Source organism: Rhinolophus ferrumequinum, chromosome 2 (genome assembly GCF_004115265.2).
Source record: "Rhinolophus ferrumequinum isolate MPI-CBG mRhiFer1 chromosome 2, mRhiFer1_v1.p, whole genome shotgun sequence".
NCBI classification, from domain to species: Eukaryota; Metazoa; Chordata; class Mammalia; order Chiroptera; family Rhinolophidae; genus Rhinolophus; species Rhinolophus ferrumequinum.
Window position 1 is genome coordinate 71,795,594 of NC_046285.1, and position 116,033 is coordinate 71,911,626.

The 116,033-nt window shown below is 41.8% G+C and overlaps 1 protein-coding gene across 1 annotated transcript; it reads left to right on the forward strand.

The window, feature by feature from the left end:
- Positions 1-5,464: 5,464 nt before the first annotated feature.
- SLC7A14 (solute carrier family 7 member 14) lies at positions 5,465-106,274 on the forward strand. Its single transcript, XM_033135388.1, has 8 exons — positions 5,465-5,666; positions 52,649-53,100; positions 74,220-74,456; positions 75,699-75,916; positions 85,038-85,184; positions 86,790-86,998; positions 88,827-89,704; positions 99,636-106,274. Exons 2-8 carry the CDS (start codon positions 52,797-52,799, stop codon positions 99,956-99,958), a joined length of 2,316 nt encoding a protein of 771 aa, XP_032991279.1. The 5' UTR covers positions 5,465-5,666; positions 52,649-52,796; the 3' UTR covers positions 99,959-106,274.
- The last annotated feature ends 9,759 nt before the right edge of the window (positions 106,275-116,033 follow it).

Consider the following 116,033-nt stretch of genomic DNA (forward strand, 5'->3'; position numbering starts at 1 on the left):
GGCCACTTGTCCTGACTGGTCTATCTATTTTGATGCTCCTGCTATCACCAAAGTTTCCTGGCATCCTGCATTATACTGCCTTTTCCTTCTGTATGATACAAAAGGACTCTAGAGGGAAACGGACTAGTGGTGGACCTCTTGGCCTGGGAAACTTAGATAGGGGAGGCCTGAGAAGAGGGGAAATATTGAGATGGCAGAATCAAGAACTGCTAGTGAGAGAAAGACGACATATTTAATAGAGACTGTTAACGTTCACTGAATCTGATACAAGTCTCATTCCAGGCAGATGGAAGTATCATTCTTCTCCATTTCCCTTGTAACTGCAGCCGAGTGGAGCCACATTCTGGCCTGTGGTTTGTGGGCAGTAGTGATGTGAATCACTTCTGAGCCAGAGCATTTAGTTGCTGGTGCAAGGTCCTCCAGCTTTGGTCCTGCCTGCCAAGGTGAACTCTGAAGTATTATGTTGAGATGGGACATCAGAACATGCTATAGAGTGACTACATGGAGCACAGCACATCGTGCTCCACAGTAGAGACATAACGTGAACCACAGAAATGTTATCTTAAGCTACTGAGAGTTTGGGCGTGTCTGTTCCCCCAGCGTAACCTACAGCATACAGCAGTCCAAACCTTGCCTTTCAAGCCATAGCCCCTTGGAAAGGGAGTTTTGGCCCTAGGAGCAAGTCATTACCCCTACAGTGTTTTGGGGGAAAGAGCACTAGATCGAGAGACAAGAAGCATGTGGAATGAGTTTTAGCCCTAGCTCACCTACCATCGAACGATGAGACCTTAGGTTATTCATAAACTCCACGTCCTCACTTTTCTCATCTCTAAAATAAGAGTTAGCGTACACCAAAACGTGGCACCCATAGCATCACTTTAGATCCTTGCTACTCAAAGACTGGTCCAAGAACCAGGTGCACCAGGATCACTGAGATTATGTTAGAAGCGCAAGTTCCTGGGTCCCACCCAGACCTACTGAATCCAATTCTACATTTGTAACAAGGTTCCCAGATGATTTCCATGAACATTAAAGTTAGGAGACATATTGATTTAGATCATAGTAGGACTCAGCAATAAATGGCCTGTAATCACAGAGTGAGGAAGTTATTCCTTTTCCACTTGTCATTTAATCTTCCTGATTACTTCATGGAGAAAGTCTCTGTTTGATGCCAATGTCTTTAATACCCCTCTAAAAGTTGCTAATTTTCTTTTTTATGAGGAGAAAGCAAGCCTCGTGTTCCTGCACAGGCAATAGTATTTAGCTTGATTATAATAGTACTGTCTTATTTTCATGTGTTTATTTAAATGATTCTCTTGTCTCTATGATAACAGATACCAGTTTTCTATTTAAAGTAGTGTTACAAACCTCTTTAAAACAAGTTGCTTTAAATAAAAAAGTGAATGGATTTAAAGAAAACACATAATAAATGCAAAGAAGTGTTTGCTTTAATGTTTCCTTCCATGTCAGGGCATTTCATTGGTCTGACACCCCTGAATTCTCTCCACACCTTCATCATTAAGCGACTTTATTCTCTCTGCATGGGGTGGGAGTGGGGAGAGTGCTATATCTCATTGCAAACTGGGGCAGAATAAAATGAACATGCTCAGGTCAGCATCCCATTTCTTCCTCTTGGAATTTAATAAATACCTAGAGAATAATCACTCACAGGTCATTAGCTTATAAATTCCCAGTCCTATTGGTAGGATCCCAGCAGCAGGTTATTTATTCAATATATCTTTATTGTGAGCCTATAATATGCTGAGATCTTGTTCTGCGTCTTCTCTTCTCTTCTGCTGCCCAGAAACACCTCTCCCTTTGGAGGGCTCTAGACCAGCCTCTGGCCAGGCTGTTTCTCAGCTTCTGAATCTGCTCAGAGGCAAAAGTCAAGGGTATTAATGAGCTTGGGATCCTTCTAGAAGAAATCATCAAGTGCTCATCATCATGAATCATAAGACAAAAACAGGTAATTATTTTTAAGGCATCTGGCCTAACCATAATCTATCCAAGCAGGTCAATCATAAGGATTTTAGTGACTACACTGCTAAAGGCACAGACTTTTGGCAAAGGCCTTAAGTAAGAAGGCATTGTCCCTTCCTTGGAGATTTATAATATTTGTATCTGGGTCCCTGCATGTGCTTTTGTCAGTTCTCCACCACTCAACTAAACTGGTGCCCCTTCTTATATTGCTCTATTTTGTTTTCTCACGGTTCGTCTCTCCAGTTCTTTGTTTACTTGTTTAGGGTCTGAATCACTTTACTATTCTGTAAGCTCCAGGAGAGCAGGAACCATTTCTGTATTGTTCATGGCTGTATGGCAAGTGTCAAGAATATGGTGAATAAATTAATCAAAACTCCCATATTCCAATTGTTGGAACAAGAAAACTGGAATGTGTATTTTACAGATCTAACTCGCAGTCATTCTGTCATATTATTGCTTAACCCTGAAACCGAGATATGCATCAATTGTTTCTCCTGTATGTGGTTCTAAATGCTCAACTACATTTTTATCTACTCCATTTTTCTTCATTGGTTCAATAATCCTCTACCAATAGCTGGAAAGTGTCTGCAGTGGCTTACACAGGTAACAGTCAACAGGCAAAAGATAAGAGCTTATAATAAAGGAGTAGGACCCAAGGGAAACCTCATCAAGAAATTATTGTTAAGGTGTAACTTTCTATTGTAATCTATGCAAGACCTGTTCCCCAAGCTCCCCTTTCTGCCTTTTGCTGGGTAAATTTGACTTGAGCTTTCAAAACTAATTTGAAAAAATTATTTAGAGTCCCAGAGCAATTTCGGTGAAACTGTCCAAAATTTTCTGAAATTTATTCTTATCCAAGTAACTGCTTATAAAGATACCATATTTTAGGCAAAATTAAATTATTTCATGCTTATTCTTCCATTTCTCATGTTTTCTCATGACAATGCAGAGGCGGTTAGGAGCAAGAGGTAGCATTTTACCTAGTCTGGACAATATTTTTTTCATGATATATATAGAAGCATTTGGTGCCTTCTGGTTTTTTGGTTTCCTGAAATATAAAGACATCTCAATTGACACTTTCTAAAGAACATTAAAATGTAGTAAACCAGAAAACTGGACTGGACTCTGCTTTAGGGTAGGGGAAGCTCCTGAGGAGTTTCTGGTTTGTATATGGATTTCACTGGGTTTATCGGCAGTGGGTTGGAGACTCATTTCACCATTCAAGGTACTGAGGAGTAGCCAGGAATTGCTATTGTATGCTAAATACTTTTCTTTGAAATCAAACCCGTTTTGAATATCCAACCCAAATCAATTTTACCTAGCAGAGGCAGAAAAGTCTAAACCCTGCTATCCTGAAATACAGGGACAACTTATCTCAGATATTAAAATTCATAACCACTGTGATTGTGGCTGGTGCTGTTCTAACTGAAAAGCCAGGAGGAAAAATGAGATTTAATCCAGAAACCCATCACAGAAGAGAGTGAAAATGAAAACATACAGCACTCAAAACACTATACCCCTTGAACTACATGCACACACGTAGACTTACAGAACTACACTGACATTTTAGTGGCTGCCCATTCTGTGACAAATCTCATCTTCTCATCCTTTCATGCTTATAATGCACCTGGTCTAGAATAAATGTAGAGTTTTCTTTAGGCCATAATTAACAGCTTACATTTGTTTACTCTTTACCTTTCACAGTGTGGTTTCTCATACATTATTTCATTTGAACATTACCACTATTTCATGGAGAAGGCTGATAGACAGTCTTCTCCCATTTTAAAAATGAGACTGAAAGTTTGAGAGATTTACCAAACGTCATACAGTAAGTAACTGGCAGAGCCTGCACCAAGACTCCAAATTTCTGATTCTTTAACTCTATGCTTTTCCTGCAATGTTTCACAGCTTCTTGGCCTGAAATGTCTTGCAGGACTATCATAGGCTTAAATTATTGGGATGTGCCAAGACTTTAGACTTGGAAGCTAATCCAAGGCAGTAAGGAGCTTGAGCTAAGTACCATGTTTCCCATAAAATAAGACCTAACCAGAAAATAAGAAGCCTGAGCAGGATTTTTCAGGATGCCATCCCCTGAACATAAGCCCTAATGCATCTTTTGGAGCAAAAATTAATATAAGACCCAGTCTTATTCTTGGGGAAACACGGTAGTCTTATCAAAACTGTCCTGGCACTAATCAGTAATTTTTCTGGGGAGAGACAGTGTCTCTGAGCTAGAACCCACAGCCTAAAGGCAGATTTGAACTGCTTCATCCCAGGAGTGGGGGTCACTCAGCCAGTATTCTCCTCAAACACAAGCCCAGTGAATTTGTTTCCAAGGACAGGGAGTTACATTTATTAGCTCCCATTTTTGTAAGGCCTTGGACAGAAGATGCAAGAAGTCATGTAGGTACTTTCCATCTAAATCAGTCTACTCAATGCACATTAAATAATTCATTCTCTGATGAGACCAAACATGCCTAGGTTGGTACCATCTAGTCCTCATCTTTTAAAGATATAACATAGCTCTGGGATACTCATCTTAACAGAAGCAATGAAAAATATAAGTCTTGTGCCTCTCCTGTCTCCACTGAGGCTAGTTATCTGTCTAGCCTGACTTCACAGATTCCTCCTTTCAAGTTTACAAAAGATACCTCCATTCCACAGGCACAAATCATAACCTTCTTATTTTCTGAAATTTATTTTAACAGGCAGGGGAAGAACTCTCATTTACTGAGTTCTCAATATGTGTACAGCACTGGGGTAGGCAATGTCAAGAACATTATCATTTCTAATTATCATAGCAGTCCTGTCATTTTCCAGATGAAAGAACGGCTAGGAGAAGTGAAATAACCCAAGCTCACACAGACTGGAATTCCTCCTGGAGGGTCTTCACATCTCAAATCCACCGTCTTTCCACTTATAAGACGTTGAAAACACAAAGAAAAACTCAGGCTACTTGAGCTTTGAAGGAATAGGGTCTTGTCTTTTTTAGAAGGAGAGAGGAAATCAGTCTTCCCATCCTTTCTTTCCAATAATGCCAAGACCGGGTGGAAGAAATTTGAGAGCAGCAAGGGCCCTTCCAGGAGAGCGGTAAGTGTTCAGAGGGCAGGAAGCCGGTCTGAAGAGACAGCTTTCTTCAATGCCAAGTCCAGCAGAGCCGGGCTGCTGGCAGATGCTTTCTCAACACATGGACACTGCAAAGTCCTGCCTGTTCCTGCTTTCCCAGGACAGAGAATTGTCCATCTCTGGCCCCCTCAGCCTCCGGACAGCCTGACATACTGGAAGTGGCACCCAGAGGCTCAGTGGGCCAAGGAGGAGTTGAGAGTGGCAGACAGCGAATGAGTGAGTGGGTGAGTGAGTGAGTGAGTGAGTGCCTGCGTGCGGGGTCTTCTGGTGAGAAGCTTCGGCTCTGTAATGTGAGGGATTGGGCCGCCCACGTGACTCCTGGAAGGCGGAGACTAGCGAGCTGGAGGGAGGACTGACAGGCCGCAGGGAGGGGTGCGGAGTGTGTGTGTTGAGGGGGGCGATCTGAATAATTGAGGAGCTGTTCAGCAACAGCGGCTGCCTTCTATCTTCCTTTGCCACTAGCACCGCGCATCACAGTGGAAGAGACAGAGCCCGGAGCTTTTACGTCCGGACCGCCAGCCACCAGCCCCGGTAGCCAGTTCATCACCTTCAGCCCTCGGGTGAGTGTAATTCCCTCTTCACCGCAGTCTGTCCTTCTCTGCGCCCCCTGTATTTCATCTGGACCGCCGCAAATGGGACGATCGTCTCTGGTTGAATGAACCAGGAACCGGAGCCACCGGGAGAGAGGAAGCAGGAACATGGCGCGGGGGCAGAGAGCGCCCTCCAGAAAGGGGCCCCTGAAAGAAGGAAGGAAATGGGTAGGGGTCTCTCAGGCTCTGGCCTGGAATGAGGCCAGGACAGCGTCCAGGGTCTGGGGACGCCGGGCTCCGACTCATGGGAGCTGCCAGGCGGGGCTGGGGCAAATGCAGCCTCGGCGCCGCCGGGGAGAGAGGCGGAGGAGGGAGCCACGAGTAGTGTCCGGGCCGCCTGGGTGTCCACAGACGCCGGGCCCCTCCTTCCCTCCTAGCCTTGGCACACACCCGGCTCTCGGTTCTCGGCCTAGGAGAAGGCTTTTCCTGCCGCAGCCCGAGGGGAGGGAGGGGACAACGTCTATCCTTTTACCTGAGAGCAAACTCTTCAAAGGGACTCCAGCTGAGCCCAGTGCCCTAACCAGGCCAGTGCGCTCTGAGGGACATCTGTCCCCAGAGAGAGGTGACACGCCAGCAGCAGAGAGGAGGACGTGATGGGGGACGTGTCCAGGAAAGGTCCCTGGACAGAGAGGGCAGCCCCGGGAAAGGATTCTGGCCCTTACTTATTTACCCCGTCAGAACCTCCTCTCCTCTTCCATTCTAAAGCATAGCAGTTTCCTAGGAATCCAGAGGGCCAGAGTAGGGCAGGGTGGCCTCGCAGGACGCAGCCCCAAACCTCCTTCTCCCTTCTGACCCCCCCCTTTGTGTATTTTATATTGTGATTGAAGAGTAAGACAGAAGTCGCCAAACGACTAGAAGCGAAAGGAAGGGGGAGGTGGAAGGCGGGAGCAGCAGGGCTCTCGCCGGCTCTTGGCACTCCTGACCCCACTACCTGTTCTAAGCTCTGTTCACTGAGGTCTTGAACTGAGAGATGCAAAGGAACGGGCTCTGGGGAAAGGATGCTCGCGGAACTGCGGAGCCAGTCCTGGAGGGAGTTGGCCAGCGACCACAAAATGATAACCCGTCTCCCCCCTTCACGGCCCCCACCCCAGCCTGGGGTAAGGGGTCCGGGAGAACACTAGGGCAGGATAACCCCAAGCAGGAGTCTGGGCCGCCGAGCAAACCGCGGCCATGGTGCTGTCCGCGGTGCTGAAAGTTCTCCGAGGTGGGAAGCTAACCTGCCAGGACACTGGCGGCTCACTGCTTGCCAGCATTTCCCACAAGCAAAAACTGCGTTAGGACCCAGTAAAGCGGGTCAGGTGGAAGAAGCGACGTAGAGAGACTGGTAAAGGTGCTCTTCCTTCCCCCGGACTCCACTTGGAAGGAGCTTCCCCGTACTTCTGGGTAGAGGAGAGAGGCGCGTATCCTGCTTAGCAAACTTCGGGTGGGGACGAGGAAATGTGTGGTGCCTCATTCTGTTTCCTCTGCCTGCACGGTGAATTTTCCGGTGAATCAACACTTGGTAGAGTGTTGGGAAAGCAGTTAGGGGTGCTATTCTAAAAAAACACTTCTGTGGCTTTCGGAAACCAAAGAATTGTGAGGCTACATCACGGAAGAGGCTTCATTAACGTAGAGACTGGGCTTTCTATTCCTGGCTATGGCTTTTTCTCTCTTCAGCACCCTTCTCTCCCCTTTCCCCCACCCTGCACCTTGTTTACATCCTCTAGATAAAAATCTCTAAGCAGCCCTGCATGTTTGTTTCTTTGACTAGTCTTTTATTTTATGGGTCAGATGGGAAAAGAATTAAGCCAATTTGGGGAGACCAAGTTAAGATAATGTTTACTGAACACTTACTATCTTCTGGGTAATGTCTCATTTAAACTTCACAATACCTGCTCACCGTAAGTATCACAGAAAACTGAAGTTAGGTATCTCAAATTCAGAGGTTGGACTCAAATTCAGGTCTGCTTAACTCCAAAGTTCAAGCTATTTATCATTATATGTCATATATAATTACTAAGAGAAGATGCACATACACATATACCTGTTATTACATACAGCTGTCATTGGGAAATATAGCAAGAGAACATCAAAGGAGGAAGAACTGCTTTCTTTTTCACACATACTACTCTCTTCCAACCCTTTCCTCTTTCCACCCACCCATTGTCACTCACTCCCACCATACCAACTGCTTCTGTGCATGCTGCTTGAGATACCATTGTTCACACAACTTGAACTTCAGGATTCCAAGAACAAGTTAGAGGACTGAAACAGCAGACTTTCCTGAAAAAGCAGAAAATCTTCAAGGAATCTGAAGGTCTAGAGCCCACAGGTGTTTTCTTTTCAAAATTGTACTCTTGAATTTTAGGGCACGAATAACCTTAAAGTCATTCAGCACTGTTGTTTCACAAGGAGGAGTATTTGGGGACCAAAAGATGGACATTAATCTAAGTCATGTGACTGAAATGTTAGGATTGGAACCTAACTGAGTTGATTCTGGGACCAATGCCCTTTCCACTACACCCCTGGTGCCTCCAATACTCTTCCATGCTGCCTTCTTTGGTTATCTTTGACAAGAACATCACCACTACTGAACTATATTCAGAAATATACCACAAATAAAAACACCTAAAATACAAGCAGTCCTCTTAGCTACTTTTTCTTCCTATTCTTTCCATTCTGGGTCTCACTGTTCCAGTGTTGTCTGACCCAACATACCTGAGACATCTGACCCATTTTCCTCAATAACAGTTCTCCCTATGACAGCCATTTGTAAATGGGGATGGCAGTGTGTCATTTCTCTGCTTGCCTTTAAGTTGTCTATATTTCCTCTCTGTGATCTATTCCCAACAAAATAATTTTCCAAAATTAATTACCCTAAGCAACTTCCTATGTTCTCATAGGGGCTTGGAAGAAGCCTTAAAAGATGTAGGCAGAAACAGTCATTATAAGTGCTAATATCTATCAAATGCTTACCACATGGCTAGGCACTGTGCTAAGTGCATTCATAACTCATGTCATTGAGTCTTCACAATTCTATCAAATAGATAATTTCATTGGAGATGGTCCTAGAGTTCTAGTCCACTCTAACATACAGAAGAACCTGATGTCCTATTCATTTATTTTTGCTCTGTTTCAGCCCAAATTCAAATTCAATTCAAATAGCACTGTTCTGCTCTTTCTCATAATATTTATCACTGCAGAGTTCCCTGTTTGTTATCCTTACTTAAAGATCACTATATGCCTTTTTACTGCTTGCCAACATTATGATTCGAACCCCCTCTAGAACTAATTAAGATATAACGCATAATTAAATACATAACTTCTGTTGTACCCTCACTGAGTCATTCTGCAAGGATGGCCTTGCTAGGGGTCTCTGGGTCCCATGAACCAGAATCTTAAACCACATAGAATTACTCTATTCAATACTGTAGTCACTAGCCACATGTAGCTAAAAATTCAGTTCCAGAATCACACCAGCCATATGTTAAGTGCTCAACAACCATATATGGCTACTGGCTACCTTATTGGACAGTGCAAATATAGAACATTTCCAGCATTACAGAAAGTCCTATTGAACAATGTTGCTTTAGAAAGTGCTAAAAAATTTTCACAGCAACTGAGAACTTGGAATTGAGGAAAAGGACTTGGGACTGTGCTTTGAAACTTCTGCCAAGAAAGGAGAAAAAGCCACTTGTGCCTAGAACGTCCACAGAAGCCCAAAGATGAGCAAGACAATAAGGCTAGCAAAGAGAGCACATGACTCCTTGAAGGAGCTGGTGAACTCTGGGCTTTGCTTCATATGGATTCCATTTTACCATCGAGTAAAATATTCCATGGTTGGGTCTTGAATTCCAACTTAGAAATAACTTGAAAATTCTTATACACCCATGAATATATATATATCTCACATTTACATATAATAACATGTATATTGGATATGTATGTGCATCTTATCTTAGTAAGTATAGTATGATAAACATGGAAAGAATACTGTACTTGGAGTTAGTAAGGGTGCCACTTACTGCTTGGTGACATTATAAGGCCCTCTATAGCTCCATTTCTTCATTTGTAAAATGTTGATGAGAATTGCCATACCTATCTCAAAGGGCTACTGTGAGACTCAAAGTGTAGGTATATGAAAGTACTTTGTAAGGAGCATGATTGAATCTGTAATGGCTGATAATTTCATTAGGATAGGGTAGGATAGGATAAGATAGGATAGGATAGGATAGTAATAAACAAATAGGGTAGTTTAAACTGAATGCATTTCTGAATATTTCTAATTCCTGTTATAAATGTAATTTGCTTTTGTTGTCATTTTCCACTGAAATGTAGAATGCTAAAGAAAAAGTGTTTTAGTTGTCGAGGTTTCTGGTTGGTTAGGTACAATGAATTGAAATATTGTTTGTGATTTAGTTTATTTGTCCCTGGATATTTGCTTCAAGATAAAACAAAAACAAAAACTAGGAAGTCTGAGTGGCTCTGAAACAGCTTTAACTTTTTTAACTAATAGTTTTAAGTCAATTGTCAATAATTATCTTGTCATGATAATAGGAGTTCAGAGATAACTTAAGAAGTATTATGGGTATTCCTCAGTACGAGTGGGAAAGGGAGATCATTTAAAAGGAATATTTTTACTAACTACTAATTGAAACGAGCTTCTACACATCTCATGAATCAATAAGAATAAAATAATTCTATTTCATGTATTGATTAACCCAAATAAAAGAAACTAATTCCAAAAAAAAATGAATTCTTGCAGTTACAGTAAGGTTTCTGACCTTAAATAAGAGGTTTTCATACCATCCATTCTCTAAGGTAAAATCTGTTGGGATCATGAGTAGAACCTTAAGCACCTAGCTAACATTTACTCCCAAACCTGGCATCTACTGCTTACCCCTGCACCTTGATCTATGGTGTTTATACCTTAAGTAAGAGTGCTTTTATAGATCCCTGACTGGATCAGGAGATGGCACAAATGCAGCCATACCTTCTTTAATGGTTTACCATTTTGATTCTTAAATATTTTTCTCTTACAACACAATGGTTAATACAATGTTCAGGTACTATAGAAAATAAGCCTGCAAAGGAAGCTATTCTGTAAGATAATTCTTAGTTGTATTTATTATGGTTGTTATTCATCCTGAAATCTCAATCAAGTTATTTATTTATTTATTTATTTATTTATTTATTTATTTATTTATTTATTTATTGGTAAAGCACTTAAGAAATCAAGCTGAGTATGGCTAAGGGCTCTAGATTCTATCTCTAGTTCCAGGAGCTCTGGCAGGTTATTTCCTTTCTTAAGGACCTAGTTTGCCTTTGTTAAGCCTTTATTAAGTCTTAACAAAGGCATGGATATTGACTTATAAGACGTTCTGCCAGAAAAATAGCTGAGATATACCCTCAGCCCCTGATGCTGGCTAAGCGTGCCATTGTTAGGCCTTTGTTGCATATGGAATTATATTACTAAAGGGGAAATTAGTGAGATTGTCAACTCTGGCCTCTAGTAGGTCATGCTGGCTTTAATAATAAACACCTTTTGATGGAAATCATGGTTTATTTATTTCATGGGACTTGTTTATCTCTTGGAAGGGCCTAGATTTAGAAGGGGAAAAATATATTACCTCAGAGCTGAAAAGAGTTTAATTTTCACTGTCCTTAGCTTGAGGGATTTTACTGGTTGTATACCACAGGAAATAATGAGAACTGACAATGTAACTTTGAAACTGGTGCTTGCCATCTTTCGCTTAATCGATAAAATAATTGAGGACTATCCTATATTGGCACAGAAATGTCCTGGTTTTTGGGTGACTGGAACTTCTATAGTCTGGCACATGGGTGCTCAACAAATATTTGAACTCAGGCCATCATTCCAGGTCAGTTCATGCCATGTGCTCATCTAGCCAGAGAAATGAGGATTCCCTGTGACATTTTCCTTTATCAAATAAAACAGGAGACAAACACAGAACATCAAATCTTACCCTGGCAACCACTCTAAGCCCTTCTGGGACATAGGCAGTGATGGCCAAGGCAGAATGCTTCTGAGGATTGTATCTTGCTTCCCTCCTCCAGGGAACAAGGAGACACATCAGCCCAAGGGTCTTGCATTTCATAAAAACAGTTCTTAAATGGAGTTGTGTGTTATTTTCCATTTTTACTTTAAAGAGGTACTTGTTACTTCCTTGAGAAAGTATTTGATTGGCCTTCATAACTGTTGTAGGCAATTGCTATTGTTCCTAAATTCAGAAGGAGCTTAACTTAGAGGAAAACACATCTAGTAGTTAGAGGAGACCTGGTGACATCACAGTCTCACAGGTCACAGAATATTATCCTTTTCTAGGGATAATTGTTTTAAGAATTTTAACTGGTGATTACTGACAAAAATGAAAGAAAAAAATAGATCATTCTATCCTAGCAAGTCAGTAAGCAAATGCCTGGAATTGACTGATGCTCCTTTGCCAAAAGCAAAATATTCCAACCCAGTAAACTTTCCTACAAATAGTAAGCCGGTGTCCATGGCCCTGTTCATTTTTTAAAATTGTTTTTCTCTGTTTGTTTTTTAAATAATCAGCAAATTAAAAAAATTGCATCCAGGTGTTTGAACATTCTAATGACAAAATGGTCTTCATAATTAGAAAGACATAACTATTCATTAGAGATTATAGTTATAGTATAATATATTATTGTGCCAACATCTTGTAACAACTACATAACCCCACTCTCTCATTTTACAAACAGAGAAACTGAGGCGGTGAATAGCCACCCAAGTTAATAACAGAGGCAGAAGTGACACTTGAGCCTCTTCTCTATCAATCCACTGCTCTTTGCATCTTTGAACATCATGCACCTTTTTATTAGTCATAAAAACTTACTTAGTCAATGAGTTTAACCTCTTCTACCAACCTTTTACCAGAGCTGCTTAGAGTGGAAAAATGGAGGTTTTTGGATTTCAGATTATTTCCCTTTGCACTCCCAGGTGAAAGAACTACTGGTTAAGGAGAGTCAGTAGGTAAAAATTTCATGGCTGGAACTAGGAGTCAGAAGAAAAAGATTCAAAATCCCAGAACCCTTGCTGTAAGAATTTGGGCAAAGATTAAACTCCTTTTATCTTCATCATCTTCATCTCTAAAACAAGAAATTTGGATTAAGTAGTGTTTCGAGTCCTGTAAACAATAGCATTCTATGACAAGGGCGTGAATAATCCATACTCAACTTCATTAAGCCCAAATAATAAAAAAATCAATCAAGATTCTTAGTTTTGCATTGTTACTTGTTGGAAGCTCTGACATTTCGTGCTAGCATTTCACCCAGTAACAATAAGAATAGTAATGATGCTGGTGATAGCTAATACTTATTTACATTTACTATGACCCTATAATGTTGGAAACATTATTATCCTCATTTTACAGGTGAAAAACCTGGATCACAAAGTAGTAAAATAACCTTCCCAAATTCATACAGCAAACAGTTTGTGCTCTTAACCATCATGCTACACTGCCTCTTTGAAAACCGTGAGTCTCTCAGATAACTGATGTGTGTCATTTATAGGCCAATTAGCCCACAAGCCTGTTTTCTGGGAAATTTCCATTTCATCTATATTTTCTGCCTAAAAAAGCAATGAAGAAGGTGACTAGAAGCTTGGGTCTGTGGTTCTGATGACGCTGTATAGGTATCTGCATTGTCTTCCTACAAGATGGCTCTTATCCTTTTGTAAATGATGCCATTGATCAATTGTTTCAATGGTTCAGTATTGAATGTTGGTGCTTTGCCGGCTACTGAGTGCGATGAGGACCACTGTGCTGTGTTTCCCAAAATGTGTGAACAGCCTGCATTGCCAGAAATGGATGGAGGCTGGTGCAGGATCCAGCACCTTCTAAGGCAACAAAAGTCATTCCTCTACATCTTTACTGTGCAGTGGAGTCTTCTGGCCTCTGCTCTAGCTTTTTTACTCAAAGTGATGATCTAGACAGCTTTTAAGGCCGAGAGGAAGAGCTTCAAGAGTATCACTTCCCGGTGGTGGGCTTGGGTCAAGAGTAAGACTAAAACTTTCAAAATCATGTGTGAAATTTGTTTTCTTCTCATGAAACCTACCTTACCAAATAAGTCACAAATACAGTACACCACAGTACTCATCTATTTCACTGTGGATTTTAATTTGTGCTAAACTGTTGATGGGCTTCTAGCACTTAATATGATATGTCTAATAAGTTGAGAAGGCTAAGATAGCAGCCAAGTATACATATATATACACATACATATGTGTGTGCGTATATGTATATGTATATATTCTTTACCTTTAGTTTCCAGCTTGATCAACTAGCTACATATCCCACCAACACCAAAGGCCATTATGGAATGCATAACTCTACTTCTGCCTCTGGTTTTCTAGCTATTTTTTGGGGCGTGGGATGATCTAGGAGTCAGCTGAGACCTGATTTCCAGTGTCAGCATTGATGGGGTTACGAGACTTGAGCCAGCACCATACAACTTCTTCAAGACTCAGCTTCCTTACCTTTAAAATAGGGGAAATGGAATCTGTCCCTCATATCACAAGAAGGGCAAATGAGATAGCATTTGTTAAAATTCCTTGTAAACCATACATTCTGTACAAATGAAGAAATAAGTTTCCCATCCTTCCAGTCTCTGTCAGTCAAAAATAACTTTTAATTTGTTGATACCTCGTCCTGAACAAGGGTTGACAGTAAATCAATGCCTTTAGGGTTAGAAGACCTTGGACGTAAACTTGCATATCTAGAAAATGGTATTTACAATATGGGAGGCCTTATGGTTTCTTCTAAAATCAATGGCTCCCAATCTGAGGCAGTGCCATCTCACTGAGGGGTATTTTTTATTGTCATAAACACTAGGAGGTGGGTATTTCTACTGGCTTTTGGTGGACTAGGATTAGGAATGCTAAATATCCTGCACTAAGCCAGACACTCCTGCACAATAAATCCGTAACCCACCCAAAATAGCAATAGCACTCCTCCACTGAGAAATATCAGTCGGAGTAATGTGGGGTTCATGGACCCTGATTTCCCAATGGATACACACAGAGAGAATTTACTTTTGGTCTTCTTCCCCAGGTGAAATTTAGCCATACTCATGTGCAGTTTATAGCAGCTCAGAATCATTACTGAACTTCCAATAATTTTATAGAGAAGTAAAATATGGGGTCAGAGATCACTCATTTTCAACTGGCCCTCAGAAGCTTCTACAAGAAGCCCCCTTCAACTTCAGCAGGGTCAAGGAGTCCCAATAGGTTAACATGCCCACAATGCGAGGCCTAGACTAAAGGTTGGCATGGAGAACCCCAAATCAGTGAATCTTGATTCTGAAAACCACCACCTTTGCAGTTCATTGAAGAAACATTGGGTCTCTTTGTGACTCTTATCTTGTGACAAGCATGGGACTAGACAGCACTGGACACAATCCCTGCCCTCAAATCACCAACAATCTGATAGTCAGATGTAAACTCCGTAATTATGCATGCAACATGACATATGCTGAAACATGGTGTGAGGGAGCCTCCAAGGAGAAACCAGGGAACACTTTATCTTCATAGAGAAATTACAATGGAACTGTCCTTTGAATGGTATGTAATATTTTCTCGTGTGGCTATTGTAGAAATGGGAACAGCAAAAGCAAATGCTGGAAGTGTGGATGGAAATGATATATGTGCAAGCTGATGTGATTAGAGACCTGGCTGGTAATGATGAGAGGTCATGTTGGAAGGATTCTGAAAAGACTTGCATGCAGCTGGGTGGATGTATTTATCCAGGCTAGAGTTTATTTTTTGAAAAAGGTTTTTATGAATATTTTTAGGAATATCACTGAATTCAAAGCTGATTCATAGGCAGATAAAAGAATCATGAAGTCTAATCTCACAGCTAGAAGAAACCACAGAAATCATCTCAGTCTTCTCCTTTCCCTGTTTTACAGTTGAAGTAATTAAAACCCAGAGATCTTAAGAGACTTGCCCAAGGTCAGCCAATAAGGTAATGGCAGGACAAGGACTAGGGCCTAGACCAGCCTCTTAGTCACAGTATTTTGCCCTGTTCTGTGCTGTCTTCAGGAATTTTATTCGTCATTTGAGCATAATCCAATGTAACACACAATGTGATGATGAAGTATTTGTGAAGCTCCAAGTTTTCAATTGCTCACTATTAAGATACAGTTCCTTTATTACAACCAGTTGGTCTGTCAGATCCTGGGTCGCTGGTACATGAGGGCATTCTCACCAAAAAACACCAACAGCATACCCAACACACGGACATGACCTTGTTCCCCAGCTTCACACACCTTCCCCTGCCTCCTCTTTTCAAACTGCCAGAGATTACAGAGGCACAACCTGAACAGAAGGCATTCTAATTCCTGGTGGTTCTATAAATAATATGCTGTTCCTGCTTGCGTATAAATGATCACTGCCTCTCCATTTTCTAGATGAGGGAGCCTTCAGAAAGATGAAGCTGCCTTCACACAGAGCACATCAGAGATAGAGTTTCAGACTCCAGAATGCCAGCCCTCCTTTGTAAACAGAGTTGAATTTTTCACCCATCTACACACTCCTAAAAATTTATCCAAACTTATGGTCTTAAATTTCACCTTATAGTCAGGTTAGTCCGTGCACATTTATATTTCCGAGACTGGCTATTTTCCACTTCCAATTTTCTGGCCACCCTTCCCCCACCTCTCATCCAATATACATCCAATAGAGATCATCTAAACTAACCACTCCTTTTACAGGAGTAGAAACTGAGAGTCAGCGAGAGAAAACCACTTGCGAAAGTTTGCTCAGCTAAAAAGTAGCACTATGACTAGATTTTCTGATTCCCAGGTCAGTGCTTTTTCCACCATACCAAGCTGCTACGTCCCAAGGATCGATAACCCAGCATTTTCCCACTCTCCGCCATCTCTGCCCCCCTTTCATTGCACAACTCCATCAGGATGGATGGAAACAACTGATTGCAGTGTGCTCAGAGGTTCACTCCAGGACCTTGTTTAGAATACCCACAACTTGTTACCCCCCATGCTGTATTGGTCCATCTATCACATTACGAAGCTGGTTATAGATAAGTGTAACCCATTTTCTAGTCTAGAGGATACATACGATCAATGCCATCACTCACCTGGAGATCACACAGAAAACAGTGTGCCTGAGAAGAAAGAGTCCATGGCTGCCATCATTTGATAATGGAGCAAAGTTCATCCAAAGTTCACTGTAAGTGGCAGGTTATTAGAGTCAGAATCCCCGGGACCAGATAATTGGGTAACTGGATAAGTTTAAGCAAGACTGGTAATACCCAAGAAAGTGAAAACAGACAATTCTCAAACCATTTCTCCTTCAGGGTCTAGGTGTTTTGCCTGAATTAATCATAATAGTGCATTTAATTTAGTGTGTACAAAGTTTACTGTGATAGATATATTTTTTTAATCAATGGAATTCACATTTTCTGTTTAAGTTCCTTCTGAGGAATACGTTTAAGCCAAAAATAGGTGGTGTTTCAGTAAAGATCATATTGAAAAAAGAAGGAAAAGAGAGGGAAATCCAAAAACTGACTTCTCAGGCAGGGCTTCATAGATTACGTAATTGTCTCGTAGTCTGATCAGGCTTACGAGGTAGAGAACCTCTATTTTACCAGTTCTATCAAAAGTCTTATAGCTCTGCAGAATCAAGCCATGTTCCCCCAATCCTGGGAGGATGCTTTGTTAACCAGATGCTAATATAGTCACATGCAGTGGCGGATGCTTGTGAGTGTCGCCCAGGTTATCCCCTTCCTGGGATCAGGATAGTGAGCAAAGCAAATGAGTGATCAAAGATGACCTGTGAGCACACTCTCAGGATTAATGGAGTTAGACAGTCTCATGAAATGTGCCATCTAGGCAGCAACAGAGACTAGAGAATTCTTCCAAATTCCACCCAAGAACACATTTCAGGTTACAGGAATAGTTGTGCCCTTCAAAGAGAGAGTCTTTTCTCCCCTTTCCTTAGTGTTGGAGAAACTTTAGCAAATTCTTTCGGTGGAAGATAGAGACCTTATCTGGTCTCTATGCAGTGCCTGTTATAATATAAGAATATTCTGTGAGGATATTTTCTCAGACACGTTACAACTTCTTAACTCATAGCCTGTCTCATACTAGTTACAAGCTAGTCTTCTTTAGGGAGTTCTAATAGATGCTCCAGTTTAACCACCAATCACAAATAAACCTCCCTAGTGGTTGAGTTATTTCTGTAAGGGGCAAATCTCGTGTACTTCATGCTGATTCTGCTTATCCCACCTCAGAGGGTACCATGATCTGACTTTGTCTGAGAGCACTGGGGTCTGGTTTGACCTTGTCAGTAATCTCCATGTGTGGACACTGACATTTGAAACTGTATCCATTAGTCACTCTCAATACAGAATACATTCACGGAATGACTATGACTCATCCACAAAACGTGGAAAGAATTAACTCTCAAAAGGATTTTTAAAAATCAGACAATAAAATTGTTTTTCTGAAAGAGGCCAGACAACCATTTTGACTATTTTTATTTTTCCCTTGAGCTGAGTGGTTATCTGGTTCCAAGCAGGCACAAACTATACAGATGGCTTGGGATTCATTTTAAATTCTTTCCTAGTCAGACAGACTTTTGACACACTTTCTGTTCCAGCATCAGAACACAGAGGAAGAAAATATCTGAATGAGGATAAACTGTCGTGCCAGAAATAAATTCCTAATTCAGACAACTGAAATACGCCACTATAGAACTTAACTGTCAAAATAGAAACAAGACTTCTCTGTTTCAGTACTATCTTAGTGACTAGCCTGTGTTCTTCCTTTCTGCCCCAGGTCTGTTACAACTGACAGTTATAAATGAATGCTACGGTGCTATCACAAAGAAGCTGGGGAGAACTGTCAATTAAGCGTTGTGATGTTATCTCTTTACACATGCAATTCCAACATGACAAATTATTGAGTATTCTTCTTAAAGTCAAAGATAATGAGAGAGCTACATCATAATACTTCCGATAATAGTAACAACACCTCACATTTACTCATTTGATCCTATGAAGTAGGGTATTATTATCCCAATTCTACGTGTGAGGATTATTGAATTTAAATGACTTGCCCAAGTTCTCATAGCCAGAGAGGGCTATGGCCAAGATTCAAATGCCGTGACATTCGACACCAAAATCTTTCCCACCTATACTGCCCATTCATAATTTTAAAAATCTCTCTGAAACAGACCAGTCCTAATGTATCTTATATGAGCGCCTGAATAAGAATAACTTTGCAGCTCTACTTTCATGGCCTAATCAGAGGATTAGACTCAGGTGTCCAAAGCCTTGATGTGAGACTCTGGGCACGTCAGACCTTTCCTAGGCCTCGTCACTCCATCTACATAAAGAGAAAAGGAGTGACTCTTTTTTTAATTTAGTTATTCATTCAACAAACATGCTAAAAACTAAAACTACAATGGGAAGAAAAAAACAGACTAAGACCTGTTAATAAAAATAGGAACCACTGTTCAGAATGTTGTTACTAAAATAAAAACAATATCAAGTCCCAGTTGGCTAGAGTATGTGGAGGACTGCATTCAAGACTGGTTGTCTTGGTTTGGTTTTCTTAATTAGTGAAGTGATTTGAACTCTTCTTATGTAATTGTCAAATAAACAAAATTACAGGCCCAACAGACCAATGTATTGCAAGTTACTACTTACAAAAGCAATGGCCTAGATCCTCGAGGTTCCTGTGAATGGTTGCTGGGAGAAAAATTTGCCCTAAACTGTCAGTGATGCACACTACATCTCTAGACTTAAATTAATATTCTAGAATGTGAAAGTACATTTTCATTTGCCTACAGGAACTCATTTCTTTCAGCAAAGGCTGAGCTTGCGTGATTAGCCCCAAAGTAAGAACATAGTGCAGGAAGACTAATAGGCTGTAATGAGAGAACTAAAGGTCGAAGAGCTATTTATTAAACAAAACAGAATGGGGGATTTGAAAGGAAGGAAGTAATTTGAAAGGCCATTTTGTTCAGTTTAAGAGACTTCTAATGTTTAATCTTACTGATGGACTAGAGCATGTTAAGGAAATGTTGAATGAGAGAGAGAAAACAAACAAACAATAAAATAGTGAAAACAAACAAACAAAAAATAAGTCAACAAAAAAAAAGAAAGGGAAAAGAATGTCATTCTTTCTAATGTACTTTCCCTTAACATGGAGAACTGGGGTGGGAGATGCAGGAGCATTTGCTGGGCAGTGAGAAGCGAAATGCTTTTGCTTCCCCCTAATCAAAGCCTTTACCAGTGTCCTGGGCTTGAGGGTAAGACGTACATCTCAGATGGGCGGGAGGGGTGTGGGGGTGGGGGGGAGGGTGAGGGGATTGGAGGGCAGTCGGTGACCACAGGATGGCCACGGGTTTGAAAATTAATCTGGGGAATGTAATTTGGTGGTTACCAGAGGGTAAGGGGGTTGGGGGGGGGGGGATGAGGGTGAGGGGGATCAGGTGTATGGTGATGGAAGGGGAGCTGACTCTGGGTGGTGAACACACAGTGTGATTTATGGATGATGTGATACAGAATTGCACACCTGAAATCTATGTAATTTTACTAACAATTGTCACCCCAATAAATTAAAAAAAAAAGAAAGAAAAAAGAAAAAAAAAAAAAAGACGTACATCTCACACATAAATAAACAGTTGGCTCTTTCTCAGTTCTGAATCACTCCAATATGTCCCCAGTTTTCAGAATTCACTTGCAAGGACCATCATCACGAATCCATTAACTAATGAGCCCAACCTCACCAAGCCTACAGGCCTCATTTATATATAGGAAAATTTAGATTTTTAAGGTGATTTTCTCCTTACCACAAGGAACATCAAGCCTTTCTTAGCATAAAACCAAAACCAAAACAAAACAAAAAAATCAAGGGGGAACCACTGTCATTAGGAAAATGAAATAAATTTGCCAGTGTAATTTCACAGCTCAACTAGTAGGCAGGGCCAATTTGGAGACAAAAAGTAGAATAATATCAGTTGAAAATGAATGGAATATTTAAAATGTAACTGAGGGCTGGACAGCATCACATCACTCAGGGTGGTCCATTTTAGCTTTGCTTCAGATGTTAACGCAGAAGTCGCAGGGTTGGCTTTTTGGTTTTCTTAACAAACCCTAGGGTGATCCTCACCAGAATTTGTTTGGGGCTCAGCTGCTTGGAGTTTTCTAGAGAAGTGTTTCATTATAAGCTCAATAGCTATAGGACAAGTGGAACTCATCTCTCCCGGACCTTGAATAGCAAGCTAAGGAGATTAGGCTTTAAGCCACCGGCAGTGGGAGCCCCAAAGCGTTTAGTGCTATAGACTTGTGACCAGAAGAGTGACACGGAAAGTTTTGGCAACAGTGAGTGCAATAGATGAGAGAGACAGAGAGAGAGGGTGGAACTAGAAAAGTCAAGTAAGGAGATTAAACTGTGGGAAATGTGCAAGAAAAATAGCATTTACTAGCTGTGGAATCAGGGACCATTATTGCTATTTCTTGGCTGGCGTTGAACCATGTCGCCCAAATCTTGTTTGAAATGAACACAGCTCTGAGGACGGGGGAGACAGAGGGCCCCTCTCTTCTTGGCTTCACACCTGACTTCAGGGGCCTTCCTTTCTCTCTGCTGACAGGAGCCACTCTCTACTTGTGGTGATAGGGTTGGTGGGGACAGGCAGGCGCGCAGAGAGGGGAAACCAGATGCACTTGGCATGCCTGGAACAATTCCAAGGACACACCGCGGGGAAGTGGAGCAGAATGATGGATTCAGGTCAGCCCCTCCCCAGCTGTGTGCGCCTCACCTCACGTGGGTCCCTTTGCTTTTCTGGGCCTGAGATGCCTCATCCGTAAGACAGAAAGGCTACCATGGATGATTGTCATGGTTGTTTCCAGCTTGAAAATTTCCAGCAGCATACTATTAATTTAAAGATGCATTTCATGGATCGCATTCAATTCAATTCCAGGATGGACCACTATGCAAAATGCCAAAGCTCCAAAGGCCTTCATTTTTCCACCCTCCATTTCTTGGTTATTTTCCATTACTTTTCTGATGCAGCATTTTTCCCCACTTCCTTCCCCCACCCCACCCCCGCCATTTTCTGGTGACAGCAGGGAAGGGACTGCTTCCAGAAGATAAGAATCTGAGGCATCCATTTATCAACAGGACAAGGAGGAGCCAGAGCCTAGCCAGCCCACTCTTTCCACACTATTTTCTCGTGACCCTCACCCTTGTACCAGCAAGAAGAGGAAGCTGAATTCAGCCTGCCTTCTGACTTACTGTTTTATCACTGCTTTTCCTGCCAGGCTTCAGGCTCCCAAATGTTCTAGGCAACTCTCTCCCTCATGGCCTGCAGGCCAAGCAAGGTAATTGTTGCCATCCCCTTTTCCTAGGAAAAACAATAAGGAGGGAGGTGATTTGCACAAGTCTTGCTGTAGGTTAGTTAACAATAACCACTATGCACGTGCACATGTACACATACTGCCCCAGACTCATCTGCAGCTACCTCTATTTAACCTTGGCCAGCTCAAATCCAGCAGCTCAGCAGAGCCATAGAGACCTCAATTCCAAGGAAAGGATCAGACCCTGAATTAGTCACTTATGTTCTGGTGCCTTGAACTACTATTGCATTTGAGAACCATCAGTTCTTTGCCTTGCTCATCTCAGCTACAGCTGAGCTCTGGTAGGGTCTCCTACACCTCACTATCCTACCTCACCCTCACCCCCACCCCCAGCCCAGGGCTTTCAACTCACTGGTTAATATTTCAAGGACAACTTCAGTTGTCTCAAACGAGAGAGAATCAGGCTGGTATAGAAAGTGAGAATCTATTTCTTTTGGTCCTCAGAGGTTAAGGGGATTAGAGATTTCCTCCTAGCAATTCAGGATTCTGCAACAAGAACCAGATTATTAGGTGGCTAGAAATACTTAAAAAATAAAACACTCAATTCCCAAGAGAAGCCTATGTGGAACCTGAATCTACATAGAGCCCAAAGCTGGAGAGATGAGGCAAGATTTAGTCACCAAAAAGGTGCTATAACAAGTGCAAGTTACTATTAAAATCAGAGGTAGCAGAGATCCACCCCCATCTCCTAGAGAATAACAATAATATCTGTCTTTGAATCTAGTATGTACCAGACCCTTCATATACGTTTACACAAATTAGCACAATAATCCTACTAGGTAGGCTTATTATGCCCTTTTTTTTAAATGAATAAATCAAGGTTCAGAAGAATATAAACTTGGAACAGGTGGAGCAGTGACTCTAACACAGATCTGTGTGACTTCAGTGACGATAGCCTGTTACTTCTGCAAAAGGATAAACTGCTAACATTTAAAGTGAATGAAATCAAACCAAAGCCAATGAACTGGTGGCAGGCCTCCTGGGTCCTGGGACTACAGGCCTCTAACTAGCAGTGTGACCCTGGGCACATCTTTTAGGTTTCACTTTCCTTTTCCATGAAATGAGAGTGTCAGATCCAATTATTTTTTCCAGCTCTAGCTCCTAGGAGTGTGTTTTTTAGTCCCTTCATGCCTCCTCCACAGGGGTCAACAGCTAAAATCTTACCTCAGCACAATAGATCTCTAGCCTCAGGAAGGGCCACTTCAGAGGCTCTGGAAATGACTCAGAAAATAATTTAGTTCTCCAGAGAGAACCTGTAATTTATATGCCTGTGATTACCCACTGGTCAGAGCTGGCTAAGGTAACATTCACTGCTGTTTATTCTGCCAGCATTCCACCCCGCAGCATTCTCTTATGACACCCGTGAGATTTGTGCTCAGTGTTTTGTCACTCACATGTTTAAAGGGGTACTGACTGAACAGTGAAACAGAGAGAAAAGATAACTATTACACACCCACAGACACCTCTTAGTGAACACCCACTGCAAGGACATGGTAACAGTAGATCGGGCTGCAAATATTTATTGACAAGGATTCTTTATTTAATAAAACAAATCACCAGGATTCCTAAAGAGTGGATGTTTACAGTCTGGCAGAGACTGGAGCATGACGGAGAAATGGATACTAAATCCAGTGATAGCTGAATGCAGATCAAAACCAAGCGGGGAGCATGTGTTCTTTAACGTGAACATGCAATATTCTGTTTGCAAAAGTTTGCTTTACAGACAATCTTTAGGAACCAGTATTTGTTAAACTGCCGTGAGTGTATCTTTTGTGTGGGGGGAGGCCCCTTGGTGTGAATCGATACGGAGGGCCTGGGTACACACTGGTGAGGGAGGGAGAAAGGGAAATGGAAGCAAGATGTGAGTGAGCCCCAGTTCTGTTTAGAAAGGCATCGTAATGGTAAATATTGTGTTGGCTTAAAAGAAAAAAAAACTGGAAGGATGTTGCTAGAGGAGAGGATGACATTGATGGATTTCTTTGAGTTAAACAATCAAAATTGCATCTTCATCTAAGTTGTCTAGGATATCAATAGGGCTCCTTTGGTCAGCATGTAAACCATTAAAGGGAACTTGACAAACTAAAACAATATTTCCTGTAGGAAGGCCAGCAAGCAGACAATGCTGGAATAAGCAATATTTCCCAGAAGGAATCAGGAAATCCTATTACTGTCCCTGTGGTTTCCCATGTCCTTACTCACAAATAACAACACATTATCAACAACACCCCATGGATGGCCTTTTAACATTTATACAACTTTTCCACATGACATTTCTTATTTAATCCTCAGCACAACCCTGGAAGGTAAGCAGAGTGGATATACTATGCTCATTTTGTAGGCAAAGAAACTGAGGTTCAGAAAGGTAGAATGCTTTGTCTAAAGATACACAATTTTTCTACCTCAGGTTTCTGACTCCTAGTCCCGTGCTCTCTCCACAGTATCCCAATAGGATCTGAGGCTTGTGGTAGCCCCAAAAATGTCAGTTCAAGCTTATATATTTTGTATGAAGATACACACACAGCAATTGCCCATCCTGGAAAGTTTTTGGATTAATTAACAAATATTTGTTGCAAGAAGTTTGCTAAGTTCTGTATTAACCCTGAAAGACTAAAACATGTGTCATGTCCTCAAGGAGCTGACAGCTGTGGGGTCTAGACTGTAAAGGGACTTAAGGTCACAAAATATTTTATCAGAAGTAGTATTAGAACCAATTGAGGCTCAGAGAATGAAGAAATGAAAGAGTCAGAAGAAAGAAACAGGGACATATTCTTGAAGGCAAGAGTGAGAAAAAGAAGAGTCATAAGACTCAAGAAAGAGTACTAATGCTTAAGGACTTGGATTTGAAGGCCCATGCAGGAGGGATGGTAGATTTACGCCCACTGGAGGAGGGGAATTGGAACTGAGACCCCTTCATAGTTCCAGGGCCCTCAAAGGACCTCACTCGCAGTGAAAGGAGGAACTAGAAAAATCCTACCCATTGGATCAGTGATCATCGAGGAAGCTTGTCCCTGCCCAGTATTCTAATTAGAGGACAAAAAAATGTCTTGCATGAAAATTCAAAATCTCAAGCTTTTCCATGCAAGGGTTTGGAGTCCAGATTTACAACAGTCACATAGTATAAAAATCCCAAGGCTAAGAATTTAACATAAAAATTGAGCCACGGATATCCATGAAGTATCTGGTAGAAGAAAAATGTAAAACAACTCTGGAAAGATACTTCCATGACCCAGGCCACATGTGATAGCCAAGAGAAGACAAACTCCACTGAAGTTAGCTCACAATCAAAAATTATAAAACATATAAGGAAACATTCCCTGTGATTCACAATGAGTAAACACAAAGAACTGGAGGTTAGCATCCCAAACGTGAGATTAATCTGAAGGAGATTATGAAATAAATGAATTTAAAATAATTAGAGAGCTAAAAGAAAGTGGGGAGGGACCACAAAAAAAAGAGCAAGATGTCATGAGAAAAAATAAACTGGTTTGAAAAAGAACCAACTGAACTTTTTGAAAGGGAAAATATGGTCATTGAAATTTACAGTTTAAGCAGGAGATTACACATAGCTACAGAGAGAATTGGTGAATTGAAAGCTAGATTTAAGGCGCTTGCATAGGATGCAGTAGAGAAATATAAAAGAGACGCATATATGAAAACACCATTAAGAGACAGGAGAATGAACTGAGACAAGCATTTATCAAATTTCAGAAAGAGAGCTCAGAGAAAATGTGTAGGCAACAATGTTTGAAAATATAACTTCTGAGAATGTTTCAGAATTTCATAAATATGAGTAGATGTGACTGAGGCAATTTCAATGTATAAGCTAAAATAAAATAAGTAAACAGATTAATTGAATATAATTTTTACTGGAAATTAAAAACACTGTCCAACTACGCTCAGGATTTTCTTCTGTTATTGAGAAGAGCTGTAAATAAATGCTGGGCCACTTTCTGCTCTTGCGTGTTTTCCATGAACAAAACCCTTGGTCTATTATGTGTAGATCATGACGGGCTCTGTAGAGAGGCAGTCCTTGATTTCTCTTGGGGAAGAGGCTCATCTGCCAGTTAAGTGATTTCTTTTGCTTTTAGAACGTAAGTGATATTTTAAACAATGTTTTGAAGGACACAGGCTGTCTTGACTAAAGAAACTTTAATCCCACACCTCCTTTTTTTTTTTTTTTTTTTGGTAAAATTTCTCTCCTTAGTGTTTTCATATGAAATGGGTGACTTAAAGCATTTTCCCAACTAAATTCCCTTTTGAAGCACACTTTACATTAGTTATTAGAGGTGGAGAAAGACAGCACTGGAGGTCTACATTTGCCATATAATTTTCCCTTTTAGGTTCTGAAAACCAAACTTCATCAGAAAGAAAAATCCCTTTTTAATTTTAGGATTCTGTCAGCAAAATAAATGCAATAGTCCTAGACACCACAATAAAATGAACCTAAAAAGAAAAAGAAAAAAAGAAAAGCCATAGACCTAGAGAAGTATATTCAATGCATACATCTAACAAAGGATTAGTATACATCATATATATTTTTAAATTCCTACAGATGTATAAGAAAAAAACAAACAAAACAGTAGAAAACAAGAATTGGTTAGGAGTAAGCAATTCACAGAAAAGGAAACCCATATAGTCAAAAAACAAATGAAAAGACCTACTTAACTAACTGAATAATCAGAAATGCAAATTAAACCCATTGAAGCCATTTCAAACCAGTCATATAAGCAACACTTTCAAAGTCCGATAACAAATCTGCAGAAACAAGAAGTCTTACATGTTGCTGGTGGAAGTATACATTTCTGCAACCACTTTAGAGAGCAATTCAGTGATATCTAGTAAAGGTAAACGTCCCTCCACCTCATACCCCTGCAACTCCAACCACATACATGTAAGGAGACACATACTATTCAAGGACAGACACTGCAGTATTGTTTGTATTTGTGGTGAAAAAAGAAACAACCAAACTGCCAGCATTAGGAGAATAGGAAAATAAATTAGTATATTCATCAATGAAATGTATTATACCTAAGTTAAACAGATTATCTAGACCTAAAAACAGGTAAATCTCAAAAATAAAAATTTGAGTAAAAAGGCTATTTAATACTACTTTTAAACATTTCAAACACATACAAAACAATACTCTATATAGGCACAACTTATGCGGCTAAAAAAAAAAAAGGACATTCCATGGGAATGATGCAGACTGTCTTCATGATAGTGGTTACTCAGGAGGAAGGGGGAAGAGATGACATAGGAGAGCCTAAACTGTTACCTGGCACCTTTAATTTCTTTTCAGAAAGAGAGATCTAAAGCAAAAAATGTTCAACAGGAGTGGCTACGATGTTGCTTTCTATGCTCTGGCATAATCTGAAATATTCCATAATTTAAATTTTTTAATATTTTGTTTTTAGAGGAGACGCACTGTGCCTGATCCCATATCAGAGCAGTGAGATGGCCTTGGTGAGCCTGGGGGCGAGGGCGGTGGGGAGGAGAGAAACGTGTTCCTAACAATTCATGACAGAGAGTGGAGCTCTGGGAGGCAGTTTCATGGAGAAAGATGGGGATAACAAGACCATCAGGCACCCCCGGCCAGGCTCTCGCACAGCGTGACCAACCCAACCTGATTCATGTTTGCTTCTTCAAGGTGAGACCCTAGGCACAGGTGCTTTGTATTGGAAGGAAGCTCTCCCTTCCAGTGACTACTGATCCCAATGGATGACTCAGCCAGGCCAGAGAGGTGGCAAAGACCAGCCGGCCCTTCTCACCTCTGAAATGCCAGTGGACTGGAAGGGTTTGGTTCGACTAGGTTACTATTTATACAATGTGCGAGACTGAAGGCCCACTTAATAAAACCAACCACAGTGTGGCCTCCCAAATTCAAGGGAGAGAGAGAAGTCTGTACGTTGTCAGTTTAAACTATTTGCTTTTTTTCAACCCAGGTATTAGAATTAATATATTTTTTTAATCTATGGCATTTAATTGGAACATAGATTAATCAATACCCCTTTCTTAAGTAATGCAAACTAATGAGTATTCAGAGACTTTTGAAAAACATTTGCCAGTGAAAAAGAAACAAAAAATTACTCTCTGAATGCTACATGTCCCACATAAAAATAATTTAAAAACTGGTGTAACAGGAGGCATGTTAAAGTAATGGATTATAGGTCTTTTTCCTACTTTGTAAATTTTTATGATAGTTAATTATGACTTGTATAGTAACAAAATTTTTAAGGAAAATGGTAGTACAGTCATATTGCATTTCCAAAACCAATTTGTTCTACCGATTGAGAGAAATATATCTTTTCTGGTACCCAGAAGACAATCTTACAATTGCTTAAGAAATCAATTTTAATTTAATAACAATCCACTTCTCTAAAACAGAAAAGGATGTGTTCAATCCTCCCCCTGAACACGTTTAAAAGTTGAACCAATCCTTTGAAACCACTAATATGCAGCTTAAATTAGTCCTTTGTTAGTATCAGTAGTGGCAATTGGTAAGGACAGATTAATAATTTGGTGAGGTACAAGTTTAGAAAGCAGTGTCTGCCGTTTGTGGCTTTTACGAAGCCGACTTTCATGCAGTTGGACTCCTATATAAACCTTCCAAGATGGTCACTCGGCCAGGCAGCTACTAGCATGAAAATCAGCAGCTCAAATCCTTCATCCGAGCAGAGCAGCATGCAGGGAGAACTATTTAGACTAGAACTAAGCACTATTATAACAGGAAGGAATTGCTGCACCTTCTGTTTAAGGTATACAAAAAAGCTTAAACAAGCCATTCTTATACTATAACCTTATATTTACAGCCAACGAAAAAGCCCACTTGCTGAAATCCAACTTTGTAATTCTCCATTCAGAATGACATCGTAAGCAAAACATCATGTTTAACTCTGTCATTTGACATTTTTCATACGAAGTGGGCGTGGATTCTATTTCATTCTCAGCCACACAGTCTTATTACCAAGCTACTCACATCTACCATGGTGATATGAAAATAAAACTGGCTATTTGCCCAGATACCTCAATGTACAAAACACAGCAAGCTAGACGTAGCTTGGGGATTTAGAATTTGAGAATTGTAAATCTGAGAGGACATTTAAGTAGTTAATCCCTCCCACCCCACCCTCTTATTGTCTCAATTTTATTTTCTAAATATCAAATTCCTGCCTGAATTGGACTGTTGCAGTTTCCCACTGGCTTTAACCACAGGACTGGGGTGGTACTGAAATGCCGTAGGGGAGCTCCTGTATTCCAGACATTCTCCTTCTGGCCCCCAGTGGGTAGTACAACCCAATTCCCTTAATAGTCAGCAATGACCAGCCTAGCCAATACAGTAACCCGCTTCCTTTCTTTTTGATTCAAAGGCATGAGTCTTGCCCAAGATTACAAAACTGTTCAGTGAAAAGAGAAGGCTAGGATTCAGGGCTCTTGCCTCTCTATAAATAGAAAATAAACATTTATTGATACTTAACATAAACCCTGCATTTTCTAAGTGAGTTCCATGGAGCATCTCATTTAATCCTTAGAATGATACTTTTAGGGAAGACGCTATTATCACCCATTTTACAAAAGAACAGCTCAAATAGATGTGGAGAGCTCAACTTACAAGGTCACATAGTGGTCAGTGACAGAACTGGGGTTTGAACAGAGGGAGCTGGAGGCCAGAACTCCACTCTGATCCAGTAGGTCAGACTACTTTATTCGGTCCACATCTCCCAACCCAATGATGATTCCACTACGTAGACTAGAAGCAACAGGCTACAGTTCAGTGAGTGTAATGCAGATCTTACCTAAAAAAATCAAAGAAACAGCTTTCTTTGTGGAGTGTCTGTGTCTGTCTATGATGGGGCAAAAATCAATACCTGGTCTGTTTAGATTTTCTAAGGAATGCCTCAATAGGCATCTGGATGCTGCTATTGAAAATCCACATGCAGAAAATAGGCTTATATGGTAATTCACCGTTCACTGTGCTGATGTTGAAAAAGAGAATGAAGGCTTTCCTAGAAGAAGAATCCTGTTCTATCAAACTTTCATGTCACCCTCCAGGACACATGATGCCGAAGTGATTTATTGAAAAGTGTATTGCAATAATAGCTATGACAATTAAAACCCACTGTTACAAGGAGCCCTATATACAATATCCCATTAGGCCTCCCATCAACCCTGCAAAGTAGGCTGATTAACAGTATTTACAGACAGAAAGACCTGAAATCCTGAGAGGCAAAGGTCCTTTGCTTGGGGTTACCCAGAGAAGAAACTGAAGCCAGGTCTGAGGAAATGCAAACCCCATGGACTTCTCAGTTGGGGAGGCCATATTGCCTCCCAGCAGATAGAGCTCGGTCCTTCTACAGGCTGTAAGCTATCCCGAGCCCCATGGGAAATGAGTCACCCAAGTAAGAAATGGGCTGTGATTGCAACAGTTTGTGAATATCATATCTTAGATATATGTTATTAGTTAACGTCTGAAGGTACAAAAAACATAGCATGTCATGTCTGAAAGGCAATATAACTCAGAGTTTTTATTTTACAAATGAAGGAAACTGCTGAAGGAAACTGAGATCCAGGGAGGTAAACTGTCTTATAATTCAACCAACATTTGCAGTGTACCCACTATGAATAGAATTTGGGGCCAGTTTGCACAAGATAGGCACACATTTAGTAAGGGAGATAAAACAAATATTCCAATTATTAAAATAATTAGGCGGACAGTTGTAAGTTTCCATCTTCTAGGAATCTCTTCTAAGCAAATATCAAAAATACGGTCAAAGATTTATATGCAAGCAAGTTCATTGTAGCATTATTTATCATTGTGGAAATTTGACAGAAACCTAAATGTCTAACAATACCAACAATAAATGGATGATTACATCAGTTGTTGCACAACTATATAATGGAACACTGAGCAACCATTCAAATCATATTTCATAAGAATATTTTAATGATCTGACCAGGTGTCCATAATATCATAAGTGAAAATAGCAGAATACAATATTTCATGTACAGAATAAGCATAACGTTGGACCATTTTGCACCAAAATGTTAATAACAGTGGCTAATTTTAGGCAGTGGGATATGGGTGATTACTATTTTCTTCTTTACACTCTGGATTTTCCAAATTGTCTACAATGAGCATTATGAAAGTATAACTTTCCAAATCATCTAAACAAATAAAATATTTTTCAGAGTGCTTGGCAGCCTCTTCAGAGATTACTTTTCACTAGAGCCATCTGAGAGTAACAGAATATAAGCCTGGAAAAGTAGACTGATGCAAATAAACCTCTAAGGGATGAGCTTCATTCTTTTTGCATCAGGGAACTGTTGAAGGTTCCAGAGCAAAAAGGCAACAACCAGGGCGACGCTTTAGGAGCTGTGTGCTTTGGGGACAAGGTTTGGGGGCGGGGCCTGAGAGCAGAGGCCTATTAGGCTGTCCAGGTGGCCAGGGCTGTGGGAAGAAAGGAGGGGAGCCCGGCCAGAGATCTTGCACAGGCCTAGTGAGGGTCATTTGTGGAGCTGCAGGAACAGCGTCCAGTCAGGAGAAGGAAATGATGACCATCAGTGAAGGGGAGGCTTCAACAAGGCCCCTTGGACTCCGTACTGAATAAATGAAACACAGACATAGAGGAGAAAATGTTGAATTAATAAACCCTGACAAAATCCATTTCTCCTCAGCTGAAAAAGCTAGGAGCTGCCGTCTAACGCACGGTTAATTTCGTTCTGGTCCTGCTGAATTGCATTACTGACGTCAGGGCAGTGCAGTGCAACATATAATAAAATCAGTACTCTAGTCACTCCTAGCGGAGCCCAGCAGTCCCCAGACCCAGCATTTCTTGTTTCCCATCTTCTTGGCGCTTGCCTTTTTTTTTTTGTCTTTAGCTCTGAGAGTTGCGGTTTTCCCTAATGACTGACCATCAGAGTCAGACCGAGGAGGGGTTAAAAATACAGAAAGGAACAAGTTACTAGAAGTAATGTACCCCAGACTATTCACAGGGCTCTCTGTAGAGAGTGGAATTCATGGTGATGGATGTTGCTTCTTTTTATGTCCTCATCTTTCTTACAACTTAAAAGTAATGTATATTAATTTGGGAAAGAAAAAGGAGTAATTTTATTTTTATTTTTTACAGTGTATTTATTTTGACATTCAGTATTATTTATATTAATTTCAGGTGTACAGTAGAGTGGTTAGACATTTATATAATTTAAGAAGTGATCCCCCTGACTAGTCTAGTACCCCCCTGGCACTATACATAGTTATCACCATATTATTGACTATAATCCCTGTGCTTCACTTTATATCCCCATGACTATTTTGTAACTAACAATTTGTACTTCTTAATCCCTTCACCTTTTTCACCCTGTCGCCCAACCCCCCTCCCATCTATTACCCCAATAAAAAAAAGAGTAATTTAAAATGTCAAATCACGCAAAAAAAAAAAAAAAATTTAACAGTGCCTTGGGCCTCAGAGCTGTAATGGAGGATTGGTGTCCAAGGTTGGCTCCAGTGCCAGTGTCTGCAAACAAGTCACTTAAACATAGCAGCGGCCACTTCAGACAAACATATTCTTCCTACTGTTCTTCCCCGCACTATGGCTCCTTTTAGGTCCCCAGGGCCTCCTCAAATGCAGTATCCTCTGCTTATCTTCCATCAGACACTTCCATTGTCTTTGAGTATCTCAGGGGGCACTTGGGTTTTAATCTGCCTCTTTCCTTATGGAACAAAAAAAGCTTTGTTCCATTAGAGAATTTTTAGTATTTGGAAGACTTTTCTGTGAGGAGGATGATGGTGATGATGATGATATTGATGTTTTGAACTGAGTGCTTCCTTCCCTTCTCCCTGCAGTAATATATACAGACCCCTATCTCCTCAAATAAAGACATGTGCATTATATAAGTAAATGGCAATAAGTCTTTATGAGCTGCAAAAATAACCAATGTCTCCAGAGAATTGGAGCAGTTTCCTCAGGGGTAAGAACTTTTGGCAGGATTAATTCTTTCAACCAAAATTCACTGACCCCAACAGTGTGCCAGGCAGTGCACTTGGCACTGAGCTGGAGCTGAGGGTGCCAAGATAAACACGGCAGGGCACTTACAGCCCGGCGAAGAAAGAGTATTCAGCTCTCACATTGCAGAATGATAAATGCCAGAATGGAGGCCTCCTGAAGACACATTGGGAGCGCAAGGCAGGGCACCACGTCCTGGAGACTCCCACAAGGCTCCCACAGGAGCTGATGGAACTGGCCCTGAAGAATGGATGTGATTTCCAGAGAGCTGTCAGTGCGCCTGGTGGAGGGGCAGCGCCTACTGGCAAGGCCAGTTCCGTAGGCCAGGTGGTGTGCAGGACAAGGATTTGAAGGGTAATGGAGCTAATGAACCATGTTGAAAAATTTGAACTTCATTTCACAGGACATAAGGAGCCACTGAAAGCTTTCAAGCAAGGAATAACCGGGAAAAACATGTATTTTAGCCATGTGGGAGATGGGCCAGAGGAGGCAGAGAAAGTAGTAGGCTGAAGGGTACAGAAGTTAACCTCAGAGAGGTGGCTTGCAATGGGGGCACTGCCTCCTGAGGGGTGTTCTAGATATTTGTGCGATGTTTTAATTGGGAGGCACACTGGCATTCAGCTGACAGGGGCTAATAATGCTAGGTTTACTGCAAAGGGCAGCATGAGGAAGAGTCCAGAGTCCAGAAATAAACCCTTACATTTATAGACAATTGATTTTGACAATGGTGCCAAGGTAATTAAATGGGGAAAGAACAATCTTTTCAACAAATGGTGCTGAGGCAACTGGGTATCCACATGCAAAAGAATGAAGTTGGACTCATACCATATCATATACAAAAATTAACTCAGAATGGATCAAAGACCTAAATGTCAGCATTAAAACTATAAAACTCTTAAAGAAACCATGTGCGTAAGTCTTCATGACCTTGGATTAGGCAATAGTTTCTTAGGTATGACACCAAAAGCATAAACAGCAAAAGATAAAATAGACGAATTAGACTACATCAAAGCCAAAAACTTTTGTATTGCAAATGATAAAATCAAGAGAGTGACAAGACAGCCCACAGAATGGGAGAAAATATTTGCAAATCATATAACTGATAAGGGTCTAGTATTCAGAATATATTTTGAGTCATATATATGTTTGTGTGTGTACATATATATGTGTGTGTGTATATATATATATGTACATCTTATATATACATATCTCTTACAACTCAACAATTAAAAGACAACCCAATTTTTTTAATTGGCAAAGAATTTGAATAGCTATTTCTCTAAAGAAGATATACAAATGGCCAATAAGCACGTGATGCTCATTAGTTATTGGGGAAATGCAAACCAAAATCACAATGAGTTACTACTTCACACTCACTGGAATGATTATAGTAAAAAAAGAGATGGACAATGAGGATGTAGAGAAATTGGAACCTTCATACGTTGCTGATGAACATAAAGTGCTGCTGCCGCCTCGGAACACAGTCTGGTGGCCCCTCAAAATGTTAACCATAGAGTTGCCATATGACCCAGCAATTCCACTCCCAGTATATACCCAACAGACTTGAAAACAGTTGTCTGTGCACAAATGTTCACAGCAATATTATTCATGATAGCCAAAAAAAATAATAATCCAAATGGCATCAACTAATAAATGGATAAACAAAATGTGGCCTATCCATGCCATGGAATATTATTCAGCCATAAAAACAAATGAAGTTTTGATACATGATGCAATGTGAATGAACTTGGAAAATTATGATAAGCGAAAGAAGTTAGATATTGAAGTATTGCATTTATATGAAATGTCTAAAATAAGCAAATCAGTAGAGACACAAAAGTAGACAAGCTGGGGGAAGGGGCCATGGGAAGTCATTGTTCACGGGTACGGGTTTCTTTTGAGGGTGATAAAAATGTTGTGAAATCAGATCATTGTGATGGTTGCACAACTCTGAAAATACACTAAAAACCACTGAATTATACACTTTTAAAGGATGAATTTTATGATATGTGAATTGTGACTCAATTTTTAAAATTTACATAGGCTGAATTTTTCAGAAAGGCAATTAAAGTAGAAATCAAAGGAAACTGGTATTAGGTTTAATTTGGAAGTTTTTAGAAAAATCACTTCACCCACAAGTCAAATGGCCAACACCCCACAACTTTATCATTTGTGGCTGTTGAGACCACTGTGATTCTGTGCACAGACGTAAGTTTGAGTACTTCCTTATAATGCGTGTGAGCAGTTATAGTGTTGAAGTGGACTTTTATTATAAATTAATTGCCTTCTAGTTCTTCAGATGAGTGCACTGTACCGATTTTTCTGAAGTAATGTTTGTGGGTTGATTACATTATCCATGAATTTCATGTCACGGTAGGAGTAGGTGTAACGCTCATCACATTTGTAACGTAACGTGCACTATTTAAAAAGGCATTGAGGCTAATAGAATTGAGGACCGTTAACCAATGTTCAGATCAACCCCTCATTACACACATGCCCCCTCACAACCACCGTTCAATTATAGTCCAAGGTCTTCCTCTTTTCCCCTCTGCATGTAAAATCAAAGACAGGTAAAACCACAGCAACCCCAGCTTTCAGCGTTTCCTTAAACTCAAGCCTTCACCCATCGGGCCTCTCTCCCACTGCAATTATAAAGATTTCCTTGCAAAGACCTTAAATCACCTTCCTGTCTTCACTCTTATTCAGACTCCCCACACCTCTGTGAGTTTAGAGAAAGGTGATTTTTGCTGATTGATCTACGTAAGTTTTCTCCTCTGCTCACGTTTAAAAAGTACAGCATGGAGGTGATCGGGGTAACTATTGTTTTTTCTCAAAGGATGCAATCTTCGTGTCACTGTTCAAGACAAGTGCCTCTCCCTAGGATGTCAGGTGGGAGCCTCTTTAATTTCTGAGATCATCGTGCCACATTGGGAACACTTAAATTTCTTCAGCTGAGGCTGAATAGAAAAGCTGTAGAGGAGTAGCCTGGAGAAGCAGAGAGGGGCCTCATCTGGAGTTCAGGCCAGTGGTCAGTATGGACTCAGGATGTGTCATCATTTTCTGTCTCCAAAGCTCCCTTCTTCATGTGTAAGGTGGGGACATAAATGCCTGTACTTCCTGCCTCCCAGACTTCTAATGATTGTATGTGAAAATATTTACAGTTTATAAGTTATGTCTTGTACTTACTCATTCCTCCGTCCTGAGTGCCACCTACATATTTGCCATCAGGCCCTGGCTTGGTGCTGGGGACACTACAGTGCCCGTGACAGACACAAGTCTGCCCTCCTGGAACTCAGACTCAACGGAACACAGACTCTAATGAATAATGACCCAATCAATCCCTTTAGTACATGAACTGCTTAATGTGTCAGAGACATCATTCCATGACAGTGAATGTAAATATACATAATTTAAAGAGCTGCAAGAATCACTCATTTTAGGTATAGTTAACAGTCAGTTTAATCTTATTTTAAGGGGAATTGAAGCTCTTCTCATTATTTTGCTCATATAAACAATGCTACAGTAGACATATATTTTGCAGACATTTCTATATAATTCCTTATCCCAAGTGTTTAGAAATGGAGTTACCAAGTATACACACACACACACACACACACACACACACACACACACACAAATGAATTTAAAAAGTATAGATATAGATATAATTTCTAGAAAACGTTCTAGAAAGTCATACACCAAAATAAATTTCCTCTCTAATGGAAGGTAATGAGTGGTTTTGACTTTCTTTTTTAGATCTAAGTTGTCTGAATTTACTATAGATATATCTGTTTTGTTTATAAGACATGGAAAATATTTTCATGTTCATAAAAGAAAATAAAACCCTCCACTTCAGAGAGTGGAACCTACTCTATCTGGCTTGTTGAGTCGCTGCAGGGGATGGTGAGGAGGGCCGGGAGGAGGGAGAATCGAAGGGGTGGGATCCTGATGACCTGAGGTTGCAGGTTGCTCCAGCCAGGTGGTCTCAGCCCTCACTATGCTTTAGAATCACCTGGGGATCCCTTCAACATCACTGATGCCAGGTTCCCACCTCAGAACAACTAAATATAAATCTCTTGGGAGTGAGACTGAACAGTGTTAATTTTAGAAGCTCCCCAGGTGATTCAAAAGGTTCTAAGTGATTTTAAAAGGCTGAGACCCCTGGGAGTCTAACTTCAAAGACCAAGATCTGGGCGTCATCCACCTGCATTCTGTGCATGGTGCTACAGCCCTCACCAACAATACTAGTTCTAGTCCAGCCTTTAGGGAGAAAGGAATGACTGGACAAGTGAAGGCTGATCCAAATCACCTTCAAGAGCCAGCTGTCCATCAGTGTGAGGAGCCTCCCCTCTGATCACTTTATAGGTGGGCACCCCAGGGAACAGCATGGTGTGACAGAGGGATGACTCTGGGAGATGACTTGGAGACCTGATTGCTTGGGAGTAGAAAGAGCTTCTGTTTAAAAGTACAGTGCTAGAATTCATAGCTAGAAAAATTATAAAATGCCTTCTTATCTCGTTCTCCTTCTTTATTTGTACCACCATGTGAACTTTTCCCCTAAATGAGTCACTAATTCCCTCTAAATTACAACACTAATTTACATCAATGTTCTGGATTTTTCAGTACCATCAGGTTTGCCATACTGGCATAGATTTATCATCATTTGACATCCAAGAAGTCCAGGGTATGTCACAGGGGAATAGGAAGCATCAAGGACACCTGAACACAAATGCTCTTTCTCCCCATTTTTTCAGCATTCTAAAAGAACACTTTCCAGGTCATTGGAAATACTGGCACACTGCTCTCCACCAGGAAACATTAGATTCTGCCTCCTTCTGTCTGGGAGCTGGGTGAGTCTCAGTCTCCAGATAAGACAGCAACAGTATTTTGTGATCAGATGGGCAGGCTACTATCTGACAAAGTAACAGCATTTCTTCTCTTCTAATGCCAAAAAAAGGATTGCCTGGATGCTTTATGGGTGCACCTATATTTGAATTGGGGTTTTCTTTGTTAAACAGAGTTCTGTTTTCTCTGTTCATGCCCATGTCCAATCATTAAAGTGAGATTTCCTATTCACACAAGTCCTAAGTCACCAAAGGAAGGTAGAGGAAGGCAGATCAATTAATTGAATGTTAACAGCTGTTGAAAGGTCACTGGGTACAAGACACAGTGCTTGGCTCACCATGGGTTAATATAAGATTGGTTTATTCAAAATCATGCTTAAGAAAAAGCGACACTCTCCCAAAACATAAATCGTTGTGCGTTTTTTCTTTAATAATAATATTAGCTAATGTGAACCTAATTTTAAGAAGCTTTTTATGGCGGGGGCAGGGGTGATTTCAAGTTAAATAGCAAAGCTTGAGGTAGATATAACTTCAGTACTTTTCAGCAAAGGCTGTTTGATTACGTGGTATATATTTCATTACCAATGATGGAAGAATTGTGGTAAGTAGGGGAGACTAACCAAGAAGAGAGAGACAACAAAAGAATCGTTTGGGATAAGCCATTGAGAATGTTAAGAGAGTCCACCAGTTACCACCAAATTAAGCTGTCCCAGTTTGATCAAACTCTATAAGGCCGTGCCACATCCCCAGCACATGTAGCATGATGTTCTGTCACAGAGTGCTGTTCTACTATTACTGCGTTAATAATAGAGGAAGGGAAAAAGAGACTTCGATAAGGGTGAAGGAAGAAAGATATGCTTTCCGATCCTGTTTGGAAAGAGATGAAGAGCCAGAAGGATTGGGGGCGGGGGGAGGGCATCTCTGATGACCAGAGCATCTGGCTTTACAGCCTGGCATCTTGGCTCGTCCACATTCTGGTTTCAGAGCGTTGGATACCTCCCCCAACTCTCTAACACTCAGCGTCTTCTTCTGTACAGGATAGCACCACCATTCTGATGTGACTTGGGAAGTTATTCAGCACAGACTCTACAGTGTTGTCCAGTAAATTAGCCACTGGCCACATGTGACTATCTAAATTTAATGAATTAAATAAAATTTAAAATGCAGTCCTTCAGTTACACATCAAGTGTTCAGTAGCCACGTGTGGTTATGGCTACTGCGCTGGACAGCAGAAGAGCATTTCATGGTCACAGAAGCTCTGCTGGACAGCTGCTCTAGAGAGTCCACTGCTCTGGAGCTACGGTGCCTGGATTCACAGCCCAGCGGAGCCACTTAGTAGTGTGTCTAACAAATGCTTTAAGTACTCTGTGGCCCAGATCCCTCATCTTTAATTTGGAGGTGGTTAAAAATAACATCTCACTCACAGGGTTGTTGGAAGAACAATATACTTGGGGTGCCGAAAACACATATACACATTTTAAGAGATGTTAACACTTTGGTCAACGTTGCTCAAGCAGCAGTTCGCCATAATCAGAAGTGTCCGAACGCTGATGGTAACCACTTTGAGCACCTCTTGTAATTGCAGAAGTCAAATGTGACTTGTATTCATCTTTTGTTATTGGTATATATTGAGTATTACAATTTTAATACAGTTTTCTTTTCTTAAAATATATATACATTTTTTTTGGAACCCTCTGTAAATAAATCAGTTAAAAGCATGCCTGGTACATAGTAAGCGTCATATAAATGGTACAATTTTTAGGTGAAGATTACTCCAGATGAGATATGGGCAGCATCTTGTACATAGGAGAGGGTGGGCAAATATTTCTACTGCAGATATGCAAAGATAGAAGGCAGAGAGAGAAGGCTCTCTTTTTTAAGCACTATGATTTGCATTTTAGACATATTACCATTTTAACTTCTCAGTTTTTAGCCTCATATCAAGAGATTCTCTTTTTGTCTTTATCTACTTACAACAGAATGAAACCCTGAGTTCAAAATTATAAGGGGACTGTTTCAATCCTGTGATATGCCCCAACGTTATAGTTCACCCCTTTTTATTTGGAGATTTCTCACGACCTGAGTGGAATGAGGGTCCTGGTCAGACTCAAACCACAAGAAGGACTTACATTGTCAGCATCTGCCTATGAAAGGTGGGACCAGTTAAGCATTGTCAATCCCAGGCTACGACTGCAGAGGCTCATTTATTGGGATACCCTTCAGTTGTCAAAATATGAAATGCATTTTGGCCTATGCCTTTCCCATTACACTTGGAACTGGAGAGATTGTACTTCTTACAGATATAGATCCATGAGCTCAAGGATCTCATTGATGCAGAACATAGCAAATGGGCTCTTCTTGGGCTGATTCTAAACATCGGGCATCAGGGACTTCTCTGAAGGAAGCATAAAAGAACAGGTCCAATCTGGACTGGTGTCTTCTGGGGGAAGAGAGAAGGCCAAATGCACCAGGGCAGCAGGTCCACCAGCTTAGCCTGGCAAGGGCACTAAGGGAACTTTGCACTTTCACCCTGAGTTTCAGCTCTCAGAAAGGACAACAGTCTCAGACAGATGATCTCCAAGCCTGGGTCAAGGTGCAAAGATGACCAAACTATCCAGATGGACCTGAACATCTATAAACTATCTGACCTTCTACCTCAAGGAATAGTTACATCTTTATGCATATTTGTCAAACAAAGTTTCCCTTTTTTTTTTCATGTTGAACTAAAGCACATTCAGATAGTGTCCTTTCCCCTTCTAAACCATTCTTTCAGCAAAGACATTCCAGGCAGCATGGCGTAATGGATTCTTGATGCTGCCTCACACTGTCCAATACATGGTCACATCTAAATCTCATTCTGGGATTCCACTTAATAGTAGTCACTATATTAAGGACTGAAAATGAACCAGCAGAAAGGATCTTCTAGAGGATGCGTTATTCCTTTTAAAATGCCATTATACTGGAAAAGAAAAAAAAATCACAATAGCTTATTCCTAAAAGAATGATAAGAGAGCACCGTCAAGCTTGCATATCACACACACACACAACACACACACACACACACACACACACACACACACACCCATGGCTCTCACTGTTATAAAGAGGAAATAAGAGCACTTTGAGAAGGAGAACTTGAACAACTGTGTCGAATGCCTCTCACATATCAAGTGAGGGAGATGAGAGCTGAAATACATTCATTGGATTTAACAACGTGGAAACATTGATGACCTCAGCAAAAGACATTTTGATGGCAAGGAAGATGTGGAAGACAGAATGGCGAGGGCTAATGACTAAGATATGAAGATGTGGAGACAGTGGAGGACAATAGTTACAGCACGGCAATACCTAAAGGGGTGTGGGATTTGTGGAAGGAGGGGTGTTTTCACTTGTTTTGTAAGATGAACCTATTGAGTAAAATTAGAATTCTTAGAACAGTCCATGAAGTTACCAGAATTAGTTGCCTTTCGGGGATGGTCAACATGGAAAGAAAGATAATCAAGCTAAGAGAACCCAAGGTCATAAAACTGAGGTATTTGCTATAGTGGCAGATCTTATCTCCTGAGCAGGGCTGTTGGCCTGAGCTACAGTGGCAACTGAAAGAATCTCATCTCCAGGCTTCTGGTGATTCGAATCTGCTATGGAAGCTTGATTCTGTAACCAAGTTAGAGCTTTCCCTGGGCCTGAAAACTCAATCTCCAAAGTGAAAAGAATGATGAAAACGTCAGCTAGTCTAATTCCATGAGGGGAGCAGATCCTAAAACAGTTTCCCATAGTGGAGACGCATAGAAGCATAAAAACAAAAACCGAGGATATATCTTCCTGGTCAGGAACAGGAGCGTGTTCATTATTCTGGGATCTTCTGTGTTATGTTTTGGTTTTTAATTCAACTTTTTTTCTGATTTTAAAGGAATACATTCTGGTCACAGAAGTGATGAAAATAGAAATCATTCCTAATCCCACCATACATAGATCCATACTTTTAACATTTTGGCATATGAATGAAATTGGATCATATGCTATGTACAATTCTATATCCTTTATTGTTTTAATGTAATATATCCTGAGTAGTTTTCATGTCCATAAATTATTATTTTAGAACAATATTTTAATGTTTGCTTACTATTTTATTCTTTCAATGCCTCATAATTCGTTTAACTCTGTCCCTATTTTTGAACAGTAGGTTGTCTCATATTTTTACCCCTATAAATAATACTGCAATGGATGCCCTTGAGAAAAAAACTTTTTTGCACCTGATTATTTCCACATGATAGTTTTACTTTCCAAAACACATTTATGTCAGTTCACACTCCTACCACCAATGTATGGAAGAATCATTTCTTTGACTCCTCATCAGCAATAAGTATTTCTATTTTTTAACCTTTGCCATGTTAACAAGAGAAAATGTCTCCTTTTATTTGGCATTTCTTTGAATACTTCTGATAATTGACATATTGTTCCCTCTTATTGAATATTTATATTTGCATTAACAATTGCCCCCTTAGGATGCTCTGTGAGGAATACATTCGAACTGAAGAACATGAAATCTGGAAAAATTTTAACACAACATTTTGGAAGCAAACACTTTTCAGTTCAATAGCCTGTAGGTTGGAAATTCATTTGAAAGTCCTCAAATGAAATCTGGCATTCCTCTGTGACTTAGGGCTGTTGGCATTGAAATATGCTTTCCTAGCTTTCAGATTTCCTAATGAAAAGACATGATGATAGTCAGGGAAGGAACTTATCTCCAGAGAGGAAATCTCTGCGCTGTGGGTCCAGCGCACACCCCAAGGGCCTACAGACTCACAGACTCTGTGCAGGTACCATCCTCAAAGTAGACTCAGAAGCTAGAAATGAAGAGTGCACCCACAGGGCAGAGCAGATCTCCATTTTTCAAAAATGTGTTAAATTTCCAGGCTGTCAAAAGTCTGTGAGTTAGGAGGTTTTTACTGCTCTGATTGGGTAAAAGACTGAGGTCTCCCAGGAGCTACATGGACTGTCTACGTCAAAAAGCATAGCTCTCACCTTAACTAAATTTCAGTATTAAAGATCTTAATGTTATAAATAGTGTAGATTTTTAATTGTCTTCCTTTGACTTCATGAATATAAAAGAATACAAAAATATAGAAGATAACTTATTTATAATTAAATATACGTATTTATAGACAATTTAGTTTCCCAAAGGGATCTGTGAAGGCATTCAATGAAAAGAGAGTTTTCTCATTTGTATAATCTGAGACTTGGATCAGATAATTTCTAAGGTTTTGTTCTTTGATTTTATGCACAAACTAATTAGCAAAGAAAGTCATCTTACCCTGCAATAGATGTCTCAAGATAGCAGGGATTGTTATAAACTGCTATTGTAAATGATGTCTTTTATAAAGAAATACTTTATGCCCAGTACTCTTTTTAGCACTATGGAGGAATCTTTATTCTACAAATATTTATTGATTACCTACAGTGTGCCACTGCAGCTCCGGTCACCTTCTTAAATATGGAGTAGCGGGGTGAGCACTGGTGTGGAGGTCAGGAAATCTGCTATTACGTGTTGTGTGGCCTTGGAGAAGTCACTTCAGTGCTCAGACTCCAGAGCTGCTCATCTGAAAGTAGCTTACTGAGTTACTCTACCAAGGGTAGATGTCGTTTTGGTTAAGCTTTTGTTTTAATTAGGGACAAAGTTTTGGAGACAGGGTATGGAGAAAGGCTGAGCCAAGATTTTTTCAGGAAAAGAACGAGAGAAAAGAGAGGAAGTTTGCCACAGAATGTGGAAATATGAAAAGAGATATGTCTAAAGCGAGGTTCTTAGGAGGTGCAGAGGCTGAATAATGACCTCCAAAGATGTCCCCATCCTAATCTCTGGAATTTGTGATATGTTACTTTATATGATATAGGGGGCTTCGCAGAGGTGATTTAAATTAAGGGTCTTAAAAGGGGGAGATTACCCTGGATGAAATGGGTGGGCCTGATGTAATCACAAGGATCATTATAAGAAGGGAAGAGGAGAGGAGAGAAGGTGCTATGCTGCTGGGTTTAAAGACAGAGGAAGGCAGCACAAGTCAAGGAATATAGGTGACTTCTAATTAACAGAAGCTGGAAAAGGCGAGGAACAGGTTGTCCTTAGACCCTCCAGAAGGAACTCAGCCCTGCAGACTCAGAACTATAAGGTAATGAATTTGGGTTGTTTTACACCACTAAGTTTGTGGTCATTTGTTACAACAGCCACAGAGAACTGATACAGGATGGATTTATGTGTGGTGTGGGATAGCATTTCTGTTTTATCAGGAAGGTATCAGTAAAGTCTACTCGCCCTTCAGCACCTTAGGAGTCCACTTGGAGCTTCTCTCTGGGATGTAATGATGTGCCGAGATAGGCTTCCAGCCCAAGTAGGGGAAGGTTGGCTTCTGGAGGCTCAGCAACACCGGATTAATTACATGGGACATGAAGGTGTTCGGTTGGATGAGCTCAGACACAAAATTCCCATGATTTTGTTATTTCAGAATGGCCTCTCTGATCACATTTGGGGTGGGGAGATAAGAATTTTTGTGCGAAAATCCACCTTAGGCATCACCTCTGAATGTACTTTATAAACCTGTGGTGTTGCATTAAAAAGTAAGTCACCATCTTTTTTCAAATGAGAAAATAGAATCCTCAGCAAGCTGTGACTTACTCAAGGTTTCACTGATAGCCTGTGACAAGGCTAAGTACAATAGCTGAGCTCTCCTGAGTCACAGTTGGACGCTCGTTGTATGATGATGCACTGTCACCTGTCACAGTGTTAACTTTGAAAATCGCATGTGTTTTAGAAATGGCCTATGGGTTTACCATATTTCCCAATAACGTTTGCATGCAGTCGAACTCCCAGTAACTGGTATACTGGGGAACTATGTTCTAGCTAACTTTTCTAGCTAACCAAATGTGAACCAGAAAAAAATATTGTTATACGTACTACTCTTCCTATCCAGGGGCTTTCCAAATTTTAATGGTTCGCTATCCTCCCTTGGTACAACCAGCATGGCAAGCAGCTTTTGGTCTATTTTTGTTCATTGCTAAGTCTTTTACTGTATCTCAGCCATCATTTGGGGTATTGGTCACCGTTTCAGTGCCTACACTGACAGGCTGCTTTGTAATTTCAAAACTGCATTCATAAGCATCATTTCATTAAATCCTCATGACAACTCTACAATGTAACTATTAGTACTCCCATCTTTCATATGAGAAAACTATAGCTCAGAGATTTTGAGACTCACCTAAGATCACATGGCAGAGTCAAAGTTCAGCCCTCAGTGTTTTGCTTCAAACCCAATGTCTCTGTAGACATACAAGTAGGCAGTGTGGTTGATTGCCCTGATTTCTCCCAGCCCTAGGATATTCCCATGTATCAGTCAGGGTCCCAGCAGGAAACAGATAACCCATGCAAATCAGGCATTTTGAGGAAAGTCTGATGAAAATAACTATATACGAAGGTGCAGGAAGAGAAATCATGAGGCAAGGGGTATTTCTGAGGGCACCACACTCTGCCTGAAAGGACAAAGGAGAGAAGAGTTATCAGGACTCAGAGGGAGAGGGCTGTGTGGACAGGGCCACCTGGCAGGTGCCACACCTTGTCTTTGGTGGATGGACACAGCCAACCCACAGCAACCCAGCAGAGGGGAGCTGAAGATAAAACCTAGCCTCCCTCTCCTCCAGCCTCCAATCTCCTGTTGGTGCCTCCCACTGATTAATCCAACCAGAGGGGCAGGGAGCCTTGGATGTGTCCCATACCAGTCAGCATCGCAGGACACAGCAAGTAGGCAAGTGAGAGAAGATCTTGAAGGACAAACAGAGGCCGCTGGTACACTTTGAAGCTTCCTGCATCTAAATTCCTGATATCCCATGTCTAATAGTCATTTCTGGCATGGTGTAACAGCTGTCATTGAGGTAAACACATAGTAGCAACTCATTAAATACTTTTGGCAATGGTTCACTTAATACAATTTCTTAGCTCTTCTGCAGTGGCATGGAAAGATTAACTGATTTTCTTCTGTGATTTGCCCCTTCTAGAAGAAGGCTTACCCATTGAAATCTGATTAATGGAGAGTTTTTCCTTTCCCTGGGCTCTGGTTTGTTAACATTACTATATGCACAGTGAATAACATATGATGCCACTCAAAGACCTGCAATCTTGGATCTTGGATCAGTGGGAAAAAAAGAGTGGAAGATAATGTCAGGCTGTGATTTCCTCTCTGAGTGGGGTGCTAGAGGAGAAAGGTTTCTCAGTGCGAAGTAATCAGATGTCTGAAAAAGCTTACCTCACTTCTCCCTCTAAGTAGATGCCAGACATTTCTCTTGAGAGTGTTTTCACAATAATTTCTGCCAAATAAATACACAGATAATATTCTCAACCCCTGGAGTGTTGACAAACAGGGAAGCAGAATGGGAAACATTTTTAAGCAGAAATATTTTTCCAAACGAGATAAAGATCAATTCTGATTTTAAAAAAAGAAAATCCCCTTTAAAAAAAGAAAAAAAAGATTTGTTTGTTTCAAGCAAATGAATTTAAAATGACTTGTTACTGTTTTGTTCTGCTTGGTGTCAGAAGTAGACAAATTTTGGATTTATACTGATTGTTAAAGGAAATCAGTATTTATACCCTTACAGAATTAATTGTAGAAATACAGGAATGAACACAACAGAGTCTTTTTAAGTTTATACCTCAGATATACAGACTTCAGCCCATTCCAGAAAACAAAAAACCAAAAACAACAACAAACAAACAAACAAACAGCCTCAAGAACAAAGCACAATTGCTTTGCCTAGTACATAGCAGGGGCTCATGAGATAAGTTATATAATTGTCACAGCTATTCACATCGTCCTTTATAAGAAAAGTATACAACCTCACCCTTTGCCATATGACTCACCTGCTTTCTGGGGGAGGGGTATACAGCCCACCCCATTAACTTTGGGCTTGGTCATTTGACTTACTTTAGCCAATGGAAAGTCTGTGGAAATGCACTTCCAACCAGAAGTAGAAGAGGCATTGCATGTTTCTACCAGACCCTTGCTCTTGGCCTGTGCCAGGAGAGAACACCATGTGTCAGGTAGGGACTGCTCCTCTAGCCTGAATCCCAGAACAAGAAGACATGTGGAGACTCACAGTCCAGATTGAGGAAAAGATCCGAAGCCAAGCCACAGCCTACACTAGAGTCACAGCAAGAGATAAATGTCATTATTGTGACATACTGAAATTCGAGGTTGTTTGTTACTGCAGCAAAAGCTGATTAATGCATTCAATAGCTTATTAGAAACAGAAAAAGAAACAGCAAGCTTTGAAAAGAAAGCTGGATTGGTATGTCCTCTTTTGCATAGCTACTCAGTTGTCAGAGATTCAAACTCCCCTTTAAAGACCTTCCAAGCAAAACAAGGCCATCTGTGGCCGAGATTCCACATACAATATCAATGGGCTAGCACATTGTTAAGTGATATGGTGGGTGATCAAAAAATACTTGAGGTGATCTGATCTATCAAACACTTAGCAAAGATGTAACTGGGAAGGTTAGTAATCTGAAAATCAGAAATCTTGGTTTTAAAGACAATTGTGTATCTGAGTAAATTTGTCAGGCACCGACATTGTATGATTTAGGAGGCGTATGCACACATGTGCGCAGACACACACATATTCACAGGACAAGACATCTCCCTTACCACTTTTTCATGGCACAAATATGTCAAACTAGAAAAACTGCAACCTGCCCAAGAAGTGCAAATCAGAATGTGATTGATCTAGAAGCTGTAACATGTGAGACACTGCAGTGAAGAAACGGAAGATGTTTAATCTGGGAAAGATAAGACTCCAAGAGATATATTAGTTGCCTTCAAAAAATTAAAGGCTTTTCTCATAAGCAGATTAGCCCTGATCTGTATAGATACAGACAGCAAAACTGGGGACAACAGAAGAAAGTTACCAGGACACAGATCTCAATGCAGTTTGCTGGGGTGTTCTGTTTAGGGTTGGGCAGACCTTCAGGTTCAGACACATCTGACCTGTGTCTGGACAACAGTGCAAATCATCGTGACTGACAGCTGAGCACATCACAGTTGAGGTACAAACACAGAGCCATATCTGGCCAGCATGGAAGGACTAGAAGACAGCAACAGAAGCAAGGGCCTCAGCAGAAACTCTGCCATCAAGAACTCTGGCCAAATGAGCCATAGGCATAAAGGTCAGAGGGAGTCGTGCTTTCGGGGCAGGGTGATGCTTGCAGATGAACATTCCATGTCCTAGCCACCTTTTGGCGTATGCGTCTTGGGCCGAAAAGTCCAGGGTGTAAAAGAATGAAAGGTGGTATAACCTCCAAATGCCCAAGCAAATCTGCTGCGATGCCCCTTTAGGTAACGAAACACAGGAAAGGAGAAAGCCATTCTCTACAAACATGAGAAAGGTCAGCACGAGTTCCTTGCAGTGAAAATACCAGGGCATTCAGTATGCAGCCAGAACAAATTCAGGGGAGTTTCAGCAGAGAAAAGCCATGTGTAAGGGCTGGACAACAGGCCGAAGTCTCTCTGGGAGCTGCCTCAGGAGGTAGAGGTGGTGGGAGAAGGTGTCAACAGCAGGGGACAAAAAGACTGGTCAGGGACCAAAGCAGGGTAATACTAGCTAACAATGCTCCCATGGCACTCTGCTAAAAGCTTCACATGTATTAACTCCTTTGCTCCTTACCACAACCCTGGGAGCTAGAGACCCTTATTATCCCACTTTATAGATGGCAAAACTGAAGCATACAGAGGCTTTGTCCAAGGTCACTTAGCTAGTAAAGGCAGAGCCAGAATTTGAACCCAGGGAACCTGGCTGCTGAATTATGTCCTTAACCAGGAGCCCGGAGCTCAGCCTAGAGGAGGAAAAGCTGTGAGGCTGGTGGGGAGAAGGGTTGGCGTAGGATCCCAGGATACAGGAGCAGGGAGGGGCCTCCGAAAGCTCCTTGAGACCCAGTAGTCACTAGGTGGGGCTCATCAAACCAGGAACCTTTCACTCTAACAGTAACCTGGTTCACCAGGGGACATTGATTAGAAGAATTTACTAAAAATCCTAATTGTCCAACCATGTGAAGGGCTGCTTCTGCCAGCCAATGTTTCCTGCTACACCAGATGTTCCAGCAAAGGCTGGACAATTACTCAAAGGAAATGTTATAAAGGGGTTTCTGTAATCCCTTAGTGTATTTGCAAAACCAGGCAGGAATGATTTTTGGCTGTTTACTGTTTTGTTATCCTTCCTCTCCTCTCCTCCAAAGGCCAACTCCAACCTAATTCGATAATGTTACCTCTTCAGTGAATTTCTAAGCCATCATTATTTTCACCCTTATCCAAACCTGCTTTTACCATCATTATACTTAGAGCCCACTGAACCCTCAAGCACCCCAGCAAACACCACGGTGATGATTCTTCTCCCAGAGGCCTTGTAAGCCTTCCTTAGTTAAACCTGTGAAGTATTTTGAGACACTTGAATTAAAGTGCTAGAGAAAACACAACACACATTTATTGCTCATCTTGGAAAGCAACAGCAATGAGTTTCCAAAACTGTCTTCGATTAACATAAGCTGGGGGTTAATGAATATGGATATTGTCAATAGTCACTTTGAAGCATGTTTGCTTTTGTACACTTTGTTCTCTCCAGTAAATATCCAACCAAGACAGGAAATGTCCCAAGCCCCTATTTGGATCAATAAAGCAAGCACTCAGAAGACTTACATGGAGGGACTAGAGCCAGGAAGGAATTCTCACCACCCTCCACTTTTGTTCTAATTGATTCTCTATGTTTCTATCACAATTTCTAATTGTCTATTAAATAAAAGCCATCGCCTCTCTAACAAGCCTTGTTCATTTCTCAGTGTCCTTGTGACAATTTCTGATGAAGAGCTAATCAGAACAATATCCCAGAGGGTGTCTCCACACAGCACCGCATCCACAGCCACTGCCAGCAGAGGACAGCGGCTGAGGGGCCCAGCTACCTGCTCAGGAAGATAAACAGGAAGGGCCTGTGGGACTTGCGGCCCCATGGGGGAAATGCCAATGTATCGGTCAGGGTTCTCCAAAGAAACAGAATCAATAGGATACATACAGATGTGTATGAGGGGATTTATCACAGAAATTGACTCACGTGTTATGGAGGCCGAGAAGTCCCACTGTTAGCTGTCTGCAAGCTGGAGAACCAGGAAAACTGGTGGCGTCATTCCGTCTGAGTCCATAGGCCTAAGAATCAGGAGGGACCGATGGTGTAAGTTCCAGTCTGACTCCCAAAGTTCAGGACCAGGAATGCCCGTGTCCGAGGAGAAGAGAAGAGGGATGTCTCAGCCCAAGCAGAATCAGTGAATTCACTCTTCTTCCACTTTTTTGTTCTATTCATGCCCTCAACAGATCGGGTAATGCCCCCTATACTGATGAGGGCCATCTCCTTTACTCAGTCTACCAATTCCAACACTAACTTCTTCCAGAGACACACTCAGAAATAATATTTTACCAGCTGTCTGGCATCCCTTAGCCCAGTGAGGTTGACACACAACAATAGACACCACAGACAGTATCTGGTTTTGCACACCTAGCACTTCAGCCACTCCTAGTGGTGTAGGGCAGTAGACCCCAACACTGCCTTGCTAGAATCACCTGGGGGGCTTTAACGTATCCCTAAATCTAGGCCACACCTCAGACCGTTCTTGTTGTCAATAATTAAAACACAGCTTGAAGCAACTCTGTCAAATCTAGGAAGAAATTTAACGAGTAGGGCCATCACACAACCCCTGTGAACCAAACTGACACGTTTCACCTGATTCTTCTAATTAGGTAGTGTTTGCAAAGGCTTTAGAAGCAGACAAGTATTACATTAGGTGCTAAGTAGCATTAATTAATAATGTCGGTAGATTATATGGGCTGGTGTTTATGATAAATGTAAATGTGCTAGGCTTATCAGCACAGGACCGTATTCAGCTGTACTTTACATTTTTCTTTACAGAATTTTATAAAACTTCTAGCATCCAAAGAAAGTAGCTCCATATAATCTTTGCATTTTCTAACGTGACAAAACTTTTGAAATCATCTAATACAATAGCTCTCAACTCTATCAGACTTAGCACCTCTTTTTTGTAATAAATGTTTTGTCACACCCATCTTTAATGTCCTGAAGCAAAATTCATGGACAATCTACGTGTATATAACACATTTCCGTATGTGAACACTCAGGCATGTCCCAGAGCAGTTGGCCGACACAGGCACTATATGAAGAAATCCTGCAAATGGGCCAGTTCCAAATGGCAGGCTGTTATACACATGCTGTGTGGGAGATGCTGTACCAAGGTAGCCCTGCCAGGCAGGGGGGCCTTGGTTCGCGGAAATGGTGAAGATCCAAACTAAAGAAATTATTATCTTCCTTCAATTTGTTCTATAGTTCATTTCTGGAAACTTCAATATGCTTGTATATTAAAACCATCCACCCAAATCCCATGTGTTTGTATGTAAAACAGAGTTAGCTTTTAGGTTCAGACCATCATCACCAGAATTTTCATCTATAAGAATGTCTGATGAGGGGGCCGGCCCGGTGGCTCAGGCGGTTAGAGCTCCGTGCTCCTAACTCCGAAGGCTGCCGGTTCTATTCCCCCATGGGCCAGTGGGCTCTCAACCACAAAGGTTGCCAGTTCAATTCCTCAAGTCCCACAAGGGGTGGTGGGCAGCGCCCCCTGCAACTAAGATTGAACACGGCACCTTGAGCTGAGCTGCCGCTGAGCTCCCGGATGGCTCAGTTGGTTGGAGCGCGTCCTCTCAACCACACGGTTGTGGGTTTGACTCCCGCAAGGGATGGTGGGCTGCGCCCCCTGCAACTAGCAATGGCAACTGGACCTGGAGCTGAGCTGCACACTCCACAACTAAGACTGAAAGGACAACAACTTGACTTGGAAGAAAAAGTCCTGGAAGTACACACTGTTCCCCAATAAAGTCCTGTTCTCCTTCTCCAATAAAATCTTAAACAAAAAAAAAAAAGGAATGTCTGATGAGATATTCCCACCAGTTAGCATCTCTGGGGCCCACCCTCCAAAGGCCAGGATCACTTCCCCATTCCCGAATCTTTGAGAGGGAAAAAAAAAAAAAGATCAAAAAAATTTTCATTTCATCTGAGAGTAAGGTTCCAAAACAATCTCATGGGATGGCACTGCCCCCCTTGAGAGTCGTAGATCTAATTGTACATCCTTATGTAAAAAATGAGGATACTTTGTCCCCAAAGAGTATACCCAAGAATCATATCTTGGCCGAGCCAGGTAAGAAGTCTATCAGAGTTTAGACAGATGAGCACGTTCCATGTGCCAGGAATTTTCTTAAGCTCATTTCAGATGTAACCTAATTTACTTTTCACATCAACCCTCGGCAGACTTTATTATCCCTATTATACAGCTGAAACTGAAGTACAGAGAAGTGAAGTCACTTACAGGAGGCCCCAAAGAAGTCAGTGGCGGTGCCCTGAGTCAGGCCATCCTCTTCAGAACAACTACGTGACACAGTGCAAACTCCAGACGGTCATTTAGGACTGGAGGGGACACAAAGGGGAAATGCAACCCTCCTGTATATGAGTACACAGGCTAGACCAGTTCTCCCAGTGGAATACATGGACCCCCAAACCATGCCTCCAAGTCATGGTTTATTTCCCACTTGGTCTCATCGTCTCCTTTCTTGTGTTTTCTCCTGCAGACATTCATGCCCAGGAGAAAGCTTCTTTGGGTCCCTCTGGACCTTTCCTGAAAGAGAGATCCTTGAGCACTAGATGAGTTCCAGAAGCATCCACTAAAGGCTTCCATAGCCCTCTTCCATCAGTTGACCTTCACCGTAAACTCCCAGGATGAGTGGCTTCCTCGCCTCCCTGGACCCCCGGAGGGTGCAGTGGGGGGCTGCCTGGTATGCCATGCATTCCAGGATCCTACGCACCAAACCAGTGGAGTCCATGCTGGAGGGAACCGGGGCCACCACAGCACATGGCACCAAACTAGCCCAGGTGCTCACCACCGTGGACCTCATCTCACTTGGCGTTGGCAGCTGCGTGGGCACTGGGATGTATGTGGTGTCCGGCCTGGTGGCCAAGGAAATGGCAGGACCTGGAGTCATTGTGTCCTTCATCATTGCAGCTGTTGCATCCATATTATCAGGTAAGTGTCTCAGTGCAGCGGGAAGCCTGTGAAAAGCATGTTTGCTGGCCTGTTCACCCCACAATTCTAGAGTATTTAGTGGTGAGATGTATGAAGTGGCAGAGAAGGGGTCACCATGCTTCCTTTGTGCTTTGACTGCCAGGGAGTTCAGGGCTACATTTTGGACTCAACTGTAGTAGCTTCCCTTTTCATTGGGTTTTCCATACAAGTAATTATTCTGGTGCCCCGTCATCTCCCTGTCTCATTCCCTGCCATGTCCTAATGGCTCTGTTTTTATTATAACTGCCTCTCATTGGACGATAGGTCAATCCTTTTGTAAGGGGGAGAGGGAAGACAGAGCTGCGATATAAATAATAAATAAAGGATAGGCAGAGCAGCAAAACGACAAGGCAGTAAATCTGATACAATTGGGATCTGACGAGCCTCACACTGGCAGTGTTACCCCCAAGCATGAGGAAACAAGCTAGGAAACGTGACGCCACTGTGAGACTCACACAGCACCCTCTGCAGAGCACTTCAAAAGACTGATATTCCACAGAGGTAGCTCAACCAGCACCTTCTCTCACCTTGATAAAGAATCATAAAACTCATTTTTTGTTTTTTTTTTATTTTTAATGAAGTACCGGGACTTACACTTTTATCATCTGTGAAATGGCTGTCCTATTTCCTTTTCCTTTCCCTCCTCTTCTCCTGAGTTGTGATCCACACAGTACCTTCCCAGAATGCCAGAGATAGGTCAATGGCCAACTTGAAAAAGAAAGAGAAGGAAAACTTTCTGCTTCTTGATGGCCGTGATGCAAAAGCATGAGGCAGATCATGTGGTTCAACCCATGAATGGGTGAGTGGTCTTTTTGAATGTTTCGTGAGAAGCAGGAATGCTAACTTATATTGGGAGGTCTGTGTACTAATACTACATACCATCACAAGACAAGTTCTACATTAATATTGTACATCCAGACTAAATAGTCTCCATCCCTGAGGGATGCACAGACTAGGAACATGCAACCAGAAAGTGCACTGGTTTATATTTGACATCTTTTTAATTTGATGAGGAAAATATTTCCAGATGGCTTTTATTTATCTCCTATCGTGGCTTACTTCCCTGTTGGTTTTACAACTATCTCCTGAAGTCATTCTCTAATATGCATAAATGTCCTAATAATTGAGGTTCCTGCAGAACAGAGGATATTTTTTTCTTTATAAATGAAAATAAATTATTTACCTGGATAAATTTCATGGAGAGTTGATATTCTATTAACTCGATTGCAGTCATGTCCAAACATATTTGGGAAAGAAATTATTTGGGAAAAATACCAGATTTTTACCATAAATGTATAGATCTAAAGGCATCGGCATATAGAGAAGACTAGCAATGATAGGACAAAAGGCAGGCATATAATCAGGGGGACCTGCAGAGAGCCTGGGGCAGAAGGCTAAGAGTCCTGCTCAGTGAATGCAGACTGCACAGTCTCCTCTAGATCCATCCTATTATGACCCGGTCCCCCAAACCCCAGTGAGTCCTGCAAATAAATCACCCCCATCTTATCCTTCCCAATGTTATAGTACACTTAGAAACAAGAAGAGGGCCTGGTTGCATTCTGGGAGCCTGCTGTCCTGTCACAGTGCTCATGGGAGCTGTAGAACCTAGACTTCTGCTGCTCAGATCGGCTTCCGATTCAATCAGCCAGTGTTGTGCTGAAGTCTGCTCCCACCAGCTGCCAAGAGCCCTGCGAGCACACTTCTTCCCAACTTCTCATTCAGTGAGGTCATGTTGTTAACTTGAAATCAGTTATGGCGGGAGTATTTACACCAAAGAAATTGCCAAGTGCTACAAACGAGAGTTTGTTTTCAGAGAGTTGGTTGTTAGCTCTGCTGAGGCCCTGGCACTGCCCAGTAACTGGTGCCTTCACCACTGTACCAGCCACCAAAAGAAAAGCCTGCTTATTCCCCCCTCAGGGACTCCCTTCTCCACAAATGGTTACATCCAGAACACTTCTCTACCCTTTATGATGGATTCATCGCCTTGTGGAAGCCACCCAGACTCCCCCAAGAGCCCCAGCCAGAGCCAATATCAAAATAACTTGTGCCAAAGTTAGCATATTTATAGCAGGTTTCTTCAATCAGACCTCTCACTCTATGATGCTTCATCACTGCACTAAGGAAAGCCCCCTCCATTGTCTTCTTTCCACTCCCATATCATTATCCCTGTGTTGTCCCTCCCTTGACAGCTTCTCCATATCACGATAATCGAACTCTCCTCTCCCCTCAGACTTTTTCATACGTGGTCTTTTTCTCCTTCTGGCCTTCACTAAAACTTGGCTCCACCATGAGGACACAATTCCCTGCCGCCCAGTCTGGCAGGAGGCCGTTCCCCCACTCCTGGCCACACACAAGGTCAGGAGGCTCTGCCTCCCCACTGCCCCTTCCAGATCCCTGTTCTTCCACTGTCACATCAAAGCGCCACCACTCTCTCGCTGTGTGTTCTTCAGAAAGGTACTGAACCTCTCAAAGTTCTCAGTTTTGTTTTCCTTATCTGCAAAATGGAGATAATAATAGTATTTAACTGATGGTGTTCTTATGAAGAGTAAATGTGAAAATATAAGCAAAGCTTTTGGAACAATGCCTGTCAGAGTGGGCAAAATCAACTACCCATGTAAGATTCACGGTCGTAAATTTGAAGGTGAGTCCAGTCTCCAAAGTCTGCACTTATCTCCAGGATAAATGGCTGCTTGGTTGCAACAGTGGAGTAAATGAAAAAGTTGGGATTAACTAGGTTTAGCTTCTTTCCAGGCAGAGAGAAAAAAGCAATCGAGTTAGGAGTGTTTTCCAAGGAAATGGTGCAGGACCACATGATCTAGCTTGAAAGTGAGAACGTAACAGTAGTGGTGATTCATAAGAAGTGGTAAGATCAATGGAGACTGGAGCTCTCCGTGAGTTCAAGAAATCATTGAAATAAAAATATTAAGAAAGTGTGCTAGAACAGAAGTGAAGTGAAGAGTGGAATATTTGAAGTTAAGATTTCAGAAGTGGTACAATAATCAGTAATGTTAATTTTAGACTTGGAACCTGACTCACCCACTGACTACCTGTGAAACCTTAGCAAGTTCCACAACTTCTCTGAGTCTCAGTTTCTCCACTTTGGAAATGGTCATAGTACCTCCAGATATATAGCACTAAACAAGTTGTTATTACTATTGTGTGCCAACCCCATTTTAGGAGCTTGCCATATATTATCACATCTAAAATTCATAAAAGCTCTTCAAGGTAGGTTTTATTATCTCCAGTTTTACATATGAAGAAATTGAAATTTAAATAACAGAACCTAGATTCAAATTTGTTGTGCCAACATTGTCTTTCAACCCTGACTATGAATTTAAATCACTTAGGGAACTTTCTTTTGTCAACAGTGGATTGGGGAAGGGTGGGTCAGCTTTATTGAATTATAATTACACGCAATAAAACATACTTTTTGAAATATACAATCCTATGAGTTTAACCAACACGTACAATTGTGTAACCTCCACCACAATCAAGATACGGAAGAGTCCCATTACCCCCAAATAATTCCTTCATGTTACCTCTGTAGTTTTCCTCTGCTCCCTCCCCCAAACCCCTGGCCACCACTGATCTGTTTTCTGTCCCTATTCTTTTGCCTTTTCCAGAATGTCACATAAGTGGAATCATTCAGTGTGTAACCCTTTGAGTTTGGTTTCTTTCACTTAGTATGATGCAACATAAATTCATATTGTTTCTATCAGTGGGCTGTTCCATTTTATCTCTGAGAAGCAGTATCCCACTGTATGGCTACAGCACAGTTTGCTTATCCATTTACTAGCTGAATGACACTTGGGTTACTTCCAGTCTGGGGCCACTATGAGTAAAGCTGTTACAGATATTTGTGTACAGTTTTTTGTGTGAACACAGTTGTCATTTCTTTTGAGTAAATACCTAGAATGGGTATTGTGGGATTTTGTGGTAAGTGTATAATCAACTTCATAGTAAACTGCCAAATGTTTTTCCATAGTAGCTGTATTACTTCTCATTCTCACCATCTGCCTATATGTGAGAGTTTCAGTTGCTCTGGTCCTTGCCAGCACTTGCCAACAAATTGTCATGTGGTTTTGTGTGTGTGTGTATGTGTGTGGTTGGTTTGTTTGTTTGCCATTTTAAAAGGTACATACTGATATTTCAATGTGGTTTGAATTTACTTTTCCCTAATTACTAATGTTTTATGTGTTTATTTGCTGTCCATAGATCTTCTTTGATGAAGTGTCTGTTCAAATCTTTTGCCCATTTTTAACTGGGTTCCTCATTTTCTTATTATTGACTTTTAAGAGTTCTTTATATTTTCTGGATACAAGACCTTCATTATAACAGATATGTGTTTTTACAAATATTTTCTCCCTATTTATGGCTCATCTTTGAATTTTCTTTCAATTTCTGTTTATTTCTTTTTAAAAATACTGATGCTCAGACTCCACCTCCAGCTATTCTAATTCAGCTGCACTGGGATAGAGCCCGTGGGTTGGCATATTTTTAAGTTCCTCAGAGGATCTGAATGTGAAGCCAGGGTTAAGAAGTGCCCTGTTCCAGGACCCAGAACCTACCTGCTCTGCAGCCATGACTTACAAGAGGAAATGTATGTTAAGATAGAAACTATGTGACCAACAGATCCTTAAGAGATTTTCTTAGCCGCATGGCATCATATTCCATGCCACACAAACCAGATTATAACGTGAAACAAATCTGACGAGGAGAGAGAACCACTTTTTCTATAATTTGACAAGACCCCAAGTTACAATAACTTTCCAAGATCCTCCTACCTGTCCTTCACCTACCCAAGAACTGCCCACAGTCCTGTCACAGTAAAGGGAAACTTCAGAGGCAGAAGCTCATGCTGTAACATTTATCCTTAGTCCAAAAGTCCTTATCTACTCTTTATCAGTTCAGCAGACCCCAACCAGACCCCGTGCCTATCACCAAACCTAAAAACCCTTTTGTATATATCAGATGAAGTAACCTAGGTAGGGGAAATGATTTTTCTGCCCGGTTCCCACCTAACAGCTTTGTTGAGAGACTGAGGGATGGTGGCAAGATGGTTTACAGAGGTTCTCCAATTCAGTTGGCTGGGATGAAACATAAAGCAAAGCCACCATGACATCTGGCCGTTAAAAGCAACCTTTCCCAAGAGGCTCCTACAAACTTGAGTTCATATGAAGGATTTAACTTTTTTTCTAAGTTTATTCCAGTTCTCTTTTAGTATTCTTAAAATTGAACCTCAAACAGAATATAGGTCTGAATGACTCCTAAATTTATCCACTTTCTACAACCACCCTTCAAGCCCGTATCTCAAATGCTTTTGGTAAGGATTAAACGACAGTATGCATACACAGCATCGGTACCCTGACTTCTGCACAATGCCATTAATTTTTATCATCTACTCATAAGAAGTACCTAATAAGATATAGCCCAATAAAGACGTATTAGGTACCCACCATATACGAATCCTGGGGCAGTCCCAAAAATAAATGAGAAATTGTCTCTACCCTAAAGGACCCATCGCTTTTTGATGGAGATGAACACCAAACCTGGCAAGTAACTATGGCAATAATAGTAGTAATAATAGTAATAGTCACAGCAGCAGCTACCGCTGAGGACCTACTGTGTACCAAAAGAGTTCTAAGTGTTTACCGTATTGTTTTGCTTAATCCTCACAAAAGCCCTATATGATAAGTGATGTTCTTATCCTCATTTCAAAGATGAGCAAGTGGAAAAGCTTGGTAACTTGCTTAAGACTTCTGCTTAAGAGGTGACAGAGCAAGGAATAAAGTGAAAGCAGTCTGGCTCCAGAACCCACTCCTTAATCACTTTGCTATTCTGCTACTGTATTAGCAGATTAGGAATAGGTTTAATTGCATACAATAGAAAACTAAAAAACAAGAGATAGTTTCACTTATCTTTTACTTTAAATATATATAAAGGGAGGATGCTATTATAGCTCCATAGTCGTAGTGACTCTGGCTATTTGATCTTTCTGCTCTACCATCCGGATGCTTGGCTTCCATACTCAAGGTGACTTCAAGATCCAAAATGGCTGCAGTAGCTCCAGTCAGTACATCTGAGTTCCAGAAGGCAGGAAGGAGAGCTGAAAGTTGAGGCAGGTCATTTCCTACACTTCTGTCCCCTTTAAAAGAAGCTTTCTCAGAAGTTTTTCCCTATAACTTCCGTTTACATTGACTAAAACCTGGACACTTGGCCACAGCAAGTGAGGCTGAGAAATGTAGTCTACTGATTGGGTATATTGCCACCCTCAGTTTTACAGAGGTTCTGTTGACGGCAAAGGAAAGGAAAACTGGCTGTCACTGCCAGATCTATAATGGATGCATAACCCCTAAGCCCTCCTGTTTGCTGAGGTCAATTTGTTTTTGAAATATTTAAGTAAAATTGATTCCCAGTAATGCACAGTTAGAAAATCTAACTGTTTATTGAGCCCCCTCAATAAACCGAGGGGGAAGTGAGGTTTACCTTTCTTCTAGTTCTTCCAAACCTGAATCTCTGCTTCCACAGGCTCTGTCTCTGCTCTGCATTTCACTTTCTGGTGGCCCTTTTCTTTACCTCATCATCCAACCAGATGACACCCCAATCCTTTCTCCTCTGAGCATCAGCAAGGCAAGGTTGTATGTGCAGTGGATTTATGGAAAGTTTGGGCCAGAGATGGGAGAGACAGTGCAGTCCATTGCAACAGACAGCAAGCTTACAACTGAATATAGGACCCTCCAATTCTTCCTGCCTTTAGAGAAAGTCTTGGCTCCAGCCTCCAGCTTCATTAATGAGCAGTTTTGCTCCTTCAAACTCCCTCGCCTGGTCACTGTCAAGCCCGAAGACTCTTGTCCGTATCTTATCCAGAGCAGTTTGCTTCTCTCTAGCTCCCTCCCAAGTTCATCCTGGCCATTCTCCAAAGGCTATCACCCTTGAACAAAATGGTCCATTAAGATAATTCACTAAAAAAAAATGGGTTCTGAGAGGAGGGATTTGGGGACCAAGCCAAGAAGGTTAGATATAATTCTGTAGGCACTGAGAAGTTCAGCGGCATGGCCAGATCTGTATTTTAGTAGCAGTGGGGGGAGAAGAGAGGTAGAGAAACTGGTTGTGCGCATACTACAGAGAACAGGGAAGAGATTACGAGGCTGTAGGCCCTGATAGTGGATGTCAAAAGGAAGCTCAGAATGGAGAAGATTGGGCATGCGTGGATGGGGGAGGCTGAGGATGAGTGCTCTTTCTAGCTGAGAAAAAAACACAGAATAAATGAGAATGTTTTTGAAATAGTGTCATTAGAATAATAAATGTACAACACTGCTCTGGTGACAGAACGTGAAAGTAGAAACAAAACTCCAGTAAAAAGGACCCCCGCAGAACCCCAAGTGAGGGTGTCAACTAACTTTTGTGTGCAGGACACTGCATACAGTGCTTTCATGGAGCACCTTCTTTCCATCCTCACCAACCCAGTGGAGGAAGGGATGGTTTTAGTTCTGCCCTCAGACGAGGGGCCAGACGGTCAAAGGTTAGAGTCGTTTCCTGAGAGGCAGGCACATATTTAGTGGCAGAGCCAGAACTCAAATCTAAGACGGTTGGACTTCAAAACTCATGGTTTTCCATTTCAGCAAGCCTCCCCTGAGATCCTTGAAGCCGATATTTCTCATTCCCGTAGATGTGGATTAATAAGTTGCAATTATTGAAAAGGGACTGAAGGCAATAAAGAACCATGCTCCTGAGTAGCATTTTTCTTGACACTCTTAGTTTATGGATTAGCACTCACCAGAGTTTATAATTCACATTTCCTGTCATCCTCATTTGCTCTTTAGCATCTTCTGATTCATCATCAGGTGAGCCCACGGTAACTGACTCCCTGGGGAGGTGGTAAGGGGAGCAGAGGTCTGTCAAGCAAATGCCTTTCCCACAGTCAAGGCTCCCAAGCTCCTCCCTGGGCTGGTTCTGTGGAACCCCGCAAAGCTTAAGCAGAGTCTCCCCATTCCAGTATCCAGCTCAGGTTGGATTTTCATGACTAAGGAATATTTCTGAAGATTCAAAGTTTAGTTAGTCAGTCTGGTGAGTTTCCTTGTTTTGTTTTACCGCAAAGAACTAATTTCCCCTCCTCAAGTGGAAGCCTTGAGAGGTGAACACCAAGAGGGAGGGTTGGTCCTTTTGCAACCCATTCTCAGTGATCTGGGATCACTCCTTCATTCCACAAGCTTGCATTTATTTGTTCCCCCAAATATACCTGAGAACTACTCTTAACCATAGTGGGGGGTGTGAGAGGCAGAAATATTGAGAGTGTGCGGAGGAAGTGCAAAGATGAACAAATGCGTGCCAGTCTGCAAGCCTCTGAAGAGGAGTTCTCCAAAACAGTGTCCAAATATACAGCTACCTATTAAAATCTTAATAATGATAGCAGCTACCCCCAATGTTTGTAAAGTATCTACGGTATAACTTATTAAACACTCAATAAATATTAGGCGTTGTTATTATTACTATCATTTATTATTATTATTATTATTATTATTATTATTATTATTATTAGGCAAATACTGTGCCCCAGGTACTGTGCATACATCACCTCCTTTAATCCTCTCGACGTCCCTGCTAGGTGGATATCAGTGTTTCCATTTGGTGACAAATCATATTAGCTAAATCACTGAGGACTTGTAACGTGCCTGGCACTAACTGAACACGAGTTGCATAATCCTCCCAACAAATCCTACAAAGTAAGTACCATTATTATAGTCATTTTGCAGAAGACTAACCTGAGGCTCAGGGAGGTTAGGTGATTTGCCCAGGGCCACAAGGCATTCAGTGGGAAATGCCTAGTCTAAATTGAATTCTGCCCAGCTCCAGAGACTGTGACCCCCAAGCCGCTTCATGCAGACACACATGCCCAACATTTAAAAACTAGCCAAAAAAATCAAATGAACCAAGGAACCCCTCATTCCAAGCAGGGTTTCAAAAGAGCCTGTTGCTCACTCTATTCTATTGATTAGGAAAGCACTTTTCTAGCTCAAAACTTTGTAACCCAGGTCATAAAAATGACTTCTAAGCTCAGTGCCTTTCTGTCACCTGTCAGCAGCGAGAAAGGTGTTGTGAAGTGCATGTAACTTTTCCATACAGAGCTGAGTGACAGCCTAGTAGGAAGGATGTCAGTTACCAGTTCAGAGAAGGTGAACACATTTTAATAGAAACTTGCAAGTTTCTCAAATTGCTGATTGTGAAATTGAGTTTCCTCCAGCAAACCCAGGAGAACCGGGGTTTCTTTTACCTCTCCTACAGCACCTGGCAGAGTGGACAGTGCCTACCAGAAGAGCCTGGCATGGCTGTGGGAGGGGCTGGCCACCTGTTCGGGGCTGGCCACCTGTTCTGGGCTGAGCATGGCAGAGGTGCTGCAGAGCACAGGCAAGAACTCCAAGATAAAGAGCTTGACATCGAAGTGAAGCAACAAGACAGGCACCTGTGAAACAATTGTGAGTGCTGCAGGGGACACTAGAGTCCTGGTCAGAAGTCAGAACACCTGAGATCGAGTTCCAGCTCTGTCCCTCAGCAGATCGGGACCCGTGGGCAGACATGCATGTCTCTTGACCTCACTTTCCACCTCTGCAAAGGGAAGAGGTTGGATTACATTGCCTGTATGAGACGGAGTGAACAAAGGACCCAAGGAGAGGAAAGACTTGTAAAGAAAGACCGAGTGTGTCAACTCCCCTCCCTACACACACACACACACACACACACACACACACACACACAAACACACACACACACAGATTCCCAACCCCGTGTTGCAATTAGTTCCTATAGCTGATCTACTTCACTTCAAGCCCTGCCCTATCATTTATTACTTGTGTGACTTGGGAAATACACGTAACCTAGAGCTGCCCCCGAATGATAGGTGTGCCAGTGTTGTGCCCTCAGCCCTCAGGTAGCTGGAAGGCGGCAGAGGCCCCAGGATAGTCGCCCCTACCTGAGAGCATCCTCGCCCCTTGATACGTGACCTCCTTCTCATCTCTATACAAATAGTATCGTCAGCTAGGTCCCTATGGGGACAGCCCCTTTCAAAAAAAAGAGCTGTGCTTCAAAACCTAAAAATGGACTATGCAGCAGAAAACAAGCAAATGAATACATATAATAATTAAAAATTGTGATTAGTTCCATAAGGAAGTTAACAAGGTACCACGGCAAAGTACTCTCTCTGAACAAATGACATTTAAGCAGCCTCAACTCTGTGCACTGAAATAGGTGCTAGAGGTGTGGAAGGCGCAATGGCCACAGGACAGCCGTTGCGACGGGAGTGCCAATGGAAACCCGTGAAGAGGAGTTGTACCAAGCGCCAGCCCTCGCCCTCAGAGGGCTGGTACAGGGCAGACTACGTGGCTGACCACACAGCTCAGGGCCTGTGCACGTGCCAGGCCATCTACTTGGACACTCACGCCCCTCCTCACACTGGGAGGTCACAGATGCTGACGCTAAGGGGCCATGACTATCCAGGGACTCAGGAAACTCCCGGCAAATTCCACTGGCCCTGGCCAGGGGGTGAGATCACCAAAGCAAAGGGTGCAAGCAGAGAAAAGAGCTAAGGGCAGAACTTTGTTAAATGCCTATAGACAGATGGAGAACAGGAATAAGAAGCAACAGTGGAAAAAGAAAAAAAGTGGGCAGAGGAGTAGGAGTAGAACTGAAGGAAGAACAGCTCCTTACACAAGAAAATGAAGATGTAAGCCGTGGGTCACATGCTGCAGAAATACTCATAAAAGGCCATTCCCGTTGACAACCGACGGATTAGAAGTGGCAGCGTCTGGGTTGTAGTGTAGGCAGACATCACAATGCAAAGGGAAGCGTCTGGGTTGTAGTGTAGGCAGACATCACAATGCAAAGGAGAAGCGGGAATAGCAAGCAACAGAAGGCATCTTGGATTTAACAACCCAAGGAATGCATCCACTCTGGACACAATCCGTGCTGTGCTTTACTGAGTGCCTGTGAGTAAGTATGAGTGAAAAGCAATGATCTGTTAATATGCATTACAAACATTTCATACTATACTTCACCACTGGCCATTTCCATGGATCTGGCCCCCAAAAAATCCCTTGCAAAGTAGTTGAAAACATACATACATGTATACATTTACATGTATATTTTCATATACACATATCCACACAAACATATCTTTAGATCCTATCAACTCTCTAGGAACTTTCTATTTTGGAATAAATTTAATAATAGCTCATGGCTATATTTGTTTATCTTGAAACTTTATTTATAAATACCCCAGCTTATAATTTCTTAGGCTTTTTAAGAAAATACCAGTCTAATGAATTTATCTTACAGGTGAAACATAAATATAAATGCCTACTCCTTTGCAAACATTACTAAGAGTGTTTTCATTATGAAAGCACTCGACTATAAATCAGCCAAGAGCTCTGATGTTTGCCTTGGGGGAATTCCTCTTTCAAGAAGCCTAATAAAAAAAAATGTTAAAAAAATAAGTAAAATAAAATATAAAAAAGAAGCCACCGATATATCCAAAGGAGTCACTGCTCTCATTACTACAGTCGAATTGCAGAAAAGTCATTGTCACCATCGTCATCGCACTCAATAGGGACTGCCCACTTGGAAACAATATATCAGGACCATCTAAGTGAGAATCTTAGGAAGAACAGTAACCCGCAGGTCTTTGTCAGGTATGCACAGATTCTGTGCACAGTACCAAGTACCAAGCACACACCATCTTTCCATCCTCATAGACCAGTAGGTAGCAACACTTCCTACTTAAAATACAAATTTTATACTTACGGCCTATAGAAGGCTAAACTCTTTTAAAGTTTTGAGGGCCAGGGAGTAGGAAGCGAGAGGGGAAAAAGAGGGAGGTGAAAGTGGTAGGTGTTTTTATCAGAGGAGTGGGGAGAACTAGAAGTAGGAGCTGTAACCAAGCCCAAAGATTCACTCCAACCGTCTCCTAAATCCTGGGTCTCTGGCCCTCCTCCAGCCTTGCTGTATGTTGGTCCAGTTTGGGAAGAAGTCAAGATGGCACCCCTCGTATGAGGGGTTTATGATGTCTCTAGGAAGGTCCTCAAAGAGCAGATCCAGCCCCACAAAAGATTTACTGTGTCTCACCTCCCTGGGCATCTGCTAAAAATGCAGCCATACCAGTGGAATCTTGGTCCCACCTGCTCCTCAAGTGGGCTGAGGAGACACGAGGGTTCTTGGTGCTCATCTTTAACTCTGTCCATTAAATTCTCAGGACAAGGGAGTGGCAGCCTGGGCCCCTCACAGAAGCTCCTTAGGTCTGCCATCTCTATCGGTGCCACTTTCATCTGCTTTAGAAATGGGACACTACCTACTCCTGGACAGTGATGAGCTGCAAAACATTTGGGTGAGAGACACTTGCTGGTTGTCATTTCAACTCCCACTGTCCTTTCCTTCTGCACAAAGCCTTTTTACCCCAGTTATCAGAGTCATCTGGACAAGGGGCTACAGGTCTCATAAAGAAAGGTTGAGCTAGAAAATGGGAAATTTCTCTTCACCTCACCATTTCTAACTGGATTTGTGGAATAGAACAGATGTTTCTAGATTAAAGACTTAAAACCTAGGAAGAAACTTTTCCATTCTGTTTTAGAAGTGAATTGAGCACATATAGGATTTGGTCCAGATTCTAGATAATTTCTGATATCCCTGCCAATGCTGTGCCTATAAAACCATCAGCCCACAATACTTGCTTCCAACCCCTTTAACCCCACCTCCAAGGCAAAAGGTCCTGTGTAAACATTCCAGAGCAATGCTAAGTAAACTCCCTGAGATTGCTCTTTCTCATGTGTAATAATAGCCACGGCTCCCACTGGAGGAGGGCCCACTGTGTGCCAGCAACCATACATGTATTCCTGAAGACCTGTAGCAACCTGCACAGTAGATGTCACCATTACCATTTTCCAGATGGGGAAACTAGGGCTCAATGAATTAGATGACTTGCTCAAGGCCACGATTGGTAATAATTTTAGTTGCCACTTATTAAGCATGTACTGTGTGCCAGGCATTGGGCAGCGTGATCTGTGTGCATTCTCTTTAACTGTCATAACCACTCTCTGGGGCTCCCTTCAGAGGCTGTATGACTCCTGCAACACCTCACTGCCTCTCCCAAAGCAAAGAGGGGGTGCTGATAGAGGCCTCGGCATTCCCTCACAGCTCACCTGAGCGTCTGGTGAGGCATCATACAACAGGCCTGGCACAGGTAGATTCCAAAACACAATCCTTTGCCTTTCCCTTTTGTAAGGGCTTTTCCTCTCCAAGGGTGCCTGTGATGTTAGCCTGAGGTCACCTACATAAAAATGTTAAGAGCAGAGAAAAAGGCAGTTCTAGCTCCTCTGCCACCTCAGCCATGAAGAGAGACCAAGCTGGGTCAGAAGATGACCTGAGGGGACAGCTAACCCCGTGCAGTCTTCCATTATTATTATTGCCATCTTCATCATTATTTGATAAAGCAATAAAGTAAAACAGTTAACAATAGCATGACCAGACAAAATAATACTCGAATTGGTCATGTTAGGGAACTGTTACAGAAACAGACATCAGGCTTCGAATAACCTCTAAAATATTTTCATAGAGGAACATCTAGAGAAGAGAGTAAATGGATGGTCTGGTCACATTTAATCAGCAAACGATTAAACTTCCTTGACCTGTTTCAGGGGTCACTTCTCTGACTATGTGGGCAGCTTCTTTCCTTCCTGTTTATATGTTGATATATTAGCGCTGTGGTTTGGGGAACTTTCTAGCTCTCTGCGCCCTACCCAACTTTAATTGGAGCCCTGTCAGGTTTAGTAACTAATAGTGTCACACACACCCTGATTAAAGATGCCGTCCATCCCCTAAACATAGGCTGTTAGCATCCACCTGGGGCCTGCTTTGGCAGAAAAATTATAAGTCTCTTCTTCGACGCCAAGAAACCTAGGCGTTCCCAGACAAATTGCTTTTCTTCCAGACACATTTGTAAAAATTGCCAGGGATTCACTGAGAGGTGAGTGGCCAAGGTTGCTCAGGGAGAAGACACAGTAGCAGTGAGATGGGAGAGAGAAAGAACCTGATGGATTACTCCCTCAAAAAGAAACCCACAATTTTCTTGGCTAATCAAAAACCTTGGGAAGAGGACATTGGTACAGATCACAGGGTCCTTCAGCACATGGCAGGGCTGAGTAGATGAGTCTCAGAATCCAGCAACCTGCTTCTCATAAGGGACAGCAATGACAGGGACGCTTCATCACCCACCACCTGGAATTCAGCATCACAGAGCACACAGAGAGAGAGAATTCAAGCTCTGCTTCTCTCTGAGGTCCTGTGAGTTCTCCTTGTATCCCATTCCCAATCTACATTTAAGCAGTGCCAGCAACCATAGCAATACAGATGACATGGCTTAGTCCTGCTGTGAATATACAAACGGAACAAAGATGTTTTAAGAAAAACTAAGAAAATGAGGAGGAAATGGGTAATAACCATCTCGGCAAAACGCTACCTTTGGTGAGGACTTTCTTAAAGATATGTTTGGGCCTAAGTGGTGAGTTGCGCTGGTGTAGTCCGACAGCTGACTCCATCGTGTGTCTGGGAAATGACAGGTAATTGACACTCAGGAGGAGCTGTCTTCGTGGGTAAGGAATCGGTGACCTCGTCCATTTGCCAGATCAGCTCACCCCAACCTTCCTACCTCCCCAGGATGAAATGCTTATTATAGGATATGGTATATTCAAAACAACTCATCAGGTCTGGTGTCTGCAATTTGTGCCCACCACACAAAGCAAGACCCTCTGGGAGTGACCCTCTGAGCAATGGTCACCATGTCACTGATCCCAGAGGCCTGAATCAAACTGCAGAGCTGGCAAATTGTTTTCTTAGACACCTCCCTCCACTCCTTCTCATCTCCTGATACCCTCTTTGCCTTTGAATAGTCCTCTGGCTGCCCAAAGACTTTACTTCAAAACTCAGTTTTGCAGTTCCTTAGAGCAGCTCATGCCTTTCCCTCCCACCCGCTGCAACCAAGAGCTCTTTTCTTGTCTTGTTGTAATTGTTGGTTTTCTGGTCTGTCTTCTCCAGTAGACTATAAGACCCACAAAAAAACATAAACAGTTTTCTTCCTGTTCGTCTTTTAGTCCCTAAAAGCTAACATAGAATCACAGAGATGGTACCTTATAAATGTGTTGGATGAATGAATGAATTTAAAGCTCCTAGAATTGGATATCAGGAGACCTCCATTCTAGCTCAGCTCTGTCATTAACTGAATATGCAACTTCAGGTCTGGAGCTCAGATGCATCATCTGAGGTAAAAGAACAAACCCAATGAACAATTGACACCCCAACCCCACGCCATGCTCACTACAGACCTGTGGGTCCACAGAGGAGGGTTAGAAGTTTGGGGGAGGTGTGGGGTGAGGGGGATTGCTGGGATTGTTCAGTTCTCCCACCCCTCTTCAAACAGAGCCAGCATGCTTTTACTTAGTGATGTATTAGACTTTGTGTGCAAAGAGGGTTTTACGACCAAGACAAAGCTTTAAAACTATAGAAGTAAATGAACTGTCCAGTCCTTTTCAGCTGCATTCCCTCAATCTGTTGCAAAGGTCCCACCCTCTCAATCGTTGGATAACCGTTCACCTCTGCAGACTCAGCGTCCTCAAACCCTAAAGTAGGCTTGCACGTGTCATTCCAGCTATGCCTTTTCATCTGCCTGAAACGACCTTTCCCATGTTTTTCTGCCTGGCAAAGCCCAGCTCACCCGTAAGATGTGGCTCAAAAGCCTCCCCCTTCCTTAGCACTCCCCCAGCCACCAAAGACCCCTGCTCCCTAAGAACCACACTCACCCACAGAGCTTCAGGAGCACCTCATAAATACTCTACAGTATTAAAACTGGCCACGTGGTATCGTCTGTTTATTAAACTCTTTCCTGATTGAAACATAGATGCTTCACTGTCAGGAGACTTCCCTGACTTACCATTTGTGTCTCTGGTAGTCACCAAAGTGATCAATTTAGTAGGCACTTAGCAATGTGTGTCACATAAAGGAAGGAAATTAGGAAGTCACAAGTTATTTAGGAAATTGGTAAATTAGTTGATAAGTAGGCTAGGGAATTATTCGATAAATTAAACTACGTGTTAATGGGAAAACCTCTCTTTATCTGAGTAATTAGCATTCGAGTGTGAATAACCACTAGATTTAATCTTTCCAGGTGAAAGTATACTTTTAAAAAGTACTTATTTATCTAATGGCTTTCTTGGATGGAATATGGGAGAAAATCGATTTTTTGAATGAAGAAACCCTTTTCTGCCTTTCCTTACTCTCAGCTGAGTCTTTCTCCTTTCCTGTACACCCACCTAGGTTGGAGAATACTGGCCTCCTGGTTCTAAAAGAGGAACAGAGAAGCAGGACAGGCTGTGAGTGACAGGATGAAATTAGAGAAGGAGGCGCATGTAGTGATTATCTTTACTATTGTGTGGCCCTGTCTTAGGGACAGTTGGAAAGATCACCATTGCCTGTGGGCTCTCTGGGAGTATTTAACCAAAGGCTGGCCTATTATGCCTACATATGAATGAACCATAGACTCTCTGAGTGGGAAAGAATTCATATTGAAAGGGACTAAATTTTTCAGAACCCCAAATCATACACCATTTGGGGTATACAAGAGAGGATTGGTAAAGAATATTTCAAATATGGAATCTCCTGGTATCTTGTCCCAACCCTCTTTTTAATGTGTGAGTCTTAAGTTTGACTGCTTTTTAGGCTGGCAATGTGTCGATTTAACCAAAAATATTTCAAGGTTTAAAAATAAAACAAAGCACTAGGGATATGACAAAATGAAAACAGAGGTATATTTATAATATACTTAAAGAGTGGGTAATTGAAAAGGAGATCAGATTCGCAGACTGTGAGAAATTACTCGTATTCCCTCCAGCCTGCTATAATGGATCCTCCATATTTCTCAAGGACCTAGACTTACTATCTCTGAACAACTCTAATGGGAAAACTTCCATCATGTGGTCTACAGCATGCAGTCGCTCACTGATAGCCATCTGGACCTCAGCATTGTACTCTATATTGATTTTCTCCAGCTACACGGTTATCCTTTTCGAATCAATATGCCTCTCCTTCTGCAATCACTTGATGGGTAGCCAAGGATTGCAAAATCACTTTGACAATAGACCCGGTGAATACGATTAGGAAGGTAACTCTGGGGAAAGAAGTTTTCTTAATGTATTACTAAATTGAGTAAAGATTATTTATACATTTATCTCTCATTTGGAACAGTGATTCTCTACCTAGTACACCAAGTCAACTTTAGGTAATAAATACTTTGCAATGCTCCTTGACTATTGTGAAATACAAACTCAAGATAATATTACCTTCCTACACACTTACTGTTATTTTTAAATTAATATACCCTGAGTATAAAAGATAAAAAAGTAACTTCTAATAAGAACAATATTATTTCCATGTGAATGCTGGAGCATAAGCACATTGGGGGACATAATGAAGTCATCAGATGTTTGCCATCATTTGTACAACAACTACGAACACAACTGCTACAAATGCACACTCACATAGTGGTGCTGTTTGGTGTTTGTTCAAAGACCATGAGTTATGTTGCTGTGGATGATGTGGTTTTTCCAAAATGATGACCAACTCTTGGTAAATTCCAAACAGAACAAATTACAACTGTTCCTCAATGTACCCAGTTGTTGCAGTCCTGGAAAATTTACTGTATATAAAGCTCTGAAAAAATAATGCTTTGTTTTAATATGTAAAATGGAGATAAATTCAGGCTCAGAAATTATAAACCGGTTTTTACTTGTGTGAATGTCCTTAGGGATTTTTAGATATATGTAAGACACAGAACAAGGCTTAATCCTTTGGGAGAGTCCCACACTTTGCAGAATCTCTAACAGCCCAGACCTCTGCCTATTTAATGCAGCTTGTGCCCACAGTTATCATGAGAACCATAAACACCCCCAAAGGTTTCAAGAATTTGAACCCTAGAAGGCAGTACCAACTCTGGTGAGAACCACTAGTTTGCAGTATTTTCTCCAAAGCTTCCCCCATTGACTCAGATGATTAAGAGTTGACTCTAGCTATGAAACCAAAGAATGATAGCGATAGAAGGGACCCTAAATCTTACGTAATTGGCCCCCTCGTTTTATCCATGTGAGGTAAGTAAATTGCTCTTGGACACTCAGTTACTACATAATCGAGGATAAAAACAAGATTTGCCTTTCAGTGGTTTTTATTTCTTATTGAAGTTAGAAAGTTACCCTTGAATTTCTCTCTTACACACCAGATATCTGAAAATAGTTGAATGATTCACAAGATTTTCCAGACATTTTCAGGATATTTGGGGTTAAAATCACTCGCTCCTCACCGCCAAGCTTCAGTGCCAGGTGGGATACTCGCTAATGCCCACCAAAAGCCTGGATTCCCACATACAAATAAATGAGAAGGATTTTAAAAGTATTATAAAATGCTTTACAATGTGTCCAAAAGAATGATTTCTGAGAGCACAGGTTGTCTTATAGTGTTAGTGCCTAATTGATGTGCTCACTGTTTTCCCCAAACTCAGTCATCAGGATCCAAGCAGGACCCTGGGAAAGAACGACTAGGATTCCCTTTGTCCCTATACTCAGCACAGCCGAGGGTCTTTTCCTCCGACTCAGGACAGCGAGGGGCTGCTCCCTGCACGAGACCTACTGAAGTATTGGCTCTTGGCTTCTGATGTGAACTGGGTTTTTTAAAATTTGATTTGGCAGATCAAATATTAGGCAGACAACATTTGATTGCACAAACTACAACACTGGCTCTCCAAATTAAATTCGCAAATTGATGTTTCAAAAGCATTGCTTGGAAAAAATTCTATTCGTCAGCCTTGTATATTACCGGGGGCTCAAGAAGTGTAGAGAGAAGAAGCTCATAGTGTATAAGAATTACTGGGTAAAGCTTTGGCTCCTCCACCAAAGAGAGGGTAGCTGCCTCCTCATCCCTTCCTCACACTGCACTAACAGAGCAAACAGCTCTCTTCAGGGTAAGAGAACACAAAAGTCCTCCAAGCGAGAAAATACCATCAGGTCCTCCTACTTAGTGCTCACACACCCTATAATTTCTTCACAGAGGACTTCCTCAAGCCTTCCTTTGAAGACCACTTTCTCTTAATTTTAGACTCACTCTAACAATTTAAACATCGGGTGTTGGAGGCAGCAATTTAGAAGAGAAGGAGGTCTGACAGCAACAAGAAGAAACAACTTAGAGTCTGACCTCCAGGAAGGGGATGGAAAATTGTTTTTACAAAGGGGGGAGGCGGGGGGCTGACATAGGAACTCAAAATAAATAGCAGCCTGGGCCATTTACTGTAGGGACAAACAGCTTTGCTAGAAAGCATCTCCAGCATACAGAACAGCATGATGATGGAGGTAAAAGGAAAGTTAGATTATGCTCAGTATGTTTTTCAGCACGTTCCAATACAGCAGGTAGAATCCTGGAGTGACAGAGTAGGAAGATCCTTAAGAGAGCATCCCAGTCTAATTCCTTTATTTTACAAAAAAAGGAAACTGAATGTAAAAAGGTGGAACCAGTTCCAGGAAGAGTTGAGGCCACAGCGCAGCCCAACTGGTCCAGCACTGCTTCCATATGGACGCCCTGACGACTGTTGTCACTCAAAGGAAGGAAAAGAGATATTGCGTCACATTTAATCATTCATTGTGTCATTACTCTTGACATCTCTGTTTTTGCTTCTTTGCATTGATTTCTCCCCCTTCAAACAAAGAGAAAAGAAAAGAAACTTGTTGTCTTTATTCACAAAAGAGTGAACTACTGTTCCCCGATTTGTGATGCGAGACCTCAGCGTTGGTCCTTAACAAAATTGGGACTGAAGGTGAAGTGTGAGTTCTCTCCTACATCCTTCCACACCTTGTTCCTGCGGTATTGCCTCCAAGCTCTCCTATATCTGTCCTCCAAGTTGGTACCCCACCCACTGGCCTCACACCCTGAGTTCCTAGCACAATGTAGGAAATTCTCCCAACTCCCACAAGTTTGGTGTTTTCCTGGTCTCTTTCTCATTTGAGCTCCAATTTCATCAAAGAATGAGGCAATATACCAGTGTTTTTCAAATATAAGTGGGGAGTTTTTTTAAATGCAGATTCCTGATCTCCATCTCCTGAAATAACAATTCAACACATGCTTCTGGTGGACATGGGCCTTCCCTGCCTCATTTCCTCCCACAGCCTCATGCACACTCCCTTCCAGGCAAATATTTCACCTTGCCTCTCTCCATCTTCTATGCCCAGTTCATTTCTTAATATACCTCAAAACAGCTGAGGTACTTGTCTCTCATCTCTGTTCTCATTGTTCCTGTATATCTCGACAGTATCGAGCTTTTATACAGCCCTAGTGTACCCTGGTTTTCTGGTATATCTCCCCTTGAGGGTAGAGCTATGTCTTACTCGTCCTTTTTTATTCCCAGCACTTAGCACCCTGCCAAGCACATAGTAGGCACTCTAAAAGTGTTAAATTATCTTTTGCATACGCTACATTTCCGTGTTAATAACTAGTCATTTATTTGTATTTGCATTTTTATCATCCCTCCTAGATATCATACAGGATTTTCAGGGATCACTCAAAGTATCACCCTCAAATGAGAAGCACGTTTGGCAATATGTAACAGTGAAAGAGAAGAATGTTATACATAAACTAACTAACACTGGTGCCAGCAATTGAGGGGGTCATGATGAGTTAGGCCCATGCTCACTCAGGGTATCTGACACCCAAGGAACAATCACAGAGACGCATACAACAAATGGGAATTTCTCTAAATAAAGAAGATCAGTTTACAGTAGTTTATTAGACTTCGTTCTGATTGCCTCTCAGGCATTCAGGTTACAATGGTTTTCAGACATGAGGTTAAAATACATTACGGCTGGCTTTGAATTGGTTCACACACATAAAACTGTGTGTATTCGTTCTAAGATCCCAGATAGTCCCAATATTTTCCTAGTCAAGACGGTCAGCCCCCAGGAGGTTAGCTCACTTCCTGAAGTCCACCATCCACGTGTGTTTGTCCCATGCAGGTGTTTGCTATGCAGAGTTTGGAGTCCGCGTCCCCAAGACCACGGGGTCAGCCTACACCTACAGCTACGTGACTGTCGGGGAGTTTGTGGCATTTTTCATTGGCTGGAACCTGATCCTGGAGTACCTGATTGGCACTGCGGCCGGCGCCAGTGCTCTGAGCAGCATGTTTGACTCGCTGGCTAACCACACCATCAGCCGCTGGATGGTGGACAGCGTGGGAACCCTCAACGGCCTGGGTGAGACTGCCACAACCTCTTACCCCAACATGCAAACTTACTGAGCTGAATAAATGGGCTCCCTTTCAGGATGCAGCTTGGCAAAATGTATCAAGAGCCTTAAATATGTCCTTTTTTTTTTTTTTTACAAAGTTAATTCATTTCCCGTGGGTCTATCCTAAGGAAATCAGTCTAATCTCCATAAAAGCTTTCTACAAAAAGATATTCATCACAGCCCTATGTCTAATAACAAAAAAAATCAGAAATAACTTTAAATATTCTACAGTGGAGCAAATGATTAAGTGTGGACATATTATATAGCTAACAATTAAAATGCTGAGCACCCAGAAACCATAAGAAGATACAAAGTATGAAGACCACATCTCCTCAGTATACCAATTTCATAGAATGTTAGGTCTGAAAGGGTCCTCCAACCCCTTCGCTTTACAGCTGAGGTCCAGAAAAAGGAGGCACCTACCCAAAGAGCCAAAGAGTCCTGGCTTGGGGTCCTGTGTGCTTCCTTACACCATGTGCTTAATAGCAATTTAATTTCATTTAATTTGACCTCTCTGGTTATGAGCAAAAGTACAGCTGAAGTTCGAGCCTGACTGCTGAAGCAATGCCTTTTCCACTCTATAGAGGGCAGGAGTCCACCGGCCAACAGACAAGACCAAGCAGGCTGGGTGCGTCCACTGGTCTTTTTCTCGGCAACCACACACACATAAATGGAAAGAACATCCTACTTCCAATAATTTTCAAAAACACACATTTTAAAATTTCCAAATAATGGAAAGATTGCTAGAATGGAAAGGAAAATTCATGGACTATAAAGTGAACAACAATGAAGATCAAACATTTTCCAAATAACATGGTAGACCCATATATACATCCCAAATGTCCCAGGACGGTCCTGACCTCTCATGTTCTATACCATGGTTCCACAGGCACTGTTGTAATTGTCATAGCATGTATCCCAATTTTTGGTGCAGGATATCAGGTCATCTTACCTATATCCCCAAACCTTCCCATTTGCACATAGACACTGGTGGACCAGAGTACACACACACACACACACACACACACAAACACACACAGTTCCTTCTCCCCGCCCCCCTTCCTCTAGCCCCCCCACCATCCCCCCCGCGGTGACAAATTGAGCACCCTTGTCAGAGCCTAGCGCAGATGCCCTGGGGTGGGGCTGGGAGTTCGCACAGCCCTTTTTTCCCTCCGGTGGACAGTATTAACTCGTGTCTTTCCCCGTAGGGAAAGGTGAGGAATCATACCCGGACCTTCTGGCTCTGGTGATCGCGGTCATCGTCACCATCATCATCGCGCTGGGGGTGAAGAACTCTGTGGGCTTCAACAACGTCCTCAACGTGCTGAACCTGGCCGTGTGGGTGTTCATCATGATAGCAGGGCTCTTCTTCATCAATGGGAAATACTGGGCTGAGGGCCAGTTCCTGCCCCACGGCTGGTCAGGGGTGAGTTCGCGCCTGCAGGGTCGTGTACCTGTCACATGCTCCGCCTTCCACCCGGCGACCACTCTGAGACACAGTTTCAGGACAATGCTGCTCTGTCTCACCATTTTCACAGCATCCTCTTCATCACCTTTCATTGGAATGTTTTGAAGAAGTGGTTTTTGTTTTATTTCTTTGTTTCACAAATATTTATTAAGGTCTTATTTTATACAGATAACAATAATAGAGTCAATGTTTTGAGTCCCTAGCAATATGCCTAATACTATGCTAAGTGCTATGTATGTAATATCTTATTTAATCTTTCTAATAACTTTGCAAGGAAAATATTTACATTCTGGTCTTGCAGATGAAAAAACTCACGGTAGGAGAGGTCAAGTGGTTTGCTATCGAGCACACAGTGTAAGTAAGCACACAGGACCCAGAGCCAGGACTGTCGGACTCCCAAACCTGTACGTGAGCAGCTCCTTCCTACAGAGTCTCTCTACAGTCGATTCAGAATAGAGGCAGTCTGTAAATGAACAAGGAAGTAAAGGAGGCCAAGAGAAAGGACGGCAGGGAAGAAATGAGTGTTGCCTGGAAATGGAACTCGGGAAAGAACAGTTTTTAAATCTAATCCCAATGTTTGACCCAAAGTGGAGAGTCCCTCTGGGGTCTGAGGGCAGTTGAGCTGGCCCCGTGGGTCCTGGTTATAAATTTCATTCCAGTGTCATGGGTCACACAGAGAAATCTACCTGGTGTGGTCTGCAGGTTGGCAAGAGAGTGGGCTGGACCAAAAGGATATTTTCAGATTTCACTCCTGTGACCAGGTTGAGAAAAACGGGAAGCTCCGAGTGGCAAATTCTTTATATTGACCAGTAGTTGTAAGTCACACCTGGATGCTTTCCCTGAGGTGACTGAAAATATTTACTTTATGGATTCATTGGTAAAATTCACTAGCCCATCCTTTTTTTTTTAACAATAGAACATAAATCATAGACTTCTGAATGGGAAGAGATCTTAGAGGTCACCCTAATCTTACCCCCTCACTTAACAGGTGGAAAAACTGAGCCAAGACAGGCAAATCTGTCTAGGATGGTAGCAGAAACAAGTCTAGGATTCCACCGGTTTTGCTTTTGTAGCTCTTGCTTAGACTGTTTTTCCTTCATGATGCTCAGGGACCAGAAATCTCTGTTGGAGAACACTCAAAATAACTTCTGTTATTCTGAATCATGCCATGCTGTTCAATGCAGAGAAATAAGCAAGGAAGCAATTTCAGCCAAGATTTCTAGTCTTCTGCTTATCTGTAAAAATTCCACAGAACCACAGTGTTCATTCCATCTCCTTGAAACGAATAAATCCTGAAGCTGGTTAAAACCAGAAGAGACAAAGAAATACTTGTTGACCCCATTCTGGATCCCCAAATCTATATTTTTTTATGACACAAATCATTCCTTTCCTATCAAATAAAAGAAACAACAAATTATAAGAGATACAAAGAAAGAATGTTTTTCCGGAACTCAATTGCATTTTCATCATAGCACAAAAAATGTTCTCACCATTCTCTTAACAATGTAAGACATTATTGGGTCATGGCCTTACTATAAGACTTTGGCCAACAGCTAACTTCGGTGCTTTTGGATGTTCTCATCTATCAAGTGTGAAAACTAATTATACCAAATGTTTCCAAAGAGAATAAACTCTTGGATGTTTTTATGTGCACATTGTGCTTTCATGTGCAATAGTGGTTAGCAATAGTGGTAACGACAGGGGGAAAGAGCGAAAATTTATCTCCTAGTAACTGCTAGGTGCTCAGCATTGAGCTCTATGAATATTAACTCACTCTTATAACAAAACTTTAAAGCAGGTGCTGCTATCCCCAACTTACAGGTGGAGAAGCCAAGGCTCAGAGAAGCTGAGTAACTTACCTGAGGTCACTTAGCTAGTTGGTCCTGGGACTGAAATTCCTGCCCCCGTCGGTGTGGCCTCAAACAAAACCCTTTCCACTATATCAATGTCTTGTGTATGATGACCCTCCCTGCTGAGCTTCCTTTAAAAAAAAAAAAAAAAAGAAGAAGGTAATTAATCTGACACGTTACATTTTCATTTCCTCTAAACTTTCCCAAAGTCATAGAGTCTTGCAACTGGGAGGAATATTAAGAGATAGCCTAGTCTCTTTTTTTTTTTTTTTTTTTTTATTTTTTAATTTATTGGGGTGACAATTGTTAGTAGAATTACATAGATTTCAGTTGTGCAATTCTGAATCACATCATCCATAAATCACACTGTGTGTTCACCACCCAGAGTCAGCTCCCCTTCCATCACCGTACATTTGATCCCCCTCACCCTCATCCCCCACCCCCCAACCCCCTTACGCTCTGGTAACCACCAAATTACGTTCCCCAGATTAATTTTCAAACCCCGTGGCCATCCTGTGGTCACCGACTGCCCTCCAATCCCCTCACCCTCCCCCCCACCCCCCACTCCCCCCACCCATCTAGCAACCCTCAGTTTTTCCTCATTGTCTCCCAAACAGTTTCTGATTAGTTCATTCACTTATTCTTTTCTTTAGAATCCGCAAATAAGTGAGATCATATGGAACTTATCTTTCTCTGTCTGACTTATTTCACTTAACATAATGTTCTCTAGATCCATCCATGTTGTTGCAAATGGTAAGATTTCTTTCTTCCTTATGGCTGCATAATACTCCATTGTATAAATGTACCACAGTTTCTTAATCCAGTCATCTACCGATGGGCATTTTGGTAGTCTCTTTTCTTATGTTCAAATGGAAGTATGGTTAAACCAGTCCAGGCCCAATATACACTGTTGACCAAGATATCATGTCAGAGTAATTTAAAAGTTTTCCTTAATTACTTGGATCATGTTTAATTTTCAACTTTTTCCTAACAGCTTACCTAAATGGCACACACTACAGTCAAGGTGCCATGTTAAAATTGGAAAGAGTTAATACCCTCTGTGTAAATACCTTATGCCCATGCTGAAGAAGACGAGTCTCTTAGTCTTTCCGCTAATGCTTTGTTCTGGGGTCTTTATTCTCTTTAAGGTTCTCCTCTTCCCATCTCAGGGCCTCTACATCCCTCCTCCATCAGGAGCCTGCCTCATCAAGGAAGGAGCTAATCGAGCCAGGCTTAGAGGTTTCCCATTTACACATCCCAGGTTCTCACTAACTTTTGCAGCAAGAAATGAAGATCAGAAATCAGGCATAAAAAAGAAAGGAAAGATGCCATTTCCAACACTTAACATTTTCTTTATGACAAACCCTTCCATATACACTTTTCATTTAATCTTCACAACAGCCCCACAAAATAAGTACAATGAGCTACACTTTTACATCAAAATAACCGAAGCTTAGAAAAGTTAAGACCACAGATCTTGATGGTAAAGGAGGTGAAATTCGATCCCAGTCCTGGATGAGCCAAAGCCCTTATTTATGTACTCCACTCCCCAGACCCCCACCCTCTCACCCCCCACCCCTACCCCAGGTAGTGGACATGGGACCAATTGTCTTTTTTTGCACCTTTGTGCACTGACTTCACTCCAACCCAAACCTATTACCTTGAGTAGGCTTGTCATTGGCCACCAAAAAAGGTTGGATGGGATTTTGGATTTTTCACTGCAAATTCATTTTCTCTGCAGGAAATTCAAATATGTGCCCTAGTGGCTGTGAATAAAAGCATCATCTGAGCACAAAGGACATCCCAGTGTGAAGATGTTGCTGACTCATCCTCTCTGCTATCTGCCTGGCCTTGGATTTCTGCATAGTAAATTTCCTCCCTGGAGAACTGGCCTGGACCTGTTCTTTCTCAACTTTGGTTTCAGGTCACTTTTCCAATCCAGTAAGGCCACTTTGAATGTAGATCCTATTTTTTAAGGTCTGACACCTTCTCGTGAGCATGTCATCCACCAAGTTAATAAACACATTCCCTACTTCGTTATCTAACAATCATCGACAAAAGTGAATTGCCTACTTGGCAGCTGCATGAACTTCTTCACTCCATAGGGAAAACCTGACCCCTACCCCCGACAAGAGGACTAGTTCAGAGTTCCAATCCACTTTATTCTTCAATCGCTTTAGGTAGGATGGGATGAAGGAAACCATTGGTATAGGGAAGGGTTTATAAAGATACCATTACATGATTTGAAATACAATTCTCAAGTACTTTAAAAGGGTTAATGAGCAATCTGTTCTCTGGCCATGGACCCCTTATAAGCCTACTCTTTCTCTGCTCCAACTACTTCCTTCCAAAAAAAATAGCTTAAGGAATGGTTTACTCAATTACAAGTTCTGGGTCAAATGCTTCTCTGGTCTTGAAGAGCTGAAGAACAACAAACATTTCCCCCCTATATCAAGTAACTGCTGGCCCTCAGCTGAACCCCTGCTTCCATCTGCAATTCTTCAGCCCCCAAATATTGTTGGATGTGTAGTCCCTGTATGTTATTTGTTCTTGATGCTATCTGATGGTTTTTCTTTAACCAAACAAGACGCTGTACCAGCACAAATATCTCCCAGGAAAAAGGTCCATAGCAAGTATTTGTGGGGAATGCTGACAGTCTCCAAACAAAGGAAAAGTTCTTTTTCATGTTCTCTACATTTCAATCCATTTGTTGGAATCTATTAGCACATTCCATTGTCACTGCAAACAGGCTGTTAATAGATCTGGAGCATGACTGTGGTAGAAAATGCTATTAAAGTTGGAACTTTGTCTTGTTACCTTGGGAGTGAATTATATAAAGGTGCCTAATTATCTCCTAAGCATCTGACAGATTGGCCAAAGCAGAATAGGGAGGGCTGCTTCATCCTAATGCCTTTCAAATATCAGCAAGGTACAGGGGGCCAGCTCTTAGGGACCCACACCCTGAGTAGCAGGCCACTAACGTCATTGCTTTTGACAACTAATTAAGCAGCAGCCCTCCAGCAACTGAGGCAGTGCTGCTTCCCCAGCAAAGCTCTGTAGAGACGTAGGCTGATCTGGATCGCCTGGCTGAGCAGCTATTCGAAGTTCAGTTCGGAAAACAATTTCCGCTTATGTCATCAAATCAAAAAGTCAATACGATTTTTTAACTTATGTAAAACGTTAAAGGTAAGTTAGAATAAAGCACTAGGGAACCCAGGAGCACACATGCATACACGCACACATACACACACACTTCACCCACCAATTTTCAGATGCTTACGCCTAGGGACCACAAGCATTCTTTCTTGCATGGAAGTGTGTCCTAATCCTAACTACCAGGGGCCAGACCTGAGATCTGGATTGAGTAATGTGGAAAGCAGTCTTAGTGGTTACTTGAGTAGAGACACACCCATACACAGTTTTATTTCATGGCTCTCCTGTATTTACCAATCAGGGATCATTTGCTTGCAAGAAAGAAAAACTCTTTCAAACTAACCCAAGTGAAAAAGTGACCTTATTTGCTAATTGTATTATATTCTCTTTGATAATCTGTTTATTTCATCTATATCTTGTTCAGCAGGGTCTATTTGATCTTGGCAGGTGTGCTGGTTTTTCTCCCTTTGTCTCCACTCCCCAACTCCATTCTTCACCCTCCCAGCTCTGTTCTGTGCTCCAGAAGACCCCTGCTTGTTGCTTTCTGTAGTGTTTAGCCAACAGGAGATATTATCAGGAGATCAGAATGTGAGAAGAAAGCAAGGCCAGGGTATTTCCTCCTTGTTCCCTTCCAGCCTTGGTTTCTATAATCCTGTCATTGAAATCATTTCATCTGAACCATCTGAGTTACATTCTGTTTCCTGCCTGATGCAGTAGAACCTCCAAATGTCCTACCTTTCATCTATCCAGTCTTTCTTCAGCCATAATTGCTTTCTAGTTCTATAGATGCAAATTCAGGCTAACAGACATTCTCTTTGCAAACTTTTTTTGTCTCTTCCCAACTTCACTACAGTTAACTTTCTGATATCTAATCTTTATCAGTAATTGCCATCTATTCTTTCACTCATTTGGAAAATAGTAACATTTGTGTTTTAAAAATAATATAGATATTAATTAATCTTGTTCATTTTGTTACCACAGTTCAGTTTGTTACCACAGTACCACAGGTACCATTTTGTTACCAAGGTTGCGTTTGGGGTTATGCAGTATTGTCTAGGCTCCAAGCCCCATACGGTCAAACTCGGAGCATTTTTTGCTTATGAAAGCAAAGCACAGTGCTAGCACAAAGGAACAGTTAGTAAATACATGTCGAGAACAAAGAGAACAAGGAGAAGAGCGAGGAGGAGGAAGAATTTGTGCTCTTAGGTTTCATCTGTTCTAGAAAAACGTACAATAGTTATACAAATACTACTGGTAAGAGCTGATATTTATTGAGCATCTACTGTATTCTAGGACTGCAATTTTTATTATGTTATCTCATTTAATCCTATGAGCTAAGTAGTACTATCATCTCCATTTAAAGTGATAAAGAAACTGAGGCTCTTAGAGGTTAGGAACTTGTTCTAAGTCACCAAGTTAGTAGGTGGCAGAAGCAATCTAGGTCCAACAGTTCACAAAGTCTGTACTCCTAACCAAATCCTATCGCACCCACATGCATGGCTCTGGAGCGTACAGTATACCTCTCCTCCCATTGCTACGTGACCGTCCTTCACAATTGGAAGGTATCCCCCATGAATTCCACTGAGTCTTGTCTTATTCAGGTTAGACATCCCCAGGTCCCCAGCTGTCCCTCACATGGTGCAGTTTATAGACTTCTCACCTTTTTCTAGGGTAGATTTGACCCAAATTTCTTGTTTAGGTCCCTCCCACCCTCCTTTCCTCGGCAGGGAGCTCGTTCAGTATCTATGACCTGTTGATTCAGAACCAGCCACACCAAACAGGCATGGCTTTGTAGCCCTGACACATCCTTATGGGAGTGATGCATCTTCAGACTGATTGTCATAACAGGTCACTGGATGATTTACAAGAGGTGTGTGTGTGTGTGTGTGTGTGTGTGTGTGTGTGTGTGTGTGTGTGTAGAAAGGTGTTTGTTTAAATAAAGAGAAAGCAGGACCTGTTTTTCTGGAAGCTGTCTGAAAGCAAGGCTTTCTTGATTGGGGCAGCTTAGCAAGCCTGAAATCCCAGCATTTTTTCTTCCTTAAAGACCAGACACATTTTCTAGGAAAGTGAAAACGAGCTCGTCTCCAAGCCTGTGAACTTCCATGAGCTATGAGATGAGATCTGTTTTCTTGCCTTGTCTAAAGGTCAAATACCTTTTCCATGCCCTGAAAGACTTTGCTGGAGTGAGATTGGGAGTTATCTCCTCTCCCAGAAAGTGGTGCTTTGGCAATGGAACCACTTGTTTGAGAAGTTCTTTCTAGCCGAGTTACTCGAATAGACCAGGATTTCTTAGATTTTTTTGTGCTATGGACTCCATAGCAGTCTGGTGATGCCTGTAAACCCCTTCTGAGAATTGTGTTTATAAACAAATTTCCTAATTACACAGGCAATCAGAAAAAATCAATTATATTGCAATATAGTTATTAAAATATTTTAAAATTATGATTTAATAACAATGTGTTTCTTTATTAGTACGTTAAATATTAATGTTTAAGTCTAATAACTATCATAATTTGAAAGTAGCAATGAACACAAGTGACATTCTAAGATCTCTGCAGCAACTCTAATATGATAGGAAAATGTCTGATTACTACTGGTGACAAAGTTATAGGTACAGTTATAATAGTTCACGGCCTATATTCACAATTAAAAGAAATGCTAACATTCAGTCTGCAGTTAGAGAAAATAGAGATGTCATTTTTTTCTCAGCAAAACTCCCCCTGGATTGCGTGGGAGGGTAAGAACTCCCGATTAGAGAATTGGAACTTTAGAATCCTAATGGGAGATACTGTAGAAGAGACCAACTCATTTTGTAGATGAGCAAAGGTGGTTTTTGAAGGTTTGAGATCTTCAATAGTCCCTTGTAAGTCCTAGTATTTAGTAATTTTTTTTTTTCTTATTAAGAAGTCAGTGGGAAAGGTAGGAGTAAAAATTTAGGGACAGTTGTCTGCTTGGCACATGTTTTGAATTCATCATTTACAAACTGAATAGCAGAAAAGAAAAAAAAAAAAGTGCAATCTGAAAAGAGCCTCACTCCTGGACCCCTGGCTAGAGCGTGGATGTTGCCAAGTCACATCAGCCCACACACACATCCAAAACAATCTCTTACTTTCCCCTAAAACGATGTCGTCAAGCATTCAAAGAGGCACATTATTTACTGTCAGCTGATAATGAGAATACTAAGATGGAGAAACTTCATTTTTACTTTAGTAGATCATTTGAAAGAAGTTTACACACTCCTCAGTGAAAGAGTTTTACTGACATCTTTACTTTTCAAGGCCCAACCATCCTTGGAGTCACGTACCCTCCTGTTAGACATCCAGCAGGTGTCACTGGATACCACCTCCCCAGCTTTACACTGCCTCATCCCTCATAACTTCTCCTGCATTACAGCCCAACTAGGTCACTGGAGCTCCCAAAAGAAGCAGAAAAGTCAAACTGTCTCTACCTGTCTTCCCATGGAAGACAATAGGATATCTGGAGATCTGAAAATCTTTTATTATCATTTCAGATCTGGAAGTTACCATAGAGAAATCTATCAGGGGTACTAGTGGTACTTTGGACAGGACAATTCTTTGTACAGAAGCATCTGGGTCCCCCATACTTAATGCCAAAAGAGCCCTACCCATGTCTCTGTGACAATCACAAGTACCTCCCCACATTTAAAAACATCCCCAAGGGGCAGTCACATGGCCCCTGGTTGTGGTTGAGAATCACTGGATAAAAGTACAGAGAGGTTAATGAGTTCCCCCAGGACATAGGGCTAGCCAACCTAGTGATTTTTTTTTTATATAACCCTATTTATTTCCAAAAATGATTTGAATGTGTTGAATGACCTACTTTTTATTTGGGCATAAATCTTCCTGTCTCCATTTTACACACGAGGCAATTGCCCAGTGTCACACAGCTGGAAAGTAGAGGAGATGAGAACATGAAAGTTTATCAAAAGTTCTCCCATGTTACCCCTTCTGCCACTCAGTAATGTCTGCTGGGCATTGGTCAACTGTGGGTACCACATGGAATGCCCTGGTGCTGCTCTGACACTCAGAGTCTGACAAATGTCATCATCCCTACAGGTGCTGCAAGGAGCAGCCACGTGTTTCTACGCTTTCATTGGTTTTGACATCATTGCCACCACCGGAGAGGAAGCCAAGAATCCCAATACGTCCATCCCTTATGCTATCACTGCCTCCCTGGTCATCTGCCTGACAGCATATGTATCTGTAAGTACCAAATGTTTGCAGCACCCTCATCTTGACCTTGTCATATTCGACCTTAAAATGTGGCTCTGGGACTGGGTTCCCTTCTGTCAGGAAGTGGTCCTTTCTTTGTGGCTTCTTTGTGTTTGTATGCATGTGTCCATGCCCTCTACATCCCTACCCACCTACAACGAGAAGAAAATCAGGACTCCAAACAGGACATGGGAGAAGCCCCAGGCCCTCACTTTAGCCACGACCTCCGAGTTGCCATCCCCACCCACCCTACCCACAGGCTCTTGGTGTCCACTGCTGCCCAGGGATGGCGTGCCGGGAGTGGGCCGCCATCCAAATAGCACAGATCATAGGCTGGCAGTAACGGGTGGGTGTGCGAGCAGAGGCATTGTGGGCCTCTGTGCACCCTCCTCAATGCCCTTCTGTCTTCTGGGAACTTCCCGGCAGCAAAGAGGCCAGGCTCTCCCAGAGTGGGGAGACAATGCATCATACTCTAGAGACGCTCTTCCCCTTAAATCCAAGAGGGAAATGCAATTTCTTTCTGCTATTGCTTTCTCTTTTCACACCAGTGCAAGCTCACCCCTGGGGTTTCCCTGACAGAGGAGTTCTCAGAATGAAGCCTTCAGCCTTGTGTCCTCAGGATCACACCTGACACTCCTCACACTTTTGATGTGTTATCTCTCAGCTGCTGTCCTAGAATTTCGATCACAGAAATAGTTCAGTCACCTCCAACACCGCCCTCAGCGTCCCCCTTTCCCTGAAGAGTAAGCAAAGAAGTGATCTAGAAACGCACCACACTCTCCCTTTCAGGCTCTGAACTGCCTTCTTGATGCCATTATTGGCCTTCAGAGGCCACAAGGCTTTATTGCCTCAGGCCATTTCTGAAGGGAGAGATGTTATGGCAGATCCATGACTTATGAGGGGTGATAGGTCCTGGTTAAGCAAAGCCGTGGCGGTCTTGTAGCCCAGCGTAGGACCAGATTCCACCCTGATGCCATAATTTGTTTATCCGCCTGCCTGGCTCCTGGGACTGAGCTAGAAAGAGGAGGTGGAAATGTGAGTCTTCATTTCGGTCCCATCAGTTCATTGGCTGCGGATCTCCTAGGCACTTATCTTTGGAGTTTTGATCTCTGGCCTTCAGGATGAGAGGGAGTACAGCTAAGACCATGTAGGACCCCAAAAGTATAAAGGCAACGAGAGTCTTGTCCATGTGGGCTGGGTGCCCATGGTCACCGCCAGGCCCTGGCTCCCGTGCCCAGGGCTGCAGCTCCTTCCACCGGGTAATATCTGTTCTTCATTGGACTGTCAGTGTAGCTCTGCTTTCATGAGGCTGAAATACCTGCAGACTTATTCCTCAAATATGAAAGGGCACAGAGAGATATTAGAGATTATCTGGTCTAGTCCACTAAATCCACGTGTGGGGAGAAAACACTGAGACCAAGAGCTCCAGAGGCCAAATGACTGGTTTAAACTAAAGGCATATTTCGAGAAGTGGCAGATCCGAACCGCCGTGCAGGACTTCCGACTTCAGGTCCAGGGCTCTTCCTCTCCTCTGGGACATTCGTCCATGCTGTCGATCCCCTCTACCTCCAGCCATGTTTTCTCTTGTTTTAACAGGTGAGCATGATCTTAACTCTGATGGTGCCATATTATGCCATCGACACGGAATCCCCACTCATGGAGATGTTTGTGGCTCATGGGTTCTATGCTGCAAAATTCATAGTGGCCATTGGGTCGGTTGCAGGACTGACAGTCAGCTTGCTGGGCTCCCTCTTCCCAATGCCACGGGTCATTTATGCCATGGCTGGTGATGGGCTCCTTTTCAGGTAAGCACTATGCTCTGTGGAATGTATTCTGTTCTGCTATGCCTGTCCAGGAAGAATGTTACCCACTATCAGCCTGACTATAATGTTGATGTGAGTGCCTGTCACATCGACTGTGGCACTTGTCACACACATAGCCTGGCAAAGAGTTTGAATGGAAAGAGCTGAGGCCCTGAAACAGCCCCTCAGTTTGACTCTGGGCCCCTCAATCTAGCACAAACTGATCTGTTCCCCTAACTGTCCCCTCTCCTCCTGTTTGACATTGTGTGCTCCTTAGTAAATATGGTGGGTGCCAAATTGCTATACTAGGTGGCCTCCAAAAGGAAGAATCCATCCCAGAGACATCTTAGGCCTACCCTCATATTGAGGCCTGGTAACTGTTCCTCTCTGCACCTCCCCTCTGAAGTTGAAAATGTTCAGAGTTACAATCAAAGAGGGGATATGGCCCTATGAACAGAACCAAATAAATGAAGCAACGATAGCTACCATTTATTGAATGTTTGTGTATCCCAGGTGCTTTGTACACAGTATCCCATTTAGCTGTCACAATAACTATTTGCAGATTAGTATACTAGATGAGTATGCTCAGAGAGATGTAACAAGAAAAACAAAAAAAAAAAAAAAAAAAAAACCAACTTGCCCCAAATCACCCAACTACGGGGGGTGCGGAAGGCAAGATTTAAACTCAGGACTGTCTGACTCCGAAGACCAGACTTTTAACCACACCAATATATTGACTCTTCTACCCCTCTATGTTGGCCATGAAGTGGCCTATCTGCCCATGGTACAAATAGAATGTGGCCCCATCTCTTGGTTCCCAGAGGGGCTTGCAAGGAAGACATTCTTCTAGTGCACAAAGCAAGGAGTAAACCCATGGAAGCCAAGGAACTCCCAGAGGTGCAGAGGGATCCAGCTCAGGGACTTTATCTTTACCACAGGCTGTCATCTTCTGCTCCAGTTCCTCAGCCTACCCACTAAAGTCATCACCAGGTCATCACCAGCAGCATCACCAGCTGCTATTTTGGGGGAGCTGGACAGATCAAGAAGAACCTAACCATGAAGGAGGTGTGACAACTTCACATATTTAAAAGGTTTTTCTGCTTTCCAAGAAAATTATTGAGCCCCACCTCCAGAGATTCTCACATACCGTGTTTCCATGAAAATCAGACCTAGCTGGACAATCAGCTCTAATGTGTCTTTTGGAGCAAAAATTAATGTAAGACCTGGTCTTATTTTAATATAATATAGGACCAGGTCTCTATATAATATAATATAATATAATATAATATAATATAATATAATATAATATAATATAATATAATATAATATAATACAATACCAGGTCTTATATTGATCTTTGCTCCAAAAGACTCATTAGAGCTGATTGTCCAGCTAGGTCTGATTTTCGGGGAAATACAGTAGTTGGCCCCAGGTGAAACCTGAAAATATGTGTTTCTCACAAACTCCAAGGTGATGCCCGCGCTGCTGACCCACGGACCACACTTTGGGTAACGCAGGTTTAGAGAACCCCAAGCAGGTGTGTGATTTCTCCAACTATCCCCTTCTTCCCGGCAAAGCCTAGACTTCAACGTAGTTTTCTGAAATACCTCCTAGATTCAAGTCTCCTCACAGAATGAATTAGGAACTTTAACAAAAAAGTTTGTCTCAAAACTAAGGAATTACAGTAAAATCTTTTAAAATTGGGTAGGAATCACAGCTGTCTTTACAGCAATGAATCCAGAAGTAAATTGGAGGGGCAGGCCTGGGAGGCCTTCAGCCATGCTAGAGTCAGTCCCCATCTATTAACCGTGTGCTTCCGTTAACCCCCAAGGTTTCTGGCTCATGTGAGCTCCTACACAGAGACCCCAGTGGTGGCCTGCATCGTGTCGGGGTTCCTGGCGGCTCTCCTCTCGCTGTTAGTCAGCCTGAGGGACCTGATAGAGATGATGTCCATTGGCACACTCCTCGCCTACACCTTGGTCTCTGTCTGCGTCTTGCTCCTCCGATACCAACCAGAGAGTGACATCGATGGTTTTGTCAAGTTCTTGTCTGAGGAGCACACAAAAAAGAAGGAGGGCATTCTGGCTGACGGTGAGAAGGAAGTGTGTTCTCCTATGAGTGAAGGGGAAGAGTTTTCCAGCCCCGCCACCAACACATGTGGGGCCAAGAACTTACCGTCCTTGGGAGACAATGAGATGCTCATAGGGAAATCAGACAAGTCGGCCTACACTGTTAACCACCCCAACTACGGCACTGTGGACGTGACCACAGGCATAGAAGCCGAGGAGTCTGAAAACATTTATCTCATCAAGTTAAAAAAACTGATCGGGCCCCGTTACTACACCATGAGGATCCGGCTGGGCCTTCCAGGCAAAATGGACCGTCCCACGGCCGCGACAGGGCACACGGTGACCATCTGCGTGCTCCTGCTCTTCATCCTCATGTTCATCTTCTGCTCCTTCATCATTTTTGGTTCCGACTACATCTCAGAGCAGAGCTGGTGGGCCATCCTTCTGGTTGTTCTGATGGTGCTGCTGATCAGTGCCCTGGTGTTTGTGATCCTGCAGCAGCCAGAGAACCCCAAGAAGCTGCCCTACATGGCCCCCTGCCTCCCCTTTGTGCCTGCCTGCGCCATGCTGGTGAACATCTATCTCATGCTAAAGCTCTCCACCATCACCTGGATCCGGTTTGCTGTCTGGTGCTTTGTGGGTAAGCAACTTCCTTTGGAGCTGTGCAAGTTCCCTGTGAAGGCCTTACACAAACTTATCCCAGAATTACCTCCTTGCTGGGCTGGGGATTGCTGTTCCAAGACAAACCTGGCTGGTTCTATGGACACTCGCTTTCTGCATTAGTCGATAGAGCCAGCTGCACCCTCTCTGTCACTGGTTCTGAAAATGATGCTGATCAATCCATCACTTCATTGAATACTATTATCGGACGTTCTTCTTATGGATAATTAATACCATAAAAAGTCCACTTTAAATTAATTCACTAAAAAAAGGAGAGAAAATAGCATCGTAAAAGTGAGGGTGGGAAAGGTTGATTGAAATTTTATCTTAGCAACTAAAATTCATGAGACTGAAAATTATGGGGGGAAAAAGTATCTTACGTATGACAAAATTAAATTAAAATACCCATCATGGCCTATTTTTTTAAATGATCAAAATATGAATTAAGTGTGGATTTTTTGGCATAATTTTTCTGACAAAATTACATCATGACACCATTTAACACATTGACTTTTATAAAATATTCAAGAGTGTTTTATTTTTTCCCAAAGTCCTTTTTTCATCCTTTGTTATTCTGATCGTTCTCTTGGGAAGTACCCATCACGCCATCATCCTTGATGATTTTCTCTTATGTTGATAACCGATATGCCTCTGTCAGGTCCTCCATTGTCCGTAGCTTTGGGTGTAGATTACCGTTGCTCTCTTTTACTGCCTTCAGACAGTTCGGTACCTTTCCCAATATTTCTAATTTTCCTTTGTGATTGATTTATATTATCTTATGATAAACACATTATGTGTTTATCATATCTAACAATCATTGATGTTGATGAAATGGCAAGGATTTGTGTCTGTTATAACTTGAGAGAAAAGTGTAAGTGAAGATTAATTTTAAAGTTCCTTAGTCACTATTTTTATGTCCCTATACAACTTAGTAACCCTAGGATCTCTGGTAACAAACACTTAGCTAAGGAGGATCCTTAGGGGCTTTGAGGAATAGGAAAGTAATAGAATAAGTGACCTCTGCCTTAAAGAGAAGCAAGACAAATACACATGAATCAACTAGCCTGGGCAAGGCAGTATAGAAACTCATTGATTAGTAGTCCATCCATGCCTTTAGGCCAGGAATACGGGTGTTCAACATTGCGTCCTCTGAATCTCCAAGAGGTTAAATTGCGTGCTCAAGGTCAACAGGAATAATTCACAGGAAGTTATTCACAGAGCTATTACTACCATCTAGTATCTCAGTGCTCAGATCGGGGGCTCATACTTCCTTACCAGGGTGCCTCTGAGCAGAACTATTCATTGGATCAGAATGTTTAATATACAGTGTGTGCAGATTAACAAATAACAGCAGGGCTGGCTTCAAGGACATATGACCTGTACAATCACATAAGGCCCTTGCACTGGGTCTAATGTTCAGCTGCTGCCTTCTTGAATTCTTCATAGTTTTTCAACGAGAGGCTCCATGATTTCACTTTACACTGGCATCCACAAATTAAGTAGCTGGTCCTGCATAATAGCTATGGTTTCTGGAATACCAAAGGCATTCTGCAGAAGTGATGAGGCAGCAGGGACCCTTGCCTTTGTTTTGGAGTCCAACAGGCCCAGGTTCTAATCACAGCTCTGCCACCTCTGTGTCTTGTGACCTTGGGAAATCCATTCCTTTAGGCCTCAGTTTACAGTTTACTCATCTATAAAAAGGGACATAATGTGTTAGCCTTGATCTGGTTGCTATTTGGCACCTCAGTGAGAAAATATTGGGGAAAGCAATAAGAACTATTTATTTCCTGCCTTTCTTTTCAACATCTAAAATGATTCATTGTCCCCCAGACTAGCTATCACATGCCAAAGTACAACGGGAACCTGTTCTGACTCAGGCTGCCCTCCCAGTTATCAGGCAGAAGAAAACTCCCAGAGGATTTTGTAATCCTGCTGATAGCACAAGCTTCAAACGCACTCTAGAAACCTATACTGACATGGGAGGATGCCCCTCTGCTGCCCGGGCTGGCCAGACAGAGGGTACAGGAGCCCACAGTTCAACAATCACCCAGCTGCGAGCTACTAACTGCTTTGGTATCATGATTTTTGAAGACTGGTATTCAGTTTCACCTACAACAAAGATTCTCAACCCTGACTACACACAGGTCAGAATCACCTGCGTCGCTTCTAAAACACTCTCTGCTCAGGATCCTTGCACAGACATTTTCTGATTCAATTGGTCTGTTACGGTCAATTTGGGGTGTTGTTTTAAATCTCCCCCAGATCATTTTAATGTGCAGCCAGGTTTACAATAACCTGGAACAGTGATTCTCAGAGTATGCTCCCAGACCAGCAGCATCGAGATTATGTGGAAACTACCATGTTTCCCCGAAAATGAGACCGGGTCTCATATTAATGTTTGCTCCAAAAGACGCATTAGGGCTCATGTTCAGGGGATGGCATCCTGAAAAATCATGCTAAGACTTGTTTTCCAGTTAGGTGTTATTTGCGGGGAAACACGGTAGTTAGAAGTGCAGTGTTGGACCCCATCCCACACCTACAGAATCAGAATCTCCCAGGGCAATTTAGGTTTGAACAAGCCCTCCAGGTGATTCTGAGGCATGCTCAAATTTGGAAGCCACTCATCTAGAGAGAAGATATTAGCAAGTAAGGCAGATAATTTAAATAAAAAGCTCCCTGTTTTCCAAAACAAATTTTTGCATATATAAAATATATCCATCCTGCAACCCCTGACTGGCTTACAAAATCTTTAATATTATAGAATAAATATCCCCTCTCTAAACTTCTGAGTCTCCAAAATGTCAGATTTTTTCTTCTTAATATCTCTCTCTATTCATAGTATAGCTTTCCTGGGGAGAAGAGTAGAGATATTTTTAAATGGAGTGCCTTATGAAACATCAGCTACTTTTTAAAAAGAAGATTTACATGGTTAGGCTGAGTCATAACTTGATAATCTTCTTGGATACATTTTTTTTTACCCAGCCTTCTCTAAATGAATCTTAATTACAGCATTTTTGTCACAATGTTTTGCTAAGCTTTGACCTTCAGAAGACACAACTCATAGAGTTGAATGAGGCCCAAATCCCAAAAAGATTACCTAGCATTTGTTTCTTTTCCTTCAGAAAAGAGAAAGGACACAACAGTAAATGTTTAATAATCCCAACAAAATGAGCACAAAGCAGCCTTCACTCTCCTGACTTTTAGCTGATGCAGTTTTGTGAAGAACAACACCTCAAGGAGTCGGGCCCAGTCTCAGGGGATGTGAAGTAGCCGGGAGCAGTGAGATCACTGCCTGATGGTATTTTCATGGGCATCTTTGAGGTCTACTGTTTCCTATGGGCCTTTATCATGAATTAATCATCTGTTAGATGGCTTCGTGGGCCCCCTTACCCTGAGAGCTGCCAAGTTTTCATCTGGAATGTTTGCAGTCCCTCTGAGAAAAACATTTTTGTCTATCGATTTAGAAAAATGCTAGACCTTGTGATTTCGGCAATGGACCCCATGTATCCCATAGTAAAACATAAATATTCCAAAGAGAAGACCCCTCTCCCCAGCCCTTATGACCTTTGTCTGAGCTAGCATCTGAAATCTTATTGGAAATTGACCAAAGCAGCCATTTTGATGAAGGGAAGAGGAGGAAAGAAGGAGGCTATGAATTGGGATTTGAGAGGGCACCAAGATAAACAAATTTCTGATGGTATGTCCCATAAATAAGTTTGAAATTCTCCTTGTAGGCGGAGGAGAAAACCACTGGGATCTTCAACATCAAAATCATTCTCAGAAGAGCAAGAAAGATCATGAAGTCCAGGCTGAGTGTGGCAACAGGGCCAGTGGGATTCCAAGAAGGAGGGAATATAGAGATTAATCCTGCAATAGTCAAGGCTGACTGCTGGCAGCACAGAGGTGCTGTGCTAGACAGGGAGACACGTGGGGAGTAAAGGGAGGGAGGGTGATCCCACATTTCTGCATCCAGGGGCAGCTGAAAATGAAGGGAGAGGGGACCACTGCAGAGGTGGAAGGCCCTGGGATACACTTAGAGCCATGAAAGAACGGGTATTGGGCTTCTTTCCTTCAACATTACGTTTGTGAGATTCATCCACCTTGTTGCCTATAGTGTTAGTTTGTTCATTCTCCATGCCGTCTAGCCTGCCCCTGTGGTAACATACCACAAGGTATTTATCCATTCTAGTGTCCGTGGACATTTAGCTTGTTTCCAGTTTTGGGCGGTTAAAAATAGAGCTGCTATGAACATTCTTGTACATGTGTTTGGTGGTCATCTGGACACATTTCCTTTGGGTTCTATTGAGTTAGAAGTGGAATTGCTGGCTTCAATTATTGGATTTTTTAATATTCTTTAACAAGAGCACATTGTGTCTCCTGGACATTATACCCTTCAAATAAAGGAAGGGTCCGCAACTCCATTTTGCAGATGGGAAACTGAGGTATAAAGTAATGTCATTTTCATGTGAGATCAGTTGCAGGGCCAGGGAGAGAACCCCCTCCACCACCCCATCCTAAAGCTGCACCACCTGGCCACACCATATGAAACAAACGCTATTGTTATTACAATCAACAGGGCTGTGGTGGTATTTTAAAAAATAACCAGCAAAGTTTTGGGGAATTGCACTGAATGGGAGGACACCTTATTACCATCCAGTCTTCATTTCTGCATTGTCAAAGGTCTGTTTTGGAAAGTTAATCCCAGAGTAGTAAAAATAAAAAAGGCTCTGAGCATAACAAAGCACCTCAGTTATCTGCACCAGGCAGGGCATCCTGCTGGAAAGTGCACCCCAGGAAGAGGCAGCTCCACCCAGCCTGAGGTCACGTGGCCCACCTCCTCTCTCCCTGAGCCTGGAGCCACAAGCATGCCGAGGGCAGGAAGCTCCTGGGGGACTCCAGAGGTCAAGGACCTGCCCCATAACCCAAGTTTGTGCCCACACAGTCGGAAATCTGTTATTGTCTATCTCCAGGTCACCCAGTCTCTTTTCAGAGTTGAATGTTTGTTCCAGGTTTTCTCCTATATGATCCAGAGGACCTCCACCTCCCACCACTCTCGCTTGTAGTTTGGGGTCATTTGCTTAATTATTATCACAGGATGGATCAATACAAGTAGAGTGAGCAGGTGTTCTGCCAGCTCATGCTGAGGTGCTCTAGCATCTGAAGGCAGGCTTGGCATTCCTAAACCTTCCCTGGGGGCATCAGGGTGGGATGAGAACACCATCCATTGAGACTCAAGCAATGTGAGATCCAGTGCCATTTCAATCACTGATTTATTGTGCACTTCTTCACTTCTCTGGGATGAGGGATGAGAAAGTGCTTTTTTTACGAAGGGTTTTACAATCACAAAGTGTTCTGTTGCGTAAAGAAAGCCCATTCAATTGCCGAAGGCATGATTCTTCATCTTGTCTAGCCTGAACCTCTCCACCAGAGAACTCTATCCGGAAAAGAAGCCGAAACCTCCCTTTGAACATTTCCCTTCGCTGCAAACAGCCTTTCATAGGACTCATAACCATTACCTTTGACCCAGGCTGGCATTCAGCCCATGTGCCCGGGTACAGCCATGTCTGTTGTTAAAACACTGAAACACTTCTGTGCCGGCTGCTAACTAGCACTGCCTTCGGTGCCCACTCCCCCCAGATCCGTCAACTAAGAAAATAACTCCAGTCCAACAGGGGGGTCTCCAGGTCCACTATTTTTGTGCTGCAGCACAAAAATTGATTCCCTTATGATTTTCAACATCACACCTGCCATTCATTTATTACAGATATAAGATGTGTAACTACAAAGCAATAAATCAAAGTTTTTAAAGGAATAGCATAATTAAATGTGGAAATAGAATAAATAGTATTATTTAACAATTAGACATCTTATGCTTGAGGCTTGGTTGCAAATGACTTCTGGCTTATGCCAAAACCAAATTCACTCTCAAAAATAAAAGTTTGCCATCTGTAAGCGTTTACAAAAAGATATGACACCAGTCCCAATGACAACCTAAGTAACAGTGCCCCAGAATTATTTCGAGCAATGACAGCATCATTGAAATAAGTGCACAGCCTCATAAGATGAACAGTTTTCCCCTCACAGGTATAAATAATTCAGGGAAATTTTAATACTGCTGGGTATCCGATGATATTAAGCACTTATTATCAGTTTTTAGATGTGATAATGACACTAAGTTTTTTAAAGGAGTCTATTTGACAAATACATACTAAAATATTTATAGATGAAACAGGATGGAAGGGATTTGTTTCAAAATAATCTAAAGAGAAGGAACTAGGGGAGCGGGTGGGTGTCAGAAGGGAGCTAGTGATGAGTACATGGAATTCTTTATATTATTCTCCCCCTTTTTGTATATGTTTGAAATTCTTCAAAATAAAGTTTTAAGCAAAATTGTTTTCAATCAGTCTACACCTCATAGCCACTGTGGTAGATGAGTGAACTGGATCAGGACACGGAGAGACCCAGAAGCTTTCATAGTCCCATCACGAACCACGTGGCTGTGGACAATCCTTTATTTTGCCCTGTGCCTAGTTTCCTGTCTGTGAAATGCACATAATCATAAACACACACACACACGCGCGCGCGCGCGCGCGCTAGAAGTCTAAACAAGATGACATCTGTTTAACATTTTGAGCTCCTTGGAAGAAAGGTACATTAATGGTGCATCATTATAGGGCCTCAGCACCCAGAGAGGTTGTGAGAAGTTTAGTTTAGATGATTCAGGATTCCCAGAATCCCCACAGATTTTTCAGAAACTACTTCATGCTTAGTTCTCTGAGCCAAGTGAAAGCAGGAGCAGAAACAAAACACCCTGCTTCTACACAGGAGGCTTTTAGCAGCTCTGTTTACTCCTCCAACACAAAGCCCTTGTTTATGTGTGACAGATGGTAGTACATGTTTCTCTCCTCTCTCTTTCTCTCTCTCTCTCTCTCTCTCTCCCTCCCTCCCTCCCTCACTTCACTTGTTCCCTTCTGTTTCTTTGTCACCCTCCATTTTTCTTCTTTTCTCTGCTCCTTCTCTGCCTCACACTACTTTTCCTGAGTTGACTCAAGGGGCTAGCAAGAAGGATAAAGGCAGACAGAATGCCAAGACCTAGGAGCAGAACGCCTTTGCCCAAGCTGACTATTCGGTCAGGCTGCTCGCACTGTCTCTTCTTGGTTCACAGCACTCATATTTGAAATGTGTTTTTGAAGACAGAGTGACACACCTTTGAAACTGTAGGGGGCTCAGAGTAAGCATTTAAAGGGCCCATAAATATTTATGTGGCAGGTTTCCATGGGTTGCTTTCCCAAACTAATCATAGTCAACACATTCACACACACACACACACACACACACACAGTTCTTTCCAGGCCCAGCCACCCCCAAAGAACAAATGTAGACCTAGTCTCTTACTAAATATTCACTGCAATAAACGTAGTCTATAAACCAGGCAAGGGAAGGAAGATGTGAAGGACTGGACGTGCAAGAGCCTTTTCTAGATCCATATGGAAGAACGCTGGTTCTGTCCCCCTTAGACCCAAGCAAGTGAGTTAGTGTTTCCCAACCTCTGTTTCTTCTTCCGTAAAAATGAGGGTATTCAAATAGGTGGATGATCTATAGACTCTTTTCCAGTTCTCAATACCCGTGATTCTATGAGCAATTGCACCAAGGTGCTTAAAGAGTTCCCATAAATATCAATCTACCTGGTACCCCAGTACCTGGTGGGGGCAGGAGAAGGTCTGTCAGAACATATGTCAAACCAGGGCTTGAATGATTTGAGGAGTGGCAAAAAAGTTAGGGGCAAAAGGAAAGGGAAAAAAAAAAAAAGGCATTGAGTTCAGCATGGAAATCAATAAGGTCAGAGAAGGGGATCAGAGAGGCAATAACTGATATAATAGATACGAAGCAGGAGTAGGAGGCAAGACTTGGCGCTTGCCTGGATGTCTAAGAGAAAAGAGAGAGAGAGAAAGAAAACTTGGTCAAAAGAAGGTGTGTGCTAATTCCACTTTTGTCCCCTGAAATTTATTCGCGGGTCTCAGACACGCTTCCAACAAAGGCATTCTCCATGAAGGGACAGACATCTGGCCCTTTTAGAAGAGGTCTTAATTCGATGCCTCATTCTACAGAGGGGAAGTAACTGTCCCCCATGGTGACTCCCTACCCCCAGACAAGAAAGAGTAAAGATCTGTGCTCAGAAAAATGAAGTAGCTATTTGAGAAGTAATAGCTACATCTGCAAATGATTAACTCTAGGATTTATTACCAATGTGGACTATAAATGTCTGCTTACTTTGGCTCCTGAAAAGTTGATTTCATGGTGGGGGTGGAGGGGGATTTGAGACAAGGAAGGAGAAATCCAAGCTTTCAAAGGCACACTTCAAATTCAAAAGGGAGCAGGATTTCTCAAGTACCAGAGCAGAAAGCAGGCTTGACCTTGCTGGTCTAAGCAAGAAGCCCAGCAAATACCTGCAGGGTTTGTAAAGTCAAAGGGACTGGTGCCACTCAGAAGACGGTTGGTGGGGAGGGGTGCTGGCAGGAGGCTTAACTGAGTGGCCCCAACTGAACAGGCCATAATACGGCCAGAGTTGGCAGTGGATTACATGCATCGGGAGCTTTACACTCCTGATCTCAGAGGTTGTCAGCCTTGGCTGACTGTTAGGATCACCTGTGAACATTTAAAAACATACCTATGTTTGGGCCACACTGCAGACCAATTAAATCAGAATCTCCAAGGGTGAGGCTCGGGCATCAGGCTGGTTCAAAAACTCCCCTGGTGACCCCTCAGGTGCAACCAGGGTTGAAAACTACTACTTAATTGGTATCATTCTTACAGCAACCCCATGTTATAGATATAACACGGTTTAACTTACAACTCTCATAGTTTTACAGGAGAGAAAACTGAGGCACAAAGAAGCTAAGTAACTAGTCCAGGGTTACATAGCTAAGTGGAGGCAGGATTTGAACCCACAGCTCACCCTCTTAATCGTCATGTCCAAATTACCTCCCAAGTCTATGGTTTTCAGCTTTCCAAGCTCTGAAACTTCATGGGGTTTTCCAGGTAGAAAATGGGGGCTTTCAAACTGTTTTTATATATTATTTCAAAAAAATTCTAATAGAAATGAAACACTAGCTCATATTAATACTACTCATTAGCTAAGAAGGCAAGTTTCTTTCTTTTGCTTGGAATGACATCAAAACAAGGAGCTGCACTGGATATTTCATGCTCATTAGGGGTTCTCATTCATTCATTCAACAAACATTAAGTGCCGGTTTTCTGCAGAGTCTATGAAATGGAGCCACCCTGTGCAGATCACCACACAACAGATGTTCAAATGGCCGTAACCGTGGCATGCACTAGACTCTCCGAGAGGCAGTAACATATTATGCTTTTAGTGAGAGAAAAACAGCAAGGGAAATCGTAGGATAAAATATACACATTGCTGAGAGGCAAACTAAAAGATGGAGGCAAAGAATAATAAACTGTTGTGAGAATGTTGGGAATACACTGTTGCTGATCCATAAATATTCAACCCAGGGTTTAAAAAATGTAAATTCCTGGCTGGCACCTACACGAGTGTAGTAAGCTGGATGTCAACAAGGTAGGTGGGGACTGAGGTGACCTAGAGAACCCAGATCCTGTCTAACAAGTCAACTCGTTCTTACCGCCAGCCTAAAGTTGCATCTAGGAATGTGGGTGCAGTGTCATCAGACTTTCTGACTTTTTCAGGGGAAGCTGTACATATGGGTTGCTTAATGCAAGATCTCCCAATTTTTAGGTGGCCTCTAATTCAAGTCTTTTCAAACAACCGTGTAGACCAGAGAAAATACACTGATCACCTGCTCTGCTTGCACCATCGAGAGTGATCTCCCCATTGGTCTCAAGGATCCCAAAGCAACTGCTCATTCACCTGTGCCTTTCCCCTCCTGCAGGTATGCTCATTTATTTTGGGTACGGCATCTGGAATAGCACCCTGGAGATCAGCGCCCGAGAAGAGGCCCTGCACCAAAGCACATACCAGCGCTACGACGTGGATGACCCTTTCTCTGTGGAGGAGGGTTTCTCCTACGCCACAGAGGGTGAGAGCCAGGAGAACTGGGGTGGGCCGGCTGAAGACAAAGGCTTCTATTACCAACAGATGTCAGATGCGAAGGCAAACACCCGGACAAGTAGCAAAGCGAAGAGTAAAAGCAAACACAAACAGAACTCCGAGGCCCTGATTGCAAACGATGAGTTAGATTACTCTCCAGAGTAGGGGAAAACACACGAGAAGTGTATAGAAATGGTGGTGATTTATTTCCAGTAACTTAACCTGTGGGCTAGAAGGTGAAAACTTTTTTGCCTCTCATTTCAAAACTCCAGCATTCCCCAACGTCATAGCCTGTCATTTGCTACTTTTGCTCTTCAGGGTAGTTCTGTCAAAGGGTTTAACCTGGGTCCCCTCACTGGTCCCCTTGTAAACAACAAAAACTAAAACTAAACAAGAGGCTACAAAACATTCTATCTTAGGGCAACCGTCAGAGCTGATGGCAGCAGATGTTTCCTAGATCTTTGCTTTGCTGGTTGAATCTTTTTGCTTCTTACTGAGATCCCCAGAAGCAAGGAGCAAACATGTTGGATCACACTGAGACTGAGCTCCTCCAGGAGATGGGCCAAAGCAGGTGTGTGTGGGCACAAGGCAGCATTTCTACCACCTGAGACCACAAGGGCAAAGCTCTATGCTCAACATGGCTGAGAGCTGCTCCCCAAGGGTGGGCGGGTGGCATTGGCACTGCCTCAGCAAGCAACACTGTTCTGAAATTGCACAAAAACACATTCATGGAAAGATACATGCTTCTTTTTATTTATCAACATCTCCAAACTGTAACTTTGGGGTCCAGCAAAGGTCAAGGACTCTGAGACCATTTCCCCTAAGGTTTCAGACGCACCAGAAAGCACTCATGCAGACCCAGTAATGTGGTGAGAAGCACCATCTAAGCTCTCCTTCAATGATCAGGAGAAAAAAGGAAATAACTATCTCTTGCAGTGAAGGTCAGAAGGGCATTGGCAGAAACTAACTCTCTGTCATGTCTTCTCTTATACCGGACTCTAAGCTCCTGCTGATATAATGAAAGAGGGCAAAGTTGGAGCATGATTTCATGGCACTAATATGCCTTGAAGAAGGAGGCTGTTTGTTTCATAATCAGATAAAAATCTTTACAAGGAGAAGTGACCCAGCCACTGAGATCACATTGCAAATTCTATTTCAGATTTCTAAAATTATAATTTCTGTAGCTTTTTGAGATATGCCACCACTTGATTGGTGGATGCTACTCTGAAAACAGAAATGTTGAAGCACAGCTTCTTAGGTAATGGCATTCCAGGAGATCACATTTCACTTCTGAAACTTACTCTCCTGGAGTAGCTCACTTTTAGCCATGTATTTTTCCTGCTAATTCCCTGAGCAGTTTCACTGAAGCTCAGACAAATATCTACCTGGTATGGTCTACATCTGGGCCATAAGGGAGACTCTTAAAGGAATTTTCTCAGAAACAAGCTAGATGAGAGAAACTGCAACAGAAAAAAATGTATCTATAAATTCTCCTCTCGGGTTACAGGGAATCCAGCGCGGCACTGAGATACGTACACATATGTGGAAGGGCTCCCTTGGGTCAAACTAAAATCTTTGTGAGAATTTCATGAACGGGAGGCAAAGTAGCAAATTCCTTGCTCTCTCTCTCTCCTGGATCTAGCATTATGCCAAAAGTGTTCCAGAATACATGGACTAATGTGTAAGTTTATTCTTTCTTACAGGTGAGGCTAGTGCCGTCTTGGCACATTTTAGGATTATAGAGAGAGGCACACATCCATTTTTTCACTCAACTAACACTGATTGAGATGTCCCAAGTGCTAAGTGATGGCAATAAAAAGATGTGTGACATCTGCCCTGGGAGGCTCACAGTTCAGAGAATGGGCAGAACTGGAGCCTGTTAACTGTAGATAAAACAGCTGAACCTGACAGGTCCCGATGGGTGATGCACTGGCTGTAACATAGGATAAAAGAAAACAGTTGGAACTATATTTTAATATGCTTTTAAATAAATTGCATCTCATACCCATAGCCAATGTATGCCATTTAAATTCCAATAATTACTATTTTCTAGATCTTCTTTTTCATGCCTCTATATTAATTGTTTATAACTCTGGTTTCCTGAGGTCATTTTAATGTGATGTTTGGCAATGCCATGTTTTCTCTCCCCTGAATTTAACCATAAAGACACAGTACCTAGTCTGTAAAATACATCCTTGAGGATTAATTATAAACTAATTATCAATAATTTGGATGAAAATGAAGTTTTGAATGGGGTGGGGCTGTATTCATTAAAAGTGTTTAAAGAGAAATATGAATGCAAAATAACAAAATCTTAATGTGGGTGAAAGAGCTTCCTTTTACTAGTGAGGTTTAGGTGTTACAGTAATAGCGGTCGGGTGGCAGATGCATGCAATTTCTGTAGCATGAGAAGAAAGAGCACATGCTTTGGTAAACACCATTGGTAGTGATTTCGTGAAGATTCTATGAACCACTCTTATTTCAGGAGTCTCTTCTATAATCTTTTTAAGCTTTGCTCTCTTTAGTCCTCTAAAGTTGTTTACTCATCTCCCTAGCAACCTTGGCTTTAAAAAAAAAAAATGAGTCAATATGTTAGAAAAAGGTTATTTTAAGGTAAATAGGTATATTTTTCTTCATGTTGCGCAGCCTCTGTGAAACAATCCCGGATTTCACAATGCAGTTTTCAAAATACCATCAATCTAGAATGATTTTATTAGTGTTTCCTAATAATTTTCTTAAGACCACATTTGTGAAACCACCTTAAACATAAGATCGCCTTATAAATAATTACCATAGAAACTTAGCCCCCTTGAAAGGAGTACAAGGAAGATGTACATTTTCGAATTCTCTATGGCAAGAGCTCTTCCAGCGAGGTTTCATCGTGTAGATTTGGGGTTTGGAGACAATTGTTTGATTTTTTTTCATTGTAGTCTATATATTGGTACTCTGCTTTGTCTCAAAAGGACTTGAGGTGGCTATAAAATTACATGTAATACGAAAAAATTAAGTGAAAATAGAAAGGAGCTTAGGGAAAACAGAAAGGATAAAACAAAGCTGAAAGTGTGTTTAGCGTACAATGCAGAACCTTGCTCTGCATTGCTAATTGCCAGTGAGGGGGCAACTTGAAAAATAATGCAGTTGTTGGTAATGACAGGAACAAGTACTCCCGAATGATAAGAACAAATCTTTCCCCATTAGTGCAGAGAATTGCAATAGCATAGATTATTGAAACCCACAGATAAGCTTCAGACCTGGATTTTGCCAGGTACAGATACCTGGTGTATAGTGAATGTTCACTAAATATCTGATGATCGGATGAATGAAAGGATAGATAGGTTGATGGATGGGTGGATGAAAGAAAAAATGAAATATCATTTATTCAACAGTCTTTTGTGGAGTGCTTCTTATGTGCTATGGCATAAGAAATAGGGGAAACAAGATGAATAAATAAAGAGCAATAGTGAAAGTGACACGTGAGATGAGGGAGTCATAATGTGCCATAGGGGTTCAACTATGGAAAGGACCTCCTTCGATTGGAAGGAAAGACCATAGAGAATGCAGCCCTTGTGTCGAGCCTCGTGGAATGGGCAGAATTTTGTTGGGTAGAAACGGGGGTAGGCTTGCTAAGTGGAGTGTCAGCATGAGTAAGGTGTAGACTATGTACTGTGCCTCCTTCCAGGAAAAGCAAGAAGCTAGTCTGACAGGAGCTTATGATTTATGAATGACTTATATATGGAACAGTAAGCAATCATGCTGAGAAAGCAGGTTAGGGCTCACCCATAGATAGACGTCAACAAAGAAATGAGCTGGCTGGCTCTCCTTGGGTGGGGACGCACTGAAGAAATGATGAAAGTATGAATCAGGGAAGGCTGGACTTTCAGAAGCTGGGGCCATGCCTTTATCTGCCTATTCAAGGAGCTAACAAATCACATGCACACCCCAAGTTGATTTAACATATTACAGGGGAAAAAATATCCATACTTACAGCAATTTATGATTCTTCCTTTGAGTCCTGTGTCTGATTTGACCGTTAACCTAGGAGAAGCATAGGCATTTAACATGTGGACAAACAGTGCAAAGTTATTTGCAGCCACCTCAAATTTTTCAACAATAAGTTTAAACAACCAAAGCTAATAAGTTCTTATTAATATATCGATCTTATCTAAACAGTAAAACCTTGGCTCAAGATTTTACTCAGCTGGAGTGCAAGTCCACTTTGAACCAGTGAAAGGAATGGAATGATAGAATTAGGTTAAGAATCCAGTTCTACTTCTTAGTAACTAACTAATATCTAATCAAATGTGTACATAATAGTCATGATGAGCCTGTTTAAATAAACAGGAAAGAAAGTTATTGGATTTAATGATCCCTCCTCTGGAACCTATGGGCTAGTCAGCATGTAAACCTAGTATGTATTGGGAAACAAAACACAGATTCCTGTAAAGAAATATCTTTTCCCTATTCTCCTGAAAAGAGTTGATAAACTTGACCTCCTCTACAACACACTTGTTGGAAGGAAGTCTACCTTACAAGGGATTGCCTCTTCTCTGCATTGTAAAGAGAAGTTACAAGAGTTTGAGAATCAGCCTCAAAGACGAGAGGCAATTCCCACCAGCTTTTACCAAGATCCTGAGAGGTCAGTGGAAGCCCACTGACAGTCAAATACCTATCTCAGAAGAGAAAATCTTGTTAGGTGGAGAAGTCAGAAATCGGGGAATGGGTCTGAAGCCAGAGCTGGGGTCAGCTCTCTGAGTCCAGTGGCAGTTAACGGTCCACTCTTGGATTTAAGCCTTCAGGTTAGTGAGCAATCCACAGACGACCTTCTTTTCTTATGCTTGTGGGGAGAGGGAGTGCAAAGGAAACGCACACTCCAAAGTTGGCCGTGAGGTCTGCATGACAGCACTCCATTTTCATGCCATTTGGAACCAGACTGGTCAAAGAGGGTGATTCTATCCAAAATTTTTACAAAGCCTAGGTTTCCCTTGTATGCATGTAACCTCTCTGACACTAGGGACCTGTTTGTCTACCAGGACCCTTGGGAGTCAGAGAGAGAGAGAGAGAGAGAGAGAGAGAGAGAACGCCAGGATGCTGTTTTACCACAGAATTTATTTACTTCATATTTCTCTGTTGGAATGGTGATGGGTAGCAAAAAGTCCCTTTCATGTACACAATTGTTGTCCTACTTTTATTTTCTCTAGAGGAGAGGCTGTTGTGATTTCCCTCCCCGCCCCCCTTAGGAGCAACTTTCTTTTTAAAACGCTTTTCTCTTCTTATTCAGCTTGAGTAACACATGCATCTGTCTGAATACCTAGGCAGTTGCCTTTTGCCAAAATTACTTCTCCAAGAAAATGTTCTCTTTCTTTAAGAATTTAAAGCCCAAAAGGGATTAGTGGAAGTTTTGAAGCCCATCAAAAATGAACATGTATTCTGCAGTATCAAATAGAATAGTGTTAGAAATCACTAAACAGTATTCTACATGCATGGAATTACAAAATTCATATAGGACTTTCACAAAGACAGCTTTGGGCTGAAGTCTTCTGAAAGTAGCTAGCTCTAATTCCTTACTCTTTGAGAACGGTTAGTGCATTTTGGTACAATAACGAATGGAAATGGCTTTGTATTCAAAGTAGGAAGCAGAGGCAGCATAGATTCTTTCATTAGGGACTCCTTCAGTGCTTTTTATTTCTTCTCTATTACATTTTCATGACATTGAACTGGTAACACTGGCTAAAGGGAATTGTGGGTTATGTGAACTTCCCAGAAAGTGCAGACTACGAAGGATTGTGTTCATTCCGATATTGGGATGAGGAGACTGTTCCTTGCACATCTCCTCCTAATTGGTCTTGGCAGTTGCCGATACACTTGTCTCACACTCTCAAAGGAGAGAATCTACACTGGAAACCATAAACCCCCACTTTCCAAAGCAAGGACACTGATAATGCTACGATGGCACATAAATACCTCAACTGTCTGGGCTGCAGAAGGGGCTGCAGGTTTTTAAGGGAGCAGCTGTTGTTCTCATCCCATGTAGTTACACCATCTAACAACAGGACGTGACATTCTAGCTTTTTCTCACTGTGGAAAAGAAAGGTTACTGTGTAATTCATATCCAAAGTTGTAAGTACAGTTTGTAAATTTTACTTACTTGTTTCATTTTTGTTTGGTCCTTGAGAAGTACAACTTGCTTTTTACAGCTGGTAATTTCTGGTGTCAGTCTCTGATACACATATATATATATTTTGGTATGAAATTGCTGTGTTTGTTAGTTTGTTCGTTTTGTGGTTTTCAATTCCCATTGGTGCACTGTACAATGGGGTGTTGTAGTGTATCATGAGGAAAGAAATAATATGAAGATATGTTATGGAGTATGTTTAATTTTAAAATGACTGTGGTGTTGACAATATATTGATTTACAAAGATAGTAAGGGAAAATTCTAAATTTACCAAAATGTGTATATTTTAATAAATGCATAAAGCTTTATTGTGTGCCTTTAAGTTTAAAAATGGGTTTATAAACAAAGTCAGAAACAAAAGTGTCTTACTATAAAATATCCATAGTAATGTAAAGCTTTTACACAGGAGACGACCAAAAGAAAAAACAAAAAAGAAAAAGAAGCTTTCCCGTATTTTGTTAACCTTAACCAGTACCTGAATTCTGGTACTTTCTTTCCATTCTGAAATGGAGATGAATAAGTGAATCTTGCCTTAAATGTTTCGATAGTCCTTTGTAGAAAAGCCAGATAAATAAGCTCATTTTTTCTTTTTCTTTTTTTTGAACTAATTGCATTATTGTGGAAAATTTGTTTTCAGAATAAAACTATTTTAAAAATTACAGCTAATCGACTATTAAAATTTAAATTTGAAGAAAGTAAGTGCTGTCCTACACTTTTAAATTCACTTTACTTCCATGAAGAGAACATTCAAGTTCAGCTTTAGTGAACTGTTGGGAGAACGTGAAATAATTCAATGGGCCTCTCATCACTTTTTTCGAACACGAGGCAGGGCTCTGTCTGGGACCCGGCTCACTCTGCTGCCTCCTGAGTGATCCATTACCAGTGTCATCTCCTAGTCCCAGCCACACACTCCCTCCCGCTTCAGCATCATGGAGCATTTAGTTCCATTGTCCCGTTCATTTTAAGGACAAATTGGAGGAACATTACTTGCCTACAGTCCCACCCCCAATTACGATAGCGTTCGTGGTGGTTTCATTTACTTTACTTTTTGATAATACAGGTAGTGACACCTGGAGAAAAGGTACAGTGGTGCAGCAGGGTCACGTGTTTTCCACATCACGTGAGATGCACAGACGGACGTGTCTGTATTTCCTACAATTCATGATCTTCCTTGTAAAAGTCCACCTGCTTAGGCTCCAAGGGAGAGAAAAACAAACTAAATGTATTCACTTCTGGAATCGCAGTTGTGTTCCTGGTTAGGCTCTTGAAATGATTGAGTCTCTTTGGGGTAAATGCTCAGTGTTTGGATTTCCTCCCTTCCCCCTTGCTTCTCTCCAAAATGGCATCTGGGAACAGAGCCTATATGATAGCATAAGTTGGCAGTGCAGAAGAGAACTAGGGTGCTCGGGACATTTCGTGGATGCTGCTGCAGAATGGCTACCTGGATTGCTTCCTGGACAGGTGACTCCTGAAGAGGGACCAACCCATATAACCAAATATTTCATGATTACATTCACTTCCAAAATCCGTAGGTCTAGCATTTAATCCACAGAGGTCTGGCACACCACTGCTTACACCCTTTCCAGCTGAGTATACCACTAACCCATCTAATGCTTTCAGGCTTTCTCAACCCAAAATGAAGCTCCTACGCATTGAAGCCTCTTTGTATGAACTCCAGACCTTTGCTGATCCACCAAGCCCTCAGCACCTCCACTTTAGAACCCACTGCAACCCCCCTGAACCCTGGGGAGCCAGGAGCACCACCTAAGATTCAAGTATTCAGCCACTTCCTTCACTAATGATACACTATCATTTCTGGGTTCTGCTCATCGAAGCTTACAGCCAGTGGTGTGCTGCACCCTACTTGTGAGAATGATTGTTAACTTTTTACGACTTTTGGAGTCCGTTGCTAAACACAACCTTTATTAAAACTTAACTTCTACAAACTTACAATTAATTATATTGAAAACAGAGGTAATAAATCCTCAAAACTAATTCTTGTACTACATTTAACTGTTCCCTATGCTCTCGTGGTTATTTACAACTGTTATGTCTGTATGGGGAAGTACTACGCAATGACGTTCTGTTGCATGTGTTTTTCCCAACTCCATGTTCGGTAGTTTTGCAATGGTAGCTTGAAATCAGCCGTGGTGGGAGAATTCACACCATGCAAATTGGAAATGATATAAAATCAGAGGGTTTGTTTTCTTTTTGTTTTTCCAGAGAGCTGTCCATTACACATCTACTAGCACACCACTGTTTATATCCTTTCCAGCTAAGTATACCACTAACCCACCCAACATTTTCAGGCTGTGTCACTCCTCTCTCACCCCCACCATAGAGGGGGAAAGCCTAGACAAGTATTTTTTTCTCTCCATCCTACCTCTATTTCTCTTCCTCTCCCCACCATCCAGTAGGGCCAGCAGGGGCTGGCTTTCCACTCTTCTTTCAGCCTGACAAGAATACTCCCTACATATTATTCTCTTTCCTAGGGACAATAAGCCTCGTATTTGGGTCTTACTAGTGGAAGGGTTTCCTATTTGCCTATTTACAAATAGTATCCAACAAGGGTCACAGGACAACCTAGAAGTAGGGATTACCAGGATCAAAACAATAATTGGATTAATAGTCCAAAATACAACCTCATTCCATGGGTCTCAATATTAAGAGGTTATTTAGTAACAAGTGTTATTTAATAACAAAGATGTGGAGTCCAGTCCTTGGGCACCATCAGTGAGAATGTAAAATGGTACAGCTCCTACGGAAAATAGTATAGCAATTCCTCAAAAAAATTAAACGTAGAATTGCCATGTGACCTAGCAATTCCTTTTCTGGGTATATATCCAAAAGGATTGAAAGCAGGGTCTTGAAGTGTATCTTCACAGCAGCCTTATGCACAATGCTAAAATACGGATGCAGTTCTGGTGTCCATCAATGAATGAATCAAGAAAATGTGGTATATGCATACAACAGAATATTATTCAGCTTTAAAAAGGAAGGAAATTCTGATACATGTTACAACACGGATAAAGTTTGAGGACACGATGCTAAGTGAAATGAGCTAGTCACAGAAAGACAAATGCTGTATGACTCCAATTATGAAGTACCTGGAGTAGTCAAAATCACAGAGGCAGGAAGAAGAATGATGGCTGCTAGGGGCTGTGGGCGGGGCAGAGTGAAGAGCTGTTGTTTAAAAGGTAGAGTTTCAGTTTTGCACGATGAAAGAGTTCGGAAGAGGATGGTGATGATCATTGCACAGCAATATGAATGTACTTAATATCACTGAACTGTACACTTCAAAATGGTTAAGATAGTAAATTCTGTATTATGTATATTTTACCATAGTTTTTTACGTTGAAAAAAATTAAAAGGTTATTCAGAGTATCAAAGCTGCTTTAGAGGCATCTTCTCCTTAAGCCATAACTCAAAACCATTTTAAAAATTAAATACCCCATTAGAAATTTAAGGGATCAATCCTCATATTGTAAACACTAAATTGACAGCTTGTCCACATGTCATTTTCAAGTATCATCAGTTCTCTGACTGGCAATGAGAATCCTTTCTATGTCAAGTTTCCTTCCTCTCCTTTGCCCACATGCATCTTTTCCCCTATCTGGGAATAGATTTCTTCCATTCTCAAGGTGGCTTCAATCAAATCAAGAAAAACTCTAAGCTATGAGGCTCAGGAAAAAAACCACGTGCCCCCATGAACTAGAAATTTGAATTCTCCAAGCTTTTATTTTATATACCTAAGCCTGATACCTATCCATCAGAGGAGACATTTAGACTGTTTTCAGGAAGGGATGAGCCCTCTTTACGTCAATTAACTGACTGAGATAAGTACTGTGGCAGGCTTTCCTTCAGAAAAGGGAAATACGAATGATTTGTGACTCTAATTAATTTCAAACACAGCAACAGGAATACAAGTTGGAACAGAATCCAAAGAGGAAATAGTCCATTCAAATTCAATTCTGGTGGCTGGAAGACTGATTGAATTTCCTTCCTAGCAGAGACACTCCTCACAGGGCAGGGTGGGGAAGAGCTAAGGGGTGTCCTAGCAATGGGGTTTCCGTGTTCTATGAAGCTCTGTGTCCAAAGCCGCTCCTTTAATGTACTGGAAATAATTCCAGGTGTGGATACAATGTCCTCAACTTTCTCACTAGCCTTGTCAATCTTGTATAAGGAGGTGGAGATTGGGCTAACCAACCATGCTGGAAAGGGCATACGAAGATGTGCTATGAGACTGGAGGACCAGTGGCGGAAGGGCACCAGTCCCTATCTGCTCTCTGATGCCCAAAATGCCTCCATTGGAAACAAAGTCCATCATTCCTCAACGAGAAAAAAATCTGTAAATGCCTCCACAGTTAACTCCCCCTGGAAGAAGGAACACAGTGTCTTAACTCATCCGCATTGCGATACAAATGACGTAAGACTTTCTTCTCAGAAAGCAGATTTTCACAAGTCATGAGAAAATATTATAAGGTCTCTGTGTGCCTGTTGGTTGGGGGAATCCAGGACAGGAGACGGCACAGAAGGGAGAGATCAAGATCCCGTAGGCGCACTTGACCCCATTTACTTCACAACCTTGCCTAGAGTTAGATCTAAATACAACGAGGGAGAAAGACACTATCAACCTGCCCTGACTGATGCCACAAATCACTCTGAAGGGACAGATGGCTGATGGGGTGCAAAGAGGCTTGGACTGCAAGAGAAAGAAACCCATATTCCACTTCTGGCTCTTCATATCTTGCTATGTAAAGGTGGGCCAGCCACTTCCTCTGTTTCCTCATCTACAAACAAGAAGTTGACCCACGATTTCTTTATATATATATATATATATATATACACATATATATGTATATATACACACACACACACACACACATATAAATTTTATTGGGGAATATTGGGGAACAGTGTGTTTCTTCAGGGCTCATCAGCTCCAAGTCGTTGTCCTTCAATCTAGTTGTGGAGGGCACAGCTCAGCTCCAAGTCCAGTCGCCGTTTTCACTCTTCAGTTGCAGGGGGCACAGCCCACCATCCCACGTGGGAATTGAACCGGCAACCTGGTTGATGGGAGCTCATGCTCTAACCAGCTGAGCCATCCAGCTTCCCTCTGGAAGCTCAGCGGCAGCTCGTCTTCAATCTAGTTGTGGAGGGTGCAGCTCACTGGCCCATGTGGGGCTCGAACCAGCAACCCTGTTGTTCAGATGGCTCTAACCAACCGAGCCATCCTGCCACCCCGACCATGATTTCTAACTTTCCAGATCACTGCCATGAGGACAGTGAGCACATCTCTCTTGCATCCTGGAGCACCTTGGCAACTAGTATAGAGCTGGGACATAGGAGGCATGCAATGAATATCTGCTGAAGATATGAATGAATAAACATTAAGTTTTCCTTCATCATCCAGAGGCCCTCCCTATGCTTTTGCCAAAGTGGAGAACAATTTCAATCACTATTTAACTATTTGATAGTTCACCTTTCTGACAGATTTCAAATCCTTTGAATCACTTTTAGAAATTGATCCTAAGATCAATGGTAAAAAGTTTATGCCAAAGAAGATATCTGTAACTACAGGGAAAAAATACCCCCAAAATTAAAATCAACCTAACATCCCAAACTAGAGGGTTAAATAAATTATAGTGTAACTATGAAACTCAATACTATACATCCATCTAAAAATGTCTTTAAAGAATGTTTCATGACATGAGATCTTCACTATGTTAAATTTTTAAAGTAGGATGCAAAGATTATATATTGTATATCTTTTGTTTTGAAATACATGTATTTTAGAAATGCATAGAAAAAGATTTAGGAGATTATATGACTTCTTAACCATTGTTACCTCTGAGACGTCTTATTTGGGATGGTTTTGCATTTTTTCTTTATACTTTTCTGTTTTTTCCAAATGTTCTTCAAAATATATTTTATTTTCAAAAATAAAATGTTGTTAATCTTTATTTTCTAGAACATAAGGGCATTTTCAAATATTTCCCAGGTCCTAAATGGCAAACCAAGAAGGCTCCCCAAGCAATGACACAAATAATAGAAGCTATCCTCTCAAAGCCATACTACAGACAGATTTTTCTCTCTACGTTGGCACTTACACATTTAGGATGCTTATACTCCTTCAGCAGAAGGAATCCATACTGGAATCCATTCTCAAGTAGAGTTCATTAGCTTAGATATTTGGTTCAAATATATGTTGTTAAGTATTAAATACATACTAGTGTTCTTGATTTGATGTACACATCTTGTTTTTTTTTTGTTTGTTTGTTTGTTTTTTTAATTGGGGAAAGGGAACAGGACTTTATTGGGGAACAGTGTGTACTTCCAGGACTTTTTCCAAGTCAAGTTGTCCTTTCAGTCTTAGTTGTGGAGGGCGCAGCTCAGCTCCAGGTTCATTTGCCGTTGTTAGTTGCAGCGGGCACAGCCCACCACCATCCCTTGCGGGAGTCGAACCGGCAACCTTGTAGGTGAGAGGATGCGTTCCAACCAACTGAGCCATCCGGGAGCTCAGCTGAAACTAATTTACTTGTGGCGCCCACACCTTCAATCACTGCAGAATGTTTACCCTATCTTCTTCAGCAAAACTTGCATCTCAATGTGCTCCTTCTCAAGAGTACAGATCAGTTTATTGACCCTTGTGATGAGGTGAGCAAACGTGGTAGCGACCAAATGAACTACTGATGGGACAAAGCAGCCAGTTTACAGGACACAATTTGAGGACAAATAAATGGAAAAACTATTCTCACCATGGGTGGTAAACATATGGAACTCGTTAACTTCAAGTGACAGTGCTAGCTGAAGCATACATGGGTTCAGGGAGGGTTCAGAAGCATGCGCGGAGAATAATTCTCCAAAGGGTTATTAAATAAAATTAGGTTCGTTCAGGGAAAACTTCAGGCTTTGGAGACAGACTTCAAGGACACGAATTCCACTCCCATCTCCATCAGGAACACTGCAATTACCCAGCCGGACACAGAGTAAGGTTCTTTTGTTCTTATCATGACATCAGAAATAAATTCCAAATCCTAAGACACAGAGGGAGTCTTTGATAGCCTCCCAGGTCTTGGCACTGCCCACCCTCCATGGGCCAGGAGGGAAAGTACATGACTAGAAAAACTAGAACCCCGGCTCTCTCTTTGCCATCCTGAAGCCAAATATATACATATGTATATATGTGTGTGTGTATGTGTGTGTGTGTGTGTGTGTGTGTGTGTTTGTATATGTGTGTGTGTGTGCGTGTGTGTCTTAACAAAATCAAGGCCCCGCTTCCCCTTCTAGAGGTCTTGCGAAATTGAAAACTCAGAAAGACCTTCTGACCTGCACTGCTCTCTTATTTTCAAATTGTAAGCCAAAACTGGTTAACTTCAAAAAGGCTCTGCAAAAATCATGACATTGTTTTCCTAAGGAGGCCTTATTGAATGATTGAGGGTTTTCCAGCCCAATGAGTTCTTTGCTAAAAACAGAGTTATGCACTAGTTTTGGCATTCGTGTGCAAACCAAATCCTTGGTCTGAACACTGGGAATTGCTAGCAAGTGGGGACTACAGCAACCGAGACATAGCAAAAGGTGATCCCAGGTGATTTTTCATATAGATTGGAATCTCTGCCATTCATTAGGACTTCAAAGCCTACACGAGAGCTTGCTCCTTTTGATAGCTAATTCCCTTTATTTCCTGAAAATCCATTTGTGTAGTAATGAAAAATATGAGTCTACATTTCCTCTTTCTGCAGAAACAAATATTCAATAACCCTCATGCTGTAGAGAAGCTCAAGTTCCCTTTATTTTCCAGTTGACTACGGAGAAAGGATCCCTTTCTAAAAATATTTGTTTTGAAAACTAACAGGTCCAGAATTTAACCCCACCTCTAAACCTACATTTTTCATTGGGAGAGTATTTATGCTAAAGAGTCTTATGTTAATTTTGAATCTGTGCTTTCATTAAATGACTTTCCATAGTAATTCATTTCACTTTCTTAGGGAATAAATTCCACTTGAAGGCTAGAATAGTGGTTAATACTTCAAGCTCTACAGTCAGACTGCAAGGGTTATAATCCTCGCTATGGAGTCTTAGGCAATTTATTTAAACTTCTGTGCCTGTTTTCTCATCTGTAAAATAGTTATCTGTTAGCTCCTCACTCATAAAATTGTTTTAAAAATTAAATGAACAAATACATGTATTTGCTGCATTCCATGTTTCTATTTTAAGTAAAATGGGAGTTGGAAGGAGTCGGGGACCTGACAGCTTTGTGAGGCAGAACCACCATACTAGGCAAAAATTGTGGGTTGCCAAACTTTTACAGTTTATGAAATGCATTTCATGAAATGACTCATGTGATACCTACATTAGTAACTCGATAAAGCCGAGACTTTCGTTTTTATTGTTTTCTTGTTTTTTAATCAACTATGAAAAGAAATATCATTCTTCATATTTCTCTTTGGAACAGTTCAGCGCACTCAGACTATTCACCGTCCCCAGCATGGGAGTCGTTGCTTCAAGCTCTTTATTCTTTTTTATATCTTATAGCTATGCATGGCTGGCACATAGCAAATGCTCATTAAATGTTTACTTCATTAACAAATGCATCAATTAATGAACAAATAAGTAATTTTATCAGATGCTCATAAAACCCATTTTAAGATGACCAAAGTTTTAAAAGCTTGTGAATTTTTAAATAATAAGCAGGATTTCAAGTCTTAATAAAATATCCATGAGCTCTAAGGAAGCACAGATCTAAAAACATAGCACAGCCATGAACAATGTAGCTGACATCATACCCTGAAGGCCTACTTAATTCAGAATTCTGTTCCATTCCGAGAAGACGGAATAAGGGAGTTATTTTAATTAATAATAGCTTTTTAGATGTACTGAAAATATAAATAGCTTTAAGGAAAGAGTTTAAAATTTATAATAATGCTCCAGGTGATTTCTCCTATAAAGTGTCCATTGTTGAGTGATGATTGACTCGCTCCAAAACATTCTCTAGATGAGCTCATGGGGCAATGTGGCAAAGGGAGCCAATGGAAAAGAAGTTTAATGATTGAATTAAACCTTTGGATATTGATGTAATGGACATGGGTTATTTTACAACCTCTCAGCATGAGTGTCCCCTTTCCTTGCTAAAAGGACCCTAACTTCCTTTGGCAGAATCATTCTCTTTCTCACCCCCCAGGAAAAGAAATATACATGGAGCATATGCCCCAGGTCTGACCCAATTTCCCTAGCTACAGTGATTGGCTCAGGGGCTGGCACATGACCCTTCTAGCCAATCAGATGCTCCCTTCCTGGTATTTGAATCTTAAACTAAGTGATAAAAAAACTAAACATAATTGGAATTCCTTCATCCTAGTAACAGAGCCCTTGCAAAACTGTCCTTGCACTTGCCCTTCTCTGGGTTTGGTTTCCTGTGGAACTAAGTTTTCTTCCTCAAAGTCCTATTTTCCTACCTCCCCCCAAAATATCTCTTTTTTGTTTCCCCTAACTAGAGTCTGTTTCTCTTACTCATAAATATTTTTCATAAAAGCCAGGTAGGCATAGTATGAAGCTTTGCATGCCAAGCTAAGGCATTTGCACTTCATCCAGTGAGCAAAGGGGACACATCAAAGGATGTCAAGTGAGGGGAACACATACTGAGATTTGTATATAGATGAAGCAAAAGGTTGACTGGAAGGAGGAGAGGAAGGAGTCATCCAGGAAGAAGATAACGCAGTCTTGAGGCGATAAGAAGACAGTGAAAATGAAAATGAGAAAGGGCCCCCCACCCTGCCCTACCAAGGTAGCATCAATGGGAAAGGAAGTGGTCTAGAACTCAGGTTCTGGTTTTGGTTCCAGGAAGCACCAGAAGAGAAGCAGGTTCGTCTCTGAACCTGAGCAGTCGAACTGTGAGACATCCTGAGTGCAGTCAAAAGCACAATGGGTTCCATTGAGGAAGGTAGACTTGGGAATCCGTTTGGGTGTTTTTCACTTCTGTTTATTTTTATTTTCAGAAAATTATCGTAATACTTACAATTCTTTTTAAGAATTGCTATAAAATAATGGTTGGTTTCTCCATAATTATC

Excerpts from the sequence above, each read along its gene's own strand:
- SLC7A14 (XM_033135388.1), top strand. The coding sequence starts at position 52,797 with ATGAGTGGCTTCCTCGCCTCCCTGGACCCCCGGAGGGTGCAGTGGGGG. Across the intron at positions 53,101-74,219 it reads TGTTGCATCCATATTATCAG|GTGTTTGCTATGCAGAGTTT; the intron begins GTAAGTGTCTCA and ends TGTCCCATGCAG. Across the intron at positions 74,457-75,698 it reads GGGAACCCTCAACGGCCTGG|GGAAAGGTGAGGAATCATAC; the intron begins GTGAGACTGCCA and ends CTTTCCCCGTAG.